Source organism: Clupea harengus, chromosome 10, assembly GCF_900700415.2.
Source record: "Clupea harengus chromosome 10, Ch_v2.0.2, whole genome shotgun sequence".
In the NCBI taxonomy this organism is placed as follows: Eukaryota; Metazoa; Chordata; class Actinopteri; order Clupeiformes; family Clupeidae; genus Clupea; species Clupea harengus.
The window spans coordinates 26,610,097-26,740,096 of NC_045161.1; the positions used below are offsets into that span (position 1 = coordinate 26,610,097).

Consider the following 130,000-nt stretch of genomic DNA (forward strand, 5'->3'; position numbering starts at 1 on the left):
TGACTCTTGGCAGGGCTGTGTAATGTGATGTATCGTGACTCGGGGTGAGCAGACCTGACTCTTTTGAGAAGAGTTGACTCACAGCTTGTGGGGAACACATACGTAGGTTGCCAGTGCACAGGAGCGTGGTGGTTTGCAGTCAGGTGTGGAGTTGCACTTCAGGCCTCCTCACTTCTCTCTGGCTCCCTCTGAAAGGGTCTTGATTAACACGTGGCCCTTATCGCTCCTACCGCGGGTGACTCCCGGCCCAGTTCAGTGATACCTCAGCTTTGCACTTGACTGAGACAGGTTGCAGTGATGGTGTTATGGTTATATTTATGGCCCTTTATATTAACTCATAATCCGCATACAGCATTGCACAAGCGCTAAACAGGACATTGTTGACTCTGAGTGCCTGAGGTGCCAGACACTCAATGATTCGTTTATTACTGCACTGTGCCTTCTATGGAAATGATATTACACAATGTATTCACATAGTAGGAGACCAATGTATTCACATAGTATGAGACCAATGTATTCACATAGTAGGAGACCAACAAACATGGTACATACAATAAAAATAAAATCATTTAAGTACTAAACTCACTAACTATAACTGACTATTTGAGATTACTTTAAATAAATGGTGAGCATTAAAATGATTGATCTCTGCACGCCTAAGACATGGCTGTGAAGTAGCAGTACAGTGCATACTTGGACTGGGATATCTAAGCGGGATCAGAGGAATTTAAGGGCATGGCTGTCAAGGGGGACCGGTGAAACCTCACAGCCCCCCTCACCACAGGCTATCACATTGACACCTGACTTGACCTTTGACCCCTGTCCCTCCACAATGACACGTCACCAGCCCCCAGTCTATGCCCTGAATGTTGCTGAAGGGAGTGAGGGTGGAGGCCCACACAGGTGACCCTTTCAGGTCACAGAACCGTTCATTTAACCCCCCCCACCCCCACCTCACCCCCTGGCATCCCATAGCCATTCCACACATAACCCAACCCCATCCCACCACACACCCCAGCCCCGCAAGCTGTGCAGCTGGGCAGGGATCACACTGACTGGGAGTGGAGCAGCAACTTTCGCAATTTTTGCAACCTTCAGTTTAGTGTATCCTAGCAACGTTTCAGGCATTCTGAGAAATCAGATCGGTTTGGTTCGAAGTAGGGTGGGAGGTCCAGAGTGACAAGAAGTCTTGCAAAATGAATCACTTAGCAACTAAATAGAACTTTGTTTGAGGGTTCGAATTTTTGTGGTCTGAGCGTTGCATTTTACTTTCCCATAACTGTATCGCTATTTCCACTGTGATCACCAACTAAAATACAACGGCAAATAAATACACGGATCCAGAAACAGAAACAGAAATGTTTTGACAGACACAGTGTCTCCGTTCTCTATGAGGCAGATCTAAACTCACTTTCAATGGGTACATGATAATGAGATCATAGATCCAGCACACCATATCGTACCAAGTTCCAAAGGATCACTTTATTGTTGTATTGCAACGTTTTGCAACGTTCTTATTGACCTTCATCAGAGCAATAAAGTGATACATGGGAACGTTGTAAGACACGGTGTGCTGAACTCTCTTTTCTGACACAGTGTCTTCCCCATCCCCTCTCTCCCTACCCTCTCCTTTAGCTCCAGACCTTCCAGGAGCAGCTGACTGCGGCGACGGAGCGCGCCCACGCACGGAAGCCCATGCCTGGGAAGGCCAACGGCGTCCTGGTGTTGAACCAGCCCATCCTCATCGAGGCCTATGTGGGCCTCATGTCTTTGATCAGCAACCAGAACAAGCTGGGGTACTGCCTGGCCCGCGGCAACATCGGGTTCTGAGCCCCGACCGCACTGTACTGTGCTGTGCTGTTGGATCACCCCTCTGTTCTGAGGTCATGTTGTGTCCTTCTGAGCCCGACCGCACTGTACTGTGCTCTGGGATCACACTTCTGTTCCTGGGTCATGTTGTGTCCTTTTTTAATGTTTCTCTGTGTGGTAAATAATTATAATGAGTGTATATATTAGTTTCTAAACTCAAAGTAATCAAAGCAAGTAGAAATATCCTCATCAACAGCAATGTTGTTGAGCTTGCCAAATCCTTTAAGCAATTATATTTGATCCAATGAATGTAACTAACCACAACCACAGTCATCACCGTTGTTGTGTTTACAGCCCACTGTGGTTTTCTGCCTTATGTATACATTCTAACTTGTGTAAATCCACCTGGTGAGGAAACACCACTAAGCCTGAGAACACTGTTTCAGAACAACCCCACTCGCTCTCTTTCTCTCTCTCTCTCTCTCTCTCTCTCTCTCTCTCTCTCTCTCTCTCTCTCTCTCTGGCTTCTCAGAGGCCCGCTGGTGCGTGAAGGTGCATATGTCATATTTGCCTGATCGTTTAGGGGTGTATCATTACAGCCCAGCCTTACGCTGGAATTTCCCTTATTCTCTTAATTGTAGCGTTCACTCCTGCATCCACCTCCTCCTCCTCCTCCACCACCACCTACTCCTCCTCCTCCTCTGTCGTGTTGCTATAGCAAGGCAGCTATGACAAACACTCCCAAAGCCCGCTTGTTGCTCTTCCTGCGGTGTGATGACTTGGAAGTGTTTATGTGTGTGTATGTGTTGTGTGTGTGTTTCACAATTCAGTGAGTTCGGGCTTATTAGGGTTGCCAAAGAAAAACATTTTTGTAATTTTCTCAGTGTAAGTAAATAATATGTTTCACAAAGTTTGTTGGGTGTTATTTGTTTTGTAAGTCAACAACTACACTGTAATATTTCCACTTGTTTTATACAAATACAAGCTCAAGAACATACAGACCGAAAAATATTTAAAGACTCCAACACAAGTAGAGTTACAATCTGGCCCCCACTATAGTCTGTTTATATGGTATGGGGGGCATTCATTGGGCTGTATCTGACCCCCACTATAGTCTGTTTATATGGTATATGGTATATGGCGTCCCGGTTATTCATGGATGTTTGAGAGATCAGACTTAATGAACAAATACGGCCTTCCTCTCAGCCACCGTCCAAGATCAATGGAAATTATCTTACTCATTATTACATCACGTAGACAGAACAGTTTGTATCGGATGCACAATTATACATTCATAACAAAAAATCTACTGAGAGGCTTTGCTAGATTTTTCTATAGATTCCGTATATATAAACCCTTCTATAGGCAGCCTAGACATCCCTGTATGACATGACCATATCTCCCCCTGACTGAGTGAAACATATAGACTCCATGTATGTAAACCCTTCTACAGACAGACTATACATCCCTGTGTGACATGTCCATATCTCCCCCTGACTGAGTGCTGAATGGGGGCCTCTGAGATGGGTGAGTGACACGGAAGTCCTTGCACAGCTGATGCTGCCATAGCCATAGCCACTGCAGAAACGCGCGGCCAGCCGCGGACATGGAGAGTGAAAGGTGCGAACTCGCTGTAGCGTAATTAATCCCCCGTGGCCCCTCAGCCTGTGGGAGACTCGGGCTCTTTTGTCACTTCATAACATGCTGTCATGTAGAGGATCAGATTTTGGTTGCTGTCATTCAAAGACTTAGATTTTGTAAATTATTATCTTTTCTAAATTATCACCTTCTTAACATTCCCTTTTCTTGATAAAAGGTTCTTGCCAGATAACAAGTAAATATCATTACTGTCTGAGAATGTGTGATCGAAAGTTGTGAGTTGACCGGTTTGACCAATGTGTATACTTTATGGTACATCTGACATATGTTACATGGAAATGAATATAGCATATTACCTAACGAGATTTAGATTAGAACCACCACAGCTATTGCTTCTACAATGATTGTTTTATAGATAGTACCCCTGTTTGTCACCCAGTTTCCTGTGTGTTCTTCCCCCTGCCGTGGGTTGTCATCCATCGGCTCGATCCCTCAGTGGAGGTGAGGAGAGATGGGCAGTGAGAAGGTATGTCAAACAGTTTCGGCCTCTCAGTTGTTATGAGTTCAGTGGTATCCCATTGGATTACGCACCAGGACCCAAGGCAAGGCCCCAGTCCAAACAGGGGGGTGGGGGGGGGGGGGGGGGGGGGGGGGGGTAAATAACACCTATAACCATGAATGTTCTTCACACCAGAATTCTGCTCTTAAAGACTCCATGCCATAAACACCTATAACCATGGATGTTCTTCACACCAGAATTCTGCTCTTAAAGACTCCATGCCATAAACACCTATAACCATGAATGTTCTTCACACCAGAAGTCTGCTCTTAAAGACTCCAGAATTCTGCTCTTAAAGACTCCATGCCATATTCTGCTGTCTGTCCACAAGTTTCCCGGGGTACTATATCCATAAAGATATTTACTCCAGAAACAAAAACACTTCTTATGTGATCATTCCCGGTTAAAGATAACCTATTTTTAGGATCAAGTTCAGAGTTGAAGCAATAGAAGTGTGGCAATGTGTACCAATTGTTCAACAAATCTTTTTAACTCTTTAGTTTCCTAGAGTGTGTAAAATGGACACCATAGTACAACTTGCTTCACTGCGATGTAAACCTCTGGGTTTCTGTGTAGATGCCAGGTACAGAATCATGCTCTCCCTTCACTGAATTGCCTCACAGTGCATAGTATACTTGACACAGAAAAAAGGCCCTTTTGTTTTACATCTCAGAAAGGGGAGACAGCAGCCACCCTGTGAAGAGGAAATGGTCGTTTTAAAGATGTTAAGGTGTTATCTGGGCCACGCTGGAATCTTTGCGCTCCCAAAGGGTTAACTTCTCTCTCCCTCTGAAATGAGGACGTGTGTCTTAATCCTGGATCAGAAGCTGCCATGCCCCGGGGCGAAGGCTTCTCATCCACACAGCTCATCTCCGCACCTCGACTCATAAAAAACGCTTCACAAAAGAAACCAGGCTCACCTGCCAACAGAGCGTGCTCAGGAGAAAGATGAAGAGAAAAGGGAGGGAGGGAGGGAGCGCTAATTGGGCCAGAGGTGAACTGGCAGGAGCGTTGAGCCAAGCGAAATAAAAAATACTGAGGTGTGTTTGTTTTGCTGAGGGGCTTGAGCAACAGGGAAGTCGGTCCCAAAATATAACAATGAATCATTACATGACTGAGAAAGTGGGATGGAAAGTTGTGTGTTGACTGGTTTTTAAATATGTATATCTTATGGGACAACTGACATCAGCCTCTCTTCTATTCCACAGATAAAAGAAGCATATGACATCATCCCCTGGTTAGACTCTAAATGCACCATTACAGAAAAGTATCCATGCCCTGTAAAAGGGTGAGGTGATTTGAATGATCTAACTGACTGTTTCACCATAAGACTGCATTGTTACAGTGCCGGAAAGGTCTCAGTCTGTCTCGCCTAAATCAGCACCCAGTGTGTTATTTATTTGGGTATGTGGGGAAATTCTGAGTACAATGTTGATCTTGTTTAACTTGGGTGGTTATTGTAGGCTTTCTCCATAAGCCTACTGTTTTGCACTCGGATTGTTCTGTTGTGCACTTAATTGCCATTCTTTCTTTCCAACCAGCCATCTTAAAGATGAAATCTGCTTTTGTTGCTCATTGATGGTCTGTTAAATTGAGAAACGCCTTTTGTTCATGAACATTTGATAACTGCTTGCTTTCATTTTTGCAGTTTGTCAGGCTAATGGAATGTTGTCAGCCTCAAAGGATTTGAAATATAATGGTATGAGATGAAAAGTGCTGCCCAGAAGTGGATTGTTGATGACTCTGGTATGATGATGTTTCAACACATGTTTCAACACTCCACTTCAACATTTTGAGGAACCTTCAGGCTGTATCAGTAGCATTGGCTGGTGGGTCCTTCAAGTTCAAATCCTAAATCTGTGAGGATGTAAGATTATACACCATTTTCAAGGTTCAGATGTCTTTTAGACATAAATTAAGTAAAGGCAGATATTCTGCTGTGGGGCAGGCAGCACTGCATAAAACCTTGACATTTCCTGATAACTTAAGAGCGATCCTGGCCCAGACATTAAACCTGACCTATAGTTAGGGTTTGAATAGAAAGAGCACACAGGAGAGTGGATGCCTTGCCAAGAGTTGTTCTAGGGGTTTGATTTATAAACTCTCTCTCTCACACACACTCATGTGCGTGTAGGTGTGTGTAGACGCTTCATGGTCGACTCCTGAGAGTGAGCACCCCGGGGCTTCCTAATTAGCGTTCTTTTCCCAGCATTCCTCAGTGTAAAGGTAAGATTGCGCCTGTGGTCAAAGAATATGGGCTCCTCCTGCAACCAATTATTTACACTAAAAAAACACAACTGATCAACTGACAAGTCTCTCTCCCTCCATCCACCCCCTCTGTCTCTCTTTCTCTCTCTCTCTCTCCCTCCATCCACCCCTCTCTGTCTCTCTCTCTCCCCCCTCTCTGTTTTTGTTTCTCTCTTTTTCCCTCTCCTCTCTCTTTTGTGACTCAATTTCTTTCTCTCTCTCTCTCTCTCTCGCTCTCTGTCTCTCTCTGTCCTACAACCATGAGTTAAATTAAATAGTTAAAACTTGATTTCTTTTTTTTTTAAATTAAACTTATTAAATTCCATTTCTTTCCCCAAATTTGACTTCACATTTGACACTGCACCTTGGTAAGCTGATAGTCCTGCATGTCACCAGATGTGCCCCCCCCCCCTGACAGCTACCTGACTGGCAGAATAGCTCCTCTGGGGTGGTGGGGGTCCTGGGGGTCCTGTCTCCTCAGAGGTCAAGCCCCAGCGGAAGGGCAAGCCTTGTCTCTTTAGACAGCCCTGAAGTGTCTCACAGCACTGAGCTGGGAGTGAAGATGGGGGTTCCCCGCTTTGCCCTTAAGTGCAATTTGACTGGCAAAGTGGAGTATTTGGAGGGGGGTGTTGGAGGGGGAGGGGGGTTGGGGGGGGGGGGGGTAAACAGCTTTAAGAATCTTTCCGAGCTGCTGTTGTGACACTGTCTGACCCTGCCTAGCTCCCCGCGTAGAGTGGCATGCTGGGGGCGTGTAACATTAGACAGGTGCTGCTGCTGCAGCATTAACTGTGCTGTGCTGTCCAGGCTCTGTGGTCTGTGGTCTGTGGTCTGTGCGGCTCCCCGTCCAGGAACAGCTTCTGCAGAAGCAAAGAGGCCACTCGCCACTGCCCCGCCAAGTGCCTCTTCCCCTTTCCTCACCCCCTTGTTGCCTGTTTGTTCGATAAACACAGTGCACCTGTTAGCGGAACGCTGGTTGCCAACGAGACTGGCAACACTGGCATTTATTGCTTTTAATCACCTCTCTCTCTCTCTCTCTCTCTCTCTCTCTCTCTCTGCCCCTCTTGCCCTCACTCTCACTCCATCTCACTACGGCTATGTTTACATACTTATCTATCTATCTATATATATATACATGCATGTGCACGTGTGTGTGCATGCATGTATGTATATGAGTGTATGAGTATGTATGTTTGCACATTATTGTGTGGCTGTGTATGTGTGTACTCGTCGTGTGTGTGTGTGTGTGTGTTTCAATCTTCCTCAGCCAACAGCCCACATTCAAGTACGTGTCTGTGTGTGTGTGTGATAGGGATACTTTGTTTTTATTTATCTCCTGCCCCCCTCTCGTTTGTTCCCGGCCCAGCTGTCGGTGTTGTGTCTGGAGAGCTCTGAGAGGAATGGGACCTCTGGAAAAGAGTCAACCTCGCCAACCCTCTCAGCAATGCAGCACGCACGGGGGTACCGAAAGAGAGGAAGAGAGAGAGAGAGAGAGAGACGGAGAAAGAGAGGGGGGGAGAGGGGGAGAGAGATGTACAGAAAGAGAGAGGGGGAGGGAGAAAGAGAGGGAGTGAGAGAGGGAGAGGGAAGGAGAGAGGAACACGCCCTTGGATTCTGCTCATTGAAAACAATAGCTATGAGGAACATGTGAAGTAGCCACTCGTGACCCCTTCATCTGGGCTCAGTCCCGTGGAAAGAAAATCTGGGGGATACTTTTTTTTTTCTGTATGTGTTAGAACTCGCTCGATTGATTTATTCCCCCTCCACCCTAAGCACATATGCAGCGCTCCTTCATGGAATTCTCTGACGTAGAAGAGGTCATCGACATATCAGTGTACTAATGGGGGAAACAGGTGTTGGGTGGTAATTGTACAAGTAAGTCAACGAGACATTTGAATGCCGTGGCTGCTCCCTTGTATTTGGCCTAAAATTTGGGAAGTTAGGCCAAAATCACATTGTGACAATATTTTAGAGTGTTTTTGCTTGACTTTACTTACCTAATTACTTACTTAGATTTTGGTCCCCTTCATTTAGTGGTTGAGCTATTTAGAGAGGAATCACTGGCTAAATGTGAAGCTGGATTCCACCAAGGATTTACTCAAATTTGAGCACATACTGCCAAATGAATGGAACCTGTCTAGACAGCAAAAAGATTCGAAGCAACAGGATTAATGTTGTTTTGTATATAAGCTTTAAAGCCTTTTACAAAAAATTATATATTCAAATGTGATCCATTTATAATCTTTATTATTTATAATAATTTATAATAAAAATGACATATTTTTCTCAGTAACTGTAACGGATTACAGCTACATTTATTTTGTAATTTAATTGCATAATTATACCTCTGTTACATGTAACTAGATGTAAAGACTGTGTGATGTCCTCAATCACACAACTCCATTGGTGAACCTGAACCCCACTGGCCATCTGGTCCTGTAGGTCTGGTTCACTCATCAAAGATGAAGAACTAACAGCGCTGTTAACAGAACTAATGGTAATGAAGAACTAACAACGCTGTGAACAGGACTAATGGTAATGAAGAACTAACAACGCTGTTAACAGAACTAATGGTAATGAAGAACTAACAGCGCTGTTAACAGAACTAATGGTAATGAAGAACTAACAACGCTGTGAACAGGACTAATGGTAATGAAGAACTAACAACGCTGTTAACAGAACTAATGGTAATGAAGAACTAACAGCGCTGTTAACAGAACTAATGGTAATGAAGAACTAACAGCGCTGTTAACAGAACTAATGGTAATGAAGAACTAACAACGCTGTGAACAGGACTAATGGTAATGAAGAACTAACAACGCTGTTAACAGGACTAATGGTAATGAATAACTAACAACGCTGTTAACAGGACTAATGCGATGTTAAAGCAGCAAAATGCAGGTTTATTTAGCAGTTTGTCAAGGATCTGGGAAGAGAAGAGTAGAGAATAGAAGAGACTTGTGGAGTGATTTGGAGAAACTGCTTTCCCAGTAACTTCATAGTGATTGTGAGTTTTACATTATCGTAATAGTACGTTATAATATATAATATATAGGTTTTATGTTATAGCTGTTTTGATTATGTTTGTGTCATGTCATGTGTTGAAGTGTCCTAGAGCGTGACACTGAACCCCCAACCGCTCCCGATGTGCAGGTTGCCACCTTAGATGGTAGCCTCTGCCATCGGTGTATGAATGTGTAGAGGTCTGAGGCATTAACGTGTAAAGCGCTTTGAGTGCTCTACGAGTAGAAAAGCGCTTTATACTACATGTAGTCCATTACCATTCAAAAGTATGGTTCAACTTCAGCTTTTGCTCTCCTGGTTGCTCTTTTTGGGATGACTAATTTTATTTAATTTTGCATGCAACACAATTTACCAGTATTGAAAGGGTTAACATGCAGCCAGCATAGCATGGTACACACACATCTGGGCTACTTTAATATTTACCAAGCAGGAGAAATAGAGCGTTTTATTAAGGCTTAATAGATCATGTCCTTTGCTCATAGTCGCATAGCATGTCATTTTGTGTTTACGTAAGGGTAATCAGATCTCCCCTGCCAGAGCCCCTGTTGATACATATCATCTTTATAAAGCCACCATTGTCCAGGCACCTTTCTTGGAACATAAGCTGGCATTTGATGGGGGAGGGGGATAGTCTTAGGAGTGATGTACCAATGCTGAAACTGAATATCTTGCCTCGGCAAGGACAAGGAGAGTGTCAATAGGCAGCTATGCCGTTCCTTAACTCATTTAAAATGTCGTTCCCTCTTAAAAGCCTGGTTCCCCAAGTGTTATGGTCGAGAGCTTTAAAGGCGCAGTCCTTGATCTCGTTGTTGGATTCACCTAACTTCTCCTCACATTCCTCTAGCTACTGTATCTGTCTAGTGTGTGCACAGAGAAAGATCTGTAGATTGGAAACAAACAGAGTGGCTCTGACCGAGCCATACACTCTTCCAGCCAATCACTACGTTGGTTCAGGAGCACAGAAGGGGAGGGTTGTGATTTAATTGGCTATTGAACTCAAACATCAGCAACCTTTTGCTAGAATGAAGGAACACATACCTGCACACCTTATCACCTCCCTCCATTTTAGAAGCATGTTTCTGATCACACCTAAGAAACTCAACGCAATCTCTCCACATTTGACATGCCCTCCAGCGATGAAAAGACTCATCCACAGTGTTTATTTATTTGCCCTCATTGTTTCTCTTGTCACTGCAGTTTGAACCACTTGGAAGTAAGCACGCAACAGTTACCTTCGCAGAGGACACACCTTTGGTGCTGCAATCAGCTCCATGGCTGAGGGAGAGGAGGGGTGAGGAGAGGAACGGAAAGGAAAGGAAGAGAATGGAGAGAATAGAGGAGAGGAGGGGCGAGGAGAGGAACAGAAAGGAAGAGAATGGAGAGAATAGAGGAGAGGAGGGACGAGGAGAGGAACAGAAAGGAAGAGAATTCGAGAGAATACAGGAGAGGAGGAGCGAGGAGAGGAGATAAGTGATCAGATGAATAATGGCAGCTTGCGAAACCTGTTGGCTCCGACGGGGGATAAAACAACAACCACACGCTGGGCTGGAGATAAAGATCTCTGCTGAGCTATGGGCACAGAGCTGTGAGTCACACACGCAGGAGAGCCCATACAGTTCAGCAGCCCAGCCCCAGCCCCAGCCCCAGCTCTACAGTCCTGGGGCTGGATTAGGTAAGCTAAGTCATTTCATTTTGAATGAATTATAAAATGGCAGTGGTTAGGCTGGTAGCCGCTGAGAGAGAGCATTGCTGACCTGCTTAACCACAGGGCTGGTGCGGAGGGAGAAGATAGTAAGAAAGAGAGAGAAAAAGAGAATGAGAGAGAAAGAGAGAGAGAGAGACAGAAAGCAGAGAGCCTGCACTGAGGACTTACCGAAATCCCAGAGGTTCGCACTCCATCCCTCTTATGACTCCTCAGCAATCTACCCCCCCCCCCCCCCCCCCCCCCACCTTCACCCCTCTCCCCTCCGCCCTCTTCTTTAACCCCCCCGCCACCACCACCCCCACCCCTCCACCGCCATCTCTCAACCCCGCTGTAACTAAAGCCAAGAGGATGGCACCCGCAAAAATCCCCTGCAATGTTTGCCTGCTTGGAGCGCTTCAGATTCCAGACCCTGGCGAGCAGATTGCAATGCAAAATGCATTCCAGAGCCATCGTGACATTTTTCTGCAAAGCATACACACACACACACACACAAACACACACACACACACACACACACACACACACACACTCACACACACAAACAGTATGGTAAAATTAGAGCATTGTAAGGTGGCGCGGGTCGTGTGTTTTATTTAATGTCACTTTGCCATATGTTGCTCTTGCGTGCTTCGTGCGGCATCCCAGCAATGTGCTGCGTGCTCTCACTTTCGAGTGTTTGTGCTCATCGTGCCACGCTACTGTAGATCATACTGATGATCGCTTGCCAACAGGGGGCAATGCACACCCTCTCGCCAGGGACACTGGGTGCTATAGACTGCCCTGTCTGATGCCTTAGTCAGCAGTATGCAAGGCAGACAAGTCCTGGTCTCGCTGCTGATCCATCATATCAGCATTCATTTTATACATAGCATTCCGCACTGTGCTGCTGCGTGTGATAGGGTGGTATTGCTGCACCAGTGAAAGGGGAGTTATACTGCCGAATGAAGTAATCAGAGGGGAACTGTACTTAATAATTTGTTAATATTTCTCTTCTTCGAGTTTGAAGTTTAAAGTTTTAAGTTGTGGTTTGCTCACTGACTCCCTACACTAACTGGCTCGCCCTGACAGCATAGTTTGGGTGTCAGGTGTCGTGGATCGGAGATAAATTTGTCCATAAAACCTGACCCAAGCATGTGAATGGGTGAAGGGATGTGAATCTGAGCAGTATCCAGCCGAGGGCTGCTCCACTCCGAGAGGCTTGGGCTGCCCTTAAAGGCCCCTTTGGAGGAGTGCACAAATCTTTATATGTGAGGTGAAGATGTCAGGCAGACTGAGTTCAAGGAGCACCTACCCAGAACCTCCACACACACACACACACACACGCGCACGCGCACACGCACACGCACACGCACACGCACACACACACACACACACACACACATATACACGTACACACACACACACATGCACACACACTCACACACACACACTCACACACTCACACTCACACACACTGACACACACGCACACATATACACATACACACACACACACATGCACAAACACTCACACACACTCACACACACACACACATTCATCCCTATCAGAAGCAGCCCAGGTCGCCGTCAGAGCTCCACTGCAGCCTGCAGCTCTCCCTGGCCTGACCTCTGGAAGGCAGTTGAGCCAGGGCAAGAATGTGAGTGCCTGACGCTTAAACTGCCCCCTCCCTTTCTCTACTCCACCATTTGACCCTGTCCACCAAACACCCAAAGCACATTCACTTACCCCCCCACCCCACCCCACCCGAACCTTATCACTCTCAGCTCCTGGGCTTACAGGCTCATCTCTCTCTCTCCTTCTGTTTTTCCCTCTCTTTCTCTCTCTCTCTCTCTCTTTGCCTCTCTCTCTCTCTCTCTCTCTCTCTCTCTCTCTCTCTTGCTCTCTGTGTCCCCGGCAACCCCATTGCAACTCCAGCGCAGGATCTGTCCTCCTTGCGATGGGCGGCATGTGGGCAGTCGGGCAGATGTCCCTGCTGGCGAGGGAGATAAATTCAGAAGTGCGGAGATGTCAGGGTCCGCGACAGCTGGGGCCGCTACAGTTACACCAGATGTCTGCCGTCGCTAACGCTAACCTTCACAGAGGATGGAGGCAAATCAGCCACCCTCACCCCTCCCTCCCTTTCTCTCTCTATTTCTCGCTCTCATTCCTTCTATCCCTCTGTCTCTATCCCTATACCACCTCCTCTCACAATGTATTTGTCTCTCTGTTGTGTTTTTGTGCCTGAGAGCTGCTACCTTAATTTCGTTGTACTTGTGCAATGACGAATAAATATATTCTATTCTATTCTCCCCCTCTCCCTGTTTCCCTCTTGCTTTCTCTCTAGAAACCACTCCACGCCTCTCTCTCCCCTTCTCTCTCCCTCTCCCCTTTTCTCTCTCTCTCTCTCTCTCTCTCTCTTTTACCCTCTCCTACTCCCTCTTTCTTCTTCTGGCCGCCACCACACCCCTCGTGCTTGTCTGCCTCCCTTCCTGCACATGGTTCAGATAAACTGTAAATATTTTCTCAGCACAGAAGTAATTGGGGACAAGGACAGTGGAGGTGGTGCAATGGAGGAAAACAACACACTAACAAGAGCGATGTGGTGGGGGGGGGGTGCGGGTCTCGGATCTGACACATTATGCTCTTCTGTGATTAATGGCCCCCCCCCAGGACTAGACCCACCCTCACCACCACCATAATGGGCATTAATGGCCAGGGTGGAGCCACGAGGTCAACAGTCCACACTTAAGGAGAATCACATCTGTAGCCTGACCGATGGCTATTATTATCATCAACAACGCAGCTATTTCCAGCACGGCTAACCCTGCTTTCCCTCGTGACAGATTGAGCTCAAATCCAGGCTCAATGGGACAAATCCCGGCACTGGTGGTGACTATTGACACCACAGGTGTCAGCCTTGTTCCTGAAACTGGGTTAGAGCCTCTTTATAGCATAGTGACTACGGCATTAATGATTGAATGTTAACGCAAAGAAAGCACAGTGAAGATGTACGAGGATATGAGGACAGAGTTGTCAAACCTTGACTTTTCAAATCCCCTACTTTACAGCTAAGTCCCTGCATTACAGTGAATTGGGTACACTGCCCCCTGGTGGTTGACAGCAGTACCAGCCTGGGAACCCATGTCTGGGATCTGTCAGAGCTTGGCTGCTGCATTGAATTTCTGTGCTCTCTGGCTTGGCACTGTTTGGGCATCAGCAATGCCAAATGCCACACTGCCAGACACAGAGAGTGGGCATCACACCCCGGAGTCATTCCATGCCACGCTATGCTCAATGCCACAATGTGGGCACTTGATTGGCAGGACACGGGTGGGTTGTTATCAGTGTGACCCAGGGGACTCCATGCAATTTGGTGGAACATGGAACACCAGACAGACCGTTGGGACATCCCCAATATCGTTATCTGAGTGAGTGATATAGTGACTGAGAATGACTGTGTATGTGTGTGTGTGAATGAGTATGTGGTGTGTGTGTGTGTGTGTGTGTGTGTGTTTGTGTGTGTGTGTGTGTGTGTGTGTGTGTGTGTGTGCATCTGTGAGTGTGCGTGCGTGTGTGCGTGCGTGCTTGCGTGTGTGCGCGCGCGTGTGTGTGTGTGTGTGTGCACGTGTGCGAGTGTGTGAGTGTGTGAGTGTGTGTGTGCGTGCGTGTGTGTGAGTGTGTGAGTTTGTGTGTGCGTGCGTGTGTGTGTGTGTGAACCAGAGAGAGATAAGAAGAGAGAGAGAGAGAGGGGTCTGACTGATGGCTTGTATCCAGCCGTCCCCGACTAATCTGCCAGTGCCTGCTATCACAGCTAATGAGATCCCTCTGATAATGTGAATAGCCCAGATCCTTTCTTGTGTGTGTGTGAGGAGGGCTATGAGGGTGTGCGTGTGTGATGGAGAAAGGCAGAGTGTGTGTGTGTGTTGAGGTTGAGGGTGTGTGTACTGGGGTGAGGGGCGTGTAAGTGTGTGTTGTTGGTTGGGGTGTGTATAGGCTGTGAGTCTAAACGGCTGCGATCCCTGATGACGCTCCCCACTACTAGACTGTAGCAGTAGGCGATTCCCAGCATCCTACACACTAACACACTAACACACTCACACACTAACACACTAACACACTCACACACTAACACACCCTAACACACTAACCCAACCTAACACACTTAACACACTAACCCAACCTAACACACTAACACACTTAACACACTAACCCAACCTAACACACTAACCCAACCTAACACACTCACACACTAACCCAACCTAACACACTCACACACTAACACACTAACCCAACCTAACACACTCACACACTAATACACCCTAACACACTAACACACTTAACACACTAACACACTAACACACTAACACACTCACACCCTAACACACTAACACACTAACCCAACCTAACACACTAACACACTAACACACTGACACACTCACACACTAACACATTAACACACACTAACACACTAACACACTTAACACACTAACACACTAACACACTAACACACTCACACCCTAACACACTAACACACTAACCCAACCTAACACACTAACACAAACTAACACACTAACACACACTAACACACTTAACACACTAACACACTAACACACTCACACCCTAACACACTAACACACTCACACACTAACACACTAACACCCTAACACACTAACCCAACCTAACACACTAACACACTTAACACACTAACCCAACCTAACACACTAACACACTCACACACTAACACACTAACCCAACCTAACACACTCACACACTAATACACCCTAACACACTAACCCAACCTAACACACTTAACACACTAACCCAACCTAACACACTTAACACACTAACCCAACCTAACACACTTAACACACTAACACAACCTAACACACTAACACACTAACCCAACCTAACAGACTAACACACCCTAACACACTAACACCCTAACACACTAACACACTCACAAACAAACACACCCTAACACACCCTAACACCCTAACACACTAACACACTAACCCAACCTAACACCCTAACACACTAACCCAACCTAACACACTTAACACACTAACCCAACCTAACACACTAACACACTTAACACACTAACACACTAACACACTAACACACTAACACACTTAACACACTAACCCAACCTAACACAACCCAACCTAACACACTTAACACACTAACCCAACCTAACACACTAACCCAACCTAACACACTAACACACTCACACACTAACACACTCACACACTAACACACTAACACACTCACACACTAATACACCCTAACACACTTAACACACTAACACACTCACACACTAACAAACCCTAACAGAATAACAAACCCTGACACACTAACAAACCCTAACAGACTAACAAACCCTCAGGCCTGTCCACAGCTCTCTGGCTAATCTATGGCTGTGTTTACCCAGTGATTTTTGGATGTGTATGTATATGCATATGCGTGTGCGTGTGCGTGTGCGTGTGTGTGTATGCAAATGCCTTTGCCTATGCGTGTGTGTGTATGTGTGTATGTGTGTATGTGTGTATGTGTTTTTGTGTATCTGTATATGTACAGTATGTATATTTCTTTGAGTGTGTGAGTTCTTATATCTGTGTATGCGTGTGAGGGTGAATGTGTGTGTGTGTGTGTGTGTGTGTGTGTGTGTGTATGGGTATATGTGTGAGAGTATTTGTGTGTGTGCTTGAGGGGGAAATGGAAAAATGAAAAATGAAGATTAGCGATATCATTGGCCATCACTCTCACAGGCAAGGGCTAGGGGTTCTTCTGAGACCTCTACAGGACCTTATCATATCATATTTCAGAGCTTTCAAAGCACTTGCCATAACATCTACATATAAGTGGATTCTTCCCTGTTTTGGTAACACTATCATGAAGCTCAGTAGAGAGTTTTGCAATATTATTTTGTACAACAGGAAATACACATTCATTCTGCGTCACAGTGTTTTTCTTAGTTTGCCTGTGAGTAATGTGTTTATAACATCAGGAGCTGTTATTGCCCAACAAGAATGTCTTACATAATCAACTGACACCCACATACCGGTAAACTCTGACTCTGTTGCTTTGAGATTCAGAGATCTCTCGCAGAAAACTCACAGTGTGATTACTTAATGGCAGATCCAGTGTTGATAAATATCTTGATATAAATCCTGAGCAGGTACGTCAGCATGTACAGCCACCGTTTGTGTTGGCTTTTATACCATTTACTCTAAACCTACATGGGGTTGCAGAAGTTTACTTCAAACCGCCTGAAGAGACAGCTTGTCAGGTATGCTAAAGAAATGCCATTCAGGTAACCTGGTAACCTGACGCAAGATTGTGGACGACAGGATAAGTGCATCTGCGGGCGCGTCCTGCCGGCAGGAAGATGGAGTGTAGACACAATGAGCAAGGGGCCCAGGTCGGAGCCTGGGAGAACCCCTAGGGGGCCTGCAGAGTGCAGAGAACCAGTCCTTCCAGCTCCTCAATCATCTTTCCTCTCAATTAAAATGATAAAAGCCGGTATGTATGTACAGTTACACGTTGTACCCGCTGAGAAAGATAGTTAGCAATTAAAAATATTAGAACAAAAGACTGCAATAAGGACTTAGAAACGGGGGACAACAACCAAATAGGAGAGAGAGGCAGAGATGAAGGAGAGGAGGGGCAAGTCATGGAGGTGGAAAAAGAAGCGAAACCTTGCCTAGTGATGAACTTTTAACTTTTAAGCAGAAGAAAACAGAAGACATTCTTTAGTTTGCTGGTTCTGTAGTCAATTAGTCTGAATATTGAAACATCAGAGAGACAACAACTGACGTGAGCCCGCTATATGTCTAAAGTAATAAATTAACAATTAGCAATGAGACCTCCCTGGTAGAACTTTCTCACAAGTTCCAATTTCTCTGGGCAGTTATCTGGTTCTGTAGTTTGTCTTTGCCTTTCTGTTTACTCGGATTCAAAATAAAACATGCAGAAGAAGGTTCCAGAGTCGCTCCAGCTGAACTGATGAACTCACACTCACACTCACACTCACACTCAGTGCTTGCTGTACTGAGATTCACTCAAATGATGAATGTATGGAAGTTGACATACACAGTGAGGTTGATTTAAATTATTATGTGCCACAGGCCCTTTGGAGCGGCCCAGGATGTTGGATGTAGTTTGTTGTGTGCTAATGCTAATGCTAACTCCAGCTGAAACCAATGAGAGGATAAACTGAAAACATTTTTGTGCGCTGAGATACGTTTTGTCTTTCGTGCTTTTTTTTTAGTTAATAGAAAACTTTGTTCACCATCCAGTGTGTGAGTAATGCATAATGTATGATTTCAACTGGAATACTGATGTAAGCTAAGACATTAAATGGCAGAGTAGGGCAATCTAGTATCTAGCAAACAGAGTCAATTTATGCCAGAAGTTGAGAGACATTCTCAGTATGGCCCAGGGGACCCTGCACAGCCAACATAGGCTGTAAAAACATAACGTTGGGACATCCCCAATATTATAATGAGAGGGAGAGAGTGCAAGTGTGTGTGTGTGTGTGTGTGTGTATGTGTGTATGTGTATATGTGTGCGTGTGCGTGTGCGTGTGCGCGTGCGTGTGCGCATGCCTGTGCGTGTGTGTGTGTATATGTGTGTGTGTGTGTGCATGTCACACACTCCTCAGACTGATTATATACACTGACTAGTTTTGTGAACTCTTATACTTGCTGTACACCTCAAACATTAGTTTTTGGGTCTTAGTTTGTTCATTTTCCACAAGTTCAGTTTAAAACTAAAATTGTTACCTGAGATAGGTCAACTCATATTGATAATTTTTTTTCAAAATGTCACAATGTCCTAGTCCTGTAGTCTGCTACACTGAACAATTGTGAAGATCTCGTTGATTGGACAGATTGAAAGCCTCTCAGTCTATGTTACACCATATTAGGGCATGCTGATCACCAACTTGTGAGTAGCATTGATTAACAGGTTAAGAATAGATTCCTCCAGTAGCGTTTTTATTTGTTTAAACAATGACGATAATCCTATGGTGATGTGTTCCTATTAAATAAATAATGATATCACATGTACCATAAGGTCAAAGCTGAGCCCACCATTATGTTTGAGTGACAGGTGGTAGTCTGTTAATACCAGCCTGGATGAATTGGATCTGTCTTTTTTATGGCCGGTTGAGGTGTCAATCAGAAGAAGCTGGTAGCCAGGTGATATCGGCTACTATTAGGTGGTGATGTAAGTTTGGAGTCTGACGTGTTTATTGTTCGACACTCCGCCGGTCAATCATGACCCATTAAAGGAGTTGTCCTTCGCTCAATAACACCACCCTCATCGCCGTGGCCCCCAGGTTGAGGTGAAAGCCAATCTCGTCAATAACCAGGAGAACAGCCGGCTCAGCGCTCGTTGATCAAACCCTGGCTCACACACGGGGCCAGAAGCAGGTCACTGGAGGTGGGTTGGGTTGGAGCTGGGTGGGGGGTGTCAGAGACGGCATATGAGCACCCCTGGTAGGAATGTGTTGAAAGCCTAAAAGAATGAATCGCTTTCACAGCCTCGTATCACTGCGATGCCCGGTCGCCCACGCTCCGGGTGCGATCTGCGGCAGCTGCCCCGTCTGATTGACAGGTGACGTTATGCGGCAGGAACCTGGTCCATGTAACACCGCGAAAGCCCCCTTACCCAGCAGCCTTCCTCTCGACCCCAGCTCCTCTTACACCCCCCTCAGCCGCTGCCATGTCAAATCCCTAAGCCCGACCAATTACAAAAACAGATTACACTGGCTGCGCGGCTAATTGAACTTAGCTCTGATGCGATGCGTAAAAACAGGCCTGAAGTAGGATGCTGTGCTATCCCATGCTGCAGTGGAAACATGGGGTATTGTTGACCACTTCGACTGCACCCTGGGCTGGTGGCGATGACTCACCGTAGAGATCTGACATGTGAAATTGGCACCTTTCAAAGCAACTACATCAGTCTCCAGGCAACGCCGGACAGAAACAGATGGACGCTGGCCAGCCCGCCTTGCCAAAACTCAGGGACGTGAGGAACAGGACAGTGAGGATGGACGAATGGTTCGTCAGTCACTGCAAAGCTTTTGTGAGGACAAAACATGTCTACTCTATATCATTTAATATGTCTCAGGAGACTTTACTCAAGGCAGTATAGAGTGTCATAGTCATACATTTAACCCAAAAAAGTTGGGGTAACTTTTCACAAAGAAAAATTGAAACATTTCCTTTTCATTAAATTAAAAACAAAATGCTGCATCTCTCTTTTGCCCACACTGTTTGGGCAACGATGAGGGCCGTGAAATGACCTTTTACCCCTGAGACCTTCAGACAGAAGCCTGTAAAAAAATGTGCTTGCATTCAAGCATCTCTCCCGGTCCACTGCATGTTTTATTTTTAAAGACTATCCGATGACAAAGGACACTTCAGACCCTCTCTTAGATTACACGCGTCCAAGTGTAAGCGCATCCACCCAGGATAGAATGTCACCAGGATGCCTCCAAACATCATTAAGTGGCACACGCACCCATCGGTTTCAATAGGACGAGGCACAGACCAATCACACTTGTCACTCGGTTGCCGGGATACCAGTCTCCTGGTTGCTAAACACCGGTCCAGGAGTTTTACATCATGGGCTATATTTCTGAAAGTTAGTATATCAAAGATAGGGTTACCTCAGGGAAGTGCTGACGTGGTGGCCTCAGTAAAAGCCACCCAAGCACCTGCTCACTGAACCGCCACTCGACCAGGTCTGATCTCCCCTTACAAGCTGATACCATATGTTTTAATCACATGGCTCTTTTATTCACACAGCCACTAAGATCAGAGCCCGCATAGACCAACACAGAGGACTGTACAATGCTGGGAGATTCGGGATGTTGTTCATTAGGGTTCTGTTTTATTTAGTGTTGAAGCTTTCCTCATTCCAGTAAATTATCATTAGTAAATCATTCCAGTAAATAGTTTATCTTTTTTATTGATTGTTGTTTTCTTGTCTAATTTAGGCCTAAGTATAGATGCTGTAAAGTGTTAAAGTACTAAGTATAAATAAGTATTGTTATTATTGTTGTTGTTGTTGTTGTGGTTTTGTTGTTATTGTTATTGTTATGTTTTAACTTTTTACTATTACAACCACTAGATGACCATAAAAGACATGACTAAAAAAGAAATAATAGTGTCTTGCCCATACTGATAACTTATGAGTGTTGTTTTTAACTATTAACTTGATGATCAAAGGTTCTTCAAAGGGTTTGCAGCCTTCTGTGTTTGCACAAATAAACACAAATCATAACATCGTAACCCCTCAACCACACATGCTCTGAAGAGAGAGACAGCTTAGAGTGTGGATAATCCATGACTGGTGGTGTGTGGTCCATGACATTCTTGTGTTTCACATCTGAGGACTTTTTCCTTTTTGCTTGGTAGCCATTAATAACGCTTGTTTGCAAAATGTCATCACAATCATTAAGAGATTCAGTTTTCAGATTTAGGAGATTCAGAAGAGACATGAAAAACAAAGCAGACCAGAAAAACTGCTTTTGATCAGGGTGCCTCTCTCATACAGTCTTTGTCAATACTATAAAGATATACTTAAAATATGTATAACGAGTTAACTATTTAAAACAATATGATATATCAAATTAAAGACATTCACAAATATCTCAACATTATGAATTACATTTCTGTGACATTGTTTATAGGCTAAATAATATGATCTGTCATTTTCAAATAATTGGACGATGTATATTTTTATAGTTATGTTTACAATAATCATTACTGAAAATGTATGGTAATGTTAAATTAACACTGATGTTTTTAAAATTTCAGTAATTTCAACGACATCAAGAAGGCTTAGCTAACTGAGCTGAAAAAAATTGATGTGATTGATGTTATGAACACTGCAGTGATGTTTTGGCTGTTTCAACATAAGCTTCTTCTGCCATGCTCCGCCATCAAGACAACACCCAAGGCTCAGCTACTGGCAAAGGCACAGCGCCCTCATCACACGGTGAGAACAGTCGTACGAAAACAACAAGCAATTCAGGTTCTCACCAAATAGCAGGTCTACTGGATTCCCTGCCGCTGGCACCAGGGATTCTTTCCCATGAATGGTGACACAACTGATCCCAGGTATAAAAGTCATTGAGGCAAATGTGAACCAATAGAAGAAAAAAAAAGTAAAAAGTTGAGTCACATCGTGGGAAGCACCTCTATTATGTCTAGGTAATATCTCAGGAAAGAAAAAAATAAATGACAGGCCTTGATTTTCTGGCACTTCCAGTAAAACTTCACTATCAGATCTGGTAACAAGATATTGTTATTTTTGCCAGAATCCTCTTTAAAGAAACAAACATAGGTATACAGTGTAAAATACTAATAGCTGAGACACTGTGTGTTTGTGTGTGTGTGCTGGTTCAGTGTGTTGTTTCTGTGTGTGTGTGTGTGTGCTGTTTTTGTGTGTGTGTGTGTCTCTGTGTGCCATTTCTGTATGTGTCTGTGTGTATGTGTGAAAGTGTGTGTGTGTGTGTGCATGTGTGTGTGTGTGTGCACGTGTGTATATGTGTGTTTGTGTGTGTGAGCTTTGCTGGTTAGTTAGGGCCACAGAGTTTCATCTCTGACAAGTTGACTCAGTAACATATTCTGCAGAAGTGCTTTTCTCCAGAACATCTTGCGCTATCCTCTGCTTTTCTATTTAAATTTGAAATCATCTAAATGTATAATTTATCATATAATTTAAATTAAACCGATGACTGCCAACTAAAGTACAGGAACACATTAAAGATCACATGGAGATGATGTCATGGTGTGTTGTGTTAAACCACTGCAGGTGTGTGTGTGTGTGTGTGTGTGTGTGTGTGTGTGTGTGTGTGTGTGTGTGTGTGTGTGTGTGTGTAGGAGTCAAGTCACTGCATTCATTTTCTGTTCCTCTCTTGTGTTGTCTTGTGTTGGTGGGTGAAAGGTGAAGTGTCAACTGCAGATGGCTCCGTCTTCCACAGAACAGGACTGATGGTGGAGGTTTCAATATGTGCAATATGAAAAACCTGATTCACTACCCATCATTAATGTGCCAGAATACATGGTGCAATATGTATATATATTTTCTTCACAGGAGATGACCAGTAGAAATAATGAAAAGAAAAATGCAGATTAATTGACATCTTGTTAAAGTATGTTTAAAGTGACAGGCACTGCCCTTGTGCCTAGAAAAAAATTAATTGATAAGATGCTTGGGACGTCTCTGTCTGTATACAATTTCACCGTCTTGCATTCCAGCCCACACTTTAAACATCCCACCCACAACATAGCAGTGCTTATTGCCCCTTTAAACATGAAATAACATACATCACCTCAAAATGATAAAATGAAAAGTATTTTAACTTTATCAATTTTTACCATTAATAAATGCAGTTTACTAATTTCAAGTCATAGTTTTTTTAATGAATCTTGAGTATTCTTAGGTGAACTAGGTGGGATAGTAAACAGAGATGCAGTTGCTGAGTAGTTTTCAGACACCCACAGACCCATCACACCAACATCTTGTAATATGAAAAGTATTTTAAGTACACGGACTAGTAAATGCATTTCACTCATTTAAAGCCACCTTCACATCAATCTGCTAGAATATTCCTAAGAGAGTGCCGGGCTGGATTGGGTGGGATGGTAAACAATGGCGGAGTTGCCGGGCAGTTTTGAGTGACCCACGGGCTCCATGAATTATCACCTCTCAGACGCTGCATCGGACACTTGGGCTTTTGACTCATCTGGATTTTCCCCTCATTAGTCACAGACTAGAATACATCCACCCACCCACTCGCCCGCACGCACGCAAACATATACAGAAACACACACACACACACACACACACACAAACGCACTCACACACATACAAATGAATGTGTGTGCGCGCACACACACACACACATGAATGTGCATACACACTCACACACATATACACACCCACATTAACACAATGGCATGTCCTGCCGCCACACAACCCCCTGGGTCCTGAGACAGGCGGGAGTGTGTTGGTCCCACGGCGTGTGTGTGCGGTCGACCTGCCTGTCTCTCAGGGGTCCTAAGATAAAGCCCTCAGCATCAGCTGGACTCACCAACTGCCTTCTGGCATCCCGTAAGCAAACGCCGGGCATTAGCTGGTGGCATGGCCGCCAACCCACTCTAATGCGCCCAGGAAAGAGCCATGTGGAGGAGGATGGGGTAGGGTGGGGGTTGGGAGGGGGTAAGGGTTATGTGTACGAGGGGGGGGGGGGGTGCTCTAAAGTTACATAGGCAGTAGCCCCCCAGCCTGTATGCATGTTACTCCACTACTGCGCAGAAACAGCCAGAGATTTCGTGTAAGATTAGCACCACGCTGGCGAATGGCACTCTCGTCCGGTCTGAGGCCCTGCAGCGGTAATGAAGTGATTGAGAAGAGCTGAGAGGCGCAGGGGGCCCACAGATGATGACCAGGGCAGGGATCGGTTAGTGGGTGTCAGGCAGCGGACGCTGGCTGCCGGTACGCAAATATAACACGGCGAAATGCACCGCATGTGAAGTAATGGGGGGATGATGTGACTGAAGCGCGATGCTGGCGCGTTATTAAGGGTAATTAATGATGTCATGGCTCATGTTGCAGGGCCAATCACTGCGCTAATCACTCACTGAGGTCGTTTGAGTGAAGGAGTGAAGGCATACTGTCCTTGCAGAGAGCAGAGAGGAGGGCAGTATGGACACACGTACAGTACAATATATACTGCATGTACCCCTGGGGCTTGAGAGCCTCGGCTGAATCACTTTGAGATGCCCCGAGAGGGGCAGATATCAGCCTCATTATCACTCTACACATATCCTATACATAGGAGAAAGAAGGGGAAAGAAATTCCAAGTAACAAAACTTCAAAGCTTTGTTTTCTGAAACTCACGGTGCTTCTTAATTTGGATTTTCCACAGTCAGGGAGAAATATACGCAACCTTTTCAGACAAGGCAGGTGCTGAGTCAAAGGAGACGCAGAAGACGCGGCCAGACCTGATTTATGCGGCCCAAGGCATCCGCCCTGAAAGTAGCTCTCTGCTTCTGATGTATTTGAAGGAGGCAGGATTGATGAGCAGCAGTTGCTCTGTCGTGTCTGTCATCTTACTTTGTAAATTATTGACACGGTAGGCAGGCGCCCCTGCAGTGTGTGAAACAGCGTGGGAAATCAATGGCAATGAACAACAGCCAACCTCCAAAGCATGTTTAGGGACCCGGCATCCCAGAACATGTCAACATAGCACACAGCAATAAACAGTAATATTTAACTTCTATGCGCTCTCATAAGATTGAAATAACCACGCCATAAAGATGGCATGGCAGATGCCGTACCCTGTCGTTAGTTGTCTTCTCATTTCACGTCCAATGATATTACAGTCATGTTACCAGTGTTAGTAATTATCATGACAGCTTTCATGATACTACTTGTGTCATAACAGCCTCTGTTACATGTTCATAAGCTGTCATAACATCAAATAAGCTGTCCTTACAACCCCTGCTAATGGTGATATGGCGATGCTATGTCATTGGAAATTAGCCGTTGTTTAAACACTTCAATGGCATTTGGGTTACATGATAACGTTCTTAAATGAGTTATCAGTTCAACTGTGACCCATTAATGTATTGTAAATGTATCAATTAAAATCAAATCAGCAAATCAAATCATTCAAATCTAATCAAATTCAGCCATAAGCAAACCCATGTGAAATATACGGTGCACTGCTGGATGTTGTTTCACATACAAAGCCGATAGTACCTTATAAGAGCATCGTAGCGTGCGTGTAACCTGACATATCTACAGTACGAGGTAAGTCATAATAAGCAATGAGGACAAGCCTGAGACCAATATGTCATGGGTGGCAATTAAGAGGCACTGTATATCTTAGCGAATTGAAAGTTGATGAAATGATAGTAGAGTCGGGCTGAGGTATGGAAATTTGCCACCCACTGGCCTGTATCAATGCAGCTCTGAGCACGACAGAGCGTGCTGTTTGACTTGGACCGCGTTCAGGAATGGCGCTCCCAAACCAGGGCACACAATTTGCAGATGTTAGTAGAGATCTTCCTGGGTGTGGGCTGTGTGTGTGTGTGTGTGTGTGTGTGTGTGTGTTGGGCTGTTTAAAATAACTTTCTGCTGCCTTGGCAGGTGGAGAAAGAGAAGAAGCAATAGTGGGAGGGATTGTGTGTGTGTGTGTGTGTGTGTGTGTGTGTGTGTGTGTGTGTGTGTGTTGGGGGGGGGTTAGGGAGGAAGAGAGAGAGTGTGTGTGTGTGTGTGTGTCTGTTTGTGTATGGTGTGTGTGTGTTGGGGGGCGTTTAGTGTGTGTATGTGGGGTACAGATTTTTCCATGTGTCACTTTCACTTCTCAATAAGCTATTAAAAAGACGCGCCCTGACTACAGCCTGAGCTCACCAGGAAGGTATACGCTCCGCTGACATCACTAGGCCTCACAGGTGCATCATGGGTAAGGGGATTGGAGAAGTGGTTTGGGGGATGGGGGTCAAGTGTGGAGGAGGGGGGCAGAAAGGTACAAAAGTCCATCAGGCAGGCTGGCCGGCGGTGGGCAGCGAGCTCCCTGGATACTCAGCATCTATTTATTGTGCCTCCCCCTGTGGTGACCCTGCCTTTTATTTTAGCGCTCATGATTCATCTGACATTCATCCCCTAAAAACTGCAAAACACCTCTACGCTTACACCCACCATCACACACTCAGAGAGCAGAGACACACTAGCTCAATGAGAGATGAATAAATTACAGTAATGATCTCTGTCAGTATAAGTGTGTGTTTAAATATGTATATGTATATGTATAAGTGTGTCTGTTGTGTGTGTGTTGTGTGAGTGTGTGTTTGGGGGGGGGGGTCTGTATGTGTTTCTATGAGTCTCTGCCTGTGAGGATGTGTCTTTGTTGGTGTGTGTGTGTGTATGAGTGTCTCTTTGAGTAAGCAAATAAAGTGTGTGTTCTTATAAGGGAGATTGTATGTGTGGATGGTGGATGTGTGAGAGTGTGTGAGTGTGTGTAAGTGATGTTTGACAGCTCTGAGATGGCTGGAGAATGTTGTTCCGATCCGTCTGTCCTCTCCCTGTCTGGCCGGGTTTCACGGGCGTGGCCATGGCAACACGATGCTGCCCCGGCCCAGGCGACCCCATGCTGCCACAGTGGAGGGGGGGGGGGCAGGAGTGGCGGGCAGCTAACATGAGTGGAAGGGCTAACACACTTGTAATTAACCTCACTAGCCACAACCTTCCCCCTCTCACCCCCAGACCCCCCACCGCTCACTCTCTCTCCCCCTCTGTCTCTCCCTCTCTCTCTCTCCCTCTGTCTCTCCCTCTCTCTCTCTCTCTCTCCCTCTGTCTCTCCCCCTCCTCTCTGTTTCTATATGTATCTCTATCTCTCTATCTCCATGTTTCTCTCCATCGCCCTTTTTTTTCTCTCTGTCATTCTCTCTCACCATCACCCATCACCAGCTTGACCGACACAGACTCACTGGGGAGGATTTGTGTGTCTCTAAGCCCATATCAACCGTGGAGACTGAGGAGAGGCTGACAGAGGGCGGGTCACGGTTCAACCACAGGGCTGCATCGACACCCCCCCACCGTGTTACCCCCGGCAGAATGCCCCCACCCAGGGCCAAAGCGTAGGGGGTAGAGAGGGCACTTACACTGGCATCCCTTTCACCGGCTGGCTGAGCCCGGTCAGCGCGGTGATGCAATCGGTGCAATCGGCACGCCCGAGACAGAGCGCTCTGGGGAATCTGGGTGGAAATTTCGGAGAGCAAATGGCACAGGCATGAGCCTTTCAGGAGCACGGCTCAGAGGGGAGGCGTGACTGGGGTGGGATAGGGTTGGTGGGGTGGGTGTGTGGGGGGGTAGAGGGTGGGGTCGGGTGGGGAAGGGTGGGGTTGGTGGGGTGGGTGTGTGTGGGGGTAGAAGGTGGGCTGGGGTGGGGGGGATTTGGAGGGGGGACAGCAGGGGTGTGTTGGGGTGGGGGGAGTGGTGGGGGGTGTTGCTTAAAAACTATATCCTAGCAACTGGGGAGTATGATACCCCCGTGCCAGGTGCTCGCCGGGATTGGTCAGTCGGGTGGCACTGACCCCTCCCCTGACGGTTGTGGCCCGTAGAAAAAATAACCCGAACCAAAACATCCTCCACACTGTACTCACTCCTGTGCACTTGATCCACATGCACTTTAATCTCTGATCTCTCGCTTTTTATTTATTTTACATGTTCTGGTCTCTCCTTTTCTTTCTCGTTTTTCATTTTTTCATGTATGTATTCATCGAACAGATCTCGGTAAAAATACACCTTGATACATGTGCCTTTGCCATTTACTGATCGCGTGGACGAGCCCCAGAGAAGAGATCTTCATTGGCACAGCATGACTTCTCCCTATGCAGCCATGCCGTACTGCCCAGAGCACACCTTTCAACGGTAAGGACCATCCGGAGTGTGTCTCTACTGAGTGTGTTTGTACTGATTAAATATAGCAGTGTACCATTTACAACAGCGCTGACGCTCAGCAGTCCTCACCAGGAATAGAGGATAGCTTTCCACACACAACACACACACAAATGCAGTAGTTGTACCCTTTACCCTTTACCCTGGACAGTGGATTGGGGTAGTTTTGAAATGAGTCAGTGTGGGGCATTCAGCATGTGTAATCACATACAGTGGCATGTTCTTACAGACAGTAGGGTATACGTATACCACTACCGTCAGTGTTGTTGCTTTGCTGGCAGTGACTGCTCACGTAGAGCATTGCAACCTGCCTCATAGCAGAACCAGAACCAACGTAGTGTCTGGCTCTGTCATGGATCCAGCCCAGTTCCATGTCAGTGTGGGGTAGCTGGTTTTATCATCCGAGGGGGCTGAGACACCAGAGCCGTGGTGTGGAAGTGCAAACTCAGGGTGGGAACAGTTGTGTCTGAGTCCCTCAGCTGCTGCTCGTGTCTGATATTTATAGGTGGGGGGTACTTTTAGCAACAATGCAAGTGTATTGGGAGCGACAGGGTTTAGAGTGGCCAGAGACACCAGGGTGCAGGCAGACACTCGAGACCCTCTCCCTTCTCCTCTCCTCTCCTATCTTCTCCTCTCTTTTCTTCTCTTTTCCTCTCTTCTCTTCTCTTCTCTTCTCTTTTGTTCTCCTCATCTCTCCTTATTGCTCCATTTCCTCTCCTTCACTCTCTCTCCTCACCTCTCCTCTCTTGTCTTCATCTCTCCTCTCCTTCCTTCTACTCCCCTCTCCTGTCTTCTTTTCTCCTCTCTTCCCCTCTCCTTTCTCCTCTCCTCTCTTCCCCTCCTCTTTCTTCTCCTCTCCTTTCTTGGCTGCTCCATTTTCTCTCCTCACCACCAATGTAACTGTACGTCTCCATTTTCCTTTTCTTTGAGCTGATGAATTTGTTAGTCTGACAACAATTGGGGTCAGCACTGTGCATATCACATGGGATCTAGTTCATGAGTTAGCAAGTGCCTCTGTTCACTGTCTTCTGCAGGCTCATAAAATTCACAACGGCTAGGTTTCAAGTTGCACAACGCTGAGATATGAAGAGCCTTTGATAGGTTTCAAGTTGAGATACACTGCGGCTTCCACACTGAGACACAAAGAGTCCATAAGTCTAAATAATTTGACCTTTTAGGTAACTTCTAGCAGCTTTAATTGCAGGCAATGCAGAACTAATCCTCTGACAAACAGAGATCTGACACCCTCTCTGTCTAACTTTACCCTGAGGCGAAGGTGGGCAGATTAAGGAACTATCCGTACAACAACAGTGGAAATAGAGTTTTTCCGAAAACCGAAAAGTTTTGTTGCTTTTTCGCCTTGTCCACATGACACCCTTATGACGCAAATGCAGAACCTTTTGAAAACGATGATGACACCACCCCAACTTCATCCAAGCATGTTTCACGGCGCTAAATGTAAGCAACCTTAAACAGGGTAAGATCACCGGGGAAATTCTGTTTGCCCAAACCACGCTTTGTTGATGTTGGCAAATTATTTAATTATGAGGTTTATCTTGTCTCGTTGTGCCATTGTTTTGATAATAATATTGTTTAATTGTAGGCTATAACTTGCAGTAAGGTCATGCAAGACCTTTTAAAACGACCTAGCTAGCAACAGCGCTTTCACTGGTTTTTGATAATCCGCGTGGATGAGGATGAGTTCTCAAAACAGTGTGGTTAAATTTTTTAAAAACGCAAAGGAAACATGTATAAAAAACATATATACATATACATATATAATACATATAAACATGTATAAAAACATTCCATTGTTGGGTCAACAGCACCTAAAAGAATTGGCCCACTTAAAAAAAAGAATCCACTTCGGCTGACCACTATAACATGTCCATGTGCCTGAAAACTGACGGACAGAGATTTAAACCAAAACACACATTTTAATAAATGCTGCTAGAGCCATGCCCTCTGACCACAAAAAAGATGCTAGACCAAGTCTCAGTGCTTTACAGCCTGCTGTCATCGCCTGTGGTGTTTCTGTATTTTTGTGTTTGCGGTGGGCCAGAGAATATGGGTTCCTGTTATCACTGTTGTTTTAGTCCATAATCCAACTGCCATGAGGAAGGCTTATTACCTTCACAGATGGAAAAGCAGGGAGAGAAACAACAACTTATACACACACACGAGAAGCCACAGAGAACACAACGTTGCCCTTCTCAACTTTCTAACTAACTCCTTTAATATTCTCTGGAAGTCTCTGGACGTCAGAAGAGTTCACTGAATATATATATCTATTTAATTTCCAAAAATGGTTCTCTGTCTGCATCAGGTGGATATGTTTTAATAGATTCATACCAATTATGTGTTTGATATCTTCACATTTGTTACTTCTGAGACATTTCGGTGCACATTGGTGTAAGATGTACTTTTACCTGTGTTTTCAGTGGGGATTTAGCTTAATCAAACATATTATTTGGATATATTATATGGACATATTAGGATATTAACATGCAATTAGGGAATAAAAGAGTTTTGTAAATTATAAAGCTAACAATTTCTTATGTGCACTAACAGTCCCCTTTTTTAACGATAAAAAGATGACAAAAAGAGCAGCTTGTCATCGTGGGTGGTGCTTATTTGAAAGTTGTGCAAAGTTCCCATTTTTTTTCACCCTTTGTTTCTTGCCCAAGTTGGCTGAATTCATGCAGCCTTTTCACCACAATAAAAGCATGCCACTGAAAAGAGGAGAATATTCAGGTTGGGGTGTTTTTCTTTTGTTGAGCCCTCATGTCGCTCCTCAGTTTGAAGGATGAGTTGGGGGGTGGGGGTTGGACAGAGTTAAAGCCTTTGAACGCTTGCGGGTCCCTGATTAATGAAGACACTGGAGATGGTCCCCTGTCTCCCCAAATCGGCTGCGGCTGTTTGTTTTGATTGCGTTTTCATCGGTGGATGTGCCCAACCTGCGGGGAGACAATGGCCGCCCCCTGTTTAGCGGTGACCTTTGACCCAGTCCCGTCTGCACGGGGGCCAGGTCTGTCTTTAAGTGGACACTGAGCAGCCTTTCCCTCGGGCTGACAAAATAACTCTGTGCGTAACCAGACACCTGCCTGCAGCCAACAGCCGACACAACCACAGCCCACCACAAAACCACTGCTGTACAAAAGAGAACAAAACAGCGACAGACCCAAACTAATCTGAAAATGATGACCATTAGCTGCGTCTCTCTGCTGGAAAAAAGAGTCACACTGGCAATTCATTTCTACCTCTTTAATTGATTCTCTGTTTAACAATATGGTAAACATGAAATAATGTTTAATAATGGTAAACTGGACGGTATCACTGGAGGTGAAAAATAGTTGCTAAATACTGTAACTATAACTATAACTATTACTATAACTATTAAGTGGTCTAGCTCCATGAGAAGGAACTTTTAGAACATATATTCTGTTATAGGCCTATCATATGATGTTTATGACTCTTTACCGATGTCATAAATCCCCTGTGATCTAATTCTAAAGACAGCATTGGCAACCACACGATTGCATATGAACCCAAGAGGACACGATCAAATCAGGGCATGTTCTAACCTCATGATTAACTATACAGGAGGAGAGAACGTGCCTACGCATCCTGTGTGTGTGTGTGTGATTCATCCTGATAACAGCTCTGACACTCCCTGCAGGACTATAAAATCCTTTTTTTGGTTTTGTTTGATTCGTTTTTGACAACCGGGCCGGGAGGAAAACATTGGCGTTGTCATTTATCATGTTTAAAAGGCCTTGCTATTATAACACCGGCGAGGTATGCATGCATGCCACTCCACCCACCCACCAGTCCAACTGTCATCTCTGCAATCATATCTCTGACAGCTCAGATAGAAAAGGACAGGATGCTTCTCTCCGTGGGTGTTGTGCCTTTTTGCGGGCTGATGATGTCGTTCTTGGCTGATGCCCTCCGCAGTGTTGTGTTTCTGGCACTCTCCCAATATGCCCCCCACCGCCGGGTAATAGGGTTGCTTGGTTCCGACCCCTCAACTACCCCCCTTCAACTCCTGCATGCCCCTCAACAACACGTCCAGTTTCCAGCCAGGTTCTGCTCTCCAACCACGGTCGGTGATGTCATTATATGGGGCTGTCAGCCCGCCTCTCCGGTCTCGGCCAATGCATGTAAGGCACGCTCGCGCCGACTGACCTGGGGAGAGCAGGCACTCAGCACCTGCTCCAAACCTATATAATCCCCATGTTCTCACTGGGCAGAAATGTTAACAATATTAAGTGTAATAACACATAAACATAAGAGATATCCAGTTCCCCACTGGGAGAGACATTTCTGTGGACAGGCCTTGGCCATCTTCATAGCAAGCGCATCATGTTATATAAGAGTCTAGCCATCTTGGTAGTGGTGATTTTCCACTTGGCAGTGGGAAGGTCATTCCTACCGTGGGCTCTGTTGTAGTCCTGTTGTGCTGATTTTATTCATCCTCACTAAAAGGGCTACACTATATCATATATCAGTTGGCTGAAATATAGTAATGTAACAACTAGAATAATATTTGATATTGCAATAATTGTAACAGAATATATATATGTTAAACTTTAAGCCATGTAGAAAATGTAGAATTCATTAATCAGTGTGATTTCCTTAAATAATGCAATCCACGGCAAGATGGTTTAAAAAAAAAAAAGTATTAAACGATAAGCAATACATTTATATATTTTTTCGTTTTAAATGTATTCTACCAAATACAAAATATAGTAGGCTAGCCTATCCCATGTCCCATATCTCGTTACATAGGCGTCATCTTGTGTAGTGAACTTTTTGATACACCTGCATCTTACGGTCTTTCTCAAAATTCCAGTACTACAGTTCTTCAGCGAGGTAAAAGGATATTGTAATGATACTGATATTTCAAATGTAATATTACATCTAATGACACTGACATTTCAAAGCTAAATTGATTTATTTTTAAATGCTTAGTGGTTTGGTAACACCTGTATTAGCATTAGCTGAATGACCATGTGTCATGTCCACTGGCCCACCATAAGTAGTACAGTTAAGTACAGAGAAGATAAGACAGAAACGGTAAGAACAGTGCGAGATTTAAGGTGTGGGCGTGTGTGGGTGTAGAAGTGTGTTTAATTAACAACCTTTGTCTAAAGTTTGCGTTTGCTGTTGCTAGTAACATCTTAACACAGACCTTTGATTTCATAAACACTTGCTGATAAGGTAACCCCGAGGCTAGAGTAATTTTTTGTGTAATGTATGTAGTTATTTTGTTTGTGTGTGTTATGGAATAACGTTATATGCTTAAGTAGAATAGTCTGTAAGGTTAAAAAAATAGTTTTTCAGGTGTAGGCTACTTGAGGATTTTGCAGTTCTCTGGCTTTGAAAAGTAGGTAGCCTGGTCCTTTCAATAGCCCTGTCATTATATGCTTTCCATCCTTAGTGTACAAGGTACGTATTTGCTCACTTACACAAAAGCGCCAGAACTATGCATGTCTGCCGTGTAAAATACGGCTGGATTTAGATTATTATCTTGTGTGTACAATGGGGAAGTGGGAATGTGGAGGGATGGGATTGTGGACTCGGAGTGACAATTGACTTGGAAGGGTTTGGCATCAGCCGTCTCTCAGCGTGCCAAATGACAATATCTATGGGGCTTAAAGTACACATTAGGGTTGAAAGACGCTTTTCTCCCCTATGACAGGCTTGGCAGCGATCCGTTGTCCCAGTAATTTAACTCGGGCGTTCGCCTCCTACCACACCTCTTTGGCTTAACTCAAAAAAGAGAAGTGGCGGTGAAATTAGTCTTACTGTGCTTGTGAACAGCGACGTTACCCTTTTTTTTAGAGCGAGAAATCCTGCTTTATCTGAGGCTTTGGTTGCAAGGCTGTGCGCTCCCACTCAGTAGTCTACACACCAACACAGGTCTTTTCATTTTTCATTTGAGGAATTAAGGCTAAATCCATGGCCATTAGCTCTTATTGGAAAATATGTGGTTTCCAGATGATGAAATCATGACCCCCAGTAGTTATGTAGATTTGAAAATATTATGTGATGTATCAGAAGTTGACATTTAAAAGTATGAGGGGTGATTGATAAATTCGTGGCCTAAGGTAGGAGTTGAGTTCTACAGCTGTTGTTACATGCACGTGCTGTTCAACAGTTATAATTGAAAATGTCATGCAGTCATTTGTTACCTCGGTTTGAAGGGCTTCTCACCCCATGGAGGTCCACAAGGACATGGTGGCAACACGAGGGGAGGGTGCCTTTTCCTACAGCATGGTGAAGAAGTGGCCTCCTTGGGTGTTAAGCCCTTGCATCATCACTGAAAGAGTCTAACTGCACATGCATGTAACGACAGCTGTATAACTAATCTCATTCTACCTTAGGCAACAAACTTATCAATCACCCGACGTAGTGTTTTATGTGAGTTGTAAGGTTACATTCAAGTTATGACTTAATACTGGTTAGGCATAATGGCTATATGCTGTTTTCACAAACTTCCCTTAAAGGTACAGTGTGTAGTTTTTAGTGGCATCTAGTGGTGAGGTTGCTGAATTGCAACCAGCTGAATACCCTTCCTTTAACCAGTGTTGGCAAGTACCTTCAGTGGCCATCAAATGCCATAATAACGTCAAAAGCCATCTCAAGCCAGTGTTTTGGCTACTTTAGAAACATGGCAGTGTAACATGGCGGACTCTGTGAAAGAGGACCCGCTCCCTATGTAGAATACGAAGGGCTCATTCTAAGCTAACGAAAAAACATCGATTCATAGCTACAGGTAATTATACACTAATGAAAACATAATTATGAATGCTGTATTCCATTTCTACTAATTGGTGGTACTAAAAACTACACACTGTGCCTTTAATAATTTTATTGAAAATAACAAATGTAAATTTGGACATAGACATGCACTAGGATAATTTAATATACCTTCACAGATCCTTTGCAAACTAACTGCTCTCCACAGACATTTATTTCCAGATGGGTGTGTGGTTGTGGTCTGGCCTAGGCTATGGTATGGTGTGTCAAAGCAGGGCTCACAAAGTTGCTAGCCTGATGTCCTTGGTCAATCAGGTTTTCCTGTCGGGCTACCAAAATGAAACAACACTGTCCCCTAAGTGAAATACATTTCCATGCTTTATTTGTCTTCTCTGCTCTTTTGACTTAGAGGTTATTTGGAGGAAAGGCTGACCACTGAACTGACACAGTGTTGATCATGATGGCTTGCCTGCTTGGAAGTGCTTGTGTGAATCGGAAAGATAGTACTAGTCATCCATTTGTTCTTACGCACATGTCGCCACTGACCATGGACTGGGCCGTGAGTGCACTGACTGAGTGTGTGTACGTGAGTGCACTGAGAGTGTGTGTACGTGCGCAGTAAAGGAAACTGCTAAATCCCTTGAAATCACTGATGTGTGTGTGAAGGTCAAAATATGACCATTGTCAAAGGGAGATAACGAGCATGGATTTAGTAAGATGCGTAATTACATTTATTATGATTGTTGTTAAATACATGTTTTGTCTTTTATTGATATTTTCTTTTATACCTACCTTTCTACATAAAATATCGTGGTCTTTATTTGGGCTAGTCTAATTCATTTCGGGCAACCAAAATCTGAAGAATGCCTCACCCGAAGGGCTACCAGGGATTTCGAAAATGTTGCGAGCCCTGCAGAGCCCGGTTCAGGTTCAGCAGATACAGCAGGGGTTAGGAGTATTAATATCTCTCCCACACAGAATGTGGGGGAATTCCGGCTCCGCCGCAGAGTGCCAGCGTCAGATGGGCTCAGATCAGTGGCGTGGCGGTGGTGGTGCGGCAGGGGCTAGCGGAGCAGCCAGGGGAGAGCCGCGCCACGCCGCAGCGCTATCGCATAGACGCTGGGGGGAATTCCGCTGCGCTCAGACGACCGCGTGCGCCACTTCAGCGGGAACAATGGGGGTGCTCAGCGAGAGGGGCGGTGTAGGGTTGCAGGGGAGCAGGTCAAAGGAGTCCGCGTCTGTTACCGACAGGCATATTTTGTACACATTCTCCTGTTGACATAATGGAATGAGGGAAGCTTCACTTGTTCCATACTCTGAAAAAAATGCCCTGTGTTCTTCAGCACTAAAGGGGTTACCAATTACACACTAATTGCATTAACTCACTGCTTTAGTCCATGTGTTTGTGGTTTCAGTGGTGTTCAGTGTGTAGCTGGTCCAGCCTTGTCTGATATGTCCCATGTCTGATACGGCTTGTTTGTACCTAAGAATGTCTCAATCAAAGTGTCTTTTCCATGTGCTTACCCTGTCTCTAGAACAAAAGAGTATCTGGATATTTAGTCCTATGAAACTGAAAGGTGTTTCTCATTTACATTTTCTTTCAGTGTTTTTGTCCTTGACCAGCTATTGTAAATTATTTGTAAGTCACTTTGAAAAGAAGTGTCTGCCAGATGACTAAATCTGTGAATATGAAACTCGAAGAAGTAGGCAGGTTGTGAAATCGTCAACCAAGAATTAACTACCTAACATGTCCACAGATTTCAGTTTCTTCCACCAAATAATATAAACAATATGATTTGGTGCAAAATAATAATAATATATTATTTATAAAAATAATATGAAAATGAATTTCATAAAATGGTGGTTATTTGATTCTGGGCTGTCAATCGTTTTTATTTTTTTCAAACTGTTACAGTAATTCCCAGTTGCCGAAATGAAAAAGCAATGTGATGTGTCTTTCACACACACACACACACACACACACACACACACACACACACACACACACACACACACACACACCTCACACCTCTGCCTGTGTTTTCCGTGTGTGTCTCAGCAGTAGACTGAGGGAGCCGTCGGCCTGTTTGTCCTGGGCAGAGAGTTCCCTCCTGGCCTCCATGGCTCAGAGCCAGGCCTCTCAGACCTCGGACGGCCTCGGCCAGGACGTCTTTAACCAGCTGCTGGAGATGTTCGACCAGTAAGTTCAGAAGCCCTTGCAAAACATGCTTAGAGGAAGGGGGAATCCACTTTCGATATTTGTGTAAGGGGATTCTGTGTAAAAACCACTTAGTCGTGAAAGTCGCTCACTCAGTCAGGATTGGACTGCAGTGTTGCGTAATCAGACATACCTGCCTTGCGCCTGCAGAAACCCATCTGTCTTCGGGTAGAGAGAGTTGCAGGAAAGATTTGCTTTCTCTTTCTTTTTTTCCCTTTCATTATGACTATAATAATTCGTTTAAAATTGCTCACTGTAAATAGTAAAAACGTTCTGTAACCAATCACCACGTGGCATATTTAAACATATAATAATTATATAACAGAATAGTTAGTCAGGTGGGTCATTTAGAAACACGTTTATTTTAAATGTTTAAATATGCACATTCTGGATCACTGCAGCCATGTTGTAAGTGAGATTTGTAAGAGAGAGTCTCTCTGCTTGGGGCTTTTCAGGTCGGCCTTCCACTCAGTGCAGCCCATCGAGCTGAACTTCTCGGAGAGCCCGGTCAGCGGTTCTCCCAGCAACACCATCCAGATCAGCATGGACTGCATCACCATGCACGAGGCAGAGGAGCCCTACACGGTGAGAGAGTGAGAGAGGTGGAGGAGAGAGTAAGGGAAGCAGAGGAGCTTTTGAGAGTGAGAGAATGAATGAGTGATGGGGGGTTGACGGAGTGCCATCACTACACATGAGTATGTGGTCTGACTGCCATACCATCGAGCCTGGCTCTTTGTCGTTGTGGTCGGAGTGCAGATTTGGTACCCTGTAGACCTGGGTTTAAGGCCAGGTGGGGTGACTGCTCTCTCTCTTCACTACAGTAGAGTAAGTGACTGTCTTAAGGAGGGAGAGCTGAAGTTAGTGAATTATTCAGTGAGTCTTTGAGTGAGCGAAGGTGTGAGGGAGTGAGTGAGTGAGTGGGCGAGTTTGGTAATGCTCAGCCAGATTGGAGGTAACTTCAGAGGAAGACCGATCAGCACATAAAAGAGAGAAAGGGCAAATTAAACATAGGTTAATCTCATCATCTAACGATGATCTTTCAATGTACTTTCCCACTGAGAGATAGTAGTAGAATGAGTATTGCCCACTGCTACCATATACCGTATGTAAAAAAAATATAAAATAAGACAGTGACCGGAAGTTTGTATTCTGTATCTATATATCTATATATATTGTCCCTAACAATGGTGATTTTCTAATCTGATCATTTGACAGATTCAGTTATTTATTGTAGAATTGTTTTACATAAGATCACTTCCTACTAAAATTGTATAATGCGTTATGTTGAGACTTAATATTTCTTTTGCTATCTGTCCTAATACACGAAAATATTTGAATGGGGCCTTTGTACCAAATCTAATTGACTGTACAGTAATACATAGGGTTTCAACACTGTGAAAGCCACAGACACCCACGTGCTCTTGCATCAACAGCGTTCTGAGCCATGTGTCACATCCACCTGAGATCTTTTGGCGTTCAGTCTTTCACAACACAGGATATGGCTGGTGTTGCTCTGAACAGGGGTGAAGAACAGAAATAAAAGAACACGGAATGACTGGATGTTGGCACTGGTAGCAGCAGTAATCCCAGAATTATGAAATCCATGGTGCTACATTACAAGTGATCTCAATACATTTTAGGTGAAGAACAAATGCCATCCATCCTTTTAGAACGTGTTTAATTGAATTGACAACTCTAAAGCGCATTTATCTCTGAGATAAAACGATGTGCCTTGACATGTTGTCACTTCTAGTTATATGCTATGGCCTGCTGCAGTATGGCCTTATTTAAGCCCGGACTACACACAAAATTAGATATTTACATGATTTATAATGATTGTTTTTTCCAATCATTTTAACTATTGTACCAATACCATGTACACTTTCCCAAAACACTTAACACATCGAGCATACCAGTAGACCATGTGAACCAAACTGTGGATACTTGCCCCTATGCTTAGATACAAATGCAGTCAGTGACACCTTCTTCCAAAATTCATGGATACCTGTCCCAGTCAATGTTCACTACCAGCAAAACGCTGTGCAACGACAGCATTCTTTGCCAATGTTTAGATACTCTGTTCAAAACAGTTAACTTTCAGTTCAAAACCTAACTTACAGTAATTTAGATCACTGTAGATGGAAAGATGCTGTATTTGGACAGACAAATGAAGTTATATGCTTGAATAAGAAAAAAGTATTCTTATTTTAGCAGAATGTTTACGTATTTAGATTATTTCGTTTTTTTGGCTTGCAGACTTCTTACTATCTCTACAGAAGGCAAACATAAATGTTACTGTTCCCTGAAGAGTTGTTTCCACTATTACAGTACTGCTCTATATGTAAGTCATAGGCTCAGTGAAAGACAGTGATTGAAGAATGCAATTACAGTAAATTTACCCACTCAATTGTGACATCTATTGTGAGAGGCAGACCGACATATGAACACTGTCTTCAGATACTTGGCTTTGATTGACGTATTTCCAAGATGCAATGCAGAGGAGAATGTTACCGTAAATGCTCAAAAGTTCAAACATGTAAAAGTTTGACACCAAATGCAGAGGACAGAATGGATCAGCATTAGGGCTACAGCAGACTTCTAGTGGTATTACAGTACTTTGGTAGACTGTATCTTGTGTTGATGTATGTAATTTACTGCATTGGAAATACTGCAGTAAATACGTAGCATATTCATGCCTTTTTGTTGTAATGTAGTAAGCCTATATAGTGCAGTAACACGTGCACTTTTACAGTTTTTTCCAATCATTTTAGTTCTTGTACCTATACCATGGATACTTTTCCCAAACACTTAACACAGTGGGCTTTACAGACACACGCCTCTGCATATCAGTTAACTTTTGGTGCAAAATGCACTACAACAACCACACCACAATCAATTCTGCCGTAACTTTAACACATGTTCCCTCTCAGAGTAGAATGACCTAAAAAACACTAACAACTTGAAGCATTGCTAATTGCATCTATAAGATGTTGCTGTGTCCTCCAGTTTAGCATAGATTACTGTAGTGTTGCATTTAAAAAAGAGAAAAAAAAACACACTGACAAACACTTATTTGGACTACAGTAATAAAGTTTGTAATATTACAGTAAACAAATAATTCTGAAATGCTGCAATATGTTTCATTACAGCCATATGCTAGAATCGCATGTGTTACTGCACTATATAGGCTTACTACATTACAACAAAAAGGCATGAATATGCTACGTATTTACTGCAGTATTTCCAATGCAGTAAATTACATACATCAACACAAGATACAGTCTACCAAAGTACTGTAATACCACTAGAAGTCTGCTGTAGCCCTAATGCTGATCCATTCTGTCCTCTGCATTTGGTGTCAAACTTTTACATGTTTGAACTTCGCATTTACGGTAACATTCTCCTCTGCATTGCATCTTGGAAATGCGTCAATCCAAGCCAAGTATCTGAAGACAGTGTTGATATGTCGGTTTGCCTCTCACAATATATGTCAAAATTGAGTGTTTCAAATTTACTGTAATTACTGTAAATTGAAGAATTGCATTCTTTAATCACTGTATTTCACTGATAGCCTATGACTTACATAAAAAGCAGTACTGTAATAGTGGAAAGAACTTTTCAGGAACAGTTACATCTATGTTTGCCTTCTATAGACTCTATTACTATTAGAGATAGTGAGAAGTCTGCAAGCCAAAACAAAGTAAATAATCTAAATAAACTTTCTGCTAAATTAAGAATACTTTTTCTTATTCAAGCATATAATTTAATTGGTCTAAACAAAGCATCTTTCCATCTACAGTGATCTAAATTACTGTAAGTAAGGTTTTGAACTGAAAGTTAACTGTTCTGAACAGAGTATCTAAACATTGGCAAAAAATGGTACAGGTATCCATGAATTTTGGAAGAAGGTGTCATTGCCAGCATTTGTATCTAAGCATAGGGGCAAGTATCCACAGTTTGGTTCCCATGGTCTACTGGTGTGCTCCATGTGTTAAGTGTTTTGGGAATGTGAACATGGTATAGGTACAAGAACTAAAATTATTGGAAAAAACTGTAGCATATGGCTGTAATGAAACATATTGCAGCATTTTAGAATTATTTGTTTACTGTAATATTACAAACTTTATTACTGTAGTCCAAAGAAGTGTTTGTCTGTGTGTGTTTCTTCTCTTTTTTCAATGCAACACTACAATAATCTATGCCAAACTGGAGGACACAGCAACATTTTATATATGCAATTGGCAATGCTTCAAGTTGTTAGTGTTTTTTAGGTCATTGTACTCTGAGAGAGAACATGTGTTAAAGTTACGGCAGCATTGGTTGTGGTGTGGTTGTTGTAGTGCATTTTGCACCAAAAGTTAACTGATATGCGGAGGTGTGTGTCTGTAAAGCCCACTGTGTTAAGTGTTTGGGAAAAGTGTTCATGGTATTGATACAAGAGTTAAAATGATTGGAAACAACTGTAGTACTGATATTAGGATGACGATTTGCCTTTGACTTGGTTGGGACCCACATGCATGTTTTGTATTACACCGCTTGTGTATCTTAGCTGCCTGAAATAATGAAATGATTGAACCGAACCCTGACTTGATACTTGGAAAAAAGCACCATAAATGAACACTTTCTGTGGATTTGTTTACAACAGCAGGGCAGGTGACCGTGAAATGATGTTGAAAAATCAGTTGGGGAGTTTTATCGGTAAGTCCCAGCTGAAACATCTGTGGGCGTTGGAGTCTGCCCTGGGGGTTTCCTCTCTATCGTGGTCAAGGCAAATACAACTAGAAGAACCGCACTGCTGATTGGGTTAGCGAGTTAGTTAGCAGCACGCCTGTTTTTTATTTAACCAGGTCCGTTTGTGAGCCGAAGGCCCATTTATATTCTACCGTTGATAGCACTTTGTTGAAAAATCGATGACTCTTGGGTCGCCAGCCTCTCTGCTTGGCTGTGATGAGCACGCCTGTTCTGAAATGCAATTTGAAGATGAGGAGGACATCTTGCATCTCGTTCCAGATGACTTTCTTTGCACTGTAAGTCATCGATTCCTTCATTACTTGCTGGTTGAGCATCTGTGTTTTTTTTAACTGAGGTTTAGTTTCAGTTCAGTTTTAAGCATTCAGCATTCTGCGCGTTTGGCTTCTCCCCGGTTGGTGTGGGGGTGGGGTGGGGGTGGTGTATCTGTGTCTCTGTGCTCCGGCTGCCAGTCTGTGGCCAGACCATTGTGCTGTAGGTTTAAGTTGTCACCTCTGTGGAATCTCTCTGTGGACACTGTGTGCACAGAGCAGTGTTTTCCTTTTGAGAAGAGATCTCCATCATCGCTGGCCGTCCTGTGGGGCGGAGTATGTACATAAGAGATGGTAGCGGAAAGTCGGACATTTCCTCCTGTGACCTGTAGCCGACGCAGCAGTCCCCTGTGCCTGGGTTGCCATGGGAGGCTCCCCTCCCCCTAGAGGAACGCTGCGAAACAGAGGGAGGAAAAGAAGAGTGAGAAGGAGGAGTAAAACAGAGAGAGAGAAAAAGAAGAGTGAAAAGGGAGGAGTAAAAGAGAGGTACTGAGTAACGCAGCTCCTCACTGCCCTGAGGGGGACTCGTTTTCCCTTGATCTGGTGATTAATGCAGCCCCCCACCCACCTCCATTCACACACTCACACGCTCTCACACACACACTCTCACACACACACACACACACACACACACACACACACACACACACACCCACACACAGACTCACACGCTCTCACACACACACTCTCACGCACACACACACACACACAGACGCACACACACACGCACACACACATATACATGCATGCACACACATAAACCCAGACAGACACAGACAACACACAGATTCACATCTACACACAAACACATACGTGCATATCCACATGCAAATACACACTTCTGAGAGTGGCAGGCTGTGGCGTAGAGCCAGTGGCGGGGGGTGTGTGTGTCTGTGTGTGTGTGTGTGTGTGTGTGTGTGTGTGTGTGTGTGTGTGTGTGTGTGTGTGTGTGTGTGTGTGTGTGTGTGTGTGTGTGTGTGTGTGTGTGTGTGTGTGTCTGTGAGCCTGTGTGTGTGTGTGTGTGTGTGTGAGTGTGTGTGTGTGTGTGTGTGTGTGTGTGTGTGTGTGTGTGTGTGTGTGTGTGTGTGTGTGTGTGTGTTTGTGTGTTCATGAGAAGTCCGAGGGTGGACGTGAGTTCCTGTCTTCTGTGCCACACCCAGATGGCACCCCCAGAAACATCTCATCCCAGACATGCACACACACCTACACACACACGCAAGCACACACACACACACACACACACACACACACACACACACACACACACACACACATGCATACCTCCTCAATGTGTCACTCTAGGGAGAGTTTGTGGTGCTAAAGCAAATGGGGGCGGGTTAGAGCCCAGGGGGGCGTGTCTTGACTTTGCATGTGCTTTATTTCTTAGTCTGAAAACTCTGTCCTCCCTGAAAACTCTTGCCTGAAAACTCTTGCCTGAAAACTCTTGCCTGAAAACTCTTGCCTGAAAACTCTGTCCTCCCTGAAAACTCTAGCCTGAAAACTCTTGCCTGAAAACTCTGTCCTCCCTGAAAACTCTTGCCTGAAAACTCTTTCCTCCCTGAAAACTCTAGCCTGAAAACTCTTGCCTGAAAACTCTGTCCTCCCTGAAAACTCTAGCCTGAAAACTCTTGCCTGAAAACTCTGTCCTCCCTGAAAACTCTAGCCTGAAAACTCTGTCTTGCCTGAAAACTCTTGCCTGAAAACTCTGTCCTCCCTGAAATCTCTTCCTCTGTGGTGTCTTTCCTCTCCTAGAATGTTCCCTACCAATTTCTGTTTTAGGTAGCTGCAGGGCAACAGTATAATGCAACACCTGGCAACCCATCTATGGCTCTCTCTCTTACTCTCTCTCTCTCTCTCTCTCTCTCTCTTGTCACTTGTTTATTTTCCTCATCCTCCCTTTTTTTTGTCTTGCTTAATCTCTGCGTCGCTCTCTATCTCTCCTTCTCTGCCACTCTTACTCTACTGTTCATTTTCCCCATCCTGTCCTCTTTCTTTTGTATCTCTTTCTTCCTGCATCTCTCTATCTCTCCTGTTCTGTCACACACTCCCATTGTATTCTGTCTCACTCTAACTCTTTTCTCTCTGCACAGTGTGTTTCCTCTGGGATTCTTTTCAGCAGGAAAGGGTTTTGTTGTACCTGGATGGTGCCCAAGCGAAGTACTCGGCGACACTTGACTGCAAAACAAATCTTTTTATCTATACATATCTGTTTATTCAAACATGACGCCTGTCTGACCCCCTACTTACAGAGGGCAATATATATTAGCCGCATTGGCAAACTTTGCAGCCTGGTGGAGAGCAGTTCATTTATCTTGTGTTTTTAAAGAAGAGCTCTAAGGCTCTGTCATAGGGATACTCGCCCAGAGGGGGCCTGTTGGTGCTCAGGCATGACCATGCAGCCTTCAGCCAGCCAACGTTAGGTGAATCGATATTTCAAATAGTATTTATATTGAGAATATTTGATTCTTTTTTATTAGTTAATTGTTAGTTGGCCATGAACATTAATAGAGATGTCGCGGTTACATCACACAATATAGAACTTTAACCCACTTGCAGGAAAATGGCTGTCATGCCACCATAGCACCGAATAGCCTGTACCCTCTGCATATCCTGCCCATTTTCAAATTCACTAAATTGACTTATATTCTAAATCAAAGATCAAACAAAGATCATATATCCAGTCTTCACAACCCTCTTGACATCCTTCTCAAACCTATCAAGATTCAAGCTGAAATTCCCAACATCCTGTATCCAGATATCCAGATCCAGGCCCTATAGGCCGTGGCTGCAAAATGCATATCAAGTGCGTGTGCGTGCTTTTTCTCGCCAGCGATGTCAAACAGACGGAAAGAGAGAGAGAGAGAGTCATGCATCAGAGTCCAGTAACATAGAGGAATGTGTGAGTATCCCACCAGTCACCCCCACACACAGCCTGAAGGCACTGCCTCTGAGTCAGCTGAGTGCAATGGCACAGTGTGGCGTGGTGTGATGTAGTGTGGCGCGGTGTGGTGTAGTGTGGCGCGGTGTGGTGTAGTGTGGTGCGGTGTGGTGTTGAGCGGTGTGGTGTTGAGCGGTGTAGTGTGGCGTGGTGGAGTGTGGCGTGGTGTGGTGTAGTGTGGCGTGGTGTGGTGTAGTGTGGCGTGGTGTGGTGTAGTGTGGCGCGGTGTGGTGTGGTGTGGTGCGGTGTGGTGTTGAGCGGTGTGGTGTTGAGCGGTGTAGTGTGGCGTGGTGTGGTGTAGTGTGGCGTGGTGTGGTGTAGTGTGGCGTGGTGTGGTGTGGCGTGGTGTGGTGTGGTGCGGTGTGGTGTTGAGCGGTGTGGTGTAGTGTGGCTAGCAGGCCAGCACAGGGAGAGTGATGCTGTGGAAGGGGGATGGGGGGTGGGGTGGGTGGAGGGGGCAGCAGAGGGGTTTGGACAGGAGTGGCTACAGATGACACCTGTGTGACACACTGCTGTGTGTGGTTTCTCAGGAAGGCTAGCTGCTGATTCAGGGATGGAGCCCGTCCACACCCTGTTCTGATCCGGCATGGGTGTGTGCCAGGTCAGAGGCGGACATGTTCCATACACGGCGGCATTTGGGGGAGCGTGTTTAGAATCTTCTTTTCTCTCTCTCTGTCGTTCACCCTCATCTTCATCATCTTTCTCGTACACAGCTACAAGCTGAGAGGGTCCATTAAGTTGTGCATCTCAACATGACAAAGCCTCTGGCAAACTGCCATGGCCCCTGCCCCTTCCCCAGATAAGGACAATAGTGGGGGTAAATGCTCCGAGTCGTCTTAAGGCGAGTGCGTTAGTGAACCTAATACACATTCTCAGTGTTTGTTTTAGCCTTAACCACGGAGAGCAGCTCGGAGAAGCATGCTTCAGTGAGTCCATTGAAAGCTGCTTCACAAGGTGATGACGGACTCGTTGCAGAGGATGATTGCTTATTTAGATTTAGAGTTGATTTTTTCCCCCCTCCTCTGTTGGACAGTTAGGAGACAGGCCATGCACGTGTTGCTCCTCATTGCCGAGGTTCAGCCAAGCTGTGTCTGCTGTGGTTTGATTTGGCCTGGTTCACTTTGGCTTGGCTGGCTTTGGTTGGGCTCATTAGGAATTAGTGTGGTTTGATTTGTTTCATTTCATTTTGATTTGTTTTGGTCTGTTCTGTGTGATTTAGCATGGCTTGATTTCGATTAGTTAGGTTTGACTCTCTATGGTTTGGATTTGTTTTGGTTTGGATTGGTTTAGTTTGGATTGGTTTAGTTTGGATTGGTTTAGTATAGTTTAGTTTAGTTTAGTTTAGTTTAGTTTAGTTTAGTTTAGTTTAGTTTAGTATAGTATAGTATAGTATGGTATGGTATGGTATGGTATGGTATGGTATGGTTAGGTTTGGTTAGGTGTGGTTTGGTTTGGTGTGGTTTGGGTTGGTTTGGTCTAACCACCGCCCATGGATAAAAATGAGCCTCAGAGTGTCTGTGGGTTAGGGTTAGGGTCAGAGTGTCTGTTCATCATCAGTTTTTGACAAACAGTTACTTGGTCAGGTTGGTGCACAGTACATCTCATCAAGTTTTTGTATTGATTGGATCTACTGACATAAATGGTATTGATAACACTAACACTAGGTGCTGTCTTAAATAGCAATTACATTTTTGGTTGCACATATTGGCCTATTTATGTACAATTTATTTGTTCTGCCTCCCATTTCGTGTTTTTCCAACCAATGATCAAGAAACTTAAGGATTTGTGTTATGAGGACAGTTTAGACAGTTTAGACACGCAAATGTCAATGTTCTGATTATACAAAAAATAGATACTGAAGAGATAAGAAGGAAAGTAGCCTATGCAATTTGCCCCTTTTACTTACAATAATGAGGGGGGAGAAAGACCCCCAAAAATAGGCTTAGTGATGCCCCTGGATTGGTTTAATTCAGTATGGTTTGGATTGGTTACATTTGGTTTGGTTTGGTATAGTTTAGTGTGGTCTGACATGGTTTAGAGGGGCTACATTTAGTTTGCTTCAGTATGCTTTGCCTGGTTACAGTTGTATCTATGGTTTAGTATGGGGTATGGTTTAATTTGGTTTGACTTGATTAGTATGGGTAATGGTTTAATATATATGGTTTGGTATGGGGAATGGTTTAATATATATGGTTTGGTATGGGGAATGGTTTATTATCTATGGTTTGGTATGGGGAATGGTTTAATTGGGTTAGCCTTGGTTTGGATTGGTTGGCTCAGTGCCTGTGTCTTTGTTCTTTCATCTCCAGCGCCGCGTTCAGACAGTAGTTGACTCAGCAGCTGGTGATTACAGTAATTAAGACGGGCCACTTCTCCCAGCCCTCTCGGCATCATGGGAAAAAATGTCTTTTCTGTCTCTCTGTTCCAAATGCTCTTTTTGTGAAAAACCAGTTTTCATGAACACACGCTAATCTCCTGAAGCCTAGTCATTGGATGAGCAGGTTTATTTTTTTCTTTATTTTTTGATCTTTCTCTGGGCCTATCGTGTACTCTAACTTCTAGCCCAGGGCCGTTGGCAGGAGACACTCACCTTTGGAAATCCCTGCGGTTTATTCACAGCCTGAGTTGGCGCTGTACTGAAGCCTCACCCAGTAGCCTGCAGTGAAAATCAAGTCAACATCACAGTGGAGCCAAACTACAGGCCCTTCCCCTCTCCACAAGTAGCATACGCCATTCTATGCATGATTTATCAATACGCCTCCCCCACCCCAAAAACGTATAAAATGGAATTGTCCCATATTGGAAAATAAAATGCTGCGTCCCGTATTGAATCAATAAGGAATGCTGTTTGTCCCATATTTCCATACAAGTCATTCCATGTATATACACTATGTCTGCAAAGTCCTGAAAATAACATAACATCTAGTCAAATCTAACCAGCTAGACATACAGGCAGAGAGGAGAAGTTTCATTTTAGTGGGGAACTACAGAACAACAAGCTCTGACTGTGTGAGTTTGCACGTCACATCACCACGTCTCTTATTTTTCCACATAAAAAGTGGCAACCCTTGCGTCGCCGTGACGTGTAGTTACCTTTCCATGGAAGTTTGCATTAAGCAATGGCGTAGGATATGCGGTGTGTGTGTGTGTGTGTGTGTGTGTGTGTGTGTGTGTGAGAGTTTATGTGTGTGTGTGTTTGGGTGGGGTGGGGAAGTTTGTTCACCCTGTGAATGCTGTGAGAAATGGCCCCCAGCATAAAAAGAAACTATGCCATGCCAGTTAAACTGTTGAATAATGCTCTAACCCGCACAGCCATAGAGACCTGAGCACGACGCTGTCTTATGTCAGGATATCAGGCAGAACATTAATGAGAAGGCGGCACTTGATGCTAAGGTTACTTGGCACACTTTATACAGTATACTTTATATATAAGTGTACTTATTATAGCATACATACAGGAGTAATGAAGACTAGTAAGTACTTCTCAGCTTGGTAGATATTGCTATCGGTACTTTTTGCTAACTAATCCCATTGACTTCTAAGTACAAAAAGTAGTTATTATTAATTATGTTTGTAGGACATAGTAGGACCGAATTAGCCCCGCCCACAACATTTGAAGTCGGGAAGTTCGGTCTGGCATTACTCCATTGGGGAGAAATTATTTTCGGACAGAAATTGCAGGACCAATCAAATTGTCAAGGCGGGCTTTATACGATGATGGACAGATCATCAACAGTAACGTAATCAAGCACGTCACCAACACACGAGTTGAATTCGTTTTCAACAAACATGGCTGCCGCTGGAGAGCTGAAATGTATAGATTCGAGTCCATTTAGACATTGACAGTGCATTCATTTTGAAAGAGGAACAGAGAAACGCGATCAAGGCATTTGTCAATCGAAAAGATGTTTTTGCCTTCGTTCCTACGGGATCCGGTAAAAGTTTAATTTATCAGCTGGCCCTGGTCACATACTACGTTGTTCTGATTGGTTGTAGGTAACCAATTGAGCGAAGAGGCATTTTTTCTCCTGGTTCGGTTGAAACACGCCCCATAATCACAGCCCAATGGAGCGATATCAGACTCATATTCTGACTAGAATTATGAGTATGACATCGTCAGGCTAGGACATAGTATCTACAGACACCAAATACAACGTATGGCTTGTTAAATTTAAATGAATGTCCATTTCACATTTATTTTGTACTTGCTGACTTTTAGTCTCTAGACTTTTATTCACAGGGCCCCCCCCCCTTCAAAACCATTAAATGAAAATGAGTAGTTACTTCTGAATTCTAGTTGCACACTCAAAAATGTCAGGTTAATTATTAGTTATGAATTTTAACATCAAACTCAGAGAAAAAGGCTGCACATCCTATCATGTTTCATTGTCCAGTTGGCGGGACACAGGTGGATACGCTCCAGAGCAGCGACAGAAAACCTCTGAGGTGTCTTTAAACACAGACGCAGATGGAGGATACTGCCTATTAAGCAGTAAAGCCGCTCTTAGTGTTTGCAGTTCAGGTGTTGGACCTTCAAAGGTCCGCTTGTCCTCTGCTGCCTGTGGGAGTTTAGAATGTGAGAATGTCACCGTTATTTTTCTGGCCTGTGTATTCACTCACCTCACTTGTCTTACCTGTGGTGACGCCTCACACAGCATTGTTTACAGGGAGGCAGGGCAAAGTACACAACGTGCCAAGATGTGCACGGCTTTGAAACCGCAGCTCATCTAACTCGACAAACACCAGATGTCTTGTTCAGTGTTCAAACTGCAGTGCGATAACTGCCTTCGTGATTTATATTCATTGAGGACCAAGAAAAGAATGTAGCTGCGCACACAATTAATTTTATGCTCCCAAATTTTTACGTGCAACGAATCAACCTTTCTCTTCTCGATTGCGCAAACAATGCTCTTCATGTTGATAGCGCCGACATTGCAGCTGTCTGATTAGGGTCCTGAGCAGAAGACAGGGCCTTTTCTCCAAAAGGCTTTTGTGGCTGTCACCTCTAGCTGCTGGGACGAGGCCCGCCTCTGTTTACTCATATTGCCCTACGGCATTTCACTGGCCTCATTAAAGATAATAACTGCCTCCCACAGGGGCAGAATGGGTGACACAAACTTATACCCCCATGAGCCAATTCATGTCAAAAAGCCAGATTCCGCTTTTGGCTGTCTGATTTTAATTCTCTCCAAGAAAAAAGGCCTCATCCGTTTTTTATGCACACTTAACACATCCAGCTTTCCTCAGAGGTGCCATTATGGTGTTTTACGGTATTTGATAGCGGGAGGAGGACAGGCTTTGATGATGACCCCTAGACGGTGACAGTTTCCCTGAGAGACGAAGGTGGCCGAGGGGAGCGAAGCGGAGGCCTCTGCACCTTCGGTGTCGTGTGTGTGACTGTCGACGAAAGCTCTCTGTCAGCAGCTCGGGCAGGTGTCTCCTAACGCCAGTGGCCCCGACACTCGATACCTTCCTAATCCCACAGGTCTTAAAGCGGCGGCCCATAAAAGTGACAAACAGACCGAAGGCAAGAAGCTCCTTTGTCCGAGTCAAGAGTCAAAAAGTGCCAAGAGTTAGTCGGAACTTCCTCTTTCAACTTTACAACTGCCTCTCTGCCGGAGGGGGTGGAAGAGGTTTCTGTTTTAGTCTCTCCGGCCTGCTGTCTCTCCAAGCCTCTGTCTCCTCCGTCTCTTCCCTTACTAATAATAAGACACGTGTGACTCAGAGCTCGAGTGAGAGAGAGAGACAATTTGACCTCTCAAGCCCAGAGGGACTTTTCCTTGTGACTACTTAACTGTGGCATTACGAACTGACCTCAACTGTGTGAGTGGTCAGCTCGTTTCATATGATGTTAAACGTGATTTCTGTTGTGCACAAGCTGTGATGACATTACACATGAACAGGATACAGGAGACATTTGTCAGTCAGTCGCGGCTTTGAAAAGCAGTGCTGACGCCTGCCAGAAAAGACATGTGTGTGTCAGGTGTAGGGTTTCGCTCTCTCCGTGTAGCTAGCCTGGAACATCCACCGTAATTACTGCCCCCATCCCACCCCCCTGAGCCTGGGGTGCCGAAGTGGGACAGTTATTGATGCATTTAATCCATTTTAATTTCCAAGTGTCACTCAAATCAAACCTTTTGTCCCGCGGTAAATAACTTATTAGAAGGGTTGTGCCTCCCTTGAGGATAGACTCTTTTGAGGGGCTTATCCCCCCATCACCCAGACTGTGCTATAATTTGTGATTGTTGGGTGGGTCAGGTAGGGGGATCTAAGCCTTTGTGCTCCTGTGACCGGTGTCACCTGAGGCGGCCTGCGGAGACTGTCACTTTAACCCCCCCCCACCTTTATGGGCCACCGTAAAATGGCTGTGTGTTGGGTTCTTAGATATTCAATTCAGAGTTTTATGGGCAGCCCGCCTTGTAGTCCTTACTTGAAAAGAATTTGCCCCCTTCAGCTGCTGTAAAGTCATGATTTAGTTTGGTTTGTGAGATGGTTCATATTGTTTTATATCAGGCGGTAACTGCAGTCTCTATTGGATTCCAAATTACAAGTCAAGTTTCATCAGGAATCAAATTTCTGAATACTCAAGCAGTCCAAAAATTCATTATAGGTTTTACAGTTCAAGGCTAAATGAAGCATCATCTTTACATACACACAAACACACACACACACCCATACACACACACACACACACACACACACATACTTATCCATGCTCACACACCAGTTTAGCCTTCAAATGTTTAAGCACGCAAGACTTTGGGAAACTTCTCTTTGTAATTTAACATTACACTGACACTTTAGCTATTTACACTTATGAGTTTCATTTGAATTAATTTATTTTATATAACGAATTCCATTACTTACTTATTAATTGATTAATTAATTACAAGCAGAATTGTAATTAGTCGCATTAGTTGCATTGCCTTTTGATTGTGCAGCAGAGACAGGCAGGCTTGCTGCTCATGCCACAGTAGCAGCACCCTGCTGGGACTTCAACAATAAGTGCTCTAACCTGCATTCAACGCCACGGCCAGTGTTGTTTTAACATAATTAGAAGTTTATTTAGCTTGCCTAATTGTCCACTTCAAAGGACACCTGAGGTCTGAATGAGGGTTGGCCTGTGTCACTGTGGTGGACCCAGAGAAGCTGTCTCTGTGTGTGTATGTGTGTGAGTGAGAGTCTGGGTGTGTGTGTGTGTGGGTGTGTGTGTGTGTGTGTGTGTGTGTGTGTGTGTGTGTGTGTGTGTGTGTGTGTGTGTGTGTGTGTGTGTGTGTGTGTGTGTGTGTGTGTGTGTGTGTGTGTCTGGGTGTGTGCGCGTGTGTGCCTGTGTGTGCATTAGCATGTGTGTGTGTATGTGTATGTTTCTTCATGTGGAATTCTACCAGTGCTAGGCTGCCCCCCCCACCCCCTCACACACACACACACACACACACACTAACACACGCGCACGCACACACACACTAACACACGTGCGCGCACACACACACACACACACACACACACACACACACGCACACACACCCCTCTGGGACAAAAAGCGCCCTCAGGCGCTGGCCTGGGTGTTGGCCCCTGATTGGAGACGGTAGTGGCAGGCCAAAGGGGCAGCCTCACTTTAGTCTCTGCTCCTTAAATGCCTCTACCCCACCCCACACATCCACCTTTGCCCTGTGGGGATAAGTTTCTCCATTGTGGCCAGGGGTAATAGATTTTACCCCCACCCAAAAGACTGGCATGGCTCTGCTCAAACACCTACACTAAGATATCCTGCCGTGTGTGTGTGTGTGTGTGTGTGTGTGCGCGCGTGTGTACACGTGTGTTAGTGTGTGTGTGCACGCGCGTGTGTTAGTGTGTGTGTGTGCGCGTGTGTGTTTGTGCGTGTAAGGATTGATGTTTTGGGGAGAGAGTTGGGCAGATCTTGCAGAATCATTATCTTGAGTTTGGGTCTCGTTTGCATGGAAATACTGGAAAACCAAAATATCCGAATGTCCTGGAAATTCCTCAGTATTTAGATGTGCAAACAAACAGCTCAAACACAAACCATTCACTGATCCGAGAAAACTCTGCAAACATCTCAGGAAACATCGTCATAGCAAAGCGTCACAATCTCCCAAATCCTGGTCTGATGGAAGCTCAGCTGAGGAGGGCTGGGTAAGATCCACAGAAGGTTAGAGGAAGAGCTGATAGTTAAGATTCAATATAATCCCTCCAAGTGAGGTAGAGTTTGTGTTGTATCTATTGCATCATTGAACCAGGAAGTATGCATGAGTTAGAATAGTAGGTCTGCTGTTTATTGTTAAGTGTATTTTGCCCATGCAAGAGTTTGCATTCATTTAATTACAATAATTACTCTGCCATTCATTCTGAGCAGAGCTAGGATCTAAACCATTCACTGTATTAATCAGTTGGCATTGATCAATGTGACATTGATTATTTGGGTTTGGTTCTTTGAGAGGGACACTTTGCAGACTGCATGCCAGACACCGGAGTGTCACACGCTCAGTTTGATTTGTTCCCGTGGTGGGAGGCTCTGGTCCTCGCTAAGGTCCTTCTGGCTAGATAAACACACGACATACACACACACACACACACACACACACACACACACACACACACACACACACACAGAGAAGAATAAAGACAAAAGGGGGAGCAGGCCGGCAGGGATCTGAACTCACATTCATGTGGTCTAAACAGATCTACAGCAGTCATCTCTGATAGATACAAGCAGTCTAGCGCAGGCCCATTGTCTCTGGCTCTGGGCCCTAATGAGGCTGCTAGCTTATTCTTATGTAAACGAAAGCTACAGGAGCTAGATGGGTTCCCAGCCCCTGCTCACTGCAACCAGACTCCATGCCATTTTGGTAAGACTTTAGGCCCGCGCTAAGACTTCTTAATGCAATGGGGGCGGGGGGGTTGATCTCTGAGCTGGTCACAGGGAGCGGGTCACAACTTTAACACCAGTGTTTCTGTATTTTTATTTTTTTTTTTTCATTTTTCAATTTCTTTTTTTTTAATTTCTACTTGAAAACAAGGGATTCATTTCTACAAGGCATGCACTCAGGGAGGCTGTATAAGGTGCATTTGAGTTATTTTGAGGTGTGAGGCTGTAATTATTAGAGTTAGATTTCTAATGTAAATCTTTAAAGTTACATCTCCAGTTGCACTCAGGAATAAATGAGGGTGCTGAGATTTTTTTCATTCAATTAAGTTGTGATAACTATTGATTTGTGATTACATTCATGATTTCACACTGAATCTCTCGTCATTACTTACATTTTGACCACTGTCAAACACAAATAACACAAATGAACGTGATGCATTTAGTGCAATGGACAGGCCACGATTCTGCAGAATCAGATGACCATGGACCAAAAAGTGACACAAAAGTCACACATGTGCATCTTCGACCTGAGTTCTTGAGTTTACTACTAAGTTTACTGAAGGACTCCTCCAGGCTCCCTCAAGGGAAAAGAAAAGACAGCAGGCGTACTCCTCCAAAAAACTGGGTGTGGATTCAGGTATTGGACAGGTAGCTCCTCGGTTCCCTCCCCTTTCCCGGTCCCTGGTATATATGGCTTCTCCTGAAAATTCCCATAGAGACTCTTGCTCCCAATAGACCCCTGTCCTATTCCACTCCATCCCCCTGTAAGTCCGTTGCGAGGTTCCCAACGGGAAAAAAACAGGCGAAAGAACCCTGGAGTCAGTGGAGCAAACAGCCGCAGCTCTGCTTAACCTCAGTGCCAATATGTTGTACCTGGAGACCACCCCATCGGCCTCGTACAGTGAGGTAAGGCCGAACGCTGACCCATCGCACCTCAGCGCGCCGCAGTGCCCGACTAACGGATGCTGGTGCCCCTTTCATAGGTCTGACTTAACATGGAGGAGTTCAGGGGCCCATAGGGAAGAGTGAAGTAAGAAGGCAGGTCTTTTGGGTTGGTTTAGGGTTGTAGACTGAAATGTGTGACTTAGTTTAAATATGGATGTAAATATGCTTCAGTAACATAGATTTGTATGGCAGTAAATTGAAAGCGTTTTTTTTTTTTAGAGTAAATATTTTTTCTTGTAACATTGAGTCATATGTGATGTAGCCTTTGGTTTTTAAAAAGAAAAAAGAAAAGAAAAAGGAAGCAGACTTTAGGCGGCATCCTCCTGGGTGTTTGTCTTCCATGCAGGGGCGCTGAATGTGTTTGCCATAGCCAAGCGAGTGAGGGAATGTAAACAGCCATTGTCTTACTTCTGCTTCAGCTTCTTTTTTTTTTGCGTTGTCTGTAAAATGGCCGATGTTTGTCTCGTCAGCGTTGACGCTAGAGTCTGAGTCTGTAGTTTTTAGGACTGTGGCTTTTCCATCATTGGCGGGCTTGAGATGTGGAAGGTATTAGATGATAGGGATTCAGTCTGGATTCATAGATTGTTTAAGTTACATATACTTTCTATGTGGAAATGTGTTGGCTGGCCACAGCTTGATTTCAACCGTGACATCAGTTTTTCTTTGTTTATTTTTTTCCCCTCTGTTGGTTTACAGGATGGTGTGTTGATCTTGGTACACTGGGTAAATAATGTAGTTTTGTGTCTGATTGACAAGCTTATTTGCATTGGAGAAACAGCCTTTGATCCTGGAAACCATCTGTAGTGACCATAAGTGCATTTGTGTTCAGGAGTAGCCTAATGACTATGTTTAAGATTTATAATTGCAGCTGTGGACAAATATGCAAGTTGGTCCCAGTCACTCCTCAAGCTAAAAAATGGCTTTATGGGCCTACGTAGAAAACAGATGTTAGCTCTGCACTGTGAGTTAACATTAGAAAAAAAGACAGAAGCCTAATGTCATGCCAAGACATTTTACATTTGACTTCTGACTTCATCTGTATCTGAATACAGATGGTGGTTGTTGACAGCTTACGATAATTATTTCCACCGTGCGATGAAAAGCAGTTGGGAAATTATGCATTTTGTAAAAAGCAGATATGTTGTTTCTTAATGAGCATATGTGAATGTGTGGGGAGAGGATGGTGAAATGGAATACTTCTAAATACTTTTCTGAAACTGGAACTGGCCACCCTCCATTTCTTAGTATTATTTTGCTGCGTATAATTTTGGCCATTTCTGTGACAGTGGAATGGCTGTATATGATGTTTGAAACTGAAGTCCTATGTTAAACCCTGGTCTGAACTCAAAACAAGGAGGGTCTTAGCTGTATTTGCATTTAGACATTTGGCAGACACTTCTAGCAACTTACAAGTGAGGTACAAAGCAAGCAAGTAGTTAAGTCAGGGAGAAGACTTCACTCCTTTTGTCAGTAGAATGGTGAGGGCGACCCCCTCCAGGAGTTGCTCATCCTTTGATATTATGGTCTGGATTTGAGTGTGCTGGAAGCTGTTCACTCCCCAGAAAGCCCTCCATTCCTGGCTGGCAGGTGGTTGTTCAGCCTGCCACTGTCAGACCCTGCCGTCTCTTTGCCACAAAGCTGTTGTCAACACACACCGTTAGGCCGCCGGAGTGTGTGTGAGTGTGTGTGTGTGTGTGTGTGTGTGTGTGTGTGTGTGTGTGTGTGTGTGTGTGTGTGTGTGAAAACACAGTCCACTCCTGCACACCACACACCCCCTACAAAAGGCTCAGGTAACCCCTCTAAAGTCCAGATCGCTTTGATTAATGCTCTGAAGCTTCTCGGCTCTAAAATGAGGGTAGGGGGGGTTGTTTGGTATTGTAAATGGAGACATGCCGGTGGAAGACAATCAGCGTGAATCTTTCTGAATGTTTGAATTGAAAGTAATGTATATACCAAAAAATTTATGTGACAGAAATGAGCATCTTAACACCAGGCATTCTCTATATATGCAAGGGTCAGCTTTCCTACTATCAGAGCTTGAGCCGTAAAAAAGCAAGCAGTGTTATATGTTATTTTTACTCCCTGAGAGAGACAAAGAGAGAGAGAGACAGAGAGAGAAAGGTGTTGTGGATGTTTTCAGGCGGTCGTCTCTCAGATAACAGGGTGACTGCAGGTGTGCCGGGTCAGCCTTTTAAGTCCAAGCGCTGGGGTGCTGTCAGCCGTGTCCTTCGCTCCCTCCTCAACACCCCAACACCCCCCATACCGTCATCAGACACGGATCGGGTTCTAAGCCCCCCCCCGCCCCCACCAATAACCCTTGGTGAGAGGTGTCTGGAGCCACCATTCAAGAGAAAGGGGGGCAGGGGGGGGGGGGGGGGGGGGAGTTAATTGTTTTAATGGTGTGTTGATGTAGATACAATCACCTGCTCTACCCAGCCCAGCAGGTATAAAGAACAGACCCCCTCGCAAAAGCCCCACACCCCAACCCTTCACCCCCACAACAGCCTCTAACTACCACCCCCAGAAACACACACACACACACACACACCACACCCATCCACCCCTCCTCCTATTTACCAGTTAATGCCCCTTTCTGAGTGCACTGGTCACTCATCGCCATTTGTCGGATGGCCTGAGAGCCCCCTGACCAGGTTACACTCTCAGCTCTGCTCAGGTCAGGTGAGAGAGGGCCTGGCCTGGAATGGGAGGTATTTCCCCCTCAGGCCTGATCTCCTCCACTCGCCCTGGTTAACGGTGAAGACCTCCCTTTGAGTTCTCCAACTCCTCTAACTTCTTCTTCTTCTTCAGGCATTGATTCATTGAGGCACTTGGGTTCATTGTTAATGGTGCTTGCGTATGTAAATACAAATAAATAGATACATCTGAATTGAATGGGATACGGCATAGGAATGGTGTTTGCTTTTGGAAGTGGGAGTAGGCATGAGCTAAATGCTGTTTTAACCTGAGGAATGCGATGTGTTAAAGGGGCGGGGGGTAAAAAAAAACACCTCATTAATTCTGACCTTTGAGCGAGTGGGTTTGCCGTTTCGTCCATATCCCAGAAATCCCTGATATGTTCTGCTCATAATTGGGATTCCATCTGTGGAATCAGCAGGGTATCAGTGTGAAGGTCAGGAGCATTCTATTCTAGAAGCCTTTCTCCTCCTGCCTGTGGTCGCCGCATTCTGCTTAGCCCAGCATCTGCCCAGGACAAAGCCAGACACTCCAGACCCTAGACTGGAGAGCAGAGAGCTGAGCACAGCGACGTAGCCTTTCAGCAGGTCCGTTCCGGGGCCGTCCCCGTACGTCAAGGGGTCCGCCTGATTTACTGCTTGTCTGCCTAGCAGCCTCCAGCTTCCCAGGGGGCCGTGCAGGCGCTGGGTCTATAAAGGGATGGTATTTTTAAGAGCGGGCAAAGCGATGATTAGAGTTGGGCTGTGTTTGACAGTGGAATATTATCAGATTAGTGTGAGAGTGAGGGGAGAGTCTGGAGGGGCGGGGGGAGAAGCAGTATCGATGAGAATATCTCACCGGGGACCACTCTCACTGGATACTTCACTGATTTGTTTTAATCATCTGCTCATTTCTGACTAAGATTGTAGTGACATGCAGATATCCTCCAACACTTACTTTTATTTTTTAACAGCTCACCAAAATCATTCTTCAGCATACTCCCCCCCCCCCCCCCCCCACCACAATTATAAAACCACAGCGTTCTAAAACCTCCCCACCCTCAGTACTTAACAATAATTTGTTTTGTCATGAAGATTGCACGCCGTCATCTTTACGGCTGCCCCTTGCCATCAGATCTTCCCCTCTCAAAGAAATTTGCCTTGCCTCTCTCCGATTGGTCCAGAGGCCTTGTTCCACTACTTGCCCGGAGGCTACTGACTCTTACCCCACACACCCACAGACCCTGACATCAGCTCGATGTGACTCAAGCAGTCCGGTAAGAGACCGCCCCCATCCCCTGAGCGGGCGGGGCCACATCACCCCCACACTCTCGGATTTGTTGTGTACAAAGGAGTGCAATTAGTGTGCAGGTTGGCTTCAATGCAATGCTTGAAAAATCATCATCATCGAGGTTTCGTTTTTTCATATCAAACCTAACATTCCCTCCTGTTCTGTTCTAAGCTTGTTGACTTTACTTAACTTTACACGATGACTTTACTTTACCTACTTAATATTATAGGTCTGGCGATAGAGTTTGCGAGCATGTGCCTAAACAATGGAATGCTCTGCCCACACACCTCTGAGGTCTGCTGAGTCTGTGGATTCTTTTAAAAGGCAGCTAAAGACATATCTGTTTAGAGAGCCGTTTAAGTAATCTACATGCACCAAGTTCTGCCCTTCGTGTTCTTATTGTGTTTTGGGTATGTTTACTTTTGTACCTACACTTTGTGACTCATGTCTGTGAAAAAACACATAAACTTTACTTGGTTACTTTTAGCCTCCCATGTTCCAGTTTATCCACACCTTTGGCTGTAGTGCGCCTGTGTTTAGATCAGTCACAGAAGGCACTGGCCGAGGCCTAAGCAGTCAATGGGCCTCCATTCTTGGCCCTAATTGGTCCATTGTAGGTGAGCGTGTATGTGTGTGAGAGAGTGTGGGAGAGCGGGGCTCTGAGCAGGGCTGAAAGGGGTGGGGGTGGGGGGGATGCTGCGGTGCAGGGTTCCCCTTTGTGCGAGTGTGTCTCTTTCAGCACACAATACACTCGTCTCCTTACACCTGCCCGCCTGCCGGCCGGCTGCATTGTTCCCCATAGACAGGCTCTTAAAAGGACGGTGTCATTGTTTCCGGAGGGCAGAGTAGGCTCGTGGCATACGCGTACTCTGACCCTTATCCACAAACAACAGCCAGCTCCTGCTACACTCCCCCTGCCTCCCTCCCTCCCTCCCTCCCTCCTTCTCCCTCTCTCTTTCCTTCGCTCTCTCTTTTCTTGTTGGGCGCTTTAGGACAGGCATGCTAAGCTGAGGTCAACTGGCTGACCTGTTCTCTCAGCCAGCACAGTTTTGAATGTGTGGGTGTGTGTGTGTGTGTGTGTGTGTGTGTGTGTGTGTGTGTGTGTGTGTGTGTATGCATGAAGTTGTGCAAGGCTACGTGCTCCTTTGAAGCCAGATTGTATTTATTTGTCAGTGTAGAAGTTGTACGTGCATCTCCGTATGTTTGTGTGCGCTGGTTGTGTTAAAAGAGTTTATCTGTTTGTGTGTATCTGTGTGTGCATTTCCACTGGTCTGGTCAAGAGCTCATGATCCCCTGTGTGTGTGGGTGTGTGTGTGTGTGTGTGTGTGTGTGTGTGTGTGTGGGTCACCTGGCCCACAGGCAACACCTGGCCGAGGGTGTGGGCCGGACAGCTGTGCGCCGGTCGGTGCGGCTGCGAGCGCCTGAAATAACCAGGGGCCCAGAGGAGATTAATGGCTGTCTGTAGAGAGCCGGGGCCCGGTGGCACCTCGGCCAGGAATGTGCCGTTTATAAACGGAACGGAATGGGGCAGGCGCGCTGGGCAGGGGCAGGGGAGCGGGGCAGGGGGTGCGGGGCAGGGGGTGCGGGGCAGGAAGGGATCTGGCCTGACTCCAGTGCATTCTGCCTCTTCTCTCAAGTGACAGCCATTTTAATTCCTGCTTCTCGACGGTCGGTCTGCTTCCCTCTCTCTCTCACTCTCACTCCTTCTCTTTCTCTCACTGTGACTGTGACTATCATTCCCTCTTACGGTTTCCCCCCCTCTTTCTCTCTCTCGTTCTCACTCTCTCCAGCTCCCTCTTTTCCTCCCTCACCCTCTCTCCATTGTCTCACTCTCTCTCTCTCTTACTAGCACGTAAGCTAGCAGCCACGTAGACAGAAGCTCTCAGAGCCTAGGGGAGATCATCATTAAAACGGCTCCCAGGCCAATTAAATCCTCATTGAGTTGGCCCACAGGCCTGCTGGGGACGATGACTGGATCTCAATCTCCCTCCTAGACAGCACTCTCTTCTCTGTCTCCCTCCACCTCCTAAACACTGAAGACTGAGAGATTAGAGTGCCATTTTTGTGAACTAGAATATCTGTTTGTGTGGTTTAGTGGTTGTGTGTGTGTGTGTGTGTGTGTGTGTGTGTGTGTTAATGCAAAAGTAACTGTGTGCATCAGGTGTGTAGTGTGCAGGGGTGTGTGCATCAATCAAATGGAAGTGAGGAGAGCAGAGCTGGTGCCATTTGAAGGGAGGATTGAAGACAAAAAGAACTTGTTCTGCCAGTATCAGAGATGTTCTGTCCTTTAGAGTTTGATCTTGTTGAGGAAGAGTTTGATTACTAAGAAAGCAAGTGAACCTGGGAAAGAACACCATTTAGCAGGTGTTCTGTTTCTCTCAGTTTACTGGAAATAGTTGGCAAGGTACCTTGCAGTACTTAAGACAATTCTTAACTCATTGTCAACTTCACAAGCTCACATGGCCTAGATGACTATCTTCTTCAATAAGATCTGTCTGAACCACAGACCTGTTCAATTGGTGTGTCTATGGAAATACATAATCTACAAAATACATTGTCATCTTTAATTATATTTTCTTTATTTACATTTATTGATTATTAGATTAGTGTTGCAAATATTGGTAATAAAACATATACATTTTCACATTTCATTTTTTATTTTTTATTATTGTATTGTTGAGATATTAAAAAGTGATGCGATGGAAATGCGTACTTCATCTTTTCTTGCTCTTTTGTCTGAATTCATCTGTTTTGAGACAGCCATACATAGGTCTGTCTGAGGAGTCTGACCTTTCCTGCCTTTCATTGAGCACGTACAAGATTAAGCCTATTATCTACACCTGAAAGGCCATAGAGAATGGCCAAGTGAATGTCTTCTTGTTCTGTGTGTTATGAAAAGAGGCGAAATGTAAATAAATGGCCATTGATGGTGCGGAGGCTCAGCTTACAGCCTCACATTCTAGACGAGTACAGAAAACAAATGTCAGCCCGTTAAGAGGCCTGTGCCTTGAGTTATGACATGTCAGCCACAGGGAGTTGGATTCAAATGAAACGTACTTCAAGATGGATTAAAACACACAAAAGGTCCCGCTGGCTGTACATCTTCTTTAAAATGACATTTCTTCTGTTTTTGCCAGTTAATAATTGCACACAGTATGAAACTTAGCATTTTGTCACACAAATATTTAGAAATAACCTCTGTGTCCTCCATTTTGTTTTCACAGTCACAGTACACAAACCTGACTCTGCTCAATATGGATCAGAACATCCAAAATGGCGGCTCCACCTCCACGAGCCCCTACAACAATGAGCACACGCAGAACAACGTGACTGCACCGTCGCCCTACGCCCAGCCCAGCTCCACCTTCGAGGCCCTGTCCCCGTCTCCGGCTATCCCCTCTAACACAGACTACGCCGGACCCCACACCTTCGACGTGTCCTTCCAGCAGTCCAGCACAGCCAAGTCAGCCACATGGACGGTAAGCTCAAACTCACTGTCTTACTCTTCAACCTCACCTTTACCCATATAGAGGACCCATTTATCTAAAGAAACTTGGAGCAATTTACTGCCAAATCCGAACCCCTGGTTGTATTAGGGTCTTGATTTACCAGTTGACTACAGGAAGTCACTGTTCACCTCATCAGCTTCAACTCCTGTTTTGATGTGTTGGCAGTGTAACCCATGGAAATACTGCTCTCTTGTCCACGTATGTTTGCCATTTTACATGTGGTGGGCCTAAAACTCCCTCCATTTATTGTGTCATTACGGCAAGAAAAAGATCTAACGTGGTTATTGTGATAGTAAAAGAATAGTAAAATGATATATTCTTTAGTGTTGTAAATCATGCCATTGAAAAATGTCTGCATGTCACAGTATGTGACAAACGTACAAAGGAACATTAGAGTATTTTGAGCTTTTTGTTGATTGCACATTATGCAACCGACCACAGCAAACTTCTCTCTCTAAAATGCATTTTGAAAAGGACTTGATCTCCCCGTCAGGGCGCCTCTATCTCTCTCTCTCTCTCTCTCTCTCTCTCTCTCTCTCTCTCTCTCTCTCTCTCTCTGTCTCTCGCTCTCTCTATCTCTATCTCTCTCTCTCTCTCTCTCTCTCTCTGCCAACGGCAGGGGGTGAAGACTCAAGCGGATTAGTCCAGCGCACAGGCCTGCGAGCTGAAAGCTTTATCTATGGGATCTCAGCTTAAGGCACTCCTGTGATGTATATGAAAGTCATCAATTACTAGAGTACACCTGGTGGGAGAGGAGTCCCATGTGCACTGCCAAACAGCCTGCCTCCTCATCAGTGTGTTTCTGAGATGCTGTAAGCTCCACTCTCAAGGCTGAAGGAGTAAACACTGATCGAGGGATTGTGCTTTTTTGTTGAACATCTGGAGTGCAATTCTTTACATAGCTATAGACTAACTCTAGGTGAAAACGTGTAGCCTACCTTGTCTGACACACTACTGCACAGCTTGCAGAATGTTTCAGAATGCTTGCAGAATTTTTATTTGCCATCTCACATAATGGGAGAGTCCAAACGGGCTTTGAAAAAGGGCACCCCCTGTTGGCCGCTTGCTGCTGTGCGCTACATTACAGTTGCTGGAATAGCGAAAGCAAGGCGTGAGACACTGCTACACCCTCCAGGCCTGGTCCCAAATCAGTCATAACCGTTAGGGCGGCTTATACAAACGCTTTTGGCTACTAAGCGGCACATGGGAACTGACTAAACCAGATAGTTGAGCTGCCACCGTGTTGCAGTGACAGTAGTTACATCAGAGCTTCACCGTGTGACTAGCGCGTGTTTGTTTGTTTGCAAAGAGTGACTGCATCGCGTCATGCAGCGTCACCGTGAAACACTGGCTGAGTCAAGCTAGTGGGTCTGAGGAGAGCACAGCGCCCCCTAATGGTGAGTGCCGCTAGCGGTTTAATCAGGTTTTGACCTGCAGATAGAGACATGCAGGTGGGGAAATCCTGTGGTGTCGTCTAGACTTCTAGCTGCTGTAAATAGATTACTTAATTGTGGCAGACTATGGGAACAAGAACAGGGAAGTAGTGGAAGGAGAACGAGATAGTGAAACAATTTCTCTATCTCTCAGAAATATAATAGTTTTTTTAGTTCCCTTTACTTTGGATGAAAAGCATGGTTTCATTTCACATCATAGGAACTGATTTGATTTTTAGTTCTCCACTCCAAAGAGGTGCTGGTAATGATTTGGCAGAGGAACAGGTTGAAAAACCTGTGGGCTTATTACATCAATTCAAACGGCTTTGTAAACGGGGTGAATCCCAGGATGTTTTTGAGGCAGCCTGCCGACACCCATTGGCTGCGCGACACTGTGGGATTGTGACATTCACCCAATTCCCACAACAGCTTCTCATCAGCCCTCCTGCTTTTATGACCAAAAAAAACAAAAGTGTCTGTCAGATTCTTAAGTATATTGTATTTGGAAATGCAATGGGTGTGATAGCGACACACCCCAAAAAGTTGAGGTCACCTATTTCTTTGTCTCCTGCAGGTGAGAATAACCAGTCACACACCTAAAGTTCATTATGCTGTCCTACAGTAGTTCACACCAATCTGTTTGACTGGTCTATGAAGTGTTAGTATCAACGGACCGTCGTTTGGGATTATCCTCTACAAAAAGTCCATATAGAAGCTAAAAATCATTGACTGCACAAGTGGGGGATGGCATTGGAGGACGCTTTTTTACCTGGGAAGTATCCATTCCCACGTTCGTACGTGTACTTTCGTTTTATACTGGGAAGACCTGATAACCATGCCGCTTCTCCGCATCCCTCTGGAGATGTTGTCACTGCAGGCGTAGCCTCCACTCTGACACACACGCTCTCACAGACACACACTCACATCTAAACATGTGTCATCCTTTTCCCATAACTGCCCTCTACTTTCATCGAACACATTGAAGATCTTATCTCCCCTGTTGTTGTTGGATTTTTTCTCTTCCTCCTGAAGTGATTTCCCAGATGAAGCAATGAGCCTTACTCTTTATCGCTCTTTAACGACTCTTTATTATTATCGTATTACATTTAATTTTACATCCTTCTCGCTTCTCGGTGGCAGTATGACCTCAATCAGCTGTTTTCTGTGGGAGCTTTGACTGAGCACACAGACACACACACACACACACACACACACACACACACACGCCCTCTCACTTGTGTCACTACTGATCTGGGGTCAGAGGTCTCTGGTGGCTCATATTCAGCAGGCTTTTAGAGTGTTTGTGTTTTGGGGGCGCGAGGCCAGCCTGTAGCTTAATGCTAGGGTATTAACAGAATGGACCGATAATACTCGTATACATAGCATGCGCCTCTGTCCCGAATCCGGACGTGCTTTAGAGGTGGGGGGGGGGGGGGGGCGTGCAGCATTCTCTTGCTCGCTTTCTCTCCGAGACGAGTTGTGCTCAATGGCCTAAGCTCATGTTGCCTGACCGAAATGAGAAGAGGAGGAGGAGGAGGAGGAGGAAACGAAGGAGTGGAGACGAAGAGAAAGAGCGAGCGAGGGAGTGAGGGAGGTAAGAGGGGAGGGAGGGAAGAAGGGAAGAGCTGCCTCACAGAAGTGCTCAAAGAGACGAGTGTTCCAGCGAAAGGCAGCAAGACACGGCTTGCCCCTGGAACATCTGCGGGCCCATCCCATCCCTCACGAGATGGAGCCGAGACTTGTTTGTGTCACGGAGCCTGTCGAGACTCGCCTGACTCTGCCACACAAGCCCTCAAAACCTGCAGCGTGCCGGGAGGCGCTGGTGGTGTGTGTGCTGGGGGAAGAGTTGAAGGGAGGTGTGGAGAGAGAGAGAGAGAGAGAGAGAGAGAGAGAGAGAGAGAGAGAGAGAAAAAAGCATAAATCCAGGATTGAAGAGATTGCTGTGGAAATGATTCCTCAGTAATGGGGCCCTTGGTGAAGTTCTATTATGCGTGAGTCTTTCTCCCTGCTCTGGGCAAACAATGGGAGAGATTACCTGTACTGCACTCGACTGGCAGTGCCAGAGCAGAATGGCTAGAGATGAACTCTGGGAAGCATTCAAAGAAAAATGATCTGTCTGCATAAACACTGATAGACATGGCTGTCTTAGCACTCACCATCTCCTGTAGTCTCCAGACACAATCGTTTCTGATGGTTCAGCATTGTGAGTCAAAGCGTTTTGATGAATATCACTATTAAATGCTCTTTACTTAGTTTTCATTTTCTACTTAAATACATTTGAGCACCTATGAGGGAATACAATACTTAACCCCCCCCCCCATGGCTTTTCATGGATCTGCCTGTGGTATGCAAAGAAATGGAAAGTTTCACGGAGAGAACGCACAGGTCCGGAAGACGAGGTGGAAGCGTTCTCGCCCCGCTCAGGGCGACCATTGAGCCGGGCGTAGGGGGGAAATCCAGCGTAATTACAGCAAAGCCGCCCATTCCTTTCCTTTGGAAGGGATCGCGTTCCCCGAGCCGCATCATTTAATCACAGGGCATTGAGCCACGCCAGCACAACAACGCAGGGGCATCCACTTACATCACTGGTGCAACTGGAGAGCGCAGGTAAGGCCTAGGCAGGAGGAGGAGGAGGAGGAGGAAAGGAAATGATGGACGCGCCATACCTCCCTGACCAACTAGCCTCGGCCACAGGCACTGAACATTCTCTGAGTGGTCAGATTGGTCTCGTTGTTGTTGTGCTGTTCCTTTGGATGCAGCAGGATGGTGAAGGGATGGAACATGAAGAGGACTGACCACAGTGGCTGGTTGGTTGGTTGGTAGGTAGGTAAGTCCGTAGGTTGGGAGATTACATTCGACTTTGACTAGTCGATCCCCTGTGCAGCCCACAGTTTGTATACTGGCTGGCAGGTAGCAAGGCTGGTTGGTTGGTTTCATGTGACTCGCTGACTAGCGAAGTCCCCTATGCAACCCAGTCACAGCATGCGTCTAAGCAAACGGCTTCCCCCTACATTGCTACAGCAGGTGGCATGTCACACGCGTGCCACGCGCGCCACCCGTGCCATCCGGTGACAATAGTGACGCCCCCAGAATCTGCGATGTCACCAAAGTCTGTGACAGCCAACACGGAAGCAGCAGAGCTATTCTCCGCCACTTACTATTCAAGTTTTTCATTTGCAGAGGCGGGTTTCCTGTGCTGCTCTTGTGTTATCTGCACCTATCAGCTGCATAGTATCAGCATTCGCAGTATGAGGACATGTCAGGAAAGATACAGATCCACTTGAGGAAGTAGTTTTATTTTTCCATCTTTCTCACCCTCTTTTTTTTTGGCCCACCGTGAAAGCAGGTGGTTTTTTTCCTCTTCTTTTCCCTCCCTTCCTTTCTTCCTTCTCTCCTGCCTCTCCACCTCTGCTGCCGAGGGGGAAAAAAACAAGAGGGCGTTTTCGCCCAATTAAAACAGGTCGCGGAGACGCTACAGGCATGACTCTACACGCCAGGTATGAGGGAGACAAGACCAGAGGCGCCACGGAACATCCCGGCGCAGCCCAGCGCTCTGTCGGGACACGACCGCCGCGGCAGCCCGCAGCGCCTGTCACACACACACACACACACACACACACACCAACTCCACAGCTGCAGACCTGCCCTGACAGGTAGCGTCAGGGAGCAGAGTGTGTGTGTACGTGTATGTGTGTGTGTGTGTGTGTACGTGTGTGTGTGTGTTCGGGTCTGTGTGTGTGGATGCACATACGGGTGCATGAAGTGAGAGTGTGTGCATGTGTATGTGTGCGTGTGTTTGTGTGTAGAACCGGAAGGGAAACGCGTGGTGTTGGCGTCTTAAAGGAGACTTTGGGAATTTGATTTCACACAGACATGTAGACATGGGAAGCGCTGTGCTGCTGTGTGGGAGAGTTTTGGTCATACTTAAGCCCAGAGGGTTGAATACTTGGCCTTAGTGACATACAGACTGAAGATGCTCTGCCTTCTGCACTCTCACCGCCACATGTTGCATATGCAACCGCTGGGCTGTTCATTTCCGCTTCACTGCATTAACATATGTAGTCTAACAAATACAGCTATATAATACATATATATATATAATACATCAGAAAAAAATGGTTTCCCAGTGTTGCAACAACACAAACTCTCACTTGCAGTTTAGCAAAGTGAAGAAGATGAAGTCATGCTGACGACTCTGAAATAGTCCTTCCTGTCTTAGGCTATTGTTGTGTTATGAATCACAACCTACAGCTCTGCCAGCTGAAGGGCATTAGTGGAGGAGCAGCCAAGCCAACCTGACAGCTTCTCTTTATCTTCGCCTCCTCTGGAGTGTGTGGCATGGTAGTTCACAGTGTGGCCAATGAATGGCTCTTAATTACACCTTAACACAGGTGACCCCACCCTGTAGAACAAGGCAGTGGAGCCCATCAGTCAACTGCAGGGATTTCTCCACCCAGCACTCGTGTTAGCTTTAGCTCTGCGAGATCTGTCAGCAACAGCAGCTCCTGCCTGACACACAGCAAACACACGTGCAAACACACACACACACACACAAACACACACACAGATACACACACACACACACAGATACACACACACACACACAAATACACACACACACTCATACAATCTCAAAAACACACAAACTTAATCACTTGCACACATAGACACATGCACACATACCCACCCCCACATACACACACACACACACACACACACACACACACACACACACACACATATATATACACACACACACACACACACACACACACACTCACACAAGCCAACATTTGCACACTTCAAAATGTGTTGCCTCAGGGCAGGGATTGCCGAGTATGTGTGTATGTTTGTGGATAAGTGTAAGTGTGTGTGTGTGTGAGCATGAATGTGTGTGTGTGTTTAACTGAAGTGATTAATTCATACTAAATGCACTGACAGCGTACCTTGGCTGCGTCTCAGTGCCCTGGGCCCTCTTTTAACAGGTCATCTGTGTTTAACCCCGAGTGTGCTGGTATGTGTCAAGCTGTTAAGATGCGCTATCTCCCTCCCCCAAGTCCCCCCTCAGAAGAAGGCCACTGAGCTCCCATCACAGCTCTGGAGCGCTGCAGTCCCCATCCCTCCCCCAAAAGCTCTGTCCTCCTACAGCTCTCTCTCTCTCTTTCTTTCTCTCTCTCTCTCTCTCTCCCCTATCTCTTTAGCTCTTTCTCCGTGCCTGTCTCTCTAGCTCTCTCTTTCCTCCCCCCCTTTTTCCCTCCCACTCTCCCTCCCTCCCTTTCTCCCTCACTCTCTCTCTCTACCTCTCTCTCCTTCTCCCTCTCTCTCTCCCTGTCTGTCTCTCTCTCTCTCTCCCCCTCTCTGTCTCTCTCTCTCTGTCTGTCTCTCTCCCTCCCTCCCTCTCTCTCCCTCCCTCTCTCCCGCCCTCTCTCTCTCTCTCCCTCTCTCTCTGTCTCTTTCCCTCTCCCTCTCTCTCTCTCTCTGTCTCTCTCCCTCTCTCTCTCTCCCTCTCTATATCTCTCTTTTTCTATTTTGCTCTGCTTCAGCTCATTTAGCTGAGTGACAGTAGCGTTGAGGGGTGTATCAGGTTGGGAGCATTAGGGCAATCGCAGATATTCATCATTCCGTTTCATAAGAGACCTTTCCCCCGAGTCGCTCTCTCTCCACGCTCACCGGGCTTCAATCATCCTGCTGCTGAAAAGCCTCCAGGAGGAAGAGGCTAAAAATTCAGCAGTATCTCAGACCTTGGCTAAGACAAGCCGTTCTCCCCCGTCTCACGCACACATGCCACTCCTGCGCGTGCATGTGTGTGTGTTTGTGAGAGAGAGAGAAAGTGTGTGTGTGTGTGTGTGTGTGTGTGTGTGTGTGTGTGTGTGTGTGTGTGTGTGTGTGTGTGTGTGTGTGTGTGTGTGTGTGTGTGCATACCCCACCAGCGCGTCCGTTTTCCTGGACCAGCGTCTTAGGTCTGGGAACTGAGGGGACGCAGAGTTGAGGTGTACGCTGCGTAAAAGCTAGAGTTACAGCCGGTGTGTGTGTGTGTGTGTGTGTGACTCCCGCTTCCTTGGGTGCGAAATGTAGCTGCTCCAGTCACGGCCAGGGAGAGCTGAGACAGACACAGGACACTGTGAGGAATGTCAGGGTCTCACTTCGGAGACAGAGCTAGGGACGCACTGAGGAGATTAGAATACCAGAAACCAGTTCAGTGTATCAGCAGTGTACTTTTAATTATGTTGCCTGAATGAAAGTAAATTATCATCTACATTAATGTAATTAAGGGAGGGTCACATGCGTGGAGGAGGATGAAGGACCTATAGTACTCTGTGTGTGTGTGTGTGTGTGTGTGTGTGGTGTGTGTGTGTGTGTGTGTGTGTGTGTGTGTGTGTGTGTGTGTGTCTCTGGCTTGCTGTTTGTTTTGAAAAGCATTGGGGAGTGTTTTTGAGAGAGTTGATGTGGAGTCAGAGAGTGTCTCTGGTGCCAAGCTTGTGTAACACACAGAGTCAGCAGGTGTGGGGCGGGCCTCCTTTCATTGGAACGCTTCGTATCAAAAGTTAATGGAGATGGAATCTAATGGACCATTGTTCTAGAACAGCCTCCAGCCTAGTGTTCACTCCCTCGTTCCCCCCCCCCCCCCCCCCCCCTCTTTCTCTCTATACAAATGAACTGCTCAGAAGTTTTTCTTTTCTTTTTTTTCTCCCGGGTTGTTTTTTTCCACGCTCTCTTGCTCTCTCTCTCTCTCTCTCTCTCTCTCTCTCTCCCTCTCAGAGTGGCGCACTGATTTCTGTCAGTGTGTTTGTTTAGTCAGCTCAGCCGGGGCGAGCACTGGAGAGTCTGTCCACACCTATTGTTGGCGTCCTCCTCCTGCCAGGAATGGGTGGTTATCTCTGGGATGACACATTCTTGATGACAAGGGCGGTAGGGGGGGGGGTTCAACTCGGTCCTCTGCTGACCATGTGACCATGACTAACACCTGAGTCTTGAGAGCTGTGCGGCCACTGATGTTGACCAACGGCGCTCGTTTCAGTGACGTCAGCGCGATTCAGATTCCCGCGGTTAGTAACGATGCTTCGTCACTGGACCACCGCGCACCTTGAGAACGGAAGTGAGCTCATAGTTACGTGTAGGATGTGTGTGTGTGTGGAGCACAGGCTGACTTAGTTACCTACCCAGTAATGCCGTTAGATGAGGATGATGAGGGGAAGGTGCCGGGATTGTTTTATGCCTCTGGAGGGGGTGAGTTTGGTGCATTCCTGGCTTGGGTGCTTCTGCCCTGCAGGCATCTCATAGGTGTGTCTCACACCACACCACACCACCCCAGCCCATCCCTCCACTAAACTCACCCTCTATACACCCATCACTCCTAATCACAGGCCTGCTGCCTACACACACACACACACACACACACACACACACACACACACACACACACAAACACATTAACACACACACACACACACACTCCAACAAAAACACACACACACACAAAGATGCACACACACTCACACACTCACACACACACACACACAGTACCAGAAGGCCCCTAGTGTGTGGATCCAGCTGGTGGGGAGACATCAAACAGCAGGGACTGGACCCTCCTCTGTCTCCTCAGGACACACACACACACACACACAAACACACACACACACTAAAACACATACACAGACACACACACACACACACTCTTCCCTTCTATGAGCCTTTATGAGGCAGCTGTTTTCCTCCACTGCCTCACTGGTGCTGCGCTGTGGGAAAGTCATGTCTTCTCCTGAAGTCTGAGTGTTTATTTGTGCACCGCTGCACATAACAGATGACACTCGAGTGACAGTTTCACTCTTGCTCTTGTTTCGGTAGACAGTTGCACACTCATTTTCTTACCGTCAACCCTTCGAGTGAATTTGGAGGTGCTTTCAATACGTAGGAAGTCGAGGTGGAATTTACCCAAGATGCTGTTGAGGTTCACTCTGTATATTAGATGACAGCTGGAACAGAACCAAACCATTTAAATGCAATTTTGAACAGTTCAGAGAGTAGAAGCAGGGTACATTGTATATATATATACTGTATATATATACGTATATAGTTATAACATTCAGACTGAAGTTGTTATGAAGTTGTAACATTGTTATTTTTTGGTCGTTCATAAAGCCAAAATGTGAATATTTTCTTATGTATTTATGTACTTTGTTTGTTTGTTTGTTTTGGTTTGTGTTTGTTGGTTTCTGACCTTTTCTCCTCTGGTGTCCTGTGTCTGCAGTACTCTACAGAACTGAAGAAGCTGTACTGTCAGATCGCCAAGACGTGCCCGATCCAGATCAAGGTTCTGACCAATCCGCCCCAGGGGGCCGTGATCCGGGCCATGCCCGTCTACAAGAAGGCCGAGCACGTGACCGAGGTGGTGAAGCGCTGCCCCAATCACGAGCTGAGTCGCGAGTTCAACGACGGTCAGTTGCCCGCCTTAGCATCATAGATCACACACAACATACATTCATGCTGCGTCATTAACAATAGATGTTGTCTCAAAGTGCTGTACGGCGTACAAGGCCTGAACAAAGACGCGAGCCGCATCACAAACGTTACTCTTATGAGCTGTTGTTTTTCTGATGTGGAGTTTTTGTGTGTGTTTGACCAAAGTGTTTTTCTGATGTGGAGTTTTTGTGAGTGTTTGACCAAAGTGTTTTTCTGATGTGGAGTTTTTGTGTGTGTTTGACCAAAGTGTTTTTCTGATGTGGAGTTTTTGTGTGTGTTTGACCAAAGTGTTTTTTTTTAATTCCAGGTCAAATTGCCCCTCCCAGCCACCTGATTCGGGTGGAGGGGAACAGCCACGCCCAGTACATGGAGGACTCCATAACGGGGCGCCAGAGCGTTCTAGTGCCCTATGAGCCGCCCCAGGTGAGACCATTCACCCCTCCTACACTCCTACCCACACCTCTCCACCCCTATCCTCCCCCCCCCCCCCCCCCCCCCCCCCACACACACACACACCTCCACGACTCTTGCCCTGAAGCCCCATCACTCTGACACCTGGTTATTACCCCACCACTATTGGGGCCCATAACTCAGAGGTGAGGGCCGCAGCCGCTGGTAAAGCTGTTGACCTTCTCTGAAACAGACAGGGGTCATGATGATGGGGGGCCAGAGACCCCCCCCCCCCTCCCCCCTCCCTTCTTCCAGCTCTCTGGACCAGGTGTTCCTCCTGTGGGTCTGTGTCCCTGAAAGACCCCTCTCCTGTCTGAGGGCTGAGAGCACACTCTGTTTATTACTCTCACACTAATCCAGCCACCTAACCTGTTTCACCACCTGATCTCTAATCCCAAGGCTGGTGTGTGTGTGTGTGTGTGTGTGTGTTTGTTTATGGTATTAAATTAAGCAATACACTTCCTGAACAGTGCCACTGAAAATGTTTGTTTGCTTGTTATTGAATTTGGCTGTACACATGTTGAACACTGGCTCTAAAACAAGCAAATTTACCCACACACACACACACACACACACACACACACACACACACACATCGTCTCTTTGTTTGGGAGCCGAATTAGTGTACACACACATGCTGAGTAAATGGTTTGGTGCCTGTGACTGATGTCTTCCTCTGGTGCTGTGCTCTGTGCAGGTGGGAACAGAGTTCACAACCATCCTGTACAACTTCATGTGCAACTCCAGCTGTGTGGGAGGGATGAACAGACGCCCCATCCTCATCATCGTCACCTTGGAGACCAGAGAGTACGGCCCACTTCCTGTCTTTTGCTATATGACACCATTCAGTTTTTTTAAAAGACATGTTTGCTGATCTTGTATTTAATTTATCTGGCAACTCAGGTTGCATGGTGTTTACATGAACACAACAGTGTCAAAATATGATGCCACCTTAGCAACAGTTTTGGTTTTACACTTGGCAACCACTCTTCTATGGTTCTATGGGTCTATCATATTCATTACGTGGAAGAAGTATTTTCACCTGTTTTATTGATCTGAAAATGTAATATTCCTTCTCTTTCTCGCCCCCCCCCCCTCTCTCTCTCTTTCTACCTCTCTCTCTCTTTCTCTCTGTTTCTCTCTCTTTCTCTCTCTGCCCCTCTCTCTCTCTCTGCATGTCCTCTTCCAGTGGCCAGGTGTTGGGTCGGCGGTGCTTTGAGGCGAGGATCTGCGCCTGTCCTGGACGAGACCGCAAGGCGGACGAGGACAGCATCCGCAAGCAGCACGTGACGGACGGATCAAAGAGCAGTGAGGGTACGAAACGCCGTAAGTAGCGTAGGGGGCTGGTGACGGGTCTTGCTTTAACCTCACACACACTCTCTTTTCTCAACACACACTCTCTCTCTCTCTCTCTCTCACACACACACACACACTCACACACCCTTATACAACATGGATGCATGCTGCCTGGTGGGATTCCGTCTTCTGTCTTCCTCTGGTGTTGTTTGCTCCCCCCGTTGCTTGCACACAGTGTCACACTCATAGACACAGAGCACACTTTGACATCAGGTCTCTGTCTGTCCATCAGCCAACTACCGCCAGGCGTCCCACGGGATACAGGTGTCCTCCATCAAGAAGAGAAGATCAACTGATGACGAGGTTTTATATTTGCCTGTGAGTCGCTGCTTCAGACCTCTTATTTTGATTTGATGAACTATCATTAAAAGTCACTCTTGATATGAAATGTCCCAATCACCGTATGCTTCACTAGGTAAAATAATTATACAATGTACTTCTCCTTAACCTTAAACCCCTAAAACTCTTTCCCCTAACCCCAGGCATATCTTATAACAAAAAAGTATGTTGTGATTTTCCATTCATTAACTGTTAAGTACACTGTTCCTTTTGACGCGTCATACGAAGTGAATCCTTGCGTGCCCTCAGAGAGATGCCTCTTTGATGAGACCGCCTTAAAAGGCTGCCTTAAAAGGCCTTGACTCATGCTCTCTCTGTCTCTCTGTCTGTCTCCCCCTCACAGATTAAAGGGCGTGAAATCTATGAGATTTTGGTGAAAATCAAAGAGTCCCTGGAGCTCATGCAGTTTCTGCCTCAGCACACTATAGAATCCTACAGGCAGCAGCAGCAGAGCCTCCTGCAGAAACAGTGAGTATATCCCACTCTAAAGCGTGCTAAGAGAGAGGGACAGAATCAGTGAGTATATCGCACTCTAAAGCGTGCTGAGAGAGAGTGAAAGAAAGAAATAGAGAATAAAGAAAGACAGACACTAAGAGCGAAAGAGTGCGTGCAACAGGACGTCCCTTTCATAACCACATAATCACAACACTTACTCTACACCCTAAGATCCATCAGCAAGGTCCACCCTTGTGTGCTGGTTTTTTTCTCTCCTTTGCCTTGGCTGTTACCATGTTACCTGCTGTGTTTGCTGTTGCCTGCCTGCTTGCCATTTTGTGTAATGGATGTGACCTTATTAGGCACCGGTGCTTTGCCTTGACATTTGAAAGGCGAGGTATGCAGACAAATGCATTGAAGTGTCACCTCAGGGTAATACCCTTAAAAAGACTCTGAGAGTATTGCTTGTGTTTGTGTGTGTGTGTGTGTGTGTGTGTGTGTGTGTGTGTGTGTGTTTAACCTGTATTCACCATTCGGAAAACTTGGAATTATACTAAGGATTGGGCTTTTGGATGGCGCGAGCTGGAAAATTGCATGAGTGTGAAGAGACAGAGCATGAAGTGTCCTGAAGATAACCTGGCAGACTGTACCTGAGCAGAACGCTCAAGCTTATCCGTATTCTTTTCTTCTCGCGTCAGCAAGGCCTGGCCACCCGAGCTTCAGCTTTGCTTTGCAAACAGTTACTAACCATTGAGTCAACCGTGACTGGCGTTTGCATCATACCTTTTAATATGCGCCATGACAAAAGGGTGTACCTTGCCTCAAGAGCAGAACAGGCCTGTGCTGGAGCCGTCTGTCAACCCCCCCTCCCACACACACACACACACACACACACACACACACACACACTCACACACACACATACACACCACACACACTCCCACACACTCCCCTGGGCCTCCGGCCAGCCTCAGCCACCAGCTAAAGCCCTTTTAGCCTCCAGACAGGTGGAGCCCTCAGCTCCCTGAGCTCCAGGTACTCCTGGGCTGGAGATGGATCTCCACTCTCTCAGGCCGTGAAGCTCGGCCCTCCGTGGTGTGGCCTAGAAGTGAGCGAGGGAGAGAGAGAGAGAGAGAGAGAGAGAGAGAAGAGAAAAAAGACGGGGGGGTGGGCATGATGGCGAGGGAAACAAAAAAAGAGGCTTGAGTGAGGGATATGTAAATTATAGCTTTGAACTGTGTGTTTAAACGCCCTGTGATAATGACTGCTTATCCGTGGCGTTTCTCATTAAGGAGGCTGACAGAAGCCCGCTGCTGAGGTTGTGTGTGTAGTGGAGTCACAGAGCAGCCTGGTTCTCAGCGCTCGTTTCTCTCAGGGGTTTCAGTGTGGCAGCAGAGGACAGGCTGTGAGGGGTTTTATAGGGCGGGAATAAGAGTTTGTGCAGATGACTAGGTGAGGCTAGGAGCCAGGTAGCCATTAGGACCTCAAAGAGATTTACACGCAGTAGAGCTGTTTTTCTCATGGGATTCAACCTTCCTGTGCCAGTAGTCACCTCACGGATAGAGTCAGGGTAGCCTCACTGCTGTCTATTGTACCTCAACAGAAAAATGTGTTCAAATCTAAAGGATGGAGGAGATGTTCAGTCGTATTTTATTTTGGACGTGTACCATGTGTGTTGTGTTTAAAAGGCAGATACCTTGAGTAGATGTGTATCCTCAGTGTTCATCTTTTTGGTTTTCTCCTCTTGCATGCCTGAGGGTTCTGCCTCTCCTCTCTTCTTTTCTGCTTCTCTCCTAACATCCACAAGCTGCTCTTCCCACTGTGCCTAATAAAAAGTACCAGCTGTTTTAGATGATCATGTCTCTGTCTTTTTTTCCCTCCAACTGTTTTCCCGTCGCCGCAAATTCTCCTTCCTTCCACCACCGCTTAAATGAGCCTCTATAGTTAAGCTGTAGTGCCACCATGTGGACACTTTCTGCATATAAGAATTCCGTTTAGGTCACACACATAGCCAGTCCTGTCGGACAGTTACGGGCATTAAGTATTTATACCACCATGACTTTAGTTTTAAAGTTTTGTAATAATATGAGATATGGATGCTTGACATTCGTCAAGCACCATTCTTTAGGATCTTGACACTTAAAAGTAAAGTTCCATCTGTGGTCTGACACATTCTGCTCTAACTATGCATCTAATGCATCGAATTATTTGACCTGGTCCCGAACCTCCTTCGTAAATATTTCTGTTCCTTCCCCTGGTTGTCATCACTTCTTAATGGCTGTCGGTCTGTCTGAAGGTGTGTGTTTTTATTTCTCCTGACTTGACCCTTGACCCTCCTTCTCTAGAATATTCTGTTCTCTACTTGCATATTTGGAGCTGTTTCCATATTTTTCCCCTTTTATCAAATGACTTTTGTCACAATCACCTATAAGTTTCCTCTTCTCTGTCTTTCTGTCTTTGTCTGTGTTTTCTCCTCTACCTCTCTCCCTCTCTGTCTCTCGGTGTGCAGTCTGCTAAAAGCCCGCCTGCGCTCCGAGCTGCTCGAGCCAGCGAGTGAGCAGAAGAGGCACTGCAGCTCCTCCTGAGGCTCCCCCACTCACATTCCTCCTCTGCTCCTGCTCTGCGCTGGCCTCCTCCACGGCTCAGTCTCCTCCTCGTCCTCCACCTGCTGCTCCTCTTCCTCCACCTGCTGCTCCTCTTCCTCCTCGTCCTCCACCTGCTGCTCCCACTGCACTGGCCCCACGGGTCAGCATCTCATCCCTCTCCTCTTCCTCCTCATCCTCCACCTGCTGCTCCTCTTCCTCCTTGTCCTCCACTTGCTGCTCCTCTTCCTCCTCCGCAGACTGCACTCAACTCTACTTCTCTGCATCCCTTCATCTCTGCTCCTTCCTCTTCCTTTTCGTCTCTTCCTCTCGTTTTGTCTCTTCCTCTGGACTCCTCTCTATGTCCCATCATTGGAATAGATGTAATAAACAACAGTAAACTCCAGCTCTTCCAGTTACCCTCGTAGGGGTTCAGTTCACTCAAGGTAGTGTTCCACTAAGGATCAAGTGAACAACCCCTAGGTGACTGCGCCACACTCCTCTACACCTTATACACGTGAAGAATGAATGTTCTTAATGTAGGGTCTTTTCAGACTCCAAAAGGTTAAAAGAGACTATCTGCATGGCTGATTTTTAAAGATTGTTTTTGTATGTAGCTAATGTGTGTCATATATTGATTAACAGATGTCTGGTTTCACTCAGGCAGTTTTCATAATGTACAAATCTCTTAGAATGCTGGATTTTCTCTACTTCCTGTAGTTTCAGATGTGTAGTTTATAAATGAATATAATACCTGCTGGTATTGCACAAAAAACTACATTGCACACAGTCAGAACAGCCTCAGAGCTGGCCACTTCCCTTCCCTGGTGAGTGTGGGAGGTTGAAGTAGGTCGGGAACCAAGCATCCGTGTTTTTTTGTCTGTGGGACTCATACTATAGTTACTCTTTGGGCTTTTTTGAAAGATAAATGAAATCCTCTGTCACTTCCTACTGCGCTTTTGCCCTGTGTCTCAAAGTTGGAGCTGGACTCAAGTGGTTTTGGTTGGGTTTGTTTGGGATAAAACTTTATGGATAAGATTATGCTGGTCATGTTATATTCTATCACTGCAGGACAGTTTTTTTTTCTCTCTCTCTAAGATTGATTTGATTGTTTTTTTTCCCTCTTTTTTGTGTATTTTCTTAAAGAAAATAAAAGCATATCGTTTTGTTTAAAAGGCATATGAGAGGATGACAATGAATGTTTTTTTGTCGTTAATGTTTAAAAATATTTTTTGTGACATTAAGGCTCTTGCACTTTTGTGTATACTCAATAAATGTTCCTCTCTGCTGTTGACCTCTCTTCCATCTGACTCTGTGTCCTCACCTTTTCCCAAGTCTGACCTTTTCTTACCTGATTCATATGCAATTACACATGAATGTTATGATAAATCTTGTGATATTACAGTAAAAAAACATTTTTGGTAACCTACACAAATGCTGTTAGTATTATTCCCACCCTGCTATTTCTAGTATGGAACCTCTTCCTCGAATACCTTCCCTTCAATTCTCTGTCACTTTCATTTTTCTCTTTCATTTTTCCATCTGTACCAAAGTGTTCCACCAGAATGTGTTCTGGGTCAGTGTGACAAGCGAGAAACCACAGACATGCTATGAGCCAAGGCAAAAAAAACTAACTACACAAACACTCACATGTTCACACAAACAGACAGCAACTTTAGAAGGGACCAGACAAAAATGATCAAATTATTGATCAAATAAGGATAAAAATGTCCATAGTGCACATTGAAACAGGATGTTCTGAGTGATGTTTGACCCGTCTTGGCAAAGCGAGGTGCTCCAAAAGGCCCCCCCACCGAGCTCGCCAGCCTGTCTGCATCTATGATTGTATGTTGGGGTTCTACTAACCATGGAACCTTCTTCTGTTATTTAAGATGGGATTTGTTGGGCAGTCAGACTTACAGCCCGTGTGCTCCTCCTCCTCCTCCTCCTCTCTGCCCCAGGAGCAACCTGCCCACCCAGCCCAACTTCGGCTCCTGCTCCCCGCCCCACGGCAAAGTCAACAAGCTGCCCTCCGTCAGCCAGCTCATTAACCCCCTGCAGCGCAACTCCCTCACGCCGTCCAGCATGGCCTCCGGACTCACCGATAGTAAGTGGGCCCAGAAGACCTCGGGTGTGTGGGGCGGGGGGGAGGAGGGGGGTTGTGAGTGGATAGGTGGGTGTTATGTGTTTATGTCTGTGTCTGTGAAAGTGGACTTTCAGTTTCGTATCTTGAGGGTGTGCTAATGCATTTGTGTGTGTGTGTGTGTGTGTGTGTGTGTGTGTGTGTGTGTGTGTGTGTGTGTGTGTGTGTGTGTGTGTGTGTGTGTGTGTGTGTGTCTGTCAAAGTAGCTGTGGTAGTGTAGTAGTACTGTTCCTAATCTCTCTGTCTACGTCTCAGGACCCTATGGGGGTCTCTTACCTTGTGGGGTGTGTGGGAGGGGGGAGGTGGCTGACAGACAGAGAGAGAGAGACATAGGAAGATGAGCGAGAGGCCATTCTTGTTTGGGCACGTGTGGCCTGGGGTCCTCCTCTCCTCTCCTCTCCTCTCCTTTCTCTCTCTGCCCCTGACATGTGTCTTCCTGTTCATGTGCTCATGTATGAATGTGATCCGCTGTGAACAGATCCCCCTCAGTCAGAACACAGCTCCCGGGCCCGTGTGTGTGTGTCTGTGTGCGTGTGTGTGTGTGTATGTGCCCTGGGACTCAAGTATACTTTTCCTCCTGCTGTCACTCTCTCAAGTAGTCTGACCCCTGTGAGAAAGCCTGTGGTGTGTGTGTGTGTGTGTGTGTGTGTGTGTGTGTGTGTGTGTGTGTGTGTGTGTGTGTGTGTGTGTGTGTGCGTACGCGTGTGTGTGTGCGTATGTGTTTGGATGTGTGTTGTGTTTGGTGTGTAAGTGATCCCTGGGGCCTCTACCCATGTCACATATGTAAACCTGCTGGCTGTTTCAGATGGCCTGCCTTAGACAAACAGTTGTGTCACGGTTCCATCACGGTTCCATCACATGGAACCGTCACTAGTAGTAGTCTAGCCCCCTGTAGTGTGTTCTGTGTGTGTGTGTGCGGTGTGTTCTTGATCCACTGAGGTTAGCCCTTGGTGTGTGTGCTGTGTAACCCCTGTGCAAGGCCCATTGTGTGTGTGTGTTGTGTTGAGTGTGTTTGGTGTGATGTGTGTGTTGAGGCTGGTGAGATGTGCTGAGTGAATAACTGACCCCTCTCTTGACTCGTCCTCAGTGAGCCCAATGATGAGTGCCCACATCCCTGGCATGAACACAGACATGAGTGCTCTGAGCCCCACCCACAACCTGCAGACCCAGCTACCCATGTTGCCCTCGTCCCACTGCACGCCTCCGCCACCCTACCCCATGGACAGCAGCATCGCCAGGTACACCACCGCTAGTCACTAGTCACATTTCATCTCCTTTCCTCTCCTCTCCTCTCCTCTCCTCTTCTCTTCTCTTCTCTTCTCTTCTCTTCTCTTCTCTTCTCTTCTCTTCTCTTCTCTTCTCTTCTCTTCTCTCCTCTCATCTCATCTCATCTCCTCTCCTCTCCTCTCCTCTCCGCTTCTCTTCTCTTCACTTGTCTCATCTCATCTCACCTCCTCTCCTTTCCTCTTCTCTCATCTCCTCACTTCTCAGGAAAATCTCTCACTCACCTCTTTTCTCAGTGCACCTTTCCTCTTCTCCAATCTCCTCACTTCTCATGTTCTCTTTTCCCTTCTCCTCTCTCCCCTGCATAGCTTAGCCTCTCCACCATGCATTTCTCTTCTCCTCTCATGCTCTGCTGTAGTCTCTCTACCTCTTCAGTTCTGTCCCCCCCCCCCCCCTCATATCTTCTCCATATTTCAATGTCTCTCCTCTTCTCTCACATACACATGCTAGAGTATTGACAGTGGGATAGAGGTCAGAACAAAATCCATAACACATAGCAAAGTCTGATAGTCTGTTACTGCATTTAAAAATGGGATTATATTTAAAGTGTATTTCAGGGGAAATACCCACACAACAAACCATAGCCCAGTCCGATGAAATCTCGTCTGTAACTGCATTTGCTAGTGATGGCGTTATGTTGTTCACATCGTCCTTCACATTGACCATTACAGCTTTCTTTTGCGGCTGGGATGCTCAGCCTGCTTGGACTACTTTACAGCTCAAGGCTTGACCAACATCTACCAGATTGAAAACTACAATATGGAGGTGAGAAGCACTGCAGTGTACTGCAGCTCTCATGCCTTCCTATCCAACTTGGAAGGCATAGGTTTCTGTTCATGTTAAATGGTCAGAGGTCATCATGCTTTGTGCATCAGAGGGCTTGCTCTGTCAGCCACCCCGCCCTATCCAGAATGCAGAGTTACATGAAGGACGCCTTGGGGAATATCAAGCTTTTAAGAAGCCTATTTAGATCACATATGCTTCAATCTCACATTTTCCTCCTCCAAACTATACGCTGTTCTTCTCACGAATACTTTCGGCTTGTACGGCAATAGAACTTGACTGCTTACAGTGGCATCAGCTGTAGTGTTGTGCAGAGGAGCACCAGAGGAGAAACAGACCATGCTGAAGCGTGCTTATTCTGCCAGCGACTCCCTCTTGTTTCCTGACTAACATGCCTCGCACGTCTGTGTTTACTCAGGATCTCTCCAGGCTGAAGATCCCGGCCGATTTCCAGCACATCATCTGGAAGGGGATCATGGAGCACCGTCAGAACATGGAGTTCTCCCCTCCTCCCCACATCCTACGCACCTCCAGCGGGGCGTCCAGCGTCAGCGTGGGGTCCACGGAGGCGCGCGGCGAGCGCGTCATCGACGCCGTGCGCTTCACGCTGCGCCAGACCATCTCCTTCCCGCCGCGCGACGACTGGTCAGACTTCTCCTTCGACCTGGACTCCCGACGCAACAAGCAGCAGCGCATCAAAGAGGAGGGGGAGTGAGCGCCCAAACATCCACACACATATACAAAGAGAGATAGAGAGAGAGAGAGATAGAGAAAGAGAGAGATAGAGAGAGAGCGAGAGAGTGTGAGAGAGAGAGATGCACACACACACACACACACACACACACTTTTGTACACTTATATTCACACACACACAGAAGCAAGTTTACACAGACACTCACACACACACACACACACAGAGGCGCTCCGACACTGACGCACACAGGCTCACCAACACACATACACACACCTTTGTGGTGGACATATATTTTAGTCTTTTGCACCTAGATAAACATTTCCGTATGTCTTACATGCATTTCCGCTCTACCACGTTTCAAACCCTGTCAAGCAAGCACATTTCCACACACTCTGTGCCATTTCCTTCCTAAGCATTTCAGGTGCTGCAGTATATATAGCTCACATTTAACGTTGTGTAGAAAAAAAGAAAAAAAAAGTTGTTTGCAAATAAAGTGCACTTATTTTCCATAATTGAATTTGATTTGTTTATTTTTTTTTATCTGTTTCCTCTGTTGTTCTTTTTTTTTATCTGGTCATACTATTAGACGCCCCTTTTTTAACAGAAGACTCAAGAGGTAGAAGGTGCTTTGCGGTAGTACGTTGTATTATTTTGCCATATTTTTGGAGACAGAGCACTTACAAAATAAATCATAGTTTGTTTTTGCTTCGGGCTGGTCTTGGTTGGTGTCCTTTTTGACTTCTGTTGGTGAACCATGCTGCATGTCAGGGTTCATTTCCGTTTCTGCCTTACTCAAAACATTTTTTTTAAATATTATGGGCTTTTCTGCTCCTGTAAGTATGACACTAATGTGTTTATCTGTTTTTCAGTGATGCTTCTTCATTTCTGTTTTTTTTTTTTTTAATGCTGGCATTTGCTGGCTTTTGATTGTATACATTTCAAGATATCTGCACCTATCAAAGTGTTACTCGGCCAGTGGCATTATGGTCTAAGACTGATATAGACAAGTCTTGTGCCTATATATTTGTCACTTGTAAAATCATTACGGAATGCATTTGTTGAGAACTGTTCATGCTCACAGAATCATTTGTCCAAAAGTATTGAACTGTTTTGTATGTCTTGTATGTGTTAAACTGTATTGATGGTGCCCAGCGAGTTTTTCCACAGACCAAGTCATGGTGTCCTGTGTTAAAGCGTTTGTCTGGGTTCTCCAAATGTACTGAATTTGTGACTTACTACTTGCTGATATACTTACTAATTGTAAGCTTAAGTAGTACATTGTACAGTTTATTTTCAGTACCTATGGGTTTAGCTGGTTCTTTGTTCTTGCTACATGTGCTACATTCATTGTAAATATGTTTCAATGTACTTATTTTGATATAAATGGAAAAAAATAAATAAAATATCATTAGCATAAATTGAATGTTTTTTTTTCTTCTAAATAGTTACCAGCATCCTTTGCAAGACCAAAAACAGAGGATATCTAGGCCTGTAGGTCAGATTCAGTCTAGTATTCGGCCACTAGGTGGAGTTAGCACTTAAACCTTTGGGATTGATGCATAGAGGTACACAGAAAGTGTGTCTCAAGGCATGGGTTAAGGCCTTATGCCATCAGGCTTTACAAAACAAAGTAATGTGATGGTAAACCCATACAAAACCAAATTAACAATAGAGAGGAGACATTAACAGACAACAACAATGAAATATTGGTATGTTGACATGAATGACCAGAGTAGCAGAGTAAAGAGGTTATTGAATTGTTTTTTAAAGGGATGATATGGAGATAGTTATGAGTTGGGCCGGGGCTGTGGGAGAGAGTCCCAAATCTTTGAAGCATGTATTGAGCTAGGACTGTACGACCACCAGACTCAATTAACACCTTAGCGGATCTTGAACATCTTTGGTTGCAAGAATGGGGCAGAGAAACCCAGTGGTGAGTAGTCTCACCCTTCTCACACTTTCATACCCCTGTAATGTAATTTAGTAGTAGGCTTCTCAGCTATTGACCCATCTTCTCAAAGACTTGGTCTGTTGGTCAAATTGCAGCGGATTCTTTAATAGAGCTTAGCAGGCTATCGCTAATAACTACCACAGCCCAAACACACTTGTGTTTATATGACTCTTATTACCAAGCATACCATGCATGAAAGATATGCAATGTGATTCCCCAGACAAGCAATGTTCTACTACATGCCTTCTACATTGAACTGTAATGCATTATGTATCAGGTAGAATCTACGAAATGGTTTCATGGAGACGCAAACTCAGTCTCCTTTTGATCTCACAACATGGTGGCATTTGGTAGGCCTCTTCACTTCCTCAGACATAGAAAGACTAGGCCAAGCGGATCATTTCTGACCCTAGTCATCCCTGCCACAGTCTTTTCTCCCTCCTGCCTTCTGGAAGGCGATACAAGAGTATAAGGTCCCGTACCAGCAGATACAGGGATAGTTTTTACCCACATGCCATCAGGATGCTGAACTGTCCTTGAAATATCTTTTTGCACTACAATTTGTTTTCTCTTTTTCCTACCCTTTTTCTCCATTGTTCAGTATTTATTTATGCTGGATACTCCATTCTCCATTTATTTATTCTCTAAGTTGAACGGACATTGAGCACAAAAGAATTTCATTACTGATAAATGCTGTTTATGAGTAAATGATAATAAACTTGAACTGCAAGAAAATGTATGTCAAAGAACATATGGCACTGGCCAGAATATTGTACTTTTGAACGGCATACCCTAAACAGGACAGCTGCATGATGTTTGAAGAACCGGTGCTCTTGGAACATGAGAAATTCACCTCCTCATGTACAGAGGATCATCTCCCACCTGCAGGAGAGAGCTGGCTGGAATACAAGAATGCTTCCACAAGCAAACTCAACTGATGAACCAGCAGATATTAGATGGCAACAAAAGTGGATGCAAGGTCTGGGACAAGCCTGCCTGATGAGTCTGGTTTTATTTAGAACAAAAACCGAGAGAATATGCAACTAAGCCAACCCAGCAGAAGGTGAATATGAACAAACGTATCCCCCTAAAGGACAACGGTCTGCTTACTGTACAACCGTAGGCACCTGCAATGTGTCTCATTCAAATGAGAGCTTTAAAAGTACTTAAATAGTTTGGCATGACTATTTGAGGAAATCAGGAAACATGGCCCAAAAAGTACAAGAGGACCCTCTTCCTAAATAACTCGAAGTGCAGAAATGCTTGATTAAGTGCATTTATTTCCAACTCAAACGATTTTTTTTTTTAGGGTGAAGAGCTGATGTGCAACCATCCTCCTTTTCACTTTGGTATTCACTTTGAACTAGTGTACTTGGTAACCGCCTTAGTCCCTTCGGACACGGCATGCTTTGCCAGCTCTCCAGGCAACAGCAGACGAACGGCCGTTTGCACCTCTCGGCTGGTTATGGTTGAGCGTTTGTTGTACTGGGTCAGTCGGGACGCCTCTGTCGCAATTCTCTCGAAGACATCATTGACAAAAGAATTCATGATGCTCATTGCTCTGCTCGAGATACCGGTGTCGGGATGAACCTGGCAGAAGATCAAGTGAAAAAACTGTGAATATTTTTTTTTAAATAGTTACTAGTTGTATTTAATTTGAAGTCAAACTCTGCTTACCTGTTTCAAAACCTTATAGATGTAAACCGCATAGGTCTCCCTCCTCTTAGATTTTCTTTTTGTTGACTTCCCGCTGACCTTTCCTCGTTTTTTGGTTGCATCATCACTCATAGTTGATTCTGCTACTTTTTAGTATACCACACAAGGTTATCAGATTTCGAAATCACTGTTTTCCAACGTGGGAATTCAATTTTAACGTGGGATCCGTTTAAATAGTGAGTGCTGATTTGTGACGTCACTTATTAATTGACAAGAAGCCTACACTAATCACGCACTAATGAAAAACCATATCGTTACAATTACAATTACAATGCCTGTCTGTAAACGTGACTGAAACATTTTGTCATATGACTGTTTGTCTATTCTGAGAAGCAACATTTGATCTGACACACCACCGCCACATTGCGTATGATCAAACAGGCTAGTTTTATTTGACACAGGCTATGCAAGGAGTCGGCAAAGACATGTGTGCAGTGAGGATGTGTAATTGTGAGACAGATAGTCAGCATCTGGGAATTTAGGCCTACTTTTAGGATTTGATTCCAAATACAGAAAACCATTTTCCAAGCAAAATTTGACCACTCGATGGCGCCATTAACGTGGGCCGAACTTTTATCTCATTTGGAGTACAAATTCACCCACGCACTGTCTTAAATGTATCCGGCTTTAATTTTGAAAATGGCTGAAATGCTTGTTTTTATAAAAGACTGCCCGTCAGGGTTTTTTTTTTTTTTTTTTTGCATAGGTCAATAATTAAATAGGGACTTGACAATTTCAAATGGCTCAATCAAATGAACATTTCGATATTCTCATCCAGGAAGCCTTGGCTACAATTCCCCACTATCTCCCAGTCAATTTCCCTCTATCTGTCCATTGCATATAAACAAACAGGTCATTTTTGTAAGAGCAATTCAAGAACAGTAAGCCTACTGTCCGGCAATCTAACATTGGGTACATTTTGTTTTCATGGTAGGCTACTTTATTTATTTACGATTTCAGCATTAAAGTTTTCTATAATGTGGTTTGTGAAGTAAAGTGCAACTTCGAAGCTGTACTGATTGTGTGTTTTTTTTTCATTTAGGCCTACCATAACTTTGTCTAATCTGTCCATGTTTTCCAGAATACCGACATGAAGAACTCGACTTGTAGAGTTCGTATTCCAGTATTATGAATCCACTTCCACGTTTTGAAACATCCCTATATTGCCATTGCCTGTCGGATGGACAGTGGGAACAGAAACATTATGGCTGCCAGTCTCTCCCTGAGTCAGGTAACCGTGTTTCTTCATATAAATGTTAGATTTCACCAGGACATACAAGTTTTGTTAAAAGTTATGGCCAATTATAAATATTTCATTGTGTTGCTGTAGTGAAATCGTGCGCATTCTTTTTTCGGTTCCGTTTTTATTTATGTTTTGCAAGTTGTCTCCAGGCTTGGGTTTTCAAAAGTTTCAGCCTAATATCTGGGGTCTGCGTAAGGGCGTAGCTAGCTTGGTTTGTGTCCATTTGGGAACGGATAGGTTTGGAATTGTAATTGTTCGTCTATTCAGATTGATTTTATTGCCATTCTTTCACATTTCAGAGTACCCAAAAGTTCGGTTGTTCTGATTGTTTGCGTGGGTCATGTTGCACTGTCAAAGCTAACCAGCTGCCTATCGGGTCGGGTCCGCAAGGTTAGCTGGATAGGCTAGCCAGTAAGTTAGCCTCCCGTTAGTGAGATGCGACTAGAATACCAACTAATCAGCTTGCTAACGCTAGTAAATTAGCTTATAGTGAGTAGCTATGTGTGGACATACAGTGGAGGACATTTATTCATGGTGGGTCAAACTGTTACTAATGTGTTTCAACACTTTAAAACTGGAATGGTCGTTTCAAATTCAGCAGGAAGTTTACGTTAACCCAACGAAAGTTAAGGCTAGCTAGCTAGCGATATGTCGCTTTCTTGGGACAATTTGAGAATACTTTTACTGTCTCATTCTGATATTGCCATTAATCACGAATGCTATACCCCTGTTACTGTTCACAACGTTTTATTTGGAAGTGTGTTTTTAGGCACTTAAAGTACTTCATACAAGTTAGTGAGCAAATTCCAAGTTGGGTAGCGTAAGTGCACCCGAACTGGCTATCTAGCTAACGCTAACTTTGCTGTCTGTCTGGGCACGGCATATTGAAAGATAAACGGTGATACAATTGAAGAGTTGTTGTTGTTGGATAGCTGTCTAATCTGACCAGAAAAAACGATGGCAAAGCTTGAGTAAAGACAAAGCTTTTCAAAACTGATATAATAGCTCAAAGTTGTCTATTTAACTGTAAGCTAATTAGTAAGCCAATTATCCTGACACCAAGCAGGATTAATGAATGTCTACACAGATTATTTGCAGCGAAAGGGCAAAGGATGAAGTAACTGCATGAAATCTCAATCATGCGTAATGTTACATGGCGCCACTTAATTTTTAATGTGTGTTTCTCCATATCCCTTTGCCTTAATGTACGTTACATTGCAAATGCCAACTCTAATGCCACAATCACATCCAATATTACCAGTCGAATAATAGTGGATTTAAAAAAAAAAATATATATATATATATATATATAAAATATACCCTACATTTAGTCAGTCAGTACTATCTGGCCTTTATATTATTAATTTAATTATACTGAATTTGTTGATTGAGACTGTTGACTCAACATCTCTTACAGTATATGAATAGACAAATTAAACTTTACTTTCTCCAAATTGAAAGTCTAGTTATTTGAATATAGCTGTTTAGTGCATTTCATTTGGTTTATATATTCAATGTGACTTCGCTTGTCTACGTTCGAGTACAGTTACTGCATGCCTTGGTAAGAGAAAGCCTGGCTTGTGACGTAGGACTCATTGCGTGCTATGGTGGCAACAATCTAAAGCAAAATGGGAAATAGTGTTTTTGGGTGTAACAAACACTGTTGTTTGACAGGGCGATTGTTCCGTGCACACAACTGTGAGAATAATGGATAGGATCGATGTGTGGTTGGCTGATTGTTGAGTACTGATCAATTCAGTCTGGTTTGGTAATAATGTCACATTGCATCATGGCCTAATGCGTGACACATTGACATTGTTTGCCAATTCTGGACCTTATTTGTATAGAAAGAAACATGATTGTGACAATGTATTGTTTTCCAAGCGGTCTGTCTTTTCTTTGTTAAGAAGCACAATGCAAAGGGACAGATCAATCAGTCATTTGGCTCAAGTTGTAATGCATCCTACAAAATTGATCCGGCCACTGGTGGTGTTTGACGTTCCGGCCCTGCAAACGGACCATATGGCTTAAGTCATCAGTGGTCACAGGAAATGCCTCTGGAGGGGGGGGGGGGGGGGGCTGGGCTGGGCTGGCTGACACTGAGAGAGCTGGTGTTTCAATCACGTTTGCCTAACAAGTGGAAAAGGGAGCGGCTGCCTGCGTGGAACCTGCGAGCAAAAGAGCGATAGCGAGAAGCAGAAGTGTGCCAGGCGTGTTGCTTCATCAAGCTTCAGTGACCTCATGGTTTTGGTTGAAGCTGTGGGCCTGGCTACTCGTAGTTGTCAGTCATGTGCAATATATCCTTTTTAGTCTGTGGGTTGAATTTTGTGTACAAAAGGTTCTGTGGTGCCTTGAAGTGTACATACAGTTTTATGGTCGACTATCAGTTGCAATTGTTCAGTATTTATTTATTTTTTGTTATGAGTCATAATACAGCTTGTTGTGAGTGTGAAGACCAGACAAGAGGTCAGATGTTGAATGTTGAACTCAGGGGTGATGGAAAGGACTAGATGGAAAGATGTCTGTTGCGTTTTGGGTTAGGGGGCTTCTCCTGCCTGATGCCGTGCATCTGTCATCTGGTGAGCGGGCGTTGGCAGCACTGAAGGATTTGCGTGAGGTCAGTTTTGCAAACACACAAGATTTTATTGTGGTTTGCAAAGCAGCGTAGTGTAGGTCTGTGTGTGGGGATGCTCATTGTGTGTGTGTGGGCGGGCTGGTCCACCAGGCTCAATGATTGATGACTACAGGATATCCTCATGTCTGGGGGGATGCAGATGGATTGAATGCTTTTTTCTGAAAAGCTCATACAAGACTGAAAATAATCAAAGGCTATAAGCTTGTCAACTGTGAAGTGAACAGTAGGATAAATAGGCTTACTCTTCTGGAGGACTGGTAATGTAGTGCCAGAATATTTCATGTGCCATATGTGTACCATATCTTCAAATGAAGTCTGTAGTGAACGCAATGCAGATGGTGTATCTTGCAACTGTCAAAAGAAATGAGAATCTCTAGACCCACAGTGATTCTGAAATGATAGAAAAAGACAATTCCAAAAAAGTTCCAGTGCATTGCATATGTATGTTTTTGTAGCACTTGTCTCAATCTTTTAGTTCATTGAGAAGTAGGCAATGTTATTGTTTGAAGTCTACAAGCATTACTATTTTGGTGGTGCAGAGTCTAACTTTATTATGTCTATCTGATTATCTTTAACATAATTTCCTTTCTTCCTTTCAAGCTTTCAAGTGGAAATCCTGTCTACGACAAATACTATCGACAGGTAAGTTTGGCATCCAGATACACCCCATCCAGAAGTGAGTGTGCAAAGGTTGTGGAATCTCCCAAGGATGGAGCGGGATGTAGTGTAGTGGGTAGAGATGTGCCTGTGCCTGTGCCGGCTGTTTGTTTGAAGAAGCAGCAACCGCACACCATTAGCTGGCAGTATTAGCCAGGCCACTCCATCCCAGGAGACTCTGTGTAAGAAGAAACCAGCATGCATTAATCATGATAAGCCAACTTCCAGAGAGAAGAGTGAAGGAGGGAGCAGACCGGATGAACCGATCCCCCTGAAGCAGGGCCAGGATTATTATACTAAATGGAATGGACTGCATGTATATAGCACTTTTCTACTCAGAGAGCACTCAAATCGCTTTACACGTTAATGCCTCAGATGTCTGCCCATTCATACACCGATGGCAGAGGCTACTATCTAAGGTGGCAACCTGCACACTGGGAGCAGTTGGGGGTTCAGGGTCTTGCTCAAGGACACTTCAACACATGCTGAGGAGGGGTCGGGATTGAACTAACGACCTTCTGATTGCTGAACGACTCTACTATCGCCCAAAACGGAAAGTCTACGAAGTATAAAACTAGCAGAGAAAAATAAATCTGTTAACTGAAATAAAAATGACATTTTTCAAAACACTAAATATAAACTACAGTGAAAAATCAAATAAAAAAACAAAATGAAAGACAAAACAATTGACTAATGAAAATGAACTACTATACTACAATAATAGCAAATAATTGTATAACCATTTGTGGACACTTTTGAATATTCGGATATCAAAAATTGTTAATATGCACATCCCTAATTCCTGCACATATCTGTATTTGTACATCTTCTTAAAAATATAAAATATATTTTCAGCCATCACAGACTATATTAACCATAACATAGCGAGCGCATGTCATGTGTTTTGGCCTTGTTGGGTATGTTCCTGGCAGAATACAGTGTGTGTGCTCTGTTGGATATGGCCTTGCCAGCACACAGGGCATGTGCGCATTTATCTTTGTGTGTGTGTGTGGAGATATATTTTTTGTGTGTGTGTGGATATATATGTGAGTGAGTGTGTGTGTGTGTGGACTGATGCCAGCTCTCTGTGCCCCACTGCAGGTAGATCCGTCGGGCAGTGGACGGGTACCAGCAGCAGATGCTGCCCTCTTCCTAAAGAGATCAGCCCTGGCAGATCTGGTGCTGGGAAAGGTAACCAAATAAACACAGTCAAATATACTCATTATATATTGAGTTCCCTAGGAGTTTCTTGGGTTTGGTATCTGTCTCTTGAATTTAAAAAGATTTGCATGTAAAAATATCCAGATGCGCCAAATCTTGTTTTGTCACAAGTTGAACATATGTTTTACAACGTGAAGAACTGTTACGTAACTAGTTTAAATTGTAACAATACATTGTTAGTTATTAGTTTACACTATTGATCGTTTGCTTAATATCTGTTTTGTCCCTCAGATATGGGATCTGGCAGATTCAGAACGAAAAGGATGCCTCAACAAACAGGTCCTCCTCTCTTCTCTTCTCTTCTGATGAGATTAGACTAGATTAGATTAAACATTATGTAATGTCCAGAGTACATATGCGTTGCGTTAATGACTGTTATTGACTAGGATAACGCTATCTTTCCTGTCTTTGTTCACAGCAATTCTTTGTTGCACTGCGATTAGTGGCCTGTGCCCAGAACGGGCTTGAGGTGGCACTGAAGAGTCTTAACGCAGCCGTTCCTCCCCCCAAATTTGTGAGTCGATTCTTGTCCCTCACGTTTTATGATCTCTCTCACGTTTATCATAAAAGGAACCATTGTGGCCTCAAGCAGAAGTCAGAATAACTGTACTCAGCTTATCTGGGTTCCCAGTCAGCACTTTCTCTGCTGATAGTAATGGAACATAACGGAAGCCAACTTGAGTGTGAATCTATGGCTGTTGGTGTCCTAACCGTCTATGCACTTCGTCTCCTCCCCAGCATGACACTAGCAGCCCACTTCTACCTGCAGGAGTGGCCGTTGATGGCCCATGGGCAGTCAAGGTATGTCATTTTCCCTCGAAGCATATCCTTCCATCCACCCTCTAGTCGATTAGGTGAGTTATGATGTATAGTGCGCCGGTCAGTATCAGAAAATAAATTGGAACAGTCTTGTTTTGTCCTGAAAGGATTTATTTTCCAATACTGACCGGTGAAGATTACATTATCCCGCTTATTATATGGTTACTTGCCAAAATGATTAAAAAAATATCACACTATATTTTATTTTAATAATGTTATTGCTGTTTTGTGACTTCCGCTAAGAAAAACAATTCTTCATGCAAATAGAACTCTATCAGACTTGCGGAAAGATGTGAATCAGAAGCACAAACCCGTTGCCCATGGGAGCGGTCATTCTGCATTCAGCATTCTGAGAAGCAGTTTAATTCACAATTAAATTAGTTAAGTGTGTGGATATGCTGACCCTGGAATCACTTTCTTTGATGTTCTCGCTATCTATGGCCGTTGTCCTCATATAGATGTGTATGTGTGTGACTTCTAGGGGGAGGAGAAGGTGAAATTCGATGCCATCTTCGACAGCCTCTCACCCGCGGGTGGTATGCTCACAGGGGAGAAGGTCAAGCCAGTCCTGCTCAACTCCAAGCTGCCTGTAGACGTCCTGGGACGGGTGAGGATCCGCCCCAGTGGACAGCCACAGAGAGCTGTCAACAAAATATTTGAAATAATGCACATTTTAGTTTTTTAGTTTTAGTTAACTGTGCTGAGAAATGTTTCGAGTTTTTAGCAAAGCACGGAAAATAGAGGGATACCAAGTGTCAACATTTGGCCAACACCACCAAAGTGAAGGACTCAAGGTCCGAACTCACCATCTCATTGATTAAATGATTGTAGGATGTCTTGCAGTGCGTGTAGTAAAATGTACTATGTAATGGTAGATATCCTGAGGCATGGAGACTGTCCCTGTCTAGTTGTCTGACACTTGGCCAGACAGGAATAGCCAAGCCAAGTGTGTATGGTGTATGTGTCTGTGAAATCCACTGGGTGGGAGTGTTGTCAGACTGTAAATCAGTTCTTTCAGTATGACGAGTCCGAGAACATCTTTGTCTAATGGGCGTCCTTGGCCTAGGCAGTTAGAGCGGCTTCAGCATTGATGAATAGCACCTACCATGTGATTGATAGCTCCCTTTCTCTCTTTCTTTCTCTCTCTCTCTCTCTCTCTCTCTCTCTCTCTCTCTCTCTCTCTCTCTCACACACTATCTCTCTCTCTCTCTCTCTCTCTCTCTCTCTCTCTCTCTCTCTCTCTCTTTCACACTCTCTCTCCTGTGTTGGCATGGCAGGTATGGGAGTTAAGCGACATTGACAGGGATGGCATGCTTGACAGAGATGAATTTGCTGTGGTAAGTTGACCTCCATCTGTCTACGCAAACTTTAATCCTTCCTAATGAGTCCTTATGATGTTTGTGATCAAGTAATGGTGGTGTCACCTTGAATAATTGAACACAGTGGCATTTATTTGTGATGAAGGGAGGAATGTCACTCCCATCGTACAGCTAAACAGATGGGCTGAGCAGCGCGGCGGGGCTTAACTACTAGAGAGCATCTTTCAGAGAGGCTGTGATGGCTTGCACCCTCCCCATCTGAGTGTATTTATATGCCATCAATATTTACATTGACAGATGCGTCACTCTCTCGCCACCCTCAAGGCTAATAGGCTCTGCTCTCTCTTTCTCTTTTTCTTTTGTCTCCCTCTCGTTTTGTCAGTATAAAGTCATATGGCATCAATATTTACATTGAGAGATGCGGTACTTTCTTGTCACCCTCAAGGCTAAAAGGCTCTGCTCTCTCTTTCTCTCTCTCTCTCTCTCTCTCTGTCTCTTGCGCTCTCGATTAGTCAGTATAAATAAACTGGTATGTAATGACTGTGATGGAGAGCGTCTGGAGCTGTTAGCGCACAGATTGATTAAATGACTCTGCTGCTTCCTGGAGGAATCACTTTAGTTCCTGTACAATTTTAAAGAAGGTTGAATTCTTCCCAGGTCTAAAAATAGTCAAGGTAACCACATCATCAGCGGTTAGTGTAAGAACTTGCATTACTGTAAGAACAAGGGAACATTTTCATGAAGTTCATCAAGTGTTGAATGTGCAGAGATCTTGTTCGCTCTAATTTGGTAGGTTATTTACTAATGAGTAATGAAAGTGTATTGCAGAGTTTGTTCAACTGTCCGTGTGTGTGTGTGTCTCTTCTCACCTCCAGGCCATGTACCTGGTCTACAGAGCTCTGGAGAACGAGACGGTGCCCATGTCTCTGCCCCCTGCTCTGGTGCCCCAATCAAAGCGGAAGAAATCCGCCACCCCTCCAGCCTTGCCTCTACTGCCCTCGCCCCCCTCCCTGAAGGAGGGTCGCACGTCCCAAGCCACCGCCAAAGCACTGCCTCCCGCTGCCACAACAATAACAGCACCTCAGGTCTGCTCTCAGCCTTATACTGTTACCAATAATACTACACAGATTACAGCTGATAGTGGCACTAATCCTACTAAGACTGTTAATGCTAACAACCATAATAATCCTCAACACTACTTCTAATGATGGACATCTGTCTATTGTCAGTCCTGGTCCACTTTAAATCTCTCAATACTAAACTAATACTTGTATTACTGGTAATACTACTAATATGAGCTTAATAACTTTGATAATATCAAATAATGATTATTTTATTGTATATACTATATATTATTATGTTAAAACTATTACTAGAGATATCTGTTTTCGATCAGGCTTGGTTAATGCATGTGTGTTTTGTTTCTGCAGTGGGTGGTGTCCCTGGCAGACAAAGCGAAGTACGACGACCTGTTCAGCAAGACGGACATTGACATGGACGGCCTGGTGTCTGGGCCTGAGGTGAGGGACATCTTCCTCAGGACGGGGCTTCCCTCTGCAACGCTGGCACGCATCTGGTGGGTTTGATGATGATGATGATGATGATGGAGTGGCATAGAGTCTTCACTATAGTAAAACATTGTACTTAGTTAACTTGAATGCTATTTTGATATGATGTGATTTCAATGTATCTGTATCCTTGTGAAAAGACGGATGAAAAGATACTATTTTACTTATGAATGCAATACGACTTTAAACAAACATGCATTTCCTACATAAGAATCACAATAAGTTGGTGGGAGGGAAGCACTTGCTGCATGTTGCCTATTTGTGTGATTTAGTAGGTTTGGCCTCTTTTATCTCTGTGCTTTGCAAACATACACTACTGTGGATCAACTGAAAGAGCAAGGTGCTAGTCAGTCTAAATTCATAGGTTCAGTTCCCAATAACATAACATACTATTAATATATACCTTACCTTTTAGCAGTATCTGCTTGAGTGAATGATGAAAATTGAAGTGTGTGTGTGTGTGTGTGTGTGTGTGTGTGTGTGTGTGTGTGTGTGTGTGTGTGTGTGTGTGTGTGTGTGTGTGTGTGTGTGTGTGTGTGTGTGTGTGTGTGTGTGTGTGTGTGTGTGTGTGACGTGACGTGACATAGGGAGCTGTGTGATATCGGGGACATCGGCAAACTCACCAGGGAGCAGTTTGCCCTGGCGTTGCATCTCATCAACCAGAAGCTCACCAAGGGCGTGGACCCTCCCCAGGCCCTCACTCCCGACATGATCCCCCCGGCTGACCGAGTCTCCCAGGTAACCATGTTCTCTACATCAGCACCACGATCACATGAGTTACAGTCATATCATCGCACCATGAGAGAAATCAATAACCACTTAAATATTCAGAGCTGTAATATAGGAAGGACCATATTTATATGTATATTGTAAGGTGTCCTTGACAAAAAGAAGTTACCAGTATCAGTTTGTTCTGATAATGCAATACTGATTTAGTTGGCATGGTAGCTCCTTTACTGACTACAGGTATGCAATTATCTACCCTGTAACCCTGTTCTAGGAATGTAATGATAGACAGCCCTGTTATAAGGGTGTAATGATGTACAGTCCTGATAAAAGGGTTTAATGATAAGAAGCTTTGTTAGCCTTTCTGAGAACATCTCTGCGTGACTTAAAAAAAAAATAAAAAAAAACCCCACCAGACCTGTTGTGTTGTTTCTTTCTGTACTAATCCTGGACTGACCTTTGACCTTGTCCCTGTGGTGTGGGCTTTTTGTTTTCTAGCTTGCTCCCGTCTGTCTCTCTGACCCTGTCTGTGTGCGCTGTCTCTCTTTGCGTTCTTCCTCATGACTCATGCATTGTGCACAAGGTGGGAGCCCCCCCCAATCCTGTCCTTTAACTACCCCCCCCCCCCCCCCACCCATCCCTGAAACCACCCACCTGCACGTCAGTTCTCATTTCATCTGTTCAAACCAGTTTGCATCCATTTTCTCTCTCCCTGTCTTTCCGCATAACACTTCCTTGTCCCCTTCCACTTGTCTCTCCTCTGTTTCCTCTCTCCTGTGCATCTGTGTGTGTACTGTATGGCCCATGCAAGCCTGTATGTTGGTGCGTTGACATCAGTCCCTCTACGTCCTTAAGTGTGATCGATCAAAATCTCATGTGTTCATGTGTCACCCGTGCCAGTGGTGTGGATTATTTTCTCTCAGTCCATAAATGCAGTGTTTTGTCCATTATAGTATGATTGTGTGTGTCCACAAGAGTTCCATGTGTGTCCTGTGAGTGTGACATGTAAGTGGTCGGCTGTTGTGTATTGTTAGAAGGGTGCATTGGATGAATGTTAAACCCTGCATTCATCTGCTCTCTACCCCCCCTACCCCCCTTGCTCCTCCTGCCCCTGCCGCGCTCCCCTGCCATGCCCCGGCCACACCCGTCTCGTCTAGAGCCTCGCAGCGGCATGCCAGGCTGCTGACTTCTCTGCCATCAAGGAGCTGGACTCCCTCAGCAACGAGATAGTCGACCTCCAGAGGTGAGATACCTGCACGCCCTCTCTGCCCATGTTTACACACCTGTTTGGTCAGATCATGCTGACCAACGGCTCTGAGGTATTTGGCCTCGGGTCTTAACAGCCGTAAGGGCTACAGGCTCCCCAAAAAACAAGGACAACTATGTTTGCGACTGGTTTGTGCAATAGAAACCAGGATGTTGCGGGCAAAATGTGAACGTTGACAATTTAAAATAGCTTAGTTTTAACTTCAGTTCCCATGTGCATAATAAATTTCTTGATAGATTGTACTTTTTCTGTCTGTATTGTTGATATGTATATTGATATGCTTAGATTTTGGGTTTGGAAAGAGCATGTATTTCAAAGCATAATGTAGTTACATGAGAAATACCTTTTCTTCTAAAGAACCCTACTCCCTTTACATTATTATCAAGGCTAAATAAAGGAAAATTTCATTCATTTTTAGCTTTATTACGCCATTTATATTTTTAAGCTCTCTGAATGAAATATTTGGCCTGCTTGAACAAGGTGTTTTTATCGTCCTTGTTCTGAAGGGGGTTTCCTCTTCATTCCTCTTCATTCTTTCACCATTGCTCATATTTCTTGAATTGCATCATACTCCAGGCTTGCATGATGATTTAATTGGCTGCTTGAAAAGATTATACAGCATGCCTTTTCTAGAGTCTTCTCTCTTTCATTGTTTTCCTTGCGGTCTTCTACTTGCTCATTGCAGCTACTATGTCACAGCTAAATCAGGGCTAACAGACTGGTATACAACGTCTTTTGACCCTGATCTGAACCCTGATCTTTGACCCTGATCTGGTCCAGTGGTCCAGTCACACTCCCTCATACCTTGCTGTGCCTTCTGGGGCAGATTAGAGTCTGTGTCTGTCCGCCACAGGAGGGCATCCCTGGCACTCAGACCCTTTCCTATGTGGTGGTGGTGGTTGTGTGCAAGAGGGGGCTGCTGCTAACTGCTACTTACTGGAACACTGTTTCCCTGTAAACCAGAGCCCCAGCACCAGTGATGGCCTCTGGTGTCAGACACAGCAGACAGAGTCTGTGTATTCAGAGTGTAGTGTGTCGGAAAGTTAGACACATGCAAGCATACAGCGCACTCGAGGAGGACGGTTGATTTCTGTCACGGAGACGAGAAAGTGGTGTCACACAAATATGAGAAACAGGCGGAAAGAGAGCCGAGTGGCTACTTGACTGCAGGATGCTGAGCTGGAGGTGTGTGTGCCTGTGTGTGTGCCTGTTTATGAGTGTGTGGTTGTCTCTGTGTGTGTGTGTGTGGGTTTATACCTGTGTGTGTTTATACGTCTGTGTTTATGTCTGTCTGCGTGTGTGTGTGTGTGTATGTGTTTATTAGTGTGTTTATGACTGTGTGTGTGTGTGTGAGTCGTGTTTGTCTGTGTGTATGAGTGTGTCTGTGTGTGTGTGTGTGTGTATACCTGTGTGTGCATGTGTGTGTTTGTGTGCGCGTGCGTGCGTTAACATGCATGCAGTATGGTCTCCAGGGGTGATCACAACCTCAAGGCTGTCGGAAGGAAAGAAGGAAAGCAAGAGACTGAGCGAGATAATCAGAGCTGATGTACACAAAGGTTTTTTTTTTTTCCTGTCTCTCGTCTTCCTGAGAAAGAGCAGACGGCCTTTTATCAACGCTCAGCTCAGCTTCGCTCTGTTTGGCATAGCTTGTCCTGCTGAGCAGGTGAGATAGCTTCTGTCTTCACTTCCCTTTTCTGGAGAAACAGAAAGACGCACAGTAGGGTGAGCGAGGACGGTGAGCGTTTAGAAACTGACAGACACAGATAAAAGGAACATGTGAGGAAGAGGTAGAAAGAGATGGAGCGAGTGTGGCAGCTCGGCTGGTAGGTTCATCCTTAACGTGGAGCAAGGCTAGCGGCCAAGATGATGCATGTTGTGTGGGATTGCCTGAGGTCACCACGGCGACGAGCCCCCTCTAGTGAAAGGTAAGCAGACAACCCCTCTCTTCCACACAGCCAGAGAGACAAGGCCACAGCGCTCCACTCTGATTGGCTGTCAGGGTCATGTTGAATTGATCCTTCTCTGGGATCGTTGCCATGGCTGCGTTGCCTCGCAGAAAGAAAAAGCCATCCTTCCATCCTTGTCCATTCCTCTTCTATTCTTGTTTATCCAACCCACTCCGGCTGTGCTTTCCACTGCCTCCAAATCCCTGCAGAGCACTTCTGACTCCGTCAGATGTCCTCTCTCTCTCTCTCTCTCTCTCTCCGTCTCTCTCTCTCTCTGTCTCTGTCTCTCTCTCTCTCTCTCTCTCTCTGTCTCTGTCTCTCTGTCTCTGTCTGTCTCTCTCTCTCTCTATCTCTCTCTCTCTGTCTCTCTCAGTGGCGATGCTTGAGGTGGTCAATATGTTGTCAATAATAAGACCACAGGATCTATGTTTGCGCTGCAGAACTGCTGCTTATTGTAGTGACTCTGCTATATCTTGCTGTGCAGCTCTCTTGTTTTCAGGAATTCTGCATGCTGTGTTTACTTAATGCATGTTGATGTTACCTAGTGCACCAGCATTATTCTGATGAAATCTTTATAACCAGCTATTGTTGTGATGTGCTTTTGCAAGATGAATCATGTAAAGGAAATGTTTCACTAAAAATACTCATGGTTCACAGCAGAAATTGGAAACGGAACTGTACATTTTTCTTAGTAAGACACGAGAGAGTTTATTATTTTTAGAGAGGTGTGAGCACCCACGACGAGTAAAGATTGCATTTGAACACTTGATTGTTAAACACAGAGAGCATCTTAACCCAGTCCAAGAGAGCTTAATGCAGTCAGCGAGAATCTGAACAGTGAGCCTCGTGCTCTTTTTAATTTCAGATTCATGTTTTTGTGAGGACATAAACCATAAACAGGAAAACAGGCTGTGTTTCTGCTGGAGCTATGGCTTCCTAACTGCAGTGCATTGGATCCGTTTGAATCCGATCTCTCTCTCTTTTTTTTTTTGTTGATGTTGCATTATTCTGGAGTGATTTTAAAGGTTTACCAGGCAGTTCTTAGAAGTAAGTCACACTGTGCTCGCTGTTAAGGTCTGCTGTCTAGTCATTCTTATGGGATATATGAGACCCTTGTGGTGCACTGCTTTCGCCTGAAACTGCGTCTGGTACTAGGTTTAGTCACCAATCTCAGAAACCTCTCGATTCTTAGTGATGATGGTTTTAGTTTCGGTTAGGCTTCAGAACTCCCTCTCTGTGGTTCAAGATGAAACCTGCATGGGTGTGTCTTTAAACCAGACTAAACATGGCGCAGTCCTTGTGTACCTCCAAAAATATCCCTGCATATCATCAGGCGGCACTCTCTTCTCTTTTAACTGGATTGCTTAGGTGCTATCAAAACGTCTGGATGTAAATCCCAAGTGCCTGTGTGGTAATATACGGCTACGCAGGTTTAATCTGGAGATGTGATGGTGAAGGATGTTGAAGGACAGTTTATGTGCCTGACATGGGGTCAGAGAGCAAGGGTGCTGAACTGCTGTCTCTCCCCTCTCTGTCGGCCTCTGTCTTTCTCTCTCCCTCCTTCTCTCTCTCTCTCTCTCTCTCTAAATAGAGGAGAGGGCTGGGTGAGGTAGAACCAGATGGAGATGTGACGCTGTCATCCCAAACCCCTCCCTTCCCCCTCTTTCTCACCCTCCTTCTCTGTTCTCTCTCTCCCTCTCCCTCTCCCTCTCTCTCTCTCTCTCTCTCTCTCTCTCTCTCTAAATAGAGGAGAGGGCTGGGTGAGGTAGAACCAGATGGAGATGTGACGATGGAGCTTAGCGCTGTCACTCCAACCCCCTCCCTTTCCCTTCTTTCTCTCTTCCTTCTGTTTGTGATGAGTCCCTCCTGACAGCCGTCTGCGCATCTCTCTCTCTCCTTCTCCCTCTAGCCTTCTCCTATTCACACTCTCTGCCTGCCTCCCTTGCTCACCCCCCCCCCCTCTCTCTTTCTCTATCTGCCTGCCTCCATCACTCTACCTCACTGTTGTCCTCTCTCTCCCTCCCTCCCTCCCTCACTTCTTTCGGTCTTCCTCTGTACCTCTCTGTCTCTGTGTTCTCTCGCCCTCTCTCCATCTCTTCATCTCTCTCTGTCTCTCTCTCTCTCTCTTCCTCTCACTGTCTTTCTCTCCCTCTCTCTCCCCCCTCCCTCTCACTGTCTTCCTCTCTGCCTCCCTCTCGTTGCCCAATCAGAATCCTCCGTGAACTCACAGCCCAGAGCGTGCGTGCTTGTGTGTGTGTTTGTGTTTGAGTGCGCCTGTAGTACAGTATTCTTGTCTATCCGCGATGGTTGTGGAGGGAGAGAGCGGACCGGTGACCAGCGGCGGCGGCGGCGGTGGTGGTGGGGGGGATGTTGGGGGATGGTTTGGCCTCCTGCCGGTCTCCTCGGTGATTAAGTACTCATGCGTGCTGTGCTGGTCCCCCAGGGAGAAGAGCTCCGTGGAGCAGGAGATCCACGAGAAAGAGGAGAGCATCCGCCAGAGGACCAGCGAGGTGCAGGTAAGACCACACACACACACACACACACAGCCCTCTCAACCACTCACTTGTTTAAAGGCTGCATTCTGTGTGTCTCAGTGGCTTAGATGCATGTGTTTGGCTCTCCCTATGCGAGCTGTGTCTGACCCAGGGACTGAGGGAGACCCAGAGCTTAGGCAGCAGCTGAGACCGGAGCGGGTCGGGCTCTGACCCGGGGAAGGTCCATGGCACATCAGAACCAGTGAACCAGTTACTGAATGATGATGACGACAGGATTAGGAAAATAATAGCCACTTGCTGGCTGCTCCCTCTTTTTCCTCCTGTGTTGACTTTCAAACCTAAGCCAGTCCTGTGGTGTTATTCTGTGTTGGTGTTGCTGTAGGAGGATGTGTGATGTGTGATGTGTACACTGGCTGTTGATGTGACTGTGGAGGTGGGGCTGCTGCTCTGCTTCTCCTCTCTGATTGGTTCAGCTCATCAGCTGTCTGGCCTCAATATGGCCCTAAAGAGGAAATGAGACCGTGCCTATGCTCCCGCCCACATACTGTGTGTGTGTGTCTGTGTGTGTTCGTTTGTCTGTGTGTGTGTCTGTGTGTCTCTCCAGAGAGAGGATCAGTGGATGATTCAGACGTTATGTGGATTTCCTTTGAAATGTCAAGGGTTCCTCAAAGGCAGCTCACTCAAAGTCCAGGCGTCTGCCCTCTCAGGGGTATGCTCTCTGTCAGCAGTCTGCCTGCAGGCTCTCTGGGAAGCTAATATAACCCTCCCCCTCAGTGTGGCTCACAGGACAAAAAGCTGCTGCTGATTGTGCAACTCTGTGTTATTGTGTGTGTGTGTTATTGTGTGTTGGGTCGTGAGATGGATCTTCCTGTCTCCTCCAGTTCTCCAGTGATCGTAGTTGCTAGTCACGACTGCAGTCTGGAGATTGGCTGCGATTGGCCTGGCCTAGATTCCTATGTTTGTTCTATTTCCCTCAGTGTGTACAAACACACACACACACACACACACAGGATCTGGCTAAACTCGATCCGGGCTAAGACTGGGCCACATGTGTGCCAGTGTTCTCTACTGGATTGGTAGGCGGAGGATGTGAGGGAGAAACTCTGTTGGCTTTCTCTCTCTCTCACACACACACACACACACACACACACACCCCATCAGTGAGGCTGAGTGACTGACTCGCTTACCCCCACCCTTACTCAGTGCCAACACCATCCCACCACGCTCGGCCAGATCTCAGAGTGACCCGATCTTAGAGTGCATGGCGCTTTGTGTGTATGTGAGTGACAGTGTATGTGATGGAGTGGCTGTTTACACTGGCCATTAGCAGACGGGGGGCATGTCAGGACAGAGGTCGAGGCTGTGACACGGCACTGCGTGGTGTGGGTTTTAATGTGTTGTCCGTTGTCTCCGCTCTCTGGTCGTCTCCTGCCCTCTTGTAAGCTGGGCTGCTCATGCTGTGTCCCCTAACGATTTTCCAGTGCCATGCGCTTATCAGCGGCTGTGGAGAGCACTAATTGACAGGCGTGTAGTGCACTCGAGAGAGGAGACGGGATTTACTGCCAGATGACGACCAGGGGCTGTGGGCTCGGCTCAGCCACCTGCTCATGGTGGCACAGTGCAGTCACGTCTGACAACTTCCGTTTCAATGTCGATTTTTCAGTTGTATTAAACTTTAGTGTGTGTGTGGTGTGTGAGACAGACTTAGCCTCTACCTGTCTGTAGTTTTGTTATGTTGTAGTAGCTTGAGTGAACTTGAGTGCTTTTGTACCTGCTCATGTGTTGCGTAAGAGCTCAGAGTTCCCTTTAATCAGCTCAGCTGCCACTCAGCCAGCCAACTAAATGAGGGGTGTGGCAGGGCAGGGCAGGGCAGGTGTGTTTTTGTTCATGTGGAGCTGCTGTTTCAGGTTGACACCTTTGGCAGTTTAACACTCCTCACACTCCGCTGCTCATGCCTGAGCAGAGCCGAATCCCAGCAGCTTGTTTGTTTATATGTGTCAGGTCTGCTCCCAGGCATCACCAAACGATCAGACTCCTCTCTGCCATTGGCTAGCAGCTGTTTACATTTACATTTAGTCATTTAGCAGACGCTTTTGTCCAAAGCGGCGTACAAGGGAGAGAACAGTCAAGCTTGTTATTTATTTCCTGTTGTTTGTTATTTCCTGTCAACAATACTGCCGACACCCCAGGCATTTACAGGATCAATCAGTAATCCTGTAATCAGACCATATTTAAACCCCTAGATGCAGGTTAATATGTGTTTTTTTTGTTTTTATTTATTTTTATTTCCCAGTCACTGGTTTCTGTGAGTTTGTTTGAGGAGCCCACCAGTAGGGTTGTGCATATGTAGGAGTCATTGAGGACAAATGCAGAGCAGTTTGATGGCTTGAATTGTTGGCTTGAATTCACTTCCTCTGACTACATGAAGCATATTTCCTCCTCTTGTAGTTTGATCATTCATGACTGCCACTACCGTGTCAGGAGAATTCCTGATTCTGGTTCTGTTACTCTCCCACTGTAATATGCCCTTCAGTTCCTCCTCTGGACTTACACAGATAGAGCGCTCTTCCACACCCTCATATTACTGTGGATTTTAATATAGAGTGCAGCTCTGTCTGCAGCCATCAATCTTTTCATCTTTTCATTATGTTGGTAGAGGCCCAGCTGCCTGCTGAGACTGACCTGGATAGTGTGATGCATCATGGTCTTAAATCAAGTGTCAGTCAGTGTCATGGGAAATATTGGCTTGTATGAGTCATGCAGGTGCTGCTATTTTAGGAATACAAGAGACCGTGGTAGGTGAGTGTGTGTGTGTGTGTGTGTGTGTGTGTGTGTGTGTGTGTGTGTGTGTGTTTGGGTAGATGCGTGCCTGTGCTTATGTATATGATGGTGGGTTATTTGCGCAAACCAAATGAAGGTTAACAACCATGGATAAACCTTGCATGTCTTAGAACATTAGCGTGAAGCCTAAAGAGAGAGGGGGGAAACGGTAGGACGTTCCAGAACAGTCGCTCGGTAATAAGCCACAGATCAATGAGCCACAGATCAATGAGCTGTAAGGCAATAAGTAAAACAGCCTTCAGTCCTGAGACCTGGGCTGGATTTGGCTTCAGTCTCTCCACTAATGAATAATGAAATGCTTTCTCAGAAAGGAGGAGGGGAGGGGGAGCTCTCTTTATTCCGCTTGCTTCTTCTTCATCCTCTTCCTCTTTTTTTCGATGTTCCGTCATCTGTTCATTTATAAAGCACTTTGAATTACCAATGTGTTTGAATTGTGCTATATAAATAAACTCGACTGGCCTTGCCTTGCCGCTGCCGCTTCCTCCTCCTCGTCTGAGTGTAGTCTCGTCTCTACCCAAGCAGGGGGCTGATTTTTAAATGTGTGCTATTTAAAGAGCCAGCCCAGCAGAGAGAGAAAGGGCAAGAGAGAACGATGGAGAGAGGGCGCGGGGGGGAGAGAGAGAGGGCTCATCTCCCCTCTATCCTGCCTGAAGAACTGTCATACCACATGGCGTGATGGAGATGGAGTCATCCTCAAGGGTCTCATCTCTCAATCAGCTCTCAATCAACCCACTGCCCCCCCTCAACCTCAAACAAAACTCTAGTCTAGCTTTGCCAGGTTGGAAAATATTTCCTGGACGAATCATCAACTTTAACCTTAGCCGACCCAACACAGAGCAAAGTCACACACACCAAAAAATGTGCAAGATGGCTGTGTGCTAATTCAAGATGGTGCTAACAGCTGATGGAGCATAACCACTGAAGGACATAATCACACCACACCTCAGGTGTTGCGACCCGCCGACCTACCAAAGCACCTCAGGGAGGCACCAGAGTGGCAATTCGCTGTTTCGAAAATATGGGATCACAGGAGACTGATGTCTTCACTTTCTTTCGGATCTTCAGCTCTCAGGCAAGGCATTTGAGTGGGATTATGTAAGTGTTGAGGGCGTCCGTACAGTCTTCCCCTGACGGCTCTCTGTGCTTCTCATCCCTAGCCGCCCGACCACCATGCGCATAAACACACCCCCATGATAATCATGACGAGAACACCATACGTATAAACACACCCCCATGAAAAGCATGACGAGAAGACTGTGGAGAGGTCCTAGGAACAGCTGATATGGGCAGATGAAATGCCTTTTTCCAGTGAAGCTCTTGCTCTCGTTGAAGGGCATCCTCATCCTCGTGGAGATGACGGCAGACATGCTAATGACTGCGCCCAGCACCTCAGGCTTGCCACAAGAGCAGCAACGGCATCAGGGCCATGTGGTGTCCTCGCTGTCCTGACAGTTCAGCCCTGGCAGCGGTGTGTGTGTGTGTGTGTGTGTGTGTGTGTGTGTAATGGTATGTCTGTTCAGAGTGTGTGTTAATGTGTGTGTGTGTGTGTGTGTATGTGTTTCCCCTGGCAGCTCCAGCTCTGGCTCGCCCCCACACCGCCTGTGCTCAGTAATTGGCTGAACACACAGCACCATATGGTGGCAGGCAGGGATGCCAAATAGTGAGCTTTATACTAGCATACTGGAAGTGCTTTTAGAGTGGAAGAAAGGAAATGAATTGACTAATTACAAAACCATTGTGTGTGTCCTTCACTATAGTGTTAGATGGCTTGACTACAAAACCTTTGGCTTCGGTTCTGAATTGTGTATCTTTTGTTAGATATTTTTTTCAATTGAACAAAGTGCTCAAACTGCCCTGCAAATTGGATATGTGATGGTCTCCCCTTTGCTACATTCATGTCATTTTAAATGGTGTTCAATTGTTAAATACATCCCGTCAAGGGTGCCCTGTGGGCTTCCTCCGAGGTGAGTTTGTGTGTTGAGAGAGGAGGCGTGATGCGCGATGTTGCGAGTGAGTTTGTGAAATGCCATGGCAGCTTCCCCAGAGTTGAGTTGAGTATGTTGTGCGATAGTCTGTGTGTGAGTTATTGTGTTGAAAGAGTATGTTGCTGTACGTCATGACTAAAGTGTGTGTGTGTGTGTGTGTGTGTGTGTGTGTGTGTGTGTTGTAGGACCTGCAGGATGAGGTGCAGAAGGAGACTGCGGAGCTGCAGACCCTGCAGTCTCAGAGGCAGGAGGTGCAGGAGGCCCTGGACAAGCTGGACGTGCAGAAGAGCTCGCTGGAGGAGCAGCTGGGCCTCATACGACAGCAGTGCAGCCAGGAGAACCAGATGGTCAGAACACACACACACACACCGTCTAGACACACGATCATTCATATACACACACGTGCACACACACACACAAACACCATACAGTGATCATGCAGTCTGTATAGACACACCCATTGGTACACACACACACAAACACACGCACATACTTTGTATCCAAACACATTTGGGGGACACCATGTTGGAGCCTCCTGCTGATGCACACGATCAGTGTAGACACTTTACAGACAGCACCCACACACTTAGCAAAAACACACAGACACCCCACGACCCTCACTCCCATTCCCATGAACCCACACTGTATAAAACCACTGCAGCAATGCTCCATGTAGCCCAGAATGGGATCTGTGGGACATTTTTCAGTCTAATTGTAATGCACAGTGATTTGGAGGACAGCCCAGTCCAGTTTCCTCTTATACCAAACTTTAGTTTACTCAGGCCCACTCAGTCCTTGAGATGTCCCCTTTGTTATTCTGGCCATCTGGTGTGTGTGTGTGTGTGTGTGTGTGTATGCGCATGGGCACATGCTGATGTGACTGTGTATGTTCGTGTGTGTGTGTGTGTGGTTGTGTTTGCACACACTGTTGTGACTGTGTATGCTGATGTACATGTATGTGTGTTTGTGCACACTGATGTGGCTGTGTATGTTGATGTGTGTGTGTGTGTGTGTGTGTGTGTGTGTGTTTGCACACACTGTTGTGGCCGTGTATGCTGATGTACGTGTGTGTGAGCACGCTGACCTACCTGTGTATGTCAATGTACTTTGTGTGTGTTTGTGTATGTGTTTGAACACACTGTTGTGACTGTGTGTGTGTGTGTGTGTGTGTGTGTGTGTGTGTGTGTGTGAGCACGCTGACAAGCCGTGTATGTTAATGTACTTTGTGTGTGTGTGTGTGTGTGTGTGTGTGTGTGTGTGTGTGTGTGTGTAGATACTGTCATTGCAGGCGCAGCTGGAGGAGCAGGAGCAGCAGATAGGGGAGTACCAAGAGGAGCTGGGCCAGGCGCACACGGAGCTGCAGCGGCTGCAGGAGGAGACCCAGGAGGTGGAGCAGAAGGTGGAGGCGGCGCGAGCCCAACTCAACCCCCTGCAGGACAGCGTCCAGGAATCCCACACACAGGTCTCGCAGGTCTGCTGCTGGGTGCTGGCTTTTCTGTCACTCTCTTCACTCTCCATAACACACACACACACACTATTTCTCTCTTTCTTTGTCGGTCTGTCCTCTTTTTCTTACTCACACACACATACACATCTCTCTCTTTGTCTCTTTCACACGCACAGACGCACACACTCGCGCACGCACACACACACACACACGCACGCACACTCCATCTCACTTTGTCGCACACAACCCTGATGTCTGGACCAGCTGTACTGATGCAGACAAATGCTTTTGGGATTACGTTTTGTGAAGTAAATTCAATTTACACTAATGCAGCAAGGTTACCGTAAAGTATCAGGGGTTATGCAGTTTCTCTCTACTGCTCATTCTAGCACACCTGCTCTCTCTCTCTCTCTCTCTCTCTCTCTCCCCATTCAACTTTTTGTTCTGGTGCGCTCACCTGCTTGCATGCCCTCCTCATCGTCTGTCATTCATGGTCCAGTAGCAGAGACCTTTCAGAGGTTTCACCTCCCTCTCTTGTCTTTCCTCCCCCCTCTCTGCTCCTCAGGCCAAGGAGAAGCTCACTGAGCTGCGTATGCAGGAGCGGGACGTGACCGCTCAGCTCAGCTGGCTGTCCCTCACGCAGGACGACCCCGTCCCTGTCCCGCTCCTGGCCCCCCGCCTCACCCACACCCCCACCCCCACCCCGCTGGTGAACGGTGCATTGGGGGGCCGGGATGGGCATCTGGATCAGGATGAGCAGGAGGGCCGTGAGAACGGAGGGGCAGACGAGCCGCATGAGCTACGTGTGGAGGAGGACGAGGATGAGGAGGAGGAGGAGGAAGAGGAGGAAAAGGAAAAAGAGAAGGAGCAAGAAGAGGAGGTGAAGCAGGAGGAAGTAGAGCGGCCGAGGGAGCAGAACAGAACCAAGAGTCCAGAAAAGCCCAGGCCAGACGCGATGGAGGACCTCTACACCAGCGGCCGCTCCACCGCCTGGCCACAGGACAATGCTGTGAGTACACCACACCACACACTCTTCCCAGTACCACAGGACAACGCTGTGAGTACACCACACCACACACTCTTCCCAGTACCACAGGACAACGCTGTGAGTACACCACACCGCACCACACACTCCTCCCATTACCGCAGGACATTGCTGTGAGTACACCACACCACACACTCCTCAGTACCGCAGGACAACGCTGTGAGTACACCACACCACACACTCCTCCCAGTACCGCAGGACAACGCTGTGAGTACACCAAACCACACACTCCTCCCGGCACCAGCTCAGCTCAGTTCATGTGTGAGGTTCCATTTCAGTTCAGTTTAGTCCAGTTCATCTCTGAGGTTCCAGTTCAGTTCAGTTTAGTCCAGTTCATCTCTGAGGTTCCAGTTTAGTCCAGTTCATCTGTGAGGTTCCAGTATAGTGCAGTTCAGTCCAGTGTTTATATACAGGACCGTTAAATGAGTTCTGCCCCAAGGCTCTGTCCAGACCCCAAGGTCTGACTCCCCAAGGCCGTTCCATTGGCAGCAGTGGGCCTCTGTCACCCACTGGCAAACTCGCACTCATTCATCAACTGTTATTTTGTAGCTTAATAACCATTTAGTAGCCAGTGTATCCATGCTCTTTAGTTACATTTTATGTATGTATATTTATTGCTGATGCTGTTTATGCATGATCTCTGTGGGCTCAGTTGCATTTAATACTTTATTCTCTTTAGCAGACACTCTAATCCAAAGCTGTATCTCTTTCGGAACACCGACCAGAGAACCATAGAGCAATAGAATAGAATAGAACACCGACCAGAGAACCATAGAGCAATAGAATAGAACACGACCAGAGAACCATAGAGCAATAGAATAGAACACGACCAGAGAACCATAGAGCAATAGAATAGAACCCCGACCAGAGAACCATAGAGCAATAGAATAGAACCCCGACCAGAGAACCATAGAGCAATAGAATAGAACCCCGACCAGAGAACCATAGAGCAATAGAATAGAACACCGACCAGAGAACCATAGAGCAATAGAATAGAACACCGACCAGAGAACCATAGAGCAATAGAATAGAACAGAACACCGACCAGAGAACCATAGAGCAATAGAATAGAACACCGACCAGAGAACCATAGAGCAATAGAATAGAACACGACCAGAGAACCATAGAGCAATAGAATAGAACACCGACCAGAGAACCATAGAGCAATAGAATAGAACACGACCAGAGAACCATAGAGCAATAGAATAGAACACCGACCAGAGAACCATAGAGCAATAGAATAGAATCTGGAATAGAGCAGTCAGGAATGACTAGAGGTGTACTTCTAATCTAGTGCATCATAACAGTTCTAAAGAACCTAGAAAAACTGAATAAATAAAGTAAATATTAACAAGTAGAGTGCATTTGATCACTTAACAAAAAGCATCTGAGAACAGTTGGGTTTTAAGTCTAGATTTGAAACTGGCTACAATTGGAGCACCTTTGGTGACATCAGGAAGCGCTAGAATTGGTAGAAGTGAATAATAAAGAAAAGCCCCTGATGTGTGTGTTTTGTGTCCTGTGTGTCGTGCGCAGGAGATGAGTAGTCCCCTTCCTGAGGCTGAGACGGAGGTGAAGGAGGAGGAGACTGCAGAGTTGCAAAGAGCCAGCACCCCTAAGGTAGGAGTCCAGACCTGAGACACACACACACACACACACACACACACACACACACACCAAGGTAGAAGTCCAGACCTGAGACACACACACACACACACACACACACACACACACACACACACACACACCAAGGTAGGAGTCCAGACCTGAGACACACACACACACACACACACACACACACACACACACACACACACACACACACACACACACCAAGGTAGAAGTCCAGACCTGAGACACACACACACACACACACACACACACACACACACACACACACACACACACCAAGGTAGAAGTCCAGACCTGAGACACACACACACACACACCTAGGTAGAAGTCCAGACCTGAGACACACACACACACACACACACACACACACACACACACACACCAAGGTAGAAGTCCAGACCTGAGACACACACACACACACACACACACACACACACACACACACCAAGGTAGAAGTCCAGACCTGAGACACACACACACACACACACACACACACACACACACACACACACACACACACACCAAGGTAGAAGTCCAGACCGGAGACACACACACACACACACACACACACACCAAGGTAGAAGTCCAGACCTGAGACACACACACACACACACACACACACACCAAGGTAGAAGTCCAGACCTGAGACACACACACACACACACACACACACACACACCCTAAGGTAGGAGTCCAGACCTGAGACACACACACCCACACACCCACACACACACACACACACACACACACTAAGGTAGGAGTCCAGACCTGAGACACACACACACACACACCCACACACACACACACACACACACACACACTAAGGTAGGAGTCCAGACCTGAGACACACTCACACACACACACACACACACACACACACCCTAATGTAGGAGTCCAGACCTTAGACAGGACAGATTTAGTAGATGTGGAAGATGGTAGAATATACACAGGCCCATGGCATAATGCACTTTGGCTTTTCAGTTCATTTCTCGCTCGTGGACTTTGAGGAGAAATGGCACTTCAGTGCAACAGCAGGCATGGAACATAGCTGTGGAGATTTGGGTTTAAAATGTTTTTTTTTTTTTTTTTTTTTTTCTTTCAAACCTCAGAATGGGGAAGCCTGAGGTTTTATAAAAAGACAGCTCTTATTAGTGGAGTTGTTGAACGTTTGGTGAGGTTTGGAGATGACGGCCAAACACTGCTGAATGCCTCTCTGGTTGTGGTAGAAGCAAATCCTATTTGGTGTGGGTTACTGGAACGGGGCAGATCTATGGGGGTTAGCAAAACAGCCTGCAGACAGAACACTCATGCTCACAGTCGTACGTTTTAAAGGAAAGAGTTCAGAGTTCAGAGTTTGGACCAGTACAAATCCGTGTACCCGTGATCGTAGGTTGAATTCAATTCAATGCATATCAATTGGTTAGTTATCAGTTCTTAATTCATGTCTACGCTTTACATTTTAGTGATACCACTGCAGAACTTTGGAATGGAATCCATTAGAATGGTTTGTCAGAGAAGTTAGCTCTTTTGTGTTAGTTCACATAAACTACATTGTACTAACTCACGTAGACACAGGAATGCTAAATATATATTGTAAAGCAGCCCAATAGCTGAAAACTATTTGTGGCTGCATCTTGTAACACAAAGAGCCCCCTTTGTCCATCATGGGCTTAATTCACCATACTGTCTTATTTCTGTGCAGACTACCAGTGACAATGCACATTGTCTAAGGCGCCGTACAGAAAGCCCCCACCCTGCCGCTAGTAAATACATTGGGAATGAGTTACGACTGTTCTTCCCCAGCCTAGTGAAAGACAACACTTCTCTTGTACACAGGGGATTTATGTGCTCAATTTTGTCTCCACTCACTCAAATGACATTTAAATGTTCATAACTAATGGTCATTTAAGCACTCCAAGAACAGAATAGCAGTTAAGGTGGCATCTCTCGCACACACACACACACACACGCCCCCAAACACAGACAGAGCTCTTAATGCATATTGGTCTGAATTCACTATTGTGTTGTATGTATTATGTCTACAGTAGCTCTACTTCATGAGCATTGTGCCAATGGACCCTTAAGGAAACTCTACACCTCCCCTACAAGTGATGATGGTGTGCTGTGGATGCACAGGGTTATGAGGGGATTGTTAAAGGGTCATGAAGGGTCAGGGTTGTGTTTGTGTTTGTGTTTGAGTTTGATGATGGGATCAGGTTGTAAGTTGATTGTGGACGTGCTGCGTTTGTTTTTGGGACTGTATTGTAAATTGGTTGTGTTTTGTTTTGTGACTGGGTTGTGGCTGGTGTCGCCCAGCAGGGAGAGTCTCCTGTCCCAGAGCAGGCAGAAGGGTCCTCTCAGCCACAGGCACCAGGACAAGGACCAGCAGCTCCAGCAGCAGCGCCACCTGCTGGTCCCACCCAGGACACGGTCTCCAGCTTGGACTTCTTCCAGTCCGACCCCTTCACCGACCGTAAGAGAGAGACGTGCTCATACAGACACACAATTAACATTGTCCTTAGTGGGTTCAGGTTTACATAGTTTTCCCCATGAATTTGAATTTGGAATCACTTTATTGGCCAGTATGCTTACACACACAGGGATTTGACCTCTGCATTGAACACATCTGTGAGCAGTGAACACACACACACACACACACACACACACACTAGGAGCAGTTTTGGGTTAGGTGCCTTGCTCAACAGCACTTCTGCTATGGATGTTGAGGGACAGTGGAAGACACTGTTCATTCACTCCCCCACCCTGCTGGTCCAGGGAATCGAACCGGCGACTTTTCTGTCCCAAGCCCACTTCTCTAACTTCCAGGCTGCCCCCACAGAGAGTCACTGAGATACCAGATTGATAGGCTGATACCAGGATGATACCTGATTGGATCTTTCCCCTCTTCTTTTTGCAGATGATCCGTTTAAAGATGACCCGTTCAGTAAAGTGGATGTCTCTGGTATGTTCTTAAGCTTCTTACTTCTGATAGCATCAGAAAATGGCGCATTCATAGCTGCCAAGTGCTGTTTCCCTTTAGTAGTTGGTTTACCCTAGATTAAGTCTCTGTCTTGTGTACCATCTCAGATCCCTTTGGGGGTGACCCCTTCAAGGGCAGCGACCCGTTTGCTGCGGACTCCTTCTTTAAGCAGGCCCCAGCCACCGCCGCTCCCTTCCCCTCTGCGGACCCGTTCGGCTCGGTCGACCCCTTCGGGGGAGCCGGTGGGGCCCCCGAACCCGACCCGTTTGCCACCCAGCTCAACAACACCGCAGCGGCCCCAGATCCTTTCGGCTCCCAATCCAGCGGCGCCACGGCAACCGCCACCACTGCCAAGGATCCCTTCAGCTCCAAGGCAAACAACATATCCGACGCAGACCCCTTTGCATCCAAGATGGCTGCCCATGGAGACGCAGACCCTTTCAGCTCGCAGGGCGGGCCAGATCCTTTCACCAGTGCGCTGCCCGGTACTGATGGAGCCATGGTGCGTGACACACACACACACACACACACACACACACACACACACAGGCTTTATATCCACACTAAAGTGACCACCAAGTGATCTGATTGCAATCTGGTGGTCTAAGACACAAAACTGTCATTTAGGTTTTTTCACTTATCAACAATACATCTTCATCCATCCACTAATATAAATATATAACAGCACATAGGTGGTCTGCACTTATTTGCATCTTAACCCATGTTATTGTATCAAATTAACTGGATGATTTTTCAGTATGTAACACTGTCTTTGTCGCATAGCACCTAAGCATTTAAGCACCATTTAGAGCAGATTGTGACTGAACATTACCTTCTGTGTGGGTCTTCATAGAAGGATCCGTCATCGGCAACCAACGATCCCTTTGCTCCAGGAGGCACAGTAGTGAACACAGATTCTGATCCAGGTGAGCTTGAGCTGAGGAGCCCTCTGCTGGAGCGGAGTTGTATTACATGTCTTCCTCCTGACACTACTGTCTGATTGCGTTATTTTTCTCCCTCTTCTTTTTCTACTGTAGACCCCTTCGCTGCAGTGTTTGGAAATGAGTCGTTCGGCGGAGGGTTTGCTGATTTCAGCGCATTAGCAAAGGTAACGCATAATTTAGTGTGACTTTCACTACTGCTAGGTTGCGTCAGTAGAAAGTGGCTGTGGCTGCTCTGGACCTGTTTGGTGGAGAGACTGTTGGCTTGGTGGCCGTAGTAGAGGCTCTCGCCACTGGTAGGCTGCCATCAGTGCCATCAGAGATGCATTTTGTCAACCTAAATAGCCGGAGATGGGCCCTCACGGCGTGACATGTAACTCAAACCAGGAAGGAGTGCTTATTGAATAATCTATTGGGGAAGCATCCTGTGGGTGTAACTGGCTGACCTAATGAGGTGTGTGTGTGTGTGTGTGTGTGTGTGTGTGTGTGTGTGTGTGTGTGTGTGTGTGTGTGTGTGTGTGTGTGTGTGTGTGTGTGTGTGGGCGTGGGCTCATTCACTCGTGCCCCAGTCGAATGGTGCTGACCCATTTGCTGCAGCCAATACCTCAACCAACAAGAACCTGTTCAAGGAGGACAGCCAGTCCAGCAGCTCAGACACCCCCCCAGCCCTGCCCCCCAAGACAGGCACGCCCACCAGACCTCCCCCTCCACCTCCAGGTGAGACCCAGTGCATTCTGGGAGCGCTTCGGAGTACTTCGCTCTACGATTCTAGCTTGGTTTGAGAAGGCGGTAGCAGTAATCTGAATTTTGGGCCATACAGACATTAAAATGGCAATCTTACCACTTAAAAGTAAGATATTATTGAATTTTTATTTTTTTTGTACTTGGCCTAAGTGGGTGTGTATGCGTGTGTTTGTTTGCTCGTGTGTGTGTGTGTGTTTGTTTCAGGCAAGCGGTCCAACATCGCTCGGTCCGATTCGTCTGACTCCTTCAGTCGCCGGGGCTTCATGACGCAGGGGGACTTCGCCTCCCTTCCTGCCAAAGACTCGGCCCCGGACCCCTTCGCCCCCTCCTCCCCCCGCCAGCCTCCACGCCAGCCCGAGGGATTTGCCAGCTTCGACAAAGTGAGCACCTCCTCTGCAACCCCAACCCCCTCGCCGCCTCCCCCCGAATCTCAGTAGTGACCCCCCCCACCTTCTCCCCCCCCCCAACCAAACAGCAGTGTCTGCCCCCCCTAATCCACAGCCAATCCCTCGATAGGACAACTCGCTCACCAAGTAACCCTTGACGAGTAGCGGGGCTTTACTTTGAGGTTGTTTTTAATGTTTTCAAGATGCCAGAGAGACATTATGACTACAAGCAATACTGAAGGACCTTTTTTTTTCTTTGTTTCTGTTGTTGTCCATGTTTTGTATGTCAAGTGTAGGTCTTTCATAATTGTTTTGTTCTACTTTTGTACATAAACAGATATATTAAAAACTATTGATCTATCAGTAATAATTTGTATGATAATTTGTGCAATTGAATTGAAAGAGGAGAGCTGTAACTGAATATGATTGTAATGATATTTCAGTTTGAACTAAGCACCTTTTAAATGCTAGTTGTCTCACTGCACTGAAAGCTCTCCCTCATGCTTTTACCCTAAGCCTTACAGAGTTGTCATCAGCCCCTATTGTCTCCCCATTGGCTGTGGATGGTGAGGCTAGACTGCTTGCTTTGGCACTTTGTGACCCAAACGGCACTTCCAAGGTGCAGGGCACCAGGAAACCGGCTTGACTGAAGCTTCTCCCACACGCACTCCCCTAGCCCCTCCCCCACCCCCCCCTTTCCACCAATCTCCCGGTCCTGTGATGCCGTGCTGCACGAACTAACTGTGTTCTTCTGTTGTGATTGGTTCACTCCTCTCTGCCCACAACAGTCATCTCAAACAGCTTTCTCATTCGCTCTCTCACTGTGGAATCATAGCCATCCATCCCTCCATCCCTCCATCCCTCCATCCAGTCCTTTGCATCCCATAAATCCACTCTTCCTCTCTGGCACACCCTCCCTCCCTCCCTCCCTCCCTCCCTCTCTCTCTCTCTCCATCAACCTCGGGATGAAGGAGGAACGGTCTCTCTCTCACTCACTTCACCCAGGAGGCTCTTTATCTGCACCAAAGTTTACTCAATAAAAATGTCACATAAAGGTGCCAAATCCCTGCCTGGGCTCTTTGTGTATCCATTGCCTTTTACAGTTTTACATTCTGTTATAACATTTTTATGTTCTCATATTAGGCCCTCTTACATTGCATATGGAACTGATGGCCAAATACATCGCCTCGTATGCAAGTAGTGGCCATATTGTCTCCTGTACAACCAGAGGCATTATACATTCTCTCATAGGAAAGCCTCGTACATTATCCGATATGGAAGTAGATGTTTCTATGCAGATGAATTCTATGCAGAGCTTGATGTCTCATAGATTATTTCCTCTCGTATGGAAACAGAAGCCAATAGCATGCGCCTTTTGTCACCAGAAACCGCTTATAGATTACATTGTGTGAATTCACAGGAAGCAGAAGTCTCATAGATTCTCATATGGAATCAGAGGCCTCACATGTAATCTTTTATAGAATCCTCCTTTAAATAAAGCATCATACAGGTCTGTTAGAGTAATATGAACATTGAGGCCCGCTGTCATAGCACAGACTGTCTCTTTGTAAAGATTTAAATCTCAGTCTCACATGATCCCAGCACCACAATGTCACTGAAATGGGAAGAGGTGTATATCTCATATGCTTCACATTTTCATTGCGCAGATCCATCATTCACCCTATTGTGTGATTAACTGCACGTGGAAAAAAATGAAACTGGCATGTCCACTTTTTGTAATTTCACATTTATTGGTAACGGAAAACCGAGATTTAAAGACCATATTTCAATCCTTGATATGATTTTCAATGATGGCTCTTTATATTTAACAACTTCGTAATCATAATTATTCATATCCACCATCTTAGAAACATGTTTTCTTTAAGGTCAATAAATGTTGTTTGCATTACATAAAAGTGTATGCCAGTTGTGCACGCCTTCATGAGCTGTTCAATGATGGATCGTCCATCACTTGACCAGAAGCGCAGTCCTCTGCAGTAAGGCCTTTGCAACCGCTGCTTTGTCCTCTACTATTTCTAACCTCATGTCAAGCCTGACCTCTGTTGTGATCGCTGCCTTGATCATATGCCACAAGTGCGGAAAATCCTGACATTGATAGATGCAGAATGTCCTAATGTGTGACACTTTTAACAGGTTTTCCCAAGTCATTGTCCCAAATGATTCACTTGATCGTCATGATCGCTTTTCACTTGTGGTGATTGTCAGATGATCATTTGTGTCAGTTTGGTTTTCCATGTCAATGCCCCATAAATTATGTCATAGCCCGTTAAATTATTAATCCCCCCCCCTCCAAAAAAAAACCTGACACAAACAATATTTTCTTCAGTATGATCAAATGACTGGTTTTATTGTATTTTATTACCGGCTTAATGCAGTCCATGTTTTTGTTTAGTTTTGTTTTTTCTCCCCAGCCTACAACTATGCATCTTAATGGGGTTGTACGTAGTTAGTGCTTCAAAGTGTCGCCCCGTTAGACTGCCCCTTAGTCCAAGGTGTAGTAGGGTTATCATCTAACCGTAACAGGATGATTAACCTATGAACAAAGTGTGGGTAATACGTTACGAGTCCAGAACACTAAATTCCGTCTTATCCCACAAGTATCTCTTCTAGATCTCTTACAAATAAAACCTCATTCATGACCTGACAGGGAAGGTTTTTGACCTGTTGTGTTGTTCCATCACTACTGTCTCAAGCATGTAGCGACATGTCATAGTCAGAGTCACATTCAGAGATTAAAGTCAAATCACTCCCAACGCCATAACTAAAGGTCTGTCTTTTGGCAGTAACCACATCAATCCCAATGATGGGACTGTTGTCTTGTGTTTGTGTGTGTGTGTGGTGTGTGTGTGTGTGTGTGTGTGTGCGTGGAGCAGTACCCCACGGAAGAGGACATGATCGAGTGGGCGAAGCGTGAGAGCGAGCGCGAGGAGAAGGAGCGCTTGGCTCGACTCACACAGCAGGAGCAGGAGGACCTGGAGCTGGCCATCGCCCTCAGCAAGTCGGAGCTCTCCTGAGACGAGACTGTGCCCCACTACATCACAACCCTCCTCCCCCTCCCCTGACTCGCCACCCCTCCTCCCCCCCACCCCCACTGCGGCAGCAGGAGGCGCAGCGCTCCCGGAAAGAGGAGCAGGAAGACGTGCAGGATTCTGCAGGAGTAGGAGAGCCGTTGCCTTCATCAAGGCTGAGCTCTTCTCCTGATACGAGACACTGCCTTACTCTAATACATCACACACCCCTGCTCCCCCCTCTCTCCCCCTGCCTCCCTCCGCCACTGTGGAGCCCACAGGCTCAGTGCTTTCCGGGGCAGAACCAGGCCCACCTGCAGGGGCAGGAAGGTGTAATTGCCCTCTTCAAGTCTGCGCGCTCCAGATATGGTGCCCCCCCCCTGCCCCCATCCTATACCTAACCACAGTCAAAAAAAAAATTCTGTCTATGATCACGACCCCTTACACCTCTCTCTGCCCCTGCCCCTGCCCCCGCCCCCTTTACTTGAGGTACCCACAGGTGCAGCACCCCAAGCCAGGAGTGGGAGAGACATCCTGGGATGCTGCCCTCCTGTCAATCTCTATACCCCTCTACTCTCCTCACCTACCCCCCCAACCCCCCCCCCCTCCCCCGAAGTTAGCCTGAGCTCTCCTGAGATGCTGCCCAACTACTACTATCACCCAACCCTCTCCCCTCCTTCCCCCCTTATCCATCACCCACAGGCTTGGCACTGCCCAATGGAAGAGGAAGAGGAAGAGGAAGAGGAGGAGGAGGAGGAGAGGTACACATGGAGACATGGAGGTACACATGGCCCACTCTCCCACCCCTCCCTCGCCCTACTGAGGCATGGAGGCAGTTTCCAACACTCAATACCCCAACAACTTGACCTCCTGTTTCACCTTTTGGGTACTCTATTCACACAAACCTGCACTCCTAAAAGATTCCAAAACCTCCTCTTCCTCCACCTCTTCGTCGTCTCCCCTCCTGATTGACAGCTCTGTTCTGTGCTGTGGGGGTTGAGAGTGTGGTGGAGGGACCTGGTGGAAATGTAAAAGGGACTCTATATACATATCCACTCCTCCCCATGCAGAAAGTGCCCATCTCGTCTCCCGTGTGATTGGAGGCCACGGACTCCCACCAGGAAGATAATGGCATCCCGTTACATTTCATCTACATTGACTGAGAGACTATAAAGCTGTCGATGGCACATTTGGAAAACCCCCATTTGCCCCGCCCCACACCACACACACACACACTTCCCCACCTCCTCTCGTGAGCTGTTCCTTGTAGCATTTCTTCCATCATGGTTCTGCCAGGTTATGAAGTATATGTAATCAACATTCAGAAAATGTCAGTGGAAGAACTTTATATAAAAGTATATACCTACCTATTCATCTATGCCCCAGTGACCCAGATGTGAGCGAAGAGTTTCACAGCAACAGAAAGACTACATGTTTAGGTCCCCTGCTTCTGCTCAGAATATATGATCACCTATATGAACAAACCAAAGTCATTTCATATCTTACCATATTCAAACTAATAAGTGAAGTTTTTTGGGACAGGGCAAACGTATGGCTATTTCAGCAGATTGCTGTCTTGGTGTTTGTAGATTGTAATGTGAAAGTGTAATTTTAAACAAGCTCTCACATTTATCCCTTCATAGTTTCAACTAATGGGGTTTTTGATTAACACGCATAATCGGGCAACTGTGTAAATGTGAGCGTAAACAGTTTATATAAAGTGTCAACCAGTGAACGTGAAAATGTCTAAAAGGTTGCTGTATGATTAGGATATTTTTGAGTCTGCCCTGTCACGGGTGCCCTTTGACGTGTATAGTAAAAGCAAGCCCAGATGACTAGCCTACCCAATCTTTTGAATTACTGATGACAGTGGTTTAGAGCAGAGCAAGTGTGCCTCCTCTTATTCCGGCTAATTCTGAGTAGTCTTTCAGAGGTGCACAACATTTGTTTTGCTCTATTGCATTTCTATATTTGTCGACATCAGCGTTTGTTTGAAATTCCTTGAAATGAATACGTTTGGTGCATGGGGAAGGTTGCCATGACCTAATTAGAGAATTCTGCAAAACCATGTTCTTCCCCAACCTGATCTAACATTTGCAGCCCAACTTATGTTTTCTCATGTTGAGACTAATGTATGATATTACGTTTGAATGCAACAGTATCAGTGTCGATACACATTATTAGACACTATTATACTACTTCTCTGGAGCTCTATCAGGAAGAGCCTCTAGTGTGTCACAGAACAATCAACCGCAACTGCTCGGTAAACGACTGTGTTGTATAAGCCAGTGCTGCATAAAATAATTTTCTTCAGACCTCCCGAACGCACATTCTCATGTCCATCTTGCGTTTTCCAAATAGAACAAGCTGTGTGGAAAAATGATTTTGCATTGCCGTTGCAGTTAGCCTTTCATACAATGTGACCCAAGCTCCTTCCTCTAGGTAGAATTTAGTTTCTATTTTACATAAGCAGTAGTCTCCAGTAGGGGGTTCCATTGCGAAGGAAATGGCCCGGGACAAATGGGGGCTTGTGTTTTGAATTTCAAAGCCGACAAAAAGCTCATCCTCAGGTTGCTGCATGGCTATTGTGTGTATTGAGGCGATTCGGAAGGGGGGGGACAAAAATATTTGCTTGCCTTTTGTACAAGAAATGCACTTTCAAAGAAACCTTCATCCCTTAAAGACAGATACATACCCGCAGTAATATAAATGGACAGAGGACTCAAGATTGTTTCTTTGTTTTCTATTTTTATTAATATGATTGTGTATGGAGTAAGTCAACTCACAGTTCTGAAGAAAGTTCTTAGACTAAACCGGGGAGATGAGGAGGCTACAGTATGTCACTAATATGCAGATTTATGGTTTGAAAGCACAGTAAACTCTAAAAATCGCCTGTCTACTTCCTACATGGGTTAATTAATACATATATTGGACTGTGTTGTGTTGCTTACCACTCTGTATCTATATAACACCATGGTCAGTCATTACACTCCATTGTATGTTAAGTATACTATGTAAATACTATGAATTGTCCAAATGTGCTGCTTTTCTCTCCTATTAGGCTAATAGCATCCAAGCATCCGTTACTAAAATCATGTAGTACTCTCATTCCTTCAATTGAAAACCACTTATGTTTATTTGCCATCTGTAGGCTTTTAAAACTGGTTCAGTGTATTTTATTTTTTTAATGTCAAATATGTTCCCTACTGGGAGATAAAATATGTTAAGTATAACATGTAATTAAAAAGATTAATAAATTGAAGTCTTTAAAACAAGAATGTAGTTTGTTATTCAATCACGTGTCAAACGTATGTTCTGCCTCAATATGACATTTGACATCTTGCGTAATTATCATATTGACTTAAAAGTAACTACATCAATGCATGTTCATCAACATTATCATAATGTAGGTCTTGTTCCCAAGTTCGAGCAAAATCACCAGATAAGAAACCGTAGGTCTTTAAGACCGAGTGAGAGCTGAGGAACCACATTCCATAGCATTAAAAAAGGACTCTTTATTGTGGTGATGAGTGGCTCCACGCCTTCCTATCTCACACAGTTCGGCTAGCTCGCACGGAGGAACCTTCGCTCGTGATTTACACGCCTTGTCTCGTGAGGACAGAGCTGCATTCGCCTGTAGACTTATGTCAAGGTAGCGATCGGATACCTGAACCTTCTTGTTGGGAATTCCACAGTTGCCGGGTGGAATGAGTTTTATCAAAAGTTGGAGACGCAACTCTAAGAAAAATGAGACCACAGGGTGAGTATTTTTCAAGTACTGAAAAAAGAGTCCGGAAAGAAAAAAAGAATGTCACTGAGAGACAAGCTGCTTGTGAACATGATGAAACATTAACACTATATACTGTATTAACGTAGCGTCAGTGAAGCTGAGGATGATGACTTTAATTGGTGTGCTGTCTGGTGTCAGAATATGCATACAGGTAATGGGAGAAGTCCTTCCTTGTACAGTCAGCTGATTTGAATACAATGTCTCTTTGAAATAGTCTATCGTACTAGTGATTTAAATAATCTAATCATCAGACTGAGATTCGTTCTGCTTTAGTCCTCTTGAATTGACGGTTTGTATTTATGCGATATTTGAAAGCGACACGTAAGTTTATCACAAGGGATGAACTCCGAGTAAGAGCACTCTTACTACACTCACTCTAACATTCTCCTAAACGCTACCACTAAAATATCTATGTGAAATCTGGTAGGAGTATATTCCTCCACGGTGATTCTCCAGATAAATCGTCGCCTTTAATTTACTTGTACAACAGCCGCTGGCGTGTCCCTGTGCTTTCTGCCTGTGTCTTGTCAAATTGCCAACAATCAGTAAACATGAGATAATGACATTTCCCCCGTCCACTTCAGGTAGGATGGTCTGCCTTGAAGGCATAGATAATTTGAGAATGTTTTAATTATTCGACCTGTAATCGTTTTTGGTTCAGCAGTGTCAGCTTTATGCAGGTCTGTTCATTATCACTTTCTTGAGGTGGGGTATTTGCCTACCGTGTTTGCTTTTCCCCAAAGAAATTGTATTGTATTGTATTGTATTGTTTTTTAACAATACAGCTCTGTTATTTATTGAATTAACTTATAGCCTTGGCCAAAACCACAGACTTTTATTCATAACTCTTTAACTGATATAGCAGTCTGGCATAATTAGTCTCACAAAGACATAAGGAATCTCACATGCCTGACTCATTCTAGGGATAACCTGCAGGTAAAGGCGATCCCAGATGGCAACAACTCTCCAACACGGTATGTCATCCTCAGACCAGCAAACATGAATGTCCTCTGCTTCCGCTACCTTATGAGAAGTACTTTAAATTAATTAAAACCACTTATTGTTTTTCACCCATCATTATGATCATGGTGTGACCTTCCCAAAGAGGGCAAAAGTAACAGTTTGGGTGGGTCGAAACCTTTACTTTTTGAATTATGTTTGACCTATGTTTACTCCTGAAAAAGTCCCCCCCCCCCCCCCCCCCCCCAATTGTCATTGCATAATTCACACTGCATTTTGGCCATAATACACTTTTTGTTTTTCAGGTTGCCTGTCGTTAGCAGTGAGGAGCTGGACTCCGTCATCACAGATTTCAAGTAAGTTTGTTTTTCTCTCTTTGTTCGAATGTAGGCCAGACCATTCTACCCCTGCATCAAATGTATGTGAAATGACTCGTTAGTTCATTGTAAAATGTATGGAAGATTATGTTTGTGATAAGCATAGACAGAATCATTACACAACACAAATAGTTCAGTTTGATCCTTTCCATGCTGAGATTTTCCTTCCAGTAACTCACAGGCTGGATCTGGATATTATGTTACGCACACAATGGAGGCTTTTCACTGTAAAAGTGCAGATAGATCGCCATTTTCTCTGTGCTCAATGGCTCTCTTCTCACCCCTGTTTTAGGTTACAGTTGCCAGACAACAATGATGGACTCGCAACTTCTCCACCATCTAAGAGGTCAGTGTCCTTGTTTTTATTCTGTACCTGCCTACCCCATCAGCACGCCCCTTCGTCCTGGCCTTCCTCTACACCTCTATTATGAGGCAAATCTGCTCATTTCATCTTTCCATGGGAATCCGATTTCCTGAGTAACGTTACATCAGTCAGCAGCAGAGTCTGTATGACTGAACCTGACTGCCCCTGAGCACAGAGTTTAGGGCAGACGCAGCTACTATAAATAATCTGCGTTGCCCTATATTCCACTCCTGCCAGTTTAACAGGCCTGTCATCATGTGGGCGTCGTAACCTCCTCCGGGTGGACTAGACCTCAGGCAGTGAGCAGTAGAGGCAAGACGAACAGGAAGTGTGTGTTTTTGCCCGAGGTAGGCTAATGGCAGTCCCTTATGGAGGGGCAGGCATCCCGCAGGACGTCCCTCCCGTGCTGATCCACCTGTCAATAATTTAGTGCCTTTGACTAACAGGGCCCCTTCTCCACTCACACACCATATGGGCATCTCCCAGCATGCTCCTCTTCGTGCTTGGGAGGGGGAGCAGGGTTGGGAGGATTACTTTTAAACTGTATTCCGATACAATTTACTGATTACCTGTTAAAAATTGTATTCAGTAACCTAATCCAAGTATCACAATATTAAAGTAATGTAACTTGATTACTTTCCGTTACTTTTGGATTGCCAATGCCAAATGTGCAAATAAAGATAACAGAAAAGAGACATCACTAGCCTTGTTCACTGTATATTGGTGGTTTTCTCCATTTTGATGTCTGTGATGGAAATAAATGCTGAAAAACATTGGTCCAACCAAACCAGACAAAGATATGCACTGCTAGCGTCAGAAACTGTGCAACTCAATGGTCACATGCATTTCATGAAGTGGTTGTGCTATCCACAAAGCCCTCCTATAAGGGCACACACCAGCTTTTTTAGATGACATACTTTCTGCCTTTGTGCAGTAGTAGTGCTATATAAATAACATCTGGTGTGGGCGTCCTACTTATTGAGGAAATGAACTTAGTATGCTACAAATATCAAAATGTACTATATTGTCATAGCTATGTGTTAGACAACGAACTGAACTCAATACTAAATATGTAAAGCTCTTTTTATGTGCCACTGTATCGATTGGAATGTCAGGATATCCTTTTGGGCCCAAATGCAGCATTTCATTGAGATATTTTACTAGTGAATAACACATTATTTGCGACAACACAGAAGAAAGTATGAACCATTGAAAATAAAAAATAAACCGGTCAGCCCCCACTTTTCTTACCCGTAGTTGAACACTCTCTCACTGTCAACAGTTTTTACAAACAAATACCTTGCATAATTTTACACTTTTTGCCCAATCCCCTTTGCAATATGGCGTGGGCCTGCTGGGCGGAAATGTGAACTAGTTCAGTTGGTTGCCCTGAAAGAAAATGAGCATCAGGGCCGTGGTTTGTGGTTTGATGTGTGCATATACAGTATGTCACGCCAGCGCTGAACTCTGCTCCTGCAACGCCCCCTTCGACTTCAACTCACACAACTCCGTCTCATTCACAATCACCGGAGTACTAATCACACACACCTGTCACCTCTCTACTTAAACCCTTCACTCCCCTCACTTCGTGTCTGACCTCGAATCATCATAAGATGGCTTTCACTTAAGCGTATTCTGTAAGTCAACAGCACAATGTTACCTTAGAAAAGAAAATGAGGAAACCAAGTTTTAAGAATTAAACCTGCCCTCTGCTCAGAGTTTTTTAAAGACATCTGCTTGTCATTATGAAAATTCAGCCTACAGACCTACATTGAAAGTTCACAACACCACACGACAGTTTACAAAGCATAGGCTAATACAAAATAAAATCAGCACAGATTTACAACATCCACAGTATTTTTAATGAATCAAGGGTCCACTTTCTGAACTGTCAAAGAAAATACATTCTTAAAGTAATTACTCACAGTAGGCCTACAGGTTCCAAGTTAAACTATAGGGCGGACCTACAGAGTAGTATAGTATAGTAGTATAGTTTAAATATGCTGTTTGAATGTTGTTTAAGTGAAAGTCGCGGTTAAGGTGTGCATTTAACTTACATGTAGCCAAGCTTTGTTAATAAACAGATATTACTAAGTCACACACCACGCTGAAACTTCAATTAAACTGCCACGAACATATTTCGGTCAGGGGTTTGTGTTTTATCCAAACACGGTCATTCCAGTTATCACAGTGTCTGTGTAGACATTAGCAGTGTTGGTCTTGCCTGTAAATGCTTCATGAAATTTGATGTGGAGTCCTTGGACAACGACAGTATTTTCTCCGCAGGGAGCCATGAGGTGCACTGCACTGTTATGCTCTTCCCACTTTCAGCTTCGAGGACAAAATAGTGTCGATATTTCCAGCCAGAGAAAGCATTTTTTGAACTCGAGGTCATCATATGGACTTGTAGTTTTCTCTGTTGTCTTCTCGTGACGTGTTGTAAAGTGCGCATGTGGATGATAGTATAATGTTCTGCATTTTAAAATCTATTTGTAATCCTGTTAATTTGTAATCCTGTTAATCTCAGTCAACATCTGATGCCTGAATGCAGTTGTTGCTCTCTCTTGATACTTTGATATCCTTTTTTGTCGTTTTTGCTTGACCGTGTGAACCCTAAAGTTGGTCACCTTGTCATGGATTCGGCACCCTTATATGCAAAAGCATGTCGCATTTCCGTTCTTCTCGCCATTTTTCCTAATGCCAACCCTGCTGTGCAGTCTGATTGAAGTCCCCAGGCCCTCCACCGTCAAATGCCAGTGACTCTCCAGCTAATTCACCGCTGCGCCTCTGCCATTCTCCGCTTGCTTCATTAACACACACAGCGAGAGCCAGGTGAGCCTCGTCTCCCCTGACAACAGAGATGAGAGCTGCGTCATCATGGAGGAGACTGTGCTGAGGCGTTGCCTGTGTGGACACTAAGGCATTATAGCCCTCCACATGCACCCTGGTTTGGTTATATTATCAGACAGAAAATCAGCTTAGTGTCCACTGTTCTCTGTGTTTTTTGGGAGAGAGTGTGCTGAAGGCACTTTATTGGAGGACTGTTTGAAGGACTTGTGTCAACATTTAGTAGAAAGAAAAGTGTCTGAGTTCATCAAGTGTTTTAGACTTGCTTTTCTGTTAGGTAGTGAAGTTGTTCAGAGAGCTGGATATCATGAGAAGATTTGTTATGTGTAATGTTAAGTGACCTTTGAAAACTTTTTCTCCTTATTTATCAGTTTTGCAGAAGGTTACCAGATTTAATTAATTTAATCGTTCTCTCTTTCCCTCCAACTTACCTCTCTCTGCCCATACTCTGAGCTAAATAAGCACAGCTGCTGGATGCCTCACCACACAGTGATATTCTTAAGCTTATGGTTTTTGTGTGAACCTAAGCATCGCATCAGCAACTGAGCAGAACAGAAATCTAGTCAGACTCTACTGACTGTATGGTTGGCTGAGGCAGAAGCAGCAGCTCTGCGTGACTAGAGGGGAGGATGTGTTAGCGTTAGCTTTAGCTTAGCTTACTGCTGTTGTTGCTGCTGCTGCAGAGTCACGTCAGGCTAACACTGCAGCAAAGGCTGGGAGAGATACGACATCCTCTTACAGGCTTTCTCTCTCTCTCCTGCTCTCTCTCACACACACAAGCTCTCTCTCACTCTCTCTATCATAAGCTCTGTCTCTCTCTCTCTCTCCCTCCCAGTTTCTCTCTGTTACTCTCTCCTCCAGCTCCTGACTGTCATTCTCTGTCCCGACCCCCTCTGTCCACTTTCTCTCTGCCTGTCTCGCCCTCTTGCTCCATCTTCTCGCGCATTCTGTTTCCCTTGACTTTCTCTACTCTCTCTCTTTACCCTCTGTCTCTTCTCTACCTCTCTCTCCTTCTCTCTCCTTCTCTCTCTCTCTCTCTCTCTCTCTCTCTCTCTCTCTCTCTCTCACACACACACTCACCCTGTAGCTAGTCAGTTATTGCCTGCTCCAGTGGCATAGCCTGCAGGAGGAAGAAGTTAGAAGTTAGTGCCTTCGTGTGCTCTCATCCCCAGAAACCCTTCTCGTGTCTGCTGCGTCTCTTCATCCCAGACTCTGGATTTACCGTCTCAGCTTTGCAAGTCATCTCTGGAGCCATTTCAGAATTTTTTTGTTGCCTCGGCCGGCGTTATGTTAACATCTGACTAGTGTCCTGAGGAACATGGACAGCATTGCTGGGCTCCTCGACCAATCAGAACGCAGACCACAACGTGTAGCGCGACCGTGGTAATGGGAAGAGGAGGGACTAGAACAGGAAATATGTGAGTGACTCTGTGTGTGTGTGTGTGTGTGTGTGTGAGAGAGAGAGTGTGTGTGTGTGAGGGGGCGGAGAATCAGAGGTGGAGGAGGGGGGGGGGCGTAATGTTAAGTTTTTCTATGTGTGTCATCCCAATCTTATTAAGAGCTGCGTTCCTCTTCCTCTTCTTCCCTGTGCAGCCGGGGGAAAAGCTCAAGCTCGTCTCTTCTCTTCTCTTCTCTTCTCGTGTCTTCTCGTCTCTTCTATCCTCGTCTCCTTCCCCAGGCCACACTCTCAGTCGTGCTATCTGTTTCTCTGCGTTTTCTCGCCTGTTCTCTCTCTCTCTCTCTCTCAATCTTTGTGTTTGCTCTCCCACTCTCATCCCTCTATCGCTTTGCCAGATGAAAATGTCAGGAGAGACAGAAACTCTATCTAACGGGTAAGAGTGAGCTGAGTTTGTATGTGAGAGGAGAGAGAGAATGACGAGAGTGTAAGGAGGCAAATTGATGTGCGTGTGCTTGTGAGTGTGTGTGTGTGTGTGCGCTTGTGGACAGTGTTCCTGTGCTCTATCAGTGTCGTAGATTTCTTACAGCACCAGAGCACCGGCACAAGTCAGAAACCAGAAAAACTGGCCTGAGTATTTCAGTCCGATGCCTCTTCCGTTTCGTGCTTTTTCTCCTGAGGATCATTGTGTTCAACTAGGCCTCCTGTTCTGCATTGTCACTGTTAGGAGGGACTGGCCTGTTGTTTAGGTTACATGAGACACCATTGTGATTAGTTACAATGCAACTCTGGGGAATGCTTTGGGGTTAAGGTGTGACTGTGTGAATGCTGTTCTAGTTCTAGTGTGTTTTAGTACAGTTTTGTGTGTGTGTGTGTGTGTGTGTGTGTGTGTGTGTGAGTGTGTGTATGTGTGTGTTGTGTTTGTCAGGATCAGCGTGTTTGTGAATCAGAGAAGGTGATGATCGTAGTTGTTCAAGTTACCCTCCTGAGAAATAAGCAATTCAGAGTTGCTGACTTCATTTGATTAGGCA

At 45.5% G+C, this 130,000-nt stretch overlaps 5 protein-coding genes across 11 annotated transcripts in view; 4 read left to right on the forward strand and 1 right to left on the reverse strand.

The window, feature by feature from the left end:
- The window catches only part of tprg1 (tumor protein p63 regulated 1), a 29,184-nt gene extending 26,920 nt beyond the window's left edge, over positions 1 to 2,264 (forward strand). Inside the window, exon 6 of the mRNA XM_012821689.3 lies at positions 1,636 to 2,264. Within this exon, the coding sequence (XP_012677143.1) occupies positions 1,636 to 1,830 (195 nt within the window). The 3' untranslated portion in view covers positions 1,831 to 2,264. The remainder of the gene's footprint in view (positions 1 to 1,635) is intronic.
- A 25,626-nt stretch (positions 2,265 to 27,890) lies between these two features.
- Positions 27,891 to 82,708, forward strand: tp63 (tumor protein p63). The gene is made up of 14 exons (XM_031574615.2): positions 27,891 to 28,374; positions 37,226 to 37,366; positions 37,840 to 37,969; positions 62,399 to 62,653; positions 72,365 to 72,551; positions 72,884 to 72,999; positions 73,724 to 73,833; positions 74,216 to 74,340; positions 74,615 to 74,700; positions 75,065 to 75,189; positions 79,700 to 79,845; positions 80,969 to 81,119; positions 81,837 to 81,930; positions 82,367 to 82,708. Exons 1-14 carry the CDS (start codon positions 28,322 to 28,324, stop codon positions 82,661 to 82,663), a joined length of 2,016 nt encoding a protein of 671 aa, XP_031430475.1. The 5' UTR covers positions 27,891 to 28,321; the 3' UTR covers positions 82,664 to 82,708.
- A 3,200-nt stretch (positions 82,709 to 85,908) lies between these two features.
- Positions 85,909 to 86,461, reverse strand: zgc:92591. Its single transcript, XM_012821859.2, has 2 exons — positions 86,271 to 86,461; positions 85,909 to 86,183 (listed from the first exon to the last, which is right to left on the reverse strand). Exons 1-2 carry the CDS (start codon positions 86,379 to 86,381, stop codon positions 85,947 to 85,949), a joined length of 348 nt encoding a protein of 115 aa, XP_012677313.1. The 5' UTR covers positions 86,382 to 86,461; the 3' UTR covers positions 85,909 to 85,946.
- A 974-nt stretch (positions 86,462 to 87,435) lies between these two features.
- On the forward strand, positions 87,436 to 119,835 carry eps15 (epidermal growth factor receptor pathway substrate 15). Of its 4 annotated transcripts, none has more exons than XM_031574616.2 (25): positions 87,436 to 87,540; positions 90,788 to 90,829; positions 91,946 to 92,035; positions 92,297 to 92,344; positions 92,484 to 92,579; positions 92,804 to 92,866; positions 93,366 to 93,491; positions 94,162 to 94,221; positions 95,079 to 95,288; positions 95,634 to 95,779; positions 96,359 to 96,509; positions 97,655 to 97,740; positions 102,154 to 102,226; positions 107,217 to 107,378; positions 108,305 to 108,502; positions 109,044 to 109,487; positions 111,060 to 111,143; positions 113,472 to 113,628; positions 114,073 to 114,117; positions 114,243 to 114,637; positions 114,989 to 115,061; positions 115,173 to 115,243; positions 115,646 to 115,793; positions 116,025 to 116,200; positions 119,101 to 119,835. In XM_031574616.2, exons 1-25 carry the CDS (start codon positions 87,490 to 87,492, stop codon positions 119,239 to 119,241), a joined length of 3,336 nt encoding a protein of 1,111 aa, XP_031430476.1. In that variant the 5' UTR covers positions 87,436 to 87,489; the 3' UTR covers positions 119,242 to 119,835. The 4 variants fall into 4 exon arrangements, with proteins under 4 accessions (XP_031430476.1, XP_031430477.1, XP_031430478.1 ...); XM_031574617.2 differs by having other exon boundaries at positions 113,475 to 113,628; XM_031574618.2 differs by having other exon boundaries at positions 108,305 to 108,493.
- A 2,931-nt stretch (positions 119,836 to 122,766) lies between these two features.
- ttc39a (tetratricopeptide repeat domain 39A) overlaps positions 122,767 to 130,000 on the forward strand; it is a 28,294-nt gene continuing 21,060 nt past the window's right edge. The window contains exons 1-4 of one of the 4 annotated variants that reach the window (XM_031574620.2): positions 122,767 to 122,995; positions 123,949 to 123,999; positions 124,291 to 124,341; positions 124,655 to 124,708. In XM_031574620.2, the coding sequence (XP_031430480.1) occupies positions 122,943 to 122,995; positions 123,949 to 123,999; positions 124,291 to 124,341; positions 124,655 to 124,708 (209 nt within the window). In that variant the 5' untranslated portion in view covers positions 122,767 to 122,942. Of the gene's footprint in view, positions 122,996 to 123,948; positions 124,000 to 124,290; positions 124,342 to 124,654; positions 124,709 to 128,410; positions 128,992 to 129,137; positions 129,406 to 130,000 lie in introns of those variants that run through there. The other 3 variants (XM_031574621.1, XM_031574622.1, XM_012821554.3) reach the window with 3 other exon arrangements.

What these genes read in the sequence shown, in the direction of transcription:
- tp63 (XM_031574615.2), top strand. Translation starts at nt 28,322, where the DNA reads ATGACTTCTCCCTATGCAGCCATGCCGTACTGCCCAGAGCACACCTTT. An exon ending in CCAGAGCACACCTTTCAACG is followed by an intron (nt 28,375 to 37,225) that starts GTAAGGACCATC and finishes TGTGTGTCTCAG; the next exon opens with CAGTAGACTGAGGGAGCCGT. An exon ending in CAGAGCCTCCTGCAGAAACA is followed by an intron (nt 75,190 to 79,699) that starts GTGAGTATATCC and finishes TCTCTGCCCCAG; the next exon opens with GAGCAACCTGCCCACCCAGC.
- zgc:92591 (XM_012821859.2), bottom strand. Translation starts at nt 86,381, where the DNA reads ATGAGTGATGATGCAACCAAAAAACGAGGAAAGGTCAGCGGGAAGTCA. An exon ending in TCTATAAGGTTTTGAAACAG is followed by an intron (nt 86,184 to 86,270) that starts GTAAGCAGAGTT and finishes ATCTTCTGCCAG; the next exon opens with GTTCATCCCGACACCGGTAT.
- eps15 (XM_031574616.2), top strand. Translation starts at nt 87,490, where the DNA reads ATGGACAGTGGGAACAGAAACATTATGGCTGCCAGTCTCTCCCTGAGT. An exon ending in CAGTAAAGTGGATGTCTCTG is followed by an intron (nt 114,118 to 114,242) that starts GTATGTTCTTAA and finishes GTACCATCTCAG; the next exon opens with ATCCCTTTGGGGGTGACCCC. An exon ending in GATTTGCCAGCTTCGACAAA is followed by an intron (nt 116,201 to 119,100) that starts GTGAGCACCTCC and finishes TGCGTGGAGCAG; the next exon opens with TACCCCACGGAAGAGGACAT.